The 144,179-nt window shown below is 36.4% G+C and overlaps 7 protein-coding genes and 1 non-coding gene across 15 annotated transcripts in view; 5 read left to right on the top strand and 3 right to left on the bottom strand.

Annotated features, from left to right (window-relative positions):
* The window catches only part of LOC131152839 (phosphatidate cytidylyltransferase 1), a 16,257-nt gene extending 15,270 nt beyond the window's left edge, over nucleotides 1-987 (top strand). For all 6 annotated transcript variants that reach the window (XM_058104735.1, XM_058104733.1, XM_058104738.1 and 3 more), the window contains 2 exons: nucleotides 450-533; nucleotides 710-987. In XM_058104735.1, the coding sequence (XP_057960718.1) occupies nucleotides 450-533; nucleotides 710-799 (174 nt within the window). In that variant the 3' untranslated portion in view covers nucleotides 800-987. The remainder of the gene's footprint in view (nucleotides 1-449; nucleotides 534-709) is intronic.
* Nucleotides 988-1,567: 580 nt separating this feature from the next.
* Nucleotides 1,568-8,906, bottom strand: LOC131153520 (alkaline ceramidase-like). Of its 2 annotated transcripts, none has more exons than XM_058105870.1 (3): nucleotides 8,683-8,906; nucleotides 5,809-6,159; nucleotides 1,568-2,406 (listed from the first exon to the last, which is right to left on the bottom strand). In XM_058105870.1, the coding sequence occupies exons 2-3, from the start codon at nucleotides 6,060-6,062 to the stop codon at nucleotides 1,893-1,895; spliced, it is 768 nt and encodes a 255-aa protein (XP_057961853.1). In that variant the 5' UTR covers nucleotides 6,063-6,159; nucleotides 8,683-8,906; the 3' UTR covers nucleotides 1,568-1,892. The 2 variants fall into 2 exon arrangements, with proteins under 2 accessions (XP_057961853.1, XP_057961852.1); XM_058105869.1 differs by having other exon boundaries at nucleotides 5,809-6,138.
* Nucleotides 8,907-41,772: 32,866 nt separating this feature from the next.
* LOC131153282 (uncharacterized) lies at nucleotides 41,773-43,592 on the top strand. Its single transcript, XM_058105487.1, has 2 exons — nucleotides 41,773-42,539; nucleotides 42,857-43,592. The coding sequence occupies exons 1-2, from the start codon at nucleotides 41,921-41,923 to the stop codon at nucleotides 43,363-43,365; spliced, it is 1,128 nt and encodes a 375-aa protein (XP_057961470.1). The 5' UTR covers nucleotides 41,773-41,920; the 3' UTR covers nucleotides 43,366-43,592.
* Nucleotides 43,593-54,612: 11,020 nt separating this feature from the next.
* Nucleotides 54,613-54,709, bottom strand: LOC131154706 (small nucleolar RNA snoR109). The gene has a single exon (XR_009136621.1). It is a non-coding gene; the product is annotated as a small nucleolar RNA snoR109 (small nucleolar RNA).
* Nucleotides 54,710-60,974: 6,265 nt separating this feature from the next.
* Nucleotides 60,975-61,490, top strand: LOC131153132 (uncharacterized). The gene has a single exon (XM_058105210.1). It carries the CDS (start codon nucleotides 61,031-61,033, stop codon nucleotides 61,370-61,372), a length of 342 nt encoding a protein of 113 aa, XP_057961193.1. The 5' UTR covers nucleotides 60,975-61,030; the 3' UTR covers nucleotides 61,373-61,490.
* Nucleotides 61,491-68,334: 6,844 nt separating this feature from the next.
* LOC131153131 (uncharacterized) lies at nucleotides 68,335-92,802 on the top strand. The gene is made up of 3 exons (XM_058105209.1): nucleotides 68,335-68,795; nucleotides 91,498-91,656; nucleotides 92,325-92,802. Exons 1-3 carry the CDS (start codon nucleotides 68,454-68,456, stop codon nucleotides 92,481-92,483), a joined length of 660 nt encoding a protein of 219 aa, XP_057961192.1. The 5' UTR covers nucleotides 68,335-68,453; the 3' UTR covers nucleotides 92,484-92,802.
* Nucleotides 92,803-95,059: 2,257 nt separating this feature from the next.
* On the bottom strand, nucleotides 95,060-115,201 carry LOC131152873 (mitochondrial pyruvate carrier 4). The gene is made up of 5 exons (XM_058104806.1): nucleotides 115,063-115,201; nucleotides 113,707-113,805; nucleotides 113,418-113,470; nucleotides 95,944-96,017; nucleotides 95,060-95,444 (listed from the first exon to the last, which is right to left on the bottom strand). The coding sequence occupies exons 1-5, from the start codon at nucleotides 115,115-115,117 to the stop codon at nucleotides 95,399-95,401; spliced, it is 327 nt and encodes a 108-aa protein (XP_057960789.1). The 5' UTR covers nucleotides 115,118-115,201; the 3' UTR covers nucleotides 95,060-95,398.
* Nucleotides 115,202-115,558: 357 nt separating this feature from the next.
* Nucleotides 115,559-126,397, top strand: LOC131152997 (probable carboxylesterase SOBER1-like). Of its 2 annotated transcripts, XM_058105002.1 has the most exons (7): nucleotides 115,559-115,834; nucleotides 116,042-116,353; nucleotides 121,878-121,930; nucleotides 125,073-125,196; nucleotides 125,280-125,401; nucleotides 125,792-125,899; nucleotides 125,993-126,397. In XM_058105002.1, exons 2-7 carry the CDS (start codon nucleotides 116,092-116,094, stop codon nucleotides 126,080-126,082), a joined length of 759 nt encoding a protein of 252 aa, XP_057960985.1. In that variant the 5' UTR covers nucleotides 115,559-115,834; nucleotides 116,042-116,091; the 3' UTR covers nucleotides 126,083-126,397. The 2 variants fall into 2 exon arrangements, with proteins under 2 accessions (XP_057960985.1, XP_057960984.1); XM_058105001.1 differs by having other exon boundaries at nucleotides 115,825-116,353.
* Nucleotides 126,398-144,179: the final 17,782 nt, after the last annotated feature.

The raw sequence follows: 144,179 nt of genomic DNA, 5'->3' as shown, positions 1-144,179 counted from the left end.
CAATAGATATGTCTCACTGATGCATGCCATTTTTTTTCCCATGCTGCAATATTGTACCAATACTTGATCAGTTGACTGACGTATCCTTTTATCTATCTTTCACCACATGTCAAAGATTGTTGTCACATTTGGTTTGTGAAATGAATTGGGTTGGGAATGGAATGGAACAAAATTTGAACAAAAAACATAAAGAAATCTAGTAATGATTTCAATTCATTCTGTCAGTTCTATTCCATTCTTATGTACCAAATGCGTGGTTACAGTATGCTGACCTGGGGAGAATGACACCATAAGTGATTCCCATAATTTTCACATGATCATGCTCAACCAACTCTGAATTGGTAGTGTACCTATATTTTTGTATTTGATAATCTAGATGGAATCTTGCACCCTACATCTGTGTGTGTATGTGGTGCTGCACAGCTAATGTTTCATCTTGTTTTATGCAGATGGTGATGGCTGTGTTTGCATACATTTATCACCAGTCATTTATAATGGCTCAAAACCTCTCGGTTGAGACAATTTTGGAACAGGTAAAATTTCCAGCTCTAGTTGTTGGGCATGTTTGTGTTTCTCTTAATAGCGAATGAATTATACGGATTTCCGTTTACTCAGGAATGCTCATCTTTTATTAATGTCATTGCCATGTATTTCCATTTAGTCTCGATTGTGCATTGCTGGTTGTCTTAATGATGTTTACTGCTTGTAGATATTGATGAACCTGAGTTCTGAGGAGCAGCAAGCTCTGTACATGAAACTTGGGCAGATCTTCCAGGAGAGGCAATTCGGACAGTCTTGAAGCCTCAACAAACCTAATGATCAGTCTGATGTATATTTATTTTCCCTGGGGCATGTACTGTACATGATGTTGTATACTTTTTCTTAATTTGTTTTGCTTTCTTCTCTGTTCTAAGCAAATTTCTTGAAATATTTTGGTGTAGCTGTTTTCTTCTTTTTTTCTATATATGCTCTGTACAGTGGTGCACACTCTCTCTCTCTCTCTCTCTCTCTCTCTCTCTCTCTCTCTCTAACATGAATGAAGTGAGACAGTATAATATAGAGCATATTATAATGTAGTCACCCTAACCCTCGTTTCTCAGTGTGCAACATTCCAGCTAAGCCAATGGCCTAGCTTGGGTTCAAGTAATAGTGACCTATGTAAATTCAGGTCAATTCAAAATCAATCCAGTAAGGATAGTGCAAAAAAATAGAAAAGATATTTGAATTGAGTTTTTTAGGTCTATTTTTAAGTAAAAAGATTTGTAAGAGAGTAATGTAAAAGCATTATTGCACCTTGATCTGCACTTGCCCACGATTCTGGTTTCTATCATTTGCAAAATTGAAACGAAAATTTAAGAAGCGTGATAAAATTTAAGTGATAAAACAATAAAACTCAATTTCATTCATTTGGTTGCTCATGCAATGATTAATATGTAATCAACTGAAAATGTCCCTGCTTTTAAAATACTTAATTCTCTATATTATCTTATAATGCAAGTTCTCTGTTTAGCCCTCAGCATGTGCTAATAAAGAGTGTAAAATTGACACATTAGAAACCTCAGATGAATGTCACCTGGAATCAGAGCATTTTTAATACTCAAAAAGGAAATTAATCAGAAACCCCCAAATGGGGACCAAAGCTTAAAACAATTAAACAAACAAAACCTGCTAAGAAACAAACCACCCAATAGTCAAAACAAAAGCAAATAAATATGGTACAAAGCAACCATCCTCTATTTGTACAAGGAAAATTTTGAGATCTTCGATCAATCGTCATTTCATCTCCAGCTAAACCATGAATATAAAAAATGTGTTAAAAGACTTTCTCTCCTCTCGCATATCTCCAAGAACAAAGAAAAAACCATTCATCTAGCACTTCCTCTGTATCTTCTTCACTGGGTTTTTGGTTTCTCAATCTTCACATAAGGTAAAAACCCCATAAAATGGACTACCTTTGGAGCCCATCCCCATTGCTGAGCACGACAAAACATCAAGAAAGTGTTGGCAAAATAAGAATTAAAGCCCATGAGGAGATGCCACAAGGAATGACCTTGTGGATTAATGGGCCACTGGGATATTTCCTTGCAGAAAACACGATCACAGAGCCAGCACAATGTACCAAAGAAAAGTGTAGCTATGTAAAGCTTTGCAAGTTGCTTGGCAGAGACATCTTGTGTGTGGATATAGTACTTGTACATTCTGGGGATACAGAGGAGGCAAAGGATCACATAGTGCAACTTGAAACCAATGCCAAAACGGACCTGCGAGTGGACAATGGCAAAAGCTGCGCCATACAGGAAGAGAAAAGTGGGCATTGTACTACGATAGTGCCAGTCTGGTGAGTAGAGGATGTAGATGTAAAGAAGCATTTCCCAAACCATTGGAGTTTCATCACCTTGTTGTAGCCTGAAAATAAGTTTCAGAAATAATCTTAAAAAAATTTTGGAATCAGAAAACAAAAGAAGAAAAGTTACTGTAAAAAATAAGCGTGCTCCTCATGGTACTGCAAAAAATAATTTCCAGACCACAGATTTCCTTGCATATATGATGGGCATTCAATCTCATGTGTTGCAGCAGTAAACAAATGAAGAATATCATGCAAAAATTAACCAGACTGACCAAGAAACAAGTGTCACAGTTCATTAACCATGAAAGACTACATAGGGAAGGCCATGAATTCCCATCTGTTAAAAAATTTAGCAGTTTGAGAGACGACACTTCTGCATTGTCTTAGCTAAATGTTTATGGCACGCCCTGAACTAGTATAATGATATCTTCACAACATTCAAAAGAAAAAAATTATAGCATTCTTTCTGAGGCAATAAAAAAAAAAAACTAGTAGAATTATTGGGTTGACCTAAGAAAAAGTTTTAGTGCAAGTAACGCAGGGTAGTTTCTGCAAGTACAGCAGTAAAAAAAGGCGCTAGCTTCTCATTTAAGTGCAACCAGAGACTGCTCATTAGAAGACAAAATAACCTAAACAGAGTTTAGTGTTGCTCTATACTTTGATAATTTCCAACCTTAGATCCTTTATCTCAGAGAGGGGATATAATTCAGTTTGGCATTCAGGTTCTATCATATAGTAAGGTATGCACAGGCATGAAGATTCTGGGTCCTGAAAGGACGGGACAAATGACAATTCCCTTCTTATGAAGCTTCAGATAACTCAGACAATTCATGCCAAATGCAACATGGCCTAAAACATAATGTGGTCAATCAAGCCTTGTTTATAAACCCTTGATAAAGACTTGGAAATGTTAGAAGGAAACCTATGGAGCAGCTCCTACTGAAAAGGGTTCCCAGTGAGCACAACTATCTCAGAGGAAATAAAAGCTGTCTGAAATCCTTACAGTAGTCTTGAGGTACTCCACAATTCGGCAAGTTGACAGGACTGTTAAAACTTGAAGAAAATATGAAAAATTTCCATGTACATGCCTAATATTAAAGGTCCAGGTGCTGTTGAGGCATCTTTTAACATTAACTAATAACAGTACATCTACTAGACTATCTTGCAGTATTCTGTAACGTGCATCATCTATTCCCACTGTTCTCTATTAATCTCCTACATTGCCACCTAATCTCATCAAAACCTAAACCACTTATATTCAGCAGCCAACTAATCAAAAATGCAGCACAATCACAACTATTTATGGCAGCCAGATGAATCCATTTGATCTTTTCCTCTGCATCCAGGTTCAAACCTCATATGCAAATATACAATCATATACCAAAATGTCGTCTCTCTCAGCATCAATCAGCTCTCTTTCTACATCAATCTTTTTCACATAGTCCCATCAATTTGACGAATTAAATTGTTTAGCATAGATTATCAAACCATTTAGCCAATTGTCTCTCATCTTGCTCTTGAATAAGTACCAGATCTATGTTCCTACAGACACATTGTTCATTATTCTACCCTGTTGCCTAGCTATCCATCTGATAAAACCTTAGTTTACATGTGCAAATTTTTGAACAGGTTTCTCTCAGGATTGTATAGCACATAGTTACCAGAAAATGCTAACAACTGAGCAGACCATGTATTGGTATGAAAGTTCCAAAAAGTGGTACATCACTAAATCCAGTGATCCAAAGTTTTAATTCAATATCTTTACATGACATAACTTTTATTAGGTAAAAGTGGGGAATCATGACATTTTAATTCTATTTCTGTCATTATTAATCAATTGCACAACAGAAAATCTTTTCTAGATTTAGAAACAGCTCAACATCCTCTCCAAACTATACAAGCGTCATTACACTTTTTTTCTTTGATATATCTAATTAAGTATACCCTTAATGTTCCACATTTTAGAGCATGTGTCGTACCGCGATCCCGTGCCTATTCCACGAACCAGAACATTCCACATTCTAGGTTACATTTATAGCACAAAGCAAGAATAGTGAGTCGTCCAACTCACATCAATATAGGTCACTAGAATTTCTACAATTAGTGTGTATACCAGAACAACCAGCATTCCATATATCACATGCTTTTTTTACTAGCATAAATCACATGCTTGTTTCGTACTCTCAAGCTGTTTCATTTGCATTCAATTGCCTACAAATATTTGATGCCTATTTTAAGAGCTTCGGATCTCAGGGATTCTTTTGTAAATTTCCATCATTCTCACTGCACTCTTGCCACCATTCTCATTTGCCTAAGATGGGCTGTTTTCGTTGCTTACTCTAAAATGGTTATTATTACTGGACTGTCATGACTCCTCTCTTCATTACTCCCCGTTACTTCCTCCATTTCAATTTTTGTTACTATATATGTATCTGCTACTACCCTCTACTAATCTCTGCTTTGTTTTCAATTAACTTTGGGCATCCACCAAACACACATGCATGCGCAGGCACATAAAACGTGTGCACTTACACACAAGCACTATAAGGAGGGAGGGGTAAACCTAAATTATTTTCAGCCACACACACTCCTTAAATCCAGTCTCAGCACGTGTATTTGAAATTCCACTGATGTATGCATATAGATAAATTCTCCATGATCAAATGAACTGTCAGGAGGGCAAAATTAAGAAATTACTCAAATTAATTATAATGATCGTCATTCTAACGCCAATAACAACCAATGTGGAAATGGCATCACTAAGAACACTCTACAAAAAAAATAATGCAGCTTGGAGACCAAATAACAACAATAGAAACTCAACGCCTAATGTTTAAGGCTTATGAATATCATACATAGTATATTAACAACTGAAACTATATTATTATCAATCCATTAATAATTGACATGAACATACTTACAATTTTTATCCCCTAAAAAGCCCACCGCTCTTTCAGTTCTCATACAAACCTCCAGGAAAGATAGTGTGCACACACTTCATTCTAAGTTTTCTGATGCGCAAATAAAATGCTACATTATCTGATACATACATATTTTTACATTACATCATACAATATATCAATAAAATGACATGCATATTTACGTTAATTCAACTCCAAGCCCTAAGCTCCACTCTATAAAAGCTAGCTAGATGGCAAAAATAAAATAGACTTAACAAGTAAAATACATTAAAAAGATGAATGAAAATTCAATTTCAACAAAAGTGGTCCTCAAAAAACATTTTAAAAAAAATCAAAGATATTAACATTAACAAAATTGTCAATCTTATATATATATATATATAAAATTATTGAGAGAGAAGGACAAAACACAGAAGCTAGAGAACAAGGAGTCAATTAAACTTCAATTACCTTCCCAAGAGCCAAAAGAAGCAATGAGATGAGACAGTAGTCAAACGAAAAAACACCACAGAAGATGGCATAGTCGAGGATAGTACTTACATTTGTTGCAACGTGGCATGGAATAACATGCTTCCAATAGCAAGTATCATATTAGATATGTGAAGAACGCTAAATCTCTTCTCAAACCGCTGTCTTAGTGCATTTATAAGGCCAATGAGTGCCAAAAGAATGCCTGGTATGTTGGATATAGTGTTGCAAAATTCTGCAATATAAGTAGAGTAGGCATAATTCTTCTCACACGAATCAGTTGTGGAAGTGACAGGACCCCAAAAACTTGAGAATCCATCGGCCATTCTTGTATAAGCTGCCCAACCAGCTAAAGTATGCAACTAAATCCCTTATGCCAGGATGTTGTACAGTTCATGAAGCCTGCAAAAAGTAAGCCAACACCTAGCAATCCAATGATCAGCACTACAACACAAATAAAAATAATAGGAATAAAAACACTAATGATAGAAATGAAGTAGGAAATGGTAAAAAATGCTTCTTCTTCTATGATAATCAGTGGGATCTATCTCTTCTTAATCTTGCTTTCAATTCTCACCTACATTAGGAGCTGGGGAATCTCCACGGGGGCAAAAGTAGCTGATTTATGGGCAAATGGAGGGTGGAATTGGCCTAGAAGACTATCCAAAAATGCTGGCCACAAAAAAAATAAGCTTAACTATGATTCCAGAAAGGATGACCTCAGTATTTGGCAGTTATCTACTTCAGGGGAATTCACTTCCAATTCAGCATGGAACTACATAAGGGGTAAGAATAATGTAGTCACATAATCTAACACTGTCTGGTTTAAGAACCATATTCCTAAGCATGCTTTTATCATTCTGCTAGCAATTTTGAATAGGCTCCCTACTCTCGAAAAAATTTTGAAAGGGGCTGAAAAGCTATACCAGCAATGGTCTAGTTGACGACAGAAATCATCTGCTCTTTCAATTGTGAAGCTACTAAAGGTATCTATGAAGCTTCTTGTACTGCTCTGAATAAACCTAGGAGATTCAGATCCGAGAATGAGGAGCTCAGGAGGGTTTCGGCTCTTGAAATGGGGAAAGAGGAAGACAGAAGCATATTGGTTTGGGTTGCAACCATATATTTTACCTGGAGAGCAAGAAACTCTATGCTATATGCTCAAAATCCTGTAAATCCTGAAGAGGTGGTTCTGAAAATAGTGCAGGAAGTGAAATTTAAGCTAAGTCTCTTTTGACTAACTGTCCGGTTTTTGTTTTGGTTGCTGCTTCCTGGTCTGTTTTAGGAAGCTGCTGCTTTGGTTGTTCTGCCCTTTATGTATTTCCGTGTGCTAATAGATCGATTCTTACCTTATGCCAGTTAAAAAAAGCAAGAAGAAGATAGAATTGAAGACTAAGGCAGCAGTGGCATTCAAGAAGACCATAGAATTGAAGACTAAAGCAGCAGTGGCATTCAAGAAGACAACAATAGTCAAGGAGTTAATTATTGTAAATTTGTAATTATTTACTTACTGGGACGTCCATCTCTGTGTGCTTATGTTAACAAACAGTATAGTCTTTTAATGTACACTGGGTAAGAGCATTTAGCCAAGTCAAACCCCTAAAAGTGAGGGATCCTATTTTCCAGAAACTAAGCATGATGAATAAATTTCTAGTTCAACAATGTTGGAACGAAAATAAATCATTTTCTTCACACAATGAAAACAAGTTTTTTTTTTTAAAAAAATTTTGTATCATAATTTTGTAATATAAAACTTACTCTTTGTTAACTATAGCATCTGAAAAGAGTAGCACAAGCTTTAACCAGACAATACATCTATTCTTGGAGAAATCTTGATTTTCAAACCCCACCTCCCCCCCACCCAAAATGAAAAAAAAAAAAAGAGGAGATATTTTATTCTGCTTATCTCTTCTTGGAGAAAATTGTACTTGAGTCAATAATATTTTGGATTATATATATATATATATATAATATGGTGCTTCTACTCGCCCCTTAGTAAGAAAAAAAGAAAACGGAAATGTTTAGCTCTCTCATTGATTGTATTTATGTCAACTTATTAGGCTCTAAAAATTAATCCCAGAGACTAAAACCTAGACTAATTTTCCTTTAGCCTCACACAAGGCAAGATTCAATTAGTGAGATCTCGCATAATGCACTTTGCTATTAGTTGAAAACAGTGTTTCAAAAATCATATCCATTTTCGAGTTCCTTCCCTTTTTCAGCACGTTTTAACCGTGCATGCTATCTATTTAAGCACACCAATTCCCAGCAAACATTATTTTAATACCGGGCGGGTTCATTGACTTACTACCTCCATGACATCTGACACAGCAACTCCAGCCACAAAAGTTCAGCATTGATTCGGTTCAGAATCGAACTCAGGCCATGCGAGTTGACAGTTAGCCCTAGAACTCGCCAAGTGGTTGCTAGCTCCATGATATCCAACACAGCAACTACAGCCACGAAGTTCAGATTTGATTCGATAAATAATCGAAATCAGGATGTGGAAGTTGGCAGTCGGCCGGAGCACTCGCCACCACCACTAGGCTGCGTGTGAAGGGTAGCTACCCGCAAACAATGCACAAACAGATTCACAGATAACCTAAATTCAAAACTATGAACACGGTGAACATCAATGGCTCCGACTCATATCAAAATTGGCATAATCGGGGCATCAAAAGAACCCTCACAATTCACAAACCAATGATGGAGATTCAGTTCGAGCCATTCTCCATTATGCAAAATCCGAATCAATCAATCCACAAAGAAACAAACAAATAACAACGACTCATTAATTATTTTAACTCCAAACAAACAAAAAGGTCGTTCATTACGAATCTCACTAATGCAACCATCAAATCAACCACCCGCCCCCAAATCCAAAACAACCCTAAAACAGTAAGCCCTACACATAACTATGAAGACATGAGCCGAAAGAGCTTTTACCGGTGAAATAGCTTCTTCTCTGCTCCGCTGAATCTCTCTCTCTCTCTCTCTCTCTCTCTCTGCTGTAATCTGAGAAAGAGACCGCTTTTGCGAGAGCCGAGGCAGGCAGGGGAAGGACGGTGATCGGCGACTTAGTTTTTTTTTTTTACTTTTATTTTTTATATAAATTTATTTATTTATTGATTTATTTTGCAGTTTATCTTTTTCCGGGTTTTTCTATTATCAGGAAAAGATTGTGTAGGCAGTTTTTTTTTAATAGGTTACGGGGTTGTGAAAATTTAAAACTAACTTGAATACCTAAAATTTAAAATTTAAAATAAAAATGTCTATACATTTAAAAAAAATTTTGAAAAAAAAAGTATTTTTAACAATTTTATTTTAATTTATAATAGAATTATTTTTTTAACATTTAAAATAGGGGGCGCATTCAGACAGTATGATTAATTCAATATATTAACCGAATTAACCAAAAATATTTGATTAATGAAAAATGCATAATGAACCGAATTGAATAAGGTATTATACTGATTATCAAATCGAACTGAATTAATGTAATAGTTATTTGGTTAATTCCGTGAATCGAATTATCATTGTGCTAATCTATGTCATTTACCACATGAATTTAATGAGTAATAAAATGATTATGCCAAAATATTATGTCTTCAATTGTCCCAATTGGCCTATGGAGCAAAATATTATGTATTCTATAATTTATTGAGAAAGTCAAATCCTTTGTTTATACTAGTCCTGGGCACACACTATATGCGTGCTCTAGGCTTTCTTTCTTTTTTTTAAACTTTTGAGAAATTATAAAGAAAATAACAAAAAATTAAATAGTATAAGAGTATTTTGGATAGTTGTAGATATTTATAAGGGTATTTTGAGATAATTATGAGTAGTTATAGGGATACATTTGACATAATTATAAGAGTATTTTGAGGTAATTGTAGGTAGGCTAAAGAGTATTTTGGAATAATCATTGATAGTTATAAGGATAAATTTAAAATTTTTGAAAGATGACACCAAATGAAAATTTCCCTTTAAAGTATTAGAGATGTTGAATTAATAATAGTAAAACTTTGGAATAAAATATTGGGGTTGAATCTAATTTGTTGGAAAAGGTATTGGTACCATTGCGCCTTGGATTTGGAGTGTTTGGTAACAAGCCAAATAGTACCATGCCTAAACCTCATCTTGTAAATAAATTGAGAGTAAAATTCAAGTTTCAGACTTACAGAATCTAACAACAAATATTACTCTTTCTCGTCATTCTATCAAACTTTTGAGTTCTTGATAGATAATTAAACATGCATTAGTATTACTCAAAATTAGTTACTATTCTCACGCCCCGAACTCGACAATGGGACCCAGGGTGTGATGTAGTAACCTAACCTCTCCCTGTATCATACAATACACACATGATACTATAATAAATGAGGATCTGATACCGTGGGGTTCCCGTACACCCTATACTCATTCATATACACGACATATACGCAGCGAAAAAATTCATTCCATACATACATAGTACTTTACCAGAGTCTATACAAATAGAGTGTAAACTCTATAATACAATACATAACCCAGGGTGCCAACAATATCCAAAACGACAACCTTGTTACAGTCCAAATACTTACACAAGTACACTACGCAGTAAATCAACCACCACGCTCCCAACACTAGGACGCAAGTTTCAGTTATTCGAAAGACCTGAAAACATGTACATACGATAGGGGTGAGACACATCTCAGTAAGGCAGAATCAGCTTATATCGGTGTGTGGCATATGAGTGTTATCATGACATAAAACATACACAGTTCAGTTCCAGTATTTTTCACAAAATAGTTTTAGTATAGTTCACAACACACACATGATCAAGCAACTCAGTGTCATTGTCACGACCCGCTCATTTTTCACATATATATTTTTTTATAATAATATCAACATCAAACATCACAACTCAGCAGGTCACCATCCACCTGAACCCGTGGGTACCAGGGATATAACAAAACATACAGTAGAAGCTTACGCAGCAGAAAGTATAAAATCATATACATCTCATCATAATGTGCATAACACATACTAGAGTATTACAAACACTATCTCTCAGTATATACATCCCAAAAATAAATCTAGGGACAATTCCCACAAAAATCCTAACTGTCCCTACCAAAACTTACCCTTCCAAAGAAGGCAAACACTGCTCTAGATCAGCAGGACTTTTTCCGCTCTCCTATCAGGAGCTCCTGAAAAATGTATAAGATTTAGGGATGAGACACCTCTCAGTAAGGGAAATAAACTAATACTAGTGTGTGGCAACATGAGTAATTCGTGTTCAACATATATCATATATAACACATTTAGTACTATTTCATCAAATTTGGGAAAACATATATATATATATATATATATATATATATATATATATATATATATATATATATCAACATGGCAGAACATACTGCATTTTCATAACATATCTCAACTCATGTCATAATAATAATAATAATAACATAAAACAATCCTGATAGGTTAACTGGCTGTTGTCATTTATTACTCCCACATGACTGGGTTGTGTGGCCCAAAGGCGGGACTTGACAATGGTTGGCCGACCACTGTCAAGTCGATAGTCTAGTCTATAGGTCCGATGGGTCTACCCAGACTGGTCCTTACACCGCGGGCGATAACAGCACACTTCTCAAACATAACCACATCGACCATCCAATCTCACACCACTCCGTACAGCGGCGTTAACACAGATATCATGATCACGAGGACCATGGACACATAGCAACGATACCGTGCAAGTGCTAGCCTAAACCAAGTCAACCAGGTTCTGATATCATATATATATACTGAAACTGTGATACATAAATATCTCATTTCATTTATTTTCACATAAAATCATATCATTTCATATATATACATGTATTATAAAAAATCATCGGTCCGTACGCCGGTATTTCACATTTTATCATAGCTCGGCCCATACGCCAGCTACACATAGCACAGCCCGTACGCTGGCAAACAGTAATCACATAGCACGGCCCGTACACCGGCAAATCACATAGCACAACCCATACACCGGCAAATCACATCCATATATATATATATATATATATATGAAAACATCTCGGCTCGTACGCCGGTTTCCATCATAAAAATCCATCTCATCCACATTCCCAGAAAATAGCATTTCACAACATTTTTTTACTCATGTCACACAGTAGATTTTCCACATATTCAACATACGATCATTTTCACAGTATTTTACAAATATAAAACATATATATATATATATATATATATACATTTTCCATAAATCAAATGATAACTATATATATATATAAACATTTTCTAAAACAGTACTAGCTTAGTTTATCCCCTTACCCGATCTCTAGAAAGCCCCTAATAAAATTGCCCCGCACCCGCAGGGTTCCTAACTCAACACCCTGAAAATGAAAAATCTCAGAATTAAAGTTCAGTATTTCTAAGCATACAATATTTTCCTCAACTGTCAAAAACCCACATATTGAGTAGAAAATTTTCACCAAAAAACATTCAAGTTTAACACATGAGGGGTTTACTGACCAATACTCCGCAACTGAAAACTCCCAGTATTAAATTTTAGTATTTTCATGCGCACAACATTTCTTCTAACTAGCGCAAGACCAAATATGGCTTAAAAAGCCTTACCTCAACTTTGGGATGATTTCAAATTAGCTTTCTCCCACAATCTGTTCCAGTAGATTTGGAGAGAACTCCGTCAAGAGCGTCGTGGTGACTTCGGATTGTCGATCTGACGACTGGTGGGGCCGGAAACATAGAGAGAAGGGAGAGAGAACCATAGAGAGAGAGAGAGAGAGAGAGAGAGAGAGAGAGGCGAGAGAGAGGTTTCGTAAGAAAATGATATTTCTCCCGGATTTTTCATTCTTATAAAACAGGATTTCGTCGACGAGGCCCTGCGTTCGTCGACAAAATTCAAGCTACCTTAGAACCTCTCTCGGTATTTTCTCGTCGATGAAGCCCTGTGTTCGTCGACGAATTCTCTTAAGCCTTCGTCGACGAATACAGGAGATTCGTCGACGAAGCCTTGAAACTCCCCCTTTTTGTTTTTCTCTTCTGAAATGCAATGTTGTCGATGAAGTCTACGACCTCCTTCTGTTTCCGGTTTCCATTTCCCTTTCTTTATTATTTAAATTTCATTTTAAATTTGGATCGTTACAGTCGTCACGCCCTTTGGTAGGAAGCCAACCTGCATTACATGGTGTCCCTGGCACATAGCACAGCCCTGGGCTCCTATGGCATTGTACTGGTACATCTGGTAGATCTACACCCTTCAGTGATCAATCGGTAAGAGGCGATATTTCATGCCCTCAGATATAGAGTCGGACACTCTTTCACAACCTGGAACAATTTGGAGTACACGTTCCTATATCTCATTTCAGCATATCACAACTCAATGCATATTCATATAATAGTTCATTCCACACTTTTTGGGTAACCACAAAACCGTGATTTTCAAAATACAGTTTAAAGCAAGTCAAGACACGACCATCTCCATAACACAATATACTCAACAATATATCCACAGTTTTCCAACGAAATCAAAGATGCAACTGAACGCTCCCTTTTCCTCAAAACTGTAGCGTGAAAATCCCATAATTTTTACCCGTTAGATTTCCCCAAATAAGTAGCCAAAACATACTTAGGATCGTGAACCACAGTTTCACCGAATTCGATTTCAAAAATAACCGATATAAATAGAATCCCCTTACCTTTTGCAAAAAAATCCAACACGAACTCTATGGCTCCTAAACAACGAACTGAGTTCCCAAAACGTATAAATCACAGTACGATAATTACTTACAATCTTACTCTCTACTGATTTACTGAAACAGAAATTAAAATCGAGCCTTACCTCAATTTTGGGTTAAAACCCTGAAGACCTCAAAACGAAGATCTGTTCCACAGAACACGTAGAGATTCCTTCCCTGATCCTCACAGTAACTTTGGATCGTTGATTCTAACAACGAATGACGAAGAAATATATATATATATAGAGAGAGAGAGAGAGAGAGGAGCTTCAAGTTCTAGAGAGAGGGAGAGAGTATTTTGATATCTTAGCCAAGAAGCAAATAAAAAGATATTTATAGAGCCTTTGATCTAGCCAACCTCGTTGACGAGGCGGCGTCTTTGTCGACAAATTTCCTTCGCTGGCTCGTCGACGTAGCGGTGGCCTCGTCAACGAGTCTAAGATTTCAAGATTTTCCAAAATCTCTCAGCTTCTCCTCGTTGACAAACTACTGCGTTTCGTCACCGAACAATAGAAGGGCCTTCGTCGATGAAACACCAGCTTCGTCGACGAAGCCTGCTCAATTTACTATTTTACCCTTTTCTTATTTATTTATTCCATGTCTCACGGGTCGGGTTCTTACAACCTCCCCTCCTTACAAAAATTTCGTCCTCAAAATTTGTAATCTCTCATTTACGAACTCATCCACACAACCGAATACACATACCCGACTCTAGGAAAAGTCGACAGCCACTTACAACGCAGCCCCATCACAATACATACATACTCTTGCTTATAGCAGAGTAAGTGAAATTCTAATCAACATATTAATACTTGAAGGTTGATGATTATTTTATTTCATGTTTCTATAATGAGTTACGCTACCTATATGATTGGCAATTGTTGTGATATGGATCGTATAATAAAGATGCACAGCAGAATAATCAATAAGAAATAAATAATACAACCAATAAGCACAGCAATACAAAGATTTACGTGGTTCGGCAAAGCCTACATCCACGGAAGCAAAAGGCACACAAATTTCACTATGAAAATCACAATGTACACAATAAACTTCAATAATGTTCATTTTCTCTCTCAAAATATGCCCAGATGACATATATAGAGTGTCCTCACAGGTTTTCCCCTGTTTGCCCAATCACCCAACATTCAAAATTTCAAAATTAAAAAAAAAAACTACCGCAACCTAGGCGCCTCTCGTTGACGAACATAGGGGCTTCGTCGACGAGACTAAGAAGAACTTTCGTCGACGAATACAGGGCTCTCGTCAACAAAACCAGAAGTCTGAAATTTTCTACTCTCAGTAATTATTTGTCGACGAGCTTTAGATCTTTCGTCGACAAACCTATGTTGTTCCCTGGTCAATGAGCATAGGCCCTTCGTCGATAAGCATAGGCCCTTCGTCGACGAGTTCTACTGTGCTGCATCCTTCCTTCTTTACTTATCAAAATAGAAGTATAAGAGTTACAAATAACAACAATGATTTTAGATACTAATGAGTATATATGTATCTTCATTGAAAATTTTTCAACAAGTGCTTCACAGCCAGCTTATAAGTCCATGTGTGTATCCTCATTGAAATCCTTTTAACGAGTACTTCACAGTCTACTCTAGAAATTTTTTTTGGCTATTAAAGGCACTCCTATGTCTCTTGCAGGCAGATTTCCATTTTTAATCCTCAAAACCTACACAATTATCTTCATTCTTAGGCATTTCAAGAAGAAAAAAAAAGACTTCAGATTTTAAGATTTCATTTTAATCCAATGAGCTTATAGAAGGTATTCATTATACACTTTACGCTAACAATAGAATTCAATTGCAAGATCTAGATTATACTCGCAAGTACTATCTCCAAACTTGAACTGAACTATCACGTTATATGATGATCATGTTGAATTCAAATATCTCATGAATTGACTTGATTCGCTCACACTCCCTAATTATACTATATCATAAAGTAGCTTTGGGTATTATAGAGCTTTCAAAACATACAAAAATTTCTTTTTACCTAAAAGCCACAAATCCCCCCTTATATTTTGTAAAAAGATAAACCATTTAAAGGGGAGTTTGTGACTTTTTGGTAAACCTCAGGGGAGGCCTTTAAATCTCAGGAAATGTCAATGAAATTTTTGAAACCTCAAGAGAGGAACCCTGTCATTTTGTCAAACCTCGAGATAGGTGAGCATCCTTCACCCTTATTTTAAATTAATAATTTTAGGTAAAAGATACTGACATGTTCTAAGATTTGGTTAGAATACACAAACATTCTTGATATTTTAAAAATTTTCTGGACCTAGATTAAGGTTTGACAAAATAATACCTCCTTGAGGTTTCAAAATTTTCACATATCTCTTCTAACATTTGATTTCGAACTGTTGATACTCTTTGAAATTCCTTTTTAACAAACTTTATGAGAGGTATATATAATATTTAAAATCTCAGAGAGACCAATACTTTTTGTAAATCTTAATTAAAAAAAATTAAAAAAAAAATTTAAAATCTAAACAAATGTTTGCATTTTTTTTTTATTTTTTGGGGTCGAATCTCATGAGTGAGTACACCATATTTATGCAAAGGCTTAAAATTATTTGTATTACAAAGAGAAAAGATTCAATGAATCTAGACACATTTTATAGACTTTAAATATGGAATAAGTAAATCATTCTCATGCATGTCTATGTGCATGCAACAAATGGGCAACTCTAAACAAGGGATATATAGAATTAAAGAGAAAGAGATTTTAACTAAGTTAAAAGGTACCTGAGATTCAATGAATCTAGACAAATTCTAGATTCGTTGAACCTGGCCATGTATCCTACATGGCAAAGCCTCATGAATGGTGTGAACCTTTTGCGAGTTGTGATATTTAGGTAAAAGTGCAACTTCAAAACTTAATGCTCATACAAAATAAAAAAAAAAAATATATGCAATAAAATAATTTTTCTTAATTTTATGAAGGAAAAAAAAAAAACAGGAAAGGAATTCTTTGGCTTTTTATAGTATTTGCAGTATTAAAGAGGGTAAAATAGGCATTTGGAAATAATAAAAGAAAGTAATAAATGAATACACAATAAAAATAAATAAATATATGTCATTTGGTTCATAAATTTAACAAATTATTATTGATAATACTTTCGTGTTTAGTTTATAGTTTAAAATCGAGAATTTTATTATTAATAATGGTTCATATTTCACAAAAAAAATATAGTATTGACATTTCTATTAATCTCATATTAAAATAATATATTTAGGATCCGCTTGGATCAAAGATTTTGGTGGTGGAAAGAATAAGAAAGGAAAACGAGAAGGAAACTTGTTTTTCATGGTTTTTTTCTCACAAAAACCATTGAAAAGGACTTCAAAATATTAGGGACTCATTTTTAAAATAACAGGGACTCAATTTTAAAATAACAGGGATCTAAGGAGGACTTAGTAATAAATGGACTCGATAAGATTTTTCAAAAAGGACCTCAAATTTTTGAAATCTAAAATTGACCCCTCTTCATGTAAATTACCATGTTATTACGAATGGTCCCCACAAATCCTTCATAATGCAAGGGAATGAACAGCAAAGGGCCCCTACATTAAGAGGAAAAGAGAGGCTCGGTTAAAATTGGGGTGTTTACACTTACAATAAACAACATGGGATGAAGAACCACCTCCTATGTACTTTCCTTGGGTTACCCTTGACCATAACAAAGAAGGCTGTAAAATTAACCTCCAACCTAGCTTTAATAATACTGCCACATTTATATCTCGTATAGGTCAAATACCCAAGCAAGCCCAAATTTTCAGCCTTCAAATTTCACTCCACCAAACCTCAATAAAACCTCATAAAAAACTTTGGAATCAAGTTTGTTTGTTGATGTAACTCATTTAACCATGGCCGCCTTCTCTACCATTGTTAGTTTTGGCATAACCCCAAGAAGGGGGGTGAATTGGGTATTTAAAATTTATCGTCTAGGTCAATCGGTTTAACAGTAGTATTACACAACCTAGGGTCAGTCTATACAATCAATAAACAAACATACATGTGCAATAAAAGTAAAGTGCCGAAAAGTAAACAACACATTCGATATGTTATCGGGATTCGGCCAATACAGCCTATGTCCCTGCCTTGGTCACACTAGCACAAGGATTCCACTACTACTCACTTAACGGGTGGAGTGGCACCAGTTACAACCATGTCAATTCAAGTGACTGATCTCAACCAACACGCCTTACCAGGATGACGCATCTAACTTTCCTAACCGAGTCTAAGCCAGTCCGGGATTATTCAACAAGGCTAGTCTCCCTCTTCAGGCCCATGCTTGGAATACAACAAATGATTTGAAATTTTTGTACACGAAAATACACTTCTTCACAAGAAGATATGTACACCAGTATAACTCAAGCAATAATGCAAGCACGTATGATATGTAAATATGCCCAATGCTCTAATGTGTGCTAAACACTCAATCAAATATGATAATCAATCAAGATCTAGAGTGTGTATTTAAGCAAGATTTGAAACACTATATTTGAATATCACAATATCATATCAAAGTTTCAAATATGTCAGCTAGTTGATTCAAACAAACTCAACAAGATATTCTCAATGAACTAAGCACAAGGAGTGTTTGAATACAAGTTTTTGAAAATGATTTTGCACGCAAAAAATATAGGTTTAGGTGTCTTGCAATGACAATGCAAGAACCGCAACCTTCTAAGTCTTCCTACACAAGATTTATCAAGTTAAATCAGCGGAAGAACTTGATGCTTCTACTCTTAATAAAATCAAACAATTAATATAATCTAGTGAGAGTATGAACAAGCTAGATTAGACAAAAGCACTTTAGAAATACTCACAACACTTGAAAGATCAAGGAAAATGGAGTGTATGAGAGTAGTATAGGCTAAAAAGAGATTTTTGAATTTGAGAAAATTTTGTCCTTAATGAAATTGTTAATCCTTGCTAATTATGACAAATGAACAGGTATTTATAGGCAAGGAAGGATTTTTGACCATTAGGGACTAAATGAGGATTCTTAAAATTGTTTTAAAATGGTTTAGGAAAATTAACTCATTTTACCCCCTTTAAAAACACAGCAAAAATATTTTATTCCGTGAGGTTTGAGTGCCCGACTTGAGGTTCGGGTGACCGAACAGATTCAGTCAAAAATCCAATTTTTAATGGTTTGAGTGCTCGAATTGAGGACCGGTTAGCTAAACTAAAGTCAATAGCCAAATGCCCGAGGTTTGAATGCTTGAGGCTACATTCAGTTAACTAAACCAACCAATTTGGTCGCTCGAGCCCTTTTTGAATGTGATCATTCAGGTGCTAGGGTAGTTGAAAAGGAACTTGACACAAGTTCGGGTGCTCGAGGGAGATATGCTCAAAAGTGGTTCAGGTGCCCGAACACAAAGTCAACATGTTGACTTGTTCGCTCGCTAGAGCCATTTTACACGGTTTGACCGAACCCTACCTCTCAAGATTTTCAATTTGAGTCCATTTTTGTCTTATTTAATTTCCCTAATTATGTAAGGAACATGGGGACTGTTTGTGCATTTGTTTAAGGACCTAATGAATTTCTATCCTACCGAAAAAATCTGGCGTCAATCGACTGAAGATCGACCGAAGGGTGATCCCTAAGGTCTTTTTATGATCTATGTAAGTACCTAAAGTCCAACTAAGGTCTGTATGAGCATACCTACCTATCATGCATGATGCAAATTATTACAAGTCATAGGAGTGTACAATCCATAACAATATTACATCCCAGAATGAAAAAGTGAAAAAGAATTACAAATACACCACATACGCACAAACACCGCACACCATCATGGTATGTATTTCAGTCCTAATACACATGCACAGTGAACCTACATGCAAGTTTTAGTACAACCATCAGTACCAAGAGTATTTGTCATGATCAAAACTGGGTGTAACCTATTAAGTCAACAATCATGACAATCCATAAGCCTTCCACACCCCAATCAATCACCGTACGATGCATCTGATCAACCATATTGGTAAAGATTAATATACATTGTTGGCCCATAACCTAAAAGTTTAAGCTTTTATCTAAAAACTCTTCTACACGAGTTTGAACTATTGAAGGATTACCAACAATCTCTTTACAGAGGTCAATAACATGCCTATATTTCCCATAACTAAAAAACACCAAATGGATCCTTCGTACTAATTCCATTGCACTTTCTTCTGCAATCTCTATCAAGATAATAATGGTCTAGAAAAGTTAACCTTGATTTTGAATTGCGCACACTTCTCATGCTTTGATGTTCATCTAATTATATCCCACAAACAAAAACTTCCTATCATAATATTCAATAGGTAGTCTTGGCAAGTAACCTAAGTAGTCACTCTGTCAACTAGGGCTATCTTTGGATCAAAATTTTGATGCCATTTGCAGATCATCAAATCATCATAAAAAATTATCCAAGATCTCCAAATAATATATGATTATAATTATTAGAGTTGGTCGATCAACTTGGTACAGAAAAAAAAAAAAATCAATACGAAGACTAATGAGAGTAAACTGCATAAAGCCCAAATTTGAGTTAGCCTTATTATCAAATTACCATATTGTGTACTCTTAATCTTTTATTTTTTTTATTACTATCATGAAATGATCACCTTCCTTTTTTTCAAAGATCAAAATTCTATAACTTAGACTTTGAAATGTATTATTTATCTAAATATTTATATTCAAATTCATGTTTTTATTTGCACACTAGGCACTAGGTGTTGGGGAATAAACCGACCTGGAGTAATAATCACGCACAAAGAAAAAATTCAAACACACACAATGAACACCAGATTTACATGGTTCGGTCCAAACTGACCTACGTCCACGGGAGCACACCACTGCACTATAATCTGGGAGAAATAACACACGGAGGAGCCACTGCTCAACTCTCTCTCTCACTCTCACACCTCTCTGCTCTCTGCAATCTCAGTACACTGCACACCTCTCTTCACACATCTCACAACTCACAGCACACACATATATATATATATACATGAGAGGGAGTAAAAATCAAATATGGTGGCTAGCAAATTCAACAAAGCCTGCAGAGCAGGTGGCCATCCATCTCCAGTGTCAAAGATGGTGGCTGGTTGTTGCGGCTGTCTGCGGCTCCATACCTGCAGAATTCAACAATCTCCCACTTGGAGGCGGAGACAGCATCTCAACCAGTGTATATGCAAATGTTGTGCTCATGTATGTCTTCAATCATGAAGACCAACTGAAGTTGAGCATAACTTCAGTTTCTCTCTCGTTGCCACCTTCCTGTCTGCTAGATTTCTGCGGACTAATCTGATGGCTGGCATCTTCACAAGTGGTGTAAAAATGCCGGTGTAGTCAATCCCTTTCTTCTGCTCAAAGCCTTTGACTACCAACTGAGGCTTGTACTTTCTGGAGCCGTCATGCTCCTCTTTGATTCTGTACACCCACTTGTTGTGAAGGCCTTTGGGCAACTTCCACGTTCTGTTGGAGGTGAGAGACTTCATCTCGTCCTTCATTGCAAGCTCCTACTTGCTCGCATCTTCTGCCTGACAGCATTCAGGCTCTCCTCCATCTGTAGGAAGTAAGCAATCTATATACCTCTCGTCTGGTACATAAGGCCGAGTAGATCTCCTAAGCTCCGGTACTGGAGTAGGAGATGGTGGTGCGACGATCTGCTCCACTAGTTCCTCCGCCTGAGGATTCTCGGCATTCTGCTGTTGTGTCCCGACACACTTCTTTGGGGCACGGGTGTTTATCTGGAAACTGACTCTCCTCTGTTTCCTGACTATGTAATCCTCACACATGTCAATCTGCACTGACTGTAGACCACTCAATTTTCCCTTTGAGTGCTTCACCCTGAGTTCCTTCTTGCTCATGTGACCAAGTCGTTGGTGCCAGATGTTGCTGTCGTCATTTCCTGCAGCAACTGAAATAGACATGGAGGCATTGGAGGTTAGAAAAAGTGTCCCGCTTTTCTTACCTCGTGCAATCGTTAGTACACCCTTTGAGACTTTCCATTCATCGCCGATGAATTTCGTTGTGAATCCCTCATCTGCCAGCTGACCAACTGAGATCAAATTCTTCATCAGGTCTGGAATATGTCTGACTTCCTTCAGCTTCCATACTGACCCGTTCATTTTGATCTTCACTGTCCCCTTACCAGCAATGTCGCAAGGATGATCATTGCCCAGATATACTTTACCGAAATTACCTGATGTATACTCCTCCAGGCAATCTCTGCTGCAAGTGGCATGGAATGAAGCTCCAGAGTCTAACACCCAAGACTCCTTTTTGCTCTCCAAAGAGCAGATCAACAAATCATCGTTCTCGGAAGCAATATTTGCTTCTGTCTTTGCCCTCAGATTCCTTTCTCGAACCTCTACACTGGTTTCTGAAGTGTCCGGTCTTTCCATAGTTCCAGCACTCAACATTCTTTGTGCCTTGGGAACCTCTGGGATCTCTGGATTTGGCCCTCCTGGTCCTAGATCTGCCATGATTGTTAGATCGTCCATGCCCGCTTCCCTTTCCTCGGCTTTCCACATTCAAAGCTGAACTTGAAGTGGAGGCATTGTTCAATTGCATTCTGATCTCCTCTGTCAAAATCATGCTGATAACCTCGTCGTATTTCAGCTTCGATTTTCCTGCATGGCTACTGATCGCAGTTACAATACCTTTCCAACTCTCAGGCAGCTGGCTGAGAATTAATAGAGCACGGATCTCACTGTCAAAGGTAATCCCGACCGAGGCGAGTTGATCCGACAACTCGTTGAAATTATTCAAGTGTCTGCTGAAACTCTCACCTACAGACATGCTCATTGTAAACAGTCGTTTCATGAGATGTACCTTGTTTGCGGCTGATGGCTGCTCATACATGTTTGATAGCGCATCCATAAGGGACTTGGTGGTTGTCAAGTGCTTGATGTTGAAGGCAACAGACTTTGCCAACGTCATCCTCACAACTCCGAGAGCTTTTCGGTCAAGCAACTCCTACTCACTCTCCTTCATGGATTCTGACTTCTCCATCAGTGGTAAGTGTAACTCCTTACCAAACAAGAAATCCTCAATCTGCATTTTCCAGAAACCGAAGTTCGTGCCGTCAAACATCTCGATGTGAGAGCTCTTCTGGTTTGACATCTCGATTCGCTAATTTAGAGATAGAATTAGCTCAATCGGACAGCATGGTTGGATCCGGAACGGTCGAAAACCCTAGAAATGACTTAAACTGCTCGAAAAACAGACCCGAAATGGCTTCAAAAAACCCAATCAAACTTTCGGTCAAATCTGGTCAACTCGGTCAACCCTGATGACGTGGCACGTGGGACCCATTGCTTACGTGGCACTGTGGGACCTACTGCTGACGTGGCACTGTGAGGCCCACTGCTGACGTGGCACTGTGGGGTCCACTGTTGACGTGGCGTGGGAACGCGTGAGGACCACTCCCGACGAGTAGCCGGCGCGTGAGGGCGCGTGGGAACGTCCTTTGGACGTTGGCGGCGCGTGCGGCTTTGTCTGAGCTCTGTTTGAGCTCCGGTTACTGCCGTTGGCTTCGTATCGCCGAGAGGAGTTCGATGGTCGCCTCAAAATTAAATTTTGAGCTACTGGACAGGGGCTCAAAATCCGGGATTTTTTCTCGATCTGGCGATTTTACTCCGACCAAAGCTCTGATACCAGTTGTTGGGGAATAAACCAACCTGGAGTAATAATCACGCACAAAGAAAAAATTCAAACACACACAATGAACACCGGATTTACGTGGTTCGGTCCAAACTGACCTACGTCCACGGGAGCACACCACTGCACTATAATCTGGGAGAAATAACACACGGAGGAGCCACTGCTCAACTCTCTCTCTCACTCTCACACCTCTCTGCTCTCTGCTCTCTGCAATCTCAGTACACTGCACACCTCTCTTCACGCAACTCACAAAATTCACACATCTCACAACTCACAGCACATATATATATATATACATGAGAGGGAGTAAAAATCAAATATGGTGGCTAGCAAATTCAACAAAGCCTACAGAGCAGGTGGCCATCCATCTCCAGTGTCAAAGATGGTGGCTGGTTGTTGCGGCTGTCTGCGGCTCCATACCTGCAGAATTCAACACTAGGCTAAGCTACAAAATGAGATGTAGCCATCTCGTTCCATGCCCCTTCACTCTTCCTAGATTTGAAACCGAGACATCCAATATAAAAATCCAAACTTAATTTAACCATGAGAATTTCGCTTAGGAGAGACAAGAAGTGATATTATGTTAATGGTTAAAGTATGAAACTTCAATATCAAGTTATTGAGTTCTAAGATTGTGAAAAGGTCGGAATGGTTTTCATGTCAGCACGAACTACCTTTTTTTTATGTCATTCAAACCCAATTAATTTTCAATGGACCACCTCCCTCCCCCTCCAACTAGAAAACAAAAATACAAAATCCTTAAGAATTTGTTAGGTTAAGCCAATAATTTTGGCTTATTTTTAACTATCACACATCCCATCCATACATTCCATAACAGTCTCCCTCAACCTCCGTCCTAAATAATGCTATTGTATATGGGCCCGTGACAACTTCATCCCCTCTTCTCCTACCATGTGGGCACTTGACGGTATGGTGGTTTAAAAATTAACTCATCCTTTTCCCCTCTGCCTTATTAAACCCTCTCGCTTCGTCATTGTTTGTCTATGCATGTGGTGCTTCTCTAGTATTGTGAGATCAAATTTAATGGCTCATCAACTTCTCGTCTTGGTTGTCCTGTTTGTAGTCATAGCAGAGGCTGCTGTCGCTGAGGCACCTGCTAGGATCCTTGCAGACGCCCCTGCATCGCACAAAATCAAGCGCGATGATGAGTCAGCCACAACTGTGGGGGCAGAATTTTCTTCAGCAAGGACCAAGGCCCTGCAGGCTTCAGGTCCGACTGCCAACGAATACCTGCCACGCTCAGATGCAAATTTAATGGACATATTTGCAGATGCGCCTATAGTGAAAACTAGTTTGTCGAATGGTGTGTCAAGAGCAAAGATCTCCACGGTCGTCGGTGTTGCCGCTGTGGCTGGCGCCTTCTTCTTCTAAATTAATGTAACGTGAAGATGCCTAGCCGAGAAAGCTTGAGCCATCTTGAGATGACCATGCATGTGGGCATACAAGGATCCTAAATATGTACGTATTATGCACTTATATAACTCTTCGTAAGAATAATTTACTAGTTGCTTTCTTCGTTGCACAACAACATGTATTCTCTTTGTTGCATGCAAAAGAGTTTAAACATCAAAATTAAATATTTGCATGCGAATCATAAACGCTAAAAAATGGGTTATCATTTTTCTATTGCATTGGAAATCAAATTTCCATATGCATGCAATGATGGTTAGTTTAATATGGCTTAATTTAAAAATGCAAATTGAGAAGCACAATCAAAGAATATATTAATCGCTTATTTTTTATGTTACTGTAAAATTACATTATTTTTTTTTTCAAAAATATTAAAATGTTACTATAGAGGTAGTAATCATTAGAAATCAATTAAGGGAACCACATACTTTGCACTAAATTTTCTAAAACTAGAGTTCCTGCAAAGATTATATTAGACGGTTATCAACATTAGATTTTATTCGAATGGCCGATGAGACGTTGCACTCTTAACAAGATAATTTTAAAAATTACATATATATATATATATATATATATATATATATATATATATATATATATAACTTCATAACAGAATCTGTAAAACTCCAAGAACACAAGATATAAAATAAATTTGATCTTATTTCTTGAATACAATTGAGCTTACAAGCAAAACTGAAAAATACAATCAATAAAACTACTTATATACAAAATTTGTTAAGTTAACTAAATAACTAACTTTCTAAACAAAAGAAAATACAAAGTTAACTAATCATAACAAATAACTAATCCTCCCAAGGCTGCTTATCAATTTTAACAACCCCCTTCAAGAGCAATGCTCTTGCATTTTGATCCTCCTTCACATAATCAGGATATTCAATCTTAGGAGCATATATGTTGATCAATCCCAACTTCTTGACTAATCTGATATGGCTATCTACACCAAGTGTCTTAGTAAAGACATCAGTCAATTGATTTCTGGAAGTAACATGAAAAGTTTTGATAGTACCATCAAGAACTCTATTTCTCACAATATGACAATCTGCCTATATGTGTTTTGATCTTTCATGAAACACAAGATTCGCAACAATATGCAAAGCTATTTGGTTATCACAGTACATTAGCACTAACTTATCACGCTTCACTTGAAGATCTTTCAATAGATACAATAACCAAGTTACTTCACAGGTAGTACTTGCCATTGATCTATATTCAACTTCACCCGAAGACCTTGACACCATTGACTGCTTCTTTGATCTCTATGAGATTAAAGCATTCCCAAGAAAAACACAATAACCAGTTAATGATCTTCTAGTGCCTGGACATCCTGCCCAATCAGCATCTCAATAGGCTTTCAATTGTAAATCTGAATCACTAGGGAAAAATACCCCTTGCCTTGATGTTCCCTTTATATATTGCAATATTCTGGTAGCTACCTGCATGTGTGGATGCCTTGGTTTAGCCAAAAATTGACTCAATCTATTTACTGCATATGTCAAATCAGGTCTGCTCAAAGTCAAATACATTAGTTTGCCTATGAGTCTTCTATATTTGTTTGAGTCTGTCAACAAGTCTCCAGAATCCTTGGACAACTTCAGCTGCTATTCCATAGGAGAATTAACAGGCTTGCATCCCATCATACCTGTTTCTTTTAATATATCAAAAGCAAACTTCCTTTGATTCAAGCTGATACCCTTCTCACTTCTAGCAATTTCAAGCCCTAAGAAGTATTTAAGTGAACCAAGGTCCTTAATCCCAAATTTGGCATCCAAAACTAACTTCAGTTCAGCAACACAGTCTGGATTATTTCTTGTGATGACCATGTCATCCACATATACTAATAAAGCTGTAAACAAAGGACCTTTCACATGTACAAACAAGGAATGATCAGCAGTAGATTGAATGAAACCAAGCTGTTGAATAGTGGTGGAAAGTTTAGTGTACCATTGTCTTGAAGCTTGTCTTAAACCATAAAGAGATTTGAGTAGCTTACACACAAGAAGAGAAGAAGAACTCCCCCCTTTATTGTGATAACCAGGAGGCAGAGACATATATACTTCCTCATCCAAATCCCCATGCAGAAAAGCATTATTGATGTCCAATTGATAGAGAGGCCAAGCTTTGGCAACTACTAATGCAATCAAGACTCTAACAGTGACTGTTTTGGCTACTGGAGAGAATGTTTCAAGAAAATTTAAACCTTCTCATTGAGTGTAACCCTTTACAACTAATCTTGCCTTGTATCTTTCAATTGAACCATCAGAATTCAATTTAATTTTGTATACCCACTTACATCCAATAGGAGATTTACCAGGTGGTAAAGTAGAAAACTCCCAAGTGTGAGTTTTCTCAAGTGCTTGAATTTCCTTTTCCATTGCCTCTTTCCACAAAAGATCTTTAACTGCTTGAAAGAAAGATTGAGGTTCTTGAGGAGAAGAACTGACTGTCATCATGTATGATTGATAACTTGGTTCCAAATGTGAATAAGTAAGGTGTTGAGATATATCATAAGGTGCACCTGGAATGTGAGTAACAATACAAGAATAATCCTCTAAGTAAGCAAGTTGTTTGGTGTGTCTCATTGATTTTTTGAGAGGTGCAGATGGTGGTTCTTGTTGACCCTACAGGTCATACCCTGTTTTGATTATGACAAATACGGTATTTAATGGTTTGATGAGTTTGTGTGCAGGACCGATCGAACGTATAATATGGTGCATGCACACGACACATGAAGTGAAGACCTGAAGACCTTATTTATGTTGTATTGTAATTTAATCATTCATTTGGGTCTGTAATAGTAATTAGGAGAACATGGTCTGTAATAATTAATGTCTTACCTGCACGGAAGGATCGATAAGCTCAAGACCATAGATGGACTTTAGGGAACACTCTAGGTCGATCGACATCGGATTTTTTCGGTGTCTTGAAAAAGGCCTAGAAATGACCCTAGGACACTCACTCATGCATATATATAAATGTTCATTTAAATAGAGTGTTTGCATGCTTAAATGGGACAAAAATGCTCTAAATGGGTACTTTCGGTCGACCGTACTTCACAGTACAAATACGCCCGGTCGACCGAACCCGGACCAGGTCAATCGTTTGACCACAGTACGGTCGACTGAACCGTTATAGTTCAAAATTCCCGGTCAACCGAAACCTCCCTAGGTCAAACAATTTGACCATCTGGTCGACCGAGCCAATTTTGTACTCCAACTACCTGGTCGACCGAGGGTCCTCGGGAGATGCCCCAACGGTTTGGTTGACCGAACCGCGCTAATTTGAAAAATCGCCTATCCCGATCGACCGACCATTTAGTTTAATTTTCTCCTGGTTGACCGAATCTCAAAAAATTGCCCTTGACACATATATACGGTCGACCGAGCCTTCAATTCAAAATCCCCCTGGTCGATCGAACCATTTGAGTCCTGGTCGACCGAAACAATTCTGGTCGACCGGACCTCTCGGGTTGCCCCTTAATTTTTACCGTGGTTAATATTTTTAAATGGGGTTAACTTGGTTAAAATATAATAAAACTTTTCTAATAATCCCATATGTGTCCTTAACGGTTATATTTTAAGGGTAGTCTATATATACCCCCTCATTTGGAATAATTAGTAAGAGATTAGCAAATATAATTAGCCAAAATCCTCTTAATCTCAAAAAGCCCATATTTCATATTCAAGCTTTAAACTCCTACTCTTACCCATTTATATTGCAAATACCTCCTTGTAAGAGTATTCTTGTGCTTATCTCACCTAACTTAAACTCTCTTTTGATTGCTTTATTTGTGATCTATATTTCATATAGAGTAAGCTATAAGTTCTCCTAGGGGGCTTCATAAATAAGCCTTCCATAGTAAAACTTCCTTGGGCTTCTGAGTTTTGCATTTTCATTGCGATACTTAAGAATTCATATTGAGTTTTGGTTGCGAAAAATATTTTACAAATCGTTTTTCAAATATCTCTTGTGATTTATCTTGAGAAAAATATTTTGAGATATTTGCTTGTGTGCTAAAGATCTTTGTTACTATACTTTTTTTATTGAGAATATCGTCATAATACAAAGATCAAATAAATATTTTTGCAAACCATTTTTGAATATTTCTTGTGGTTTATATTAAGAAATATTATTTGTTGAGATATTTGAAGTGTGCTTGTGATCTTTGTTTGTGCATTGTGACTGAAATATTATTTTGACACAAAGATCATACCATTTACACTCTCACGCCCTGATTGTTATATTTGCATAAATATTTGAGAGTAAACACTTAGACTACATCGAGCTTATCAAAACCTATCTTTTGGTAGTGTATTGATTATACTGTGCGTAACTGGGTACATATCTGCTTTACACGAAAGTACAATCACTGTACCATTTGATTGTATTTCAAATCTATTGTATTTCCAGGCACGGGCTTGAAGAGGGAGACTAGCCCTGGAATAGTTCCGGATTGGCTTAGACCCGGTTAGGAAAGCTAGGTGTGTCATCCTGTTAAGGCGTGTAGGTTGAGATCAGCCCCACTAATTGACCTAGTTAAGGTTGAGGTCAGCCCTGTGTTAATTTGACCTTGTTGTAAACGGTGCCGTCTCCTCTGGCTTGCGAGTTAGAGACGGGGACGTAGGCACTGTTGGCCGAACCTCGATAACATATCGTGCGTGTTCACTTACATTTCCGCAATTTACTTACTGCACGTGTATGTTATATTGTGAATGATTAGGTTTACATTTGCATAAATAAACCCTAGGTTAAGTAATACTGTTTATCTGGTTTAACCTAGGTGATAAATTTTAAATATCCAATTCACCCCCCTCTTGGGATTGCACCAAAGCTAACAGTTCTGCTACTGTTGTATGAACATGTGTTGTTGAGACTATATTAGGAATTGTATGGTCGGGTAAAGAATGAACCAAAGACACAATAGAATTATGATAAGCAGGGGAAGTAATAATAGGAATGACAGAAGAAGAATAAGGATTAGAATTAGAATATGGAACCTCAGCTGAAATAGAATTATTAAGTGGATTTGAAACAGGAATATGATTTTCAAGAATGTAAATGGGAGTAACAAAAGATGTAGTAACCGGAAAAAAAAATAAAATTTTAAAACAAAATAATAATAAAATAATAAAATAAAATTAATTAATTAAATTAACAAGTAAAATGAATAGTATGATAAGGAACAAATATATATATATATATATATATATATATATATATATATATATAAAGTGTGAAAGCTTCTTCAAGAAGCTTTACTTTAATTATTGTTTACTATTATATATATATATATATATATATATATATATATATATATATATATAATAACACAAGCTTCTTCAAGAAGTTTTGAAAGTCAAAATCCAAATTGAATTGGATTTTTGGGTGTGCGTGAGTGCACTCTCTCTCTCTCTCTCTCTCTCTCTCTCTCTCTCTCTCTCTCTCTCTCTCTCCTACGACTCTCTCTCTCTTCGATTCCGGGCTAGTTTTACGCTGGATCGACAAACCGAAGCCACCACGATACTCCTGGCGAAGTTCTCTACAAGTCTGCCGGAGCGGATCGTCAGGGAAACGAAGTTGGATTTCATCCCAAATCCAAGGTAAGGTTTTATATTCAATATTTGGATTTTTGACAGTTGAAAAAAGTGATATACGCGTAAAAATACTGAACTTTAATACTGGAAATTTTCAGTTTCAGGGTGTTAATCGGGAACGTTGGGAATCATCCCTAAGTTGAGGTAAGACTTTTTAAGTCGAATTTGACTTAGTGGTAGTTATAGAAAATGTTGTACGTACGAAAATACTAAACTTTAATTCTGCGAGTTTTCATTTTCAGGGTGTTGAGTTGAGAACCTTGTGGGTACGGGGAAGATTTTCTTAGGGGCTTTTCAGGAATCAGGTAAGGGGATAAACTAAGTTTGTTTTGAGAAAATGCATGTATATATATGTAGCATCTGGTTTCAAGAAAAATAAATATATTTATATATATGATTTATATTTGGAAAATATGTTTAAATGATGACATATTGAATACATGGAAAATCTGTTTAGTGTGGCATGAGTATAAAAATGTTGTGAAATACTATTTTCTGGGAATGGGGACGATATGGATTTCTATGATGGAAAACCGGTGTACGGGCTGAGATATATATATATATATATATATACATATATATGTGATTTGCCGGCGTACGGGCCGTGCTATGTGGATATGTTTGCCGGCGTATGGGCCGTACTATGTGGATGAGATTTGCCAGCGTACGGACTGTGCTACGTGATTTGCAGGCGTACGGGCCGAGCTATGTGATTTGCCAGCGTACGGGCTGTGCTATGTGATTTGCCGGCGTACGGGCCGAGTTATGATAAAATGTGTAATTCCGGCGTACGGGCTGATGATTTTCATGAAATATGTATATATGAAAAATGATATGATTGATTTGATAATTATTGATATAAGATATCCATGTATCACGATTTTAGTATATGTATATGATATCAGAACCTGGTTGGCTTGGTCTAGGCTAGCACTTGCACGGTACCGTTGCTATGTGTCCATGGTCCTCGTGAGCATGATATCTGTGTTAACGCAGCTATACGGAGTGGTGTGAAATTGGATGGTCGATGTGGTTATTTTCAAGAAGTGTGCTGTTATCGCCCCTAGTGTACGGACTAGTCTGGGTAGACCCATCGAACCTACAGACTACTGTTTGACTTGGCAGTGGTCGGCCAACCATGGTCAGGTCCCGCCTTCGGGCCACACAACCCAGTCATGTGGGGGTAATACATGACAACAGCCAGCTAACCTATCAGGATTGTTTTATGTTATTATTAGTGTATGAGATGAGATATGTTTATGAAAGTGCAGTATATTCTGCTATGTGTTGATATATATATATGTTTTCCCAGATTTGATAAACAGTATTGAATATGTTATGTATGGTATATGTAGAACACATAATACTCATGTTGCCACACACTGATATTAGTTTATTTCCTTTACTGAGACGTGTCTCACCCCTAAATCTTATTAACTTTTCAGGAGCCCCGGATAGGAGAGCGGGAAAAGCCCCGCTGATATAGTACGGTCTATCTACCCTTTTTGAAGGGTAAGTTTTGTAGGGACAGTTAGATTTTGTGGGAAATGTCCCTAGGTTTTATTTTTGGGATGTATATATGAAAATACAGTGATTGTAGTAACTCTGGTATATGGTGTTGAGATGTACATGTTTGTATATTTTCTGCTGCTAGGGCTTTTGCTTTATGCTTTGATATATCCCTAGTGCCCACGGGCCCAGGTGGATTGTGACCTGCTGAGCTGGAATGTATGATGTGATGATAATTTATTTATTAAAAAAAAAATATATGTGAAAAAGGAGTAGGTCGTTACAAAAGAGCTATTACCTGAGATGGAATTTGCAATGTCCTCAACTTCAGAACTAAAAAGAAAAGGATCTGAAACTGATTTATTAGCATCAACAAAAAAAAAATATTTCTTCATGAAACACTACATCTCTAGAAATAAAAATAGTATTTGTAGTTATATCTAGGGCTTTGTAACCTTTCACACCAAAAGGATATCCTAGAAACACACACTTTCTAGCTCTAGCAGTAAACTTAGATCTATTATATGCTAGAGCGGAAGCAAAACAAACGCATCCAAAAACCCTTAATCAAGTGACCATAGGAAGGAGCATGACCATAAAGCACTTCATAAGGAGTTTTATGAGACAAGGTTGAAGTTGGGATTCTATTAATCAAATAAACTGCTGTTAAAACACAATGTCCTCGAAGGTTTAAGGGCAAATGAGGATGGAACAAAAGGGATCTTGCAACATTTAAGATATGTTGATGTTTCCTTTATACTATTGCATTTTGTTAAGGAGTTTCAACACAACTTAATTGATGTAAAATTCCCTTTTGAGCAAAAAAATTGCTCATGATAAACTCTCTTCCATTATCAGTCCTTGTTATCTTTATTTTTCTAGAAAATTGAGTCTCAACCATATTTTAAAATTGTTCCAAAACAGGTTGTGTTTGAGACTTGTGTTTTAGCAAGTAAACCCAAGTAGACCTAGAATAATCATCTACAATGGTTAAGAAATATTTGCATGAATCTATGGTAGGAACAGAGAAAGGACCCCACAAGTCACAATGTATCAAATCAAAACAATTTTCAGAAATATGAGAACTTTTATTAAAAGGTAATCTCTTTTGCTTTGCAATAGGACAAATATCACAAAAAAAAAAAAAATCTTTATTTGAATTAACAAGAGGTACATCATTGGATTTAATCAAAACCAATTTGGCATTTGATAAATGTCCCAACCTAGAATGCCATACATGTGACTGTGGCTTATTGACTGACAGAACTATAGAAGAAAAAGAAATAGACTTGCTTCCTTCCAGCAGATAGAGCCCATTGCACTCTTTACCCAGACTAGTCGTGCTCCAATGAGCAAGGTCCTGGATAAAACAAAAATTTCCAAAGAAAATAAGGCAACAAGAAAATGATTTAACAAATTAACTGACAGATATGAGATTAAAGCTGAAAGATGGAACACAAAGAACATTGTATAAGATCAAAATTTCAATGATTTGAATAGTATGTTCCAATGTGTGTAAACAAAGCAGTTTCACCATTAGGAAGGTTCACATGAGTATTCAAAGTGGCTGTGATATGTGTAAAACAGGTAATTGAATGTACCATGTGGTCAGTAGCTCCTGTGTCTATGACCCAATCAATAGATCCAAAACAATTCTTATTTACCAATTTGGCTGAGAAAATAGAGTGTGTCAAATTGGGTGTGAAGGAAGAATTAGATATAAAATCTGACATGGTTTCAAGATAGTTATTATGTGCTTGAGGCTAGGAAGAATTTATTGTCACAGCAACAGCACCATGAACACCAGCAAATCCAGAGGTCAATCCAGACAAACCATTACCAACACTTGCATTAGCAACATGATGATTGTCACTAGAAATTGATCATGTATTGAGAAAAGCCAACAACTGCTCACATTGAGTCTTGGTGATGGAACATTGAATCTGGCTTTGAGAAGAATTCTCAATCATAGTTCCTTGAGGACAAGAAACTTGATTTGCACTTGATTTCCATTTTGGTATATAACCAGGTGGGTATCCGTGTAGTTTGAAACATTTATCAATATTATGCCCAAGCATATTACAATGAGTACACATAGGTTTTTCTTTCTTGTTGTTTCCTTCATTCCATCCTAAATTTCCAAAACTGTTTCCCTTTGAATTTGCATACATTGCCATAGTAACAAGTTTAGCAGCATAAGAACCTCCATGTCCAGCATTCTTGTGAGACTCTTCTTGAAGAACTAATGCATAAACCTTGTTTGTTGAAGGAAGAGGCTCATACATCAGAATTTGGGTCCTAATGGTTTCAAAATTTTCATTCAATCCCATAAGAAACCTCATGACATAGACTTTATCATGATTATTACTTAAGGTTTTATTCGCACCACATGTACACTTCGGTAATGGTTCCAGATTTAGTAATTGATCCCATAACCTTTTGAATTTTGTAAAGTACTCAGTTACTGACATCTGATTTTGAGTAATATAACAAAGTTCCTTTTGAAGATTGTATATTTTGGGACCATTGCCTTGAGGAAAAACATTTTGCAATTCCAGCCACATTTATCTAGTAGTTTTGCAATACATCACACTGTCATATACATCTGCGTGCATTGAGTTAATCAACCAAGAAATTACCATCGTGTTGCAACTCTACCAGTCTCCATAGAGAGAAGACTCTGGATCAGGTTCAACAATTTTTCCATTGATAAACCTATCTTTTTCTTGGCAGTGAGAGCAAGAATCATGGCTCTTGACCAAGAATGATAGTTTTTCATACCAAGTAGTGGTTGTGTAACCAGAATGCTACCTGGATTTTCGTTCGAATGGAGGAAGAATGGATTTGAGAGGTTCAGTTGTGAGGATGGATCAGATTGATTGCTTGAATCTGGAGATGCCATGGATACACCTTCAACCTCTCTATGTCCTTCCTACCTCCTCCGGACTTGTATTTAAGAACAGAAGCAATTTCAATATGCAAATTGATTGATTGCTCTGATACCATATAAAACTTCAGAACAAAATCTGTAAAACTCTAAGAACACAAGATCTAAAATAAACTTGATCTTATTTCTTGAATACAATTGAGCTTACGAGCAAAACTGAAAAATACAATCAATAAAACTCCTTATATACAGAATTTGTTAAGCTAACTAAATAACTACTTTCTGAAGAAAAGAAAATACAAAGTTAACTAATCATAACAAATAACTAATCCTCCCAAGGCTGCTTATCAATTTTAACATATATATATATATATATATATATAGCTATGTGTTGTGATTTGAATTGAGTATAGGATACACACACACCCACACACACAACAGAAGATGTAAACTTGCAACAAATCACCAAGCCTCAACAACGCACAACCAACTAAATGAAGTTCATTGGTTGGAGATGATTTTGTTAGATAGATTTGAGTGACATTGGCACTTTTTTGTCAGAAGTAGAAATCATTCTTCTAGTTCTTTAACTTTAGTGACTCACTTCTAAAAATGAGTAGCACTAGGGCTATCCCAAGTATATGAGTTACGTCATTTAATAATTAGCCCAAATAGGTCAGATCGTCTCCACGAGGAATGCAGATTAGTTTTAAATTAGAGCAAAACAGGAAAAGAAAATAAGAAAACAATGTACTGAACATGGTTCAAATTTGAAATCTTGGGGGTTTTGAAAATTTGTGGTGAAATTGAAACAAGCAAATGAACTAAGCTCAAACAAAATCCTAAACAAAAATAAATTAACCCACACAAAGTCTTAAACTTAACAAAGTACTTAAACAAATTAAATCCACATTAAAAATGAGCTCACATGAAAATCAACCCAACAATAAAGTATTCAAATAACGAACCAAACTTTAAACAAACATAATATGCATCAAATAAATGACAAGAAATAACCCAAACTTCAAATATTCAAATAACGAACCAAAACGAAAAATTCCATTAATCTAATGTGAGCATTCAACAATTAAAATAAACTCAAACAATAATACCTTAAACAAATATAAATTTAACCCAACATTGACTTTAAATCAAGGAAAGTAAACTTAACAATAAGGTACTCAAAACACATATTAAATTGAAACAAGATAAAAAAAGAGAGAATAAAAAATAAAAGTAAATTAAACATACCAATGAAACAAACTTAGCATTAACTTAACTGTAATTAAAATTAATCCACTATTATTTTTAAACATAAATAAATCTAATAATAACTCTAAGCAAGAATATTTACCGCAATAATTAACTGAGATTAAATATTTAAACATGTATTGAAATGACAAAATGAAACAAATACAATAAACAACTAATTAATAAAAGAGATTAGGGGGGGAGAGAGAGAGAGAGAGAGAGAGAGAGAGAGAGAGAGAGAGAGAGAGAGAGAGAGAGAGAGAGAAACGAGACACTAATCTTATAAAGCGTTTTTCAGTAATAAAATACACTAAACTCACTAACACTAAGTAAAATAAATTAAAAGCTTAACAATGAAATTAAATTCAAAAAGGGAGATGTTGGGTGTCCCTCCTTGTGGGGCCCTTGACTTGAAAGCTGCACCATTATTTATTGTTGTTGGCTTCCCAGAAAGGAAAACAGCTACAACATGTTTGTTGATTTAGGCTCCAAGGCCTCACATGCAGGGGTAGCATGCTGCCCCTTCATCTCCATTTTTGTTTCATCTGCATTTTTTTCTGCTAGTAGTGACTTCACTCTCAATTTTTCAAATATAAGCTTCCTCACGCCTGCAGCATTCCTTCTGCCTACAGCAGCTCCTCACAACTGTAGGGTTGCCAGTCTTCTTCTCCTGTAGCTGCGGCTGCAAGCTACTGCCCACACTTTTGGACTCCGACTGTGTATTATTAACAACATATTGAGATATTCTTGTTGTACTATTTTGGTTGGTTCTTTTGGGAGTTTAGTTCAAAATATTTGGTGAGAGCTTTCCATCTTGTTACATTTGTTTATACACTCTTGTATATAGGGGTAGCAAAATGGGTCATAACCCGTTGGGTCACCCGGACCCACCCGTTTTAAACGGGCTCGGGTTTAAGGAAGTCAACCCATTTAATAAACAGACAGGTCACGGGTTGACCCGTTTATAAACGGGTTAACCGGGTCGTTTATTTGGCTCATATTCCTATATATATTACACATTAACCTTACTCCATGAAACCCTAAATTTCCTTGTGGCCGCGGCTGCCTCCTGTTGGCTTTCACTACCTTTGTCCGTTCTGCTTCGTCGCGTGGGAGATAGGCGGCCATCTTCATCAATCATCATCCGGTTGCAAAGTTGCAGTATCCTTCCCTCTCTCACAAAATCCCAACCCCGACTCCACGGCTCCGCCTCTCTCTCGTAGATAGCCTCCTCTCCTGCGGCATATCCTCTCGCCTCTTAAGCCCTCGACTCTCGCTCTTTACTCTCGCAACCTCGCAGCCTCGCAGGTCAGTTTGAACTTTGACTTTGCAGTTCTCCACTCATGTTTGGTTTGATCTGCCAAAACAAATCTGGTCATTCTCAGGGCTCAGCGTCGTCTTCGTCCTAGTTTCCGTCTCTGCCTTCGCCTCTGTCTCTAGCTGACTCGTGGTCATTCAGGCTTACTGGCTTAATGGTATACTGATTTTGTTTGAATCTGATAAGTGAGGAAGCCAAGAGAGAGAGAGAGAGAGTGAGAGAGAGATGTGACAAGTGAGGAAGCTTAATTCCCCTTCAACCGTGAGAGAGAGATGTGCTGTAATTTGGGGTTTTAAAATTTTAAAATAATATATTTTTTTAAATGGGTAGCCCGTGACTCACCCGTTTATTAAACGGGCGGGTTAGGGTTTATATGATTGGCACCCGTTTAACCTCAACCCGTTAAAGACCCAATCCGTTTATGACCCGGCCCGTTGGCGGCCCTCCCAAACCCGGCCCGCCCGCCTGTTTTGCCACCCCTACTTGTGTATTTGTAAGACTTATACCTTTTGTATTCACTTTGTACAATATATTTAGTGATAGTAGATTTGGACCGCCGTGCCCCGTAGACGTACCTCAACATTTGAGGGAACCACGTTAAATTTCTTGTGTCTCAATTTTTTTATTATTTGCATTACTCCATTGATTTACTTGTGGGAATTTGTTCGTATATATTATATTTTTTTCCCAACAAGATAGAGTGAAAGAAGGGAAGAAGCTCTCAGTGAGGTGCTCGGGTCCCCCTTGGAGAGCCATTGTGTGCGGCGCTCTACCCTAAGCCCCAAAAAGCTCCAACTAACCCCATGCCCTTCTCAAACCCTAGCCTTCCCCCTTTTCTCTCCTTTCTTTCGTTTTGCTTTTTGCTTTTCCTTTTCCTTTTCTTCCCTCACTCCCCTACGCCTCACTCCTCTCCCAAGTCCACACACACATGGCTGCTTGCTACATTTGCATAGCTAGGTCACATCAAGGACCCGGCCCACCCTTTTTTTTTTGTTTTCATTTCCACTCACACACGCTTAGCGCATGGCAGCACCTCCATTCACCAGCCCACGCACGCCCAATCTCCTTTTGGATTTCACACACGGCCCATATTAGAAGCCCATAAGCACATTATGTATATACATATATATATATATATATATATATATATATACATAGACGTATTTATATTTATATTTATTTTTGATTAAAATTCCAATTAGGCCCTCTTCATACTCGTGCATGGTTCGGTTTTAAGTTCCAAAAAATTGTCCTTTAAATATCCTGGAAAACCTCGGATGCTCACGGTCTCGATTTGGACTTCGGCTCACGTATGCGGCTCTTTTCGAACACGACAGCATACAAGTACGTGCATGGCTTCACGTACATTTTAAATTTCAATCTTGATTTCCAAATATTGTCCTGCAATATTAAAACATGAATGACCATAAATTTCCTCAACAAAATAGGATAATTATCAAACAAACTCATTGATTAAAATGGTGGACATAATCGAGCTTTTAATTAAAATTATAACCTTTAATGCATGAATTTAAATACTGAATTACCCTATTTTTGACGCGCAATCATTTAGCTTCTACATTTAAGAACATAATGAGCACATTGATTAATAAAGAGCCAAAAAAGGGGCATTGGCTTATGCAATCTAAGAAGTTATATAATGTAAACCCCCAAAGTGGTGATAACCACAAGCCAAAACCAAGGGGTAGACAATGATCCAAGATCAGGTCAAGGAGGTGCAAATATGGGTTTCTTTAGTGTTAGTGTTGTTATGTTATTATTCTAATATTGTTTCTAATTGATCTTTTTGTCCCTCCATTTTCTACCTTTTGTGGTTAATGATATGCGTTTTATTGCATGGAAACACAGTGTAGCATTGACAGCTAGATAGATCGAATGATAGAGCACATGATGTTTCTAAGAAGCGATACTGTCCAAGCTAAGAGTTTGAAGCAACGGATGTCGAAAGAGGTGCATTGACTTTGTCCATGTTATTTTATATTTTTCTATAGTCTTAAACAAAATTAGATTAATATTAAATAACATTAAGAATTCTATCAATCACACTGTCAAAATGAATTGTATGTTTGTAAATTTCTAATTGGAACTTTAATTAATAACTTTTTTAAAGGTTAAGTGGAATTCTAATCAACATATTAATACTTAAAGGTTGATGATTATTTTATTTCATGTTTCTATAATGAGTTACGCTACCTATATGATTGGCAATTGTTGTGATATGAATCGTATAATGAAAATGCACAACGGAATAATCAACAAGAAATAAATAACACAACCAATAAGCACAGCAACACAAAGATTTATGTGGTTCGGCAAAGCCTACATCCACGGAAGGAAAAGGCACGCAAATTTCACTATAAAAATCACAATGTAAGCAATACACTTCAATAATGATCACTCACTCTCTCTCTCTCTCTCTCTCTCTCTCTCTCTCTCTCTCTCTCTCTCTCTCTCTCTCTCTTTCTCTCTCTCTCTCTCTCTCTCTCAAAATATGCTCAGATGACATATATAGAGTTTCCTCGGAGTTTCCCCCCCGTTTGCGCCCAATCACCCAATGTTCAAAAATTCAAAATTCAAAAAAAAACTGCCGCAGCTCAGGCGCCTCTCGTTGACGAATATAGGGCTCTCATCGATAAAGTCAGAAGTCTGAAATTTCCTACTCTCAGTAATTATTCATCGACGAGCTTCAGATCCTTCGTAGAAGAAACTCTGATATTCTCTCGTCGACGAGCATAGGCCCTTCGTCAACGAGTCCTGTTGTACTGCCTCCTTCATATTTTTCCTCCTTCCTTCTTTACTTATCAAAATAAAAGTATAAGAGTCACAAATAACAGCAATAATTTTAGATGCTAATGAGTGTATATGTATCTTCATTGAAAATTTTTCAACAAGTGCTTCACTGCCAGCTTATAAGTCCATGTGTGTATCCTCATTGAAATCCTTTTAACGAGTACTTCACAGTCTACTCTAGAAATTCTTTTGGCTATTAAAGGCACTCTTATGTCTCTTGCAGGCAGATTTCCATTTTTAATCCTCAAAACCTACACAATTATCTTCATTCTCGGGCATTTCAAGAAAAAAAAAAAAAAAAAGCTTTAAATTTTTAAGATTTCATTTTAATCCAATAAGCTTATAAAAGGTATTCATTATACACTTTATGATAACAATAGAATTCAATTGCAAGATCTAGATTGTACTCGCAAGTACTATCTCAAAATTTGAACTAGACTATCGCATTATATGATGATCATGTTGAATTTAAATACCTCCTGAATTGACTTGACTCGCATTTTGCCTAATTATAAATCTTAACAAATGTTCACTTTTTTTTTTGGGGGGGGGGGGGGGGGGGGGGGGGTTGTCAAATCTCACGAGTACACCATATTTATGCAAAGGCTTAAAATTATTTGTATTAGAAAGAGAAAAAATTCAATAAATGTAGACATATTTTATAGACTTTAAATATGGAATAAGTGAATCATTCTCATGCATGTCTACGTGCATGCAACAAATGGGCAACTCTAAACAGGGGATATATAGAATTAAAGAGAAGTCTTAAGTAAAGGGAATGAGATTTTAACTAAGTTAAAGGTACTGAGATTCAATGAATCTAGACAAATTCTAGATTCATTGAACCTGGCCATATATCCTAAATGGCAAAGCCTCATGATTGGCGTGAACCTTTTGTGAGTTGTGATATTTAGGTAAAAGTGCAACTTCAAAACTTAATGCTCATACAAAATAAAATAAAAATAAATATATGCAATAAAATAATTTTCCTTAAATTTTACCAAGAAAAAAAAAAAAGGAAAGGAATTCTTTGGCTTTTTATAGCATTTGCAGTAAAGAGGGTAAAATGGGCATTTGGAAATAATAAAAGAAAGTAATAAATGAATACGCAATAAAAATAAATAAATATTTGTCCTTTGGTTCGTAGATTTAACAAATTATTATTGATAATACTTTCGTGTGTTAGTTTATATTTTAAAATCGAGAGTTTTATTATTAACATATTTCACAAAAAAAAAAAGTAATATTGACATTTCTATTAATCTCATCTTAAAAAAATATATTTAGGATCTGCTTGGATCAAAGATTTTAGTGGTGGAAAGAAAAAAAAAAAGGAAAATGAGAAGAAAACTTGTTTTTCATGGTTTTTTCTCTATATATCAAATATTACTAAAAATAATTTTTTTTCCTAATATGTTTCAAAATTAAGAAAAATAAAATATTACAGTATATAAAATTAAATTTATTTGTTCGAAAGGATCGACAAACTAAAGGACTAGCTCCTCTAATATAAATTTACATAGATTTAAATGAGAAATAATTTGAAGGGATTAACCTTGCATGACGTAATCTTTTGTTAATTATGAATTTGACGACAGTGAAGATTATCATTAAAAATAAAAATATTACGAGAAAGCCTTCTAGGCTAAAAATTAAGCTAATTTTTTATTTTTATAACATTCATAAAAAAATAAAAAACAATAATAAAAAATTTTGGCACTATATGCTTATGAAAATATTTATATTCTTTATTTCAATTTTTCAAGATAATTACGTATGTGAATGTGAGCATGAAATTTGATAATATCATTTGTATCCTTTCCCCACCCCTCAAACTCGTCGTTAAACAATATTAAATCTGGCCGCGAAACCGGCCAGATTCATCCTCCCCTACTAGCGCCTCAATCAGCAGGGGAGTAAATGATTCATTTCTCCTCAGGTCCGAGTTTCTACGTCCACCCGGCCCCACCAGTCAGTCTCCGCCGTCCGTTCCAATCTCCTCACTCCATCACACCATGTCGTCACCATCGCAACATTGTTTCAATTTATAAAAGCAGCAGAGCGTTTGATTTGTACGAATCCGGAGAAAGAGAGCTGTCGGAACGATCGGCGATGGTGAAGATTCCGGTGAGGTTCAAGAGAGTGATGGCGGCGATGGGCGAGGAGGCTCGTGGCCGCCTGTGCGAGAGCAGCGGCAGCGAACACTCTCCGGCCGTCGATCTCTCCGACCTGATCAACTCGTTTATTGAAAGGGACAACGGAGTGGTGGGAGAAGATCGGGAGGCGGAGGTGTCGGAGAAGTTACTAGAGAGGGAGGAGCTCGAATCGGAGCGCGGCGGCGGTAATTGCTCGTCCGATTCCGAGACGACGAGTAGTTTGCGGAGTCTGCTGGGGCTCGAGGTGTCAGACTTCGACGACGGTGTTAGGACAAAACTGAGGGCGGAGGCAGAGCTCGCTCTCCGGCACGTCGGAGGGAGCTCGTCGCCGGATATTAAGCGCCGGCTGATGGCTCGATTGCGCGAGCGGGGATTCGAAGCCGGTGAGTCGAATTTTTTTTCGGTTTAAATATGGAATTTGTATTAAATTACTGATCAAATTTGTTATAATTAATGAAGCAATATGGTTGGAATAATTATAAGCATAGATTGAATTTTTTAATTATTAAATTTTCAACTTAATTATAACTTCTTAAAACTCGAAAATGAATTCAATTCAGCATCTTCCAAAAAGATGCTAGAGTGGGACCACCTTGTGCTTCTCATTATAGGTCCACGTCATTAATTTTTTTTTTAATGTCAATTTACAGGTTTAATTTCTTGTATAATTAAGTTAACATTTGTTTTATAATCTCCAAAGGTATTTGCAAGTCGCGGTGGGAAAAAACCAGCCGCTTCCCGGCGGGGACCTACGAGTACATCGACGTAAACCTCTCCGAGAAGCGATACATCATCGAATTGCTTCTCGCCGGAGAGTTCGACATAGCGCGGCCGACGAGCCAGTACACGTCAATGCTGAGCCTCTTCCCCACCATCTTCGTCGGCGAAGCTGACGATCTCAAGCGCGTGGTGAGGCTGATGTGCACGGCGGTCCGAGAGTCCCTGAAAAGCGCCGACATGCACTTGCCGCCCTGGAGAAGAAATGGGTACATGCAGTCCAAGTGGTTTGGTCCTTACAAGCGGACGACCAACCACGTTCCGGCGAGAAAGGCGGCGGAATCGGACGACGCTTTTGCGGCTAATCGGTCGGTGGGCTTCGAGGCCTTGCCGGCGGCGAGAGTACCGTATAACTGTAGAGATGGTTCTAGAAGGAAAGGGCTCAATGGGTTAGGAGTCGGACACTTGGCAGCTGCCCTTAATGGCAATTAATTATTCAAAATAATGCATGTTGCCGAATCGTGTGTTCCAAGAGTAAGTATATCGAGAAGATTTCATACTGAAGTAGATCTCTCATCTAAATGTGAATTCGACTGGAATACCATTTGTTTTCATTGTGATTTGTTTTTTATGATAAAATTTTTGAATGTAGAGAGATGGAAATGGAAGCATTTGTAAATATCATCTTATTTATAATAAATTTGAAAGATTTACATTCAGAATGTGATCCAAAGAAGTATATGAAGTGATAAGCATTATCTCATACGAGGATTTTTTTTCCTTTTGGGTACCTCCACATAAACATAACCCAAATTAAATTTTGTCCAATTCTCTTATACAAAAGTAGTCATATGACAATAGAGTAGTTTTGGCCCACTAACACATTTTAATCTCATTTATTTATTTTATTTTATCCATAATATGATAGTTCGTAGAAATTATTCTTTTGATCAGATAGAGATTATTATATTAAATTGTTGACGATCTCAAAGTTAGATTAAAATGTATAAATTATTTTTTTAGAGACATAAATTGTTAGGTTACCAATCATTATTTCACCATTGAAGAAAGTGTTTATAATCCAAGCAACTAGGGGTGTAAGTAAGTCAACCTTACTCGTGAGTTGCTCAGACTCCATTTATCCGCTAACTCTACTTTATTCAATTCTGCTCGAGTTCAAGTTTGAGTTGAGTTAGAGCTATTATAATGTTTTAATGAGTCAAATTCGAATTCAATAATAGTATATATACGAGTCGAGTTTAGAGCCTAATCGAGTTTTTTAATTTTATTATTTTTATTTACGTAAGTCATATATTGTATAGTTTCTAAATATTTTTAATCTAATATATACATTATATATTTACGTATGTATTTAATATTAATTTATAATGAAGTTGAGTTCAATTGAGTCAAAATTGAGTTTACTTGTAGTTGAGTTAAGTTCAAAGTTTAACCATTTTGAATCAATCAAATTCAATCAAGTTGAATTTCAAACTAAACATTTTTCTAATTGAATTGACTTTGAGTATCTTGTTGTGTCGACTTATCGGCTCGAACACATTCCTACAAAAGGCACATATAAAAGCCATATAAAGGGCACTAAGAGAAGGATATGGAAATGATTTGGATTAAGTAAAATGATTTTAGTTACATCATCCATAATTTACTTAAGGGTTGAAGAGAATACCCAAAAGTCATCAAGAGTCTCACAAGTTTTTTTTTTTAACTTATTGGTTGTGCAGAGAATTTCAACAAAATATAGATGAAGAGAATTGATTTTGGTGTCAATAATACGTAAACAAGATCCATAATATAAGTTCTAATTTTTGAAAAGTGACATAAAAATAACCAATCCTAATTCTAGAGTGATGAAAATTACTTTTTTGTTAAATATTAAATATTAAATATAATATGTGATATATAGTCATATAATACATTTTTATAAATTTATAGCGTATCGTTTTTATTTTATTAATCATGGTTATTGAGTCAAACCGAAACTGAACTATTTACTCAAAAATTGAAAACTTTTAATTGAAACCTAACCAAGAAATTGTAATAAACTGATTTTTAGCTCGATTTGGTTGGTTTTCCAATTTTCCTTACCAACCCTACCGAAGATGGCATGACATCGATGGTATTGACCTAACTCACTCGATCAAAACTAGGGTCAATTATGTGTCAACCTTTCCCCTTACTTTTTAAAAAGATAATTTTGAAAAGTGCACAACTAGATCATTTTGATGTCATGAAGTCCTCAAACAACCTTTTGCCTATGCATCATTGTTGGTTTTTTGAGTCCAATCTCTATTTTAATGCTGACAAACCATCAGTATTTAATGTATGCCTTTAGTGTGTGAACAAGTTTCCAATTCAGTACGGACATAAGATACTAATAAATGGATGCCAGAAGAACTTGAATAGCGATATTATCTGGCATATTTCATAAAGCTAGGAGAGCAAAGAAGAAGAAGAAGAAGACATTTGTTTCAATTTGTATATGCATTTTAATTTTTATTATTCTGGTCTGTAATAATGCATGCATATGCATGAAATGATTTCAATTCTTAAACAGAATCGTAGACATATCTTAGGGTTGATTTCGGTCGACCGAAGGTCAATCGACGCCAGGTTTTAGGGTAAATTAAAATATCTAGACCTTATATTAACCTTAGGGCCCTACACATAATTTTTCTAAAAATCATGATGAAATTTAAGTGTGAAAGGGCTTCGGGCGACCAAACTGTGTGCATTGAAAACACCTCGGTCAACTAAATGTTTGACTGGTCAACAAGTTTGACTTGGTTCGGGCGACCGAACCAAATTGAACTGAGTGTCCCCGGGCAACCGAACCTTTGAGCGGTCACTTTTCACCTTCCCCGGGCGCCCGAACATCACGTTCAAATTTGCCTCGAGCTACCGAGCACATGCGTTCGACAGACCAAACTCAGGACTAGACACTCGAATCGCGGTCTTTTAAAATCGCCTTTAGTTCAGTAAATCGAACCCATTTTTAGGCACCCGAACCTCAAAAACTCTCTTTTTCTCTTATGTTTGCTTGGGCGGCCAAACTCAAGTTCAGTCAACTGAAACTCTCGGGTTGCTCATTTTTAATTGTGATAATTAAGGTTAAAACTTAATTAAACTTTTCTGAAAATTCCCAATTGGTTTCTAACGGTTATAATTCTTAGAAAAACTATAAATACCCCCTCAATTGTCAAAATTAGTAATTTTGATTAGCCAATTTTTCTTTCTAATTTTCTCTTAATTAAAGTTCCCCCAAAACATGTTTTTAGTGCAAAAATCTTTTATGAGGTAAATCTTATTCTCTCCAACTCTCTCTATTATTCATTCAAATATTTTTTAAAGAGAGTATTTTAGTTAGCCATTTGCTTTTTTAAGTGTATTTTCATTGCAAAAATTTTTTGAACTAAAAACCCTAATTTTCCATGAACTTATTTTTAATATCTTTACTTGGGAAAATATCTTGAGGGTTTTAAGATCTTTGAAAAATACTTATTGCATATTTCTGTTTTGAAATTAAAGATCATATAAATCTTTGATGTGTTTTTCATATAAATCATTTTTAAAGATTACATACTTTATTTGAAAAACACTCTTACTCTAGTGAACATACATTTCATATCATACTATAGTGTTTGCATTTGAGCTTAAATGTGTACATTTCTACTTATATGTTTTAGAAGCATTTTCATGTACAAAATGTTTTTCATGTACTGGTTGGGTTCAACCCGTTAATCGAACTGTGGAGTCTTAGTCTCGTAAATGAGACTGGTTCGGTTCAATCCGGAAATTGAATTGGGGAGTCTCAGCCCCGTAAGTGAGATTAATTCGGTTCAACTTAGTAATTGAGCTGAGATTTTCCTCGCCCCGTAAGGAGAGGATGTAAACGACTTCTGCTCCGCCCCTTTAAGTATGCAGGTATAGTGTAATTCTTGGGGGGTATGCCCAAGGCGGAGACATAGACTGGTTTGGCCCCGATAATAAATCGTGTGTCTCTCTCTCCCTATCTCATTTAAATTAATGCACTTCAAATTCGGTATGTATATGCTTATTTATTTACTGTTATATTTAGTTGCATACACACATTTACTTTGAATGAAATACACATGTATACATGAACCATATAACTTAATCTTTTTACATACACGCGTTTAATATTAAATGTAATATGATATATGGTGAATTGGCGAAACATTTAAATTTGTCGAAAAGTTTTTAAATCTCCAATTCACCCCCCCCCCCTCTTGGGATCACACCATTTCCATCAATCATAATTATTAATTTTTATTCTTTATACTAATTATTATCCTTAAAATAATAATTATATTTTCTTTTTTATTATTATTGTTAGTCTTTGTTACTATTGTTTTATAGTAATAATTATTATTGCCATTGTAATTATTATTAGTTATTATTATTTTGTATTAATTTTGTAATAATTCTAGTCCTTAAAATATTAATAATAATTATTACTTTTTCATTTTTTATTATTATTGTATTTGTTGTTATTATCATTTTTATAGTAATAAATATTATTATTAGTTGTTATTTTTTTCATTGTAATTATTATTAGTTGTTATCATTTTTACAATAATAATGACAATTAGTATTATTATTATTTGTTGTTGCGTTTGTTTGATTATTATTTTTTTCATTTACATAATAGTGATTATTATAATTGTAATTAAAATTTTCATTATTTTTATAATAATTATTACTATCCTTAAAATTATTTTTATTTCCTTTATTATTATTGTTTTTTTTATTTAAAAATGAGAAATATTATTTTTATTTTAGTTATTTATAGTTTGTATTATTTTTACTATTTTTTAAAAATTATTATTTTTTTAAATAGTCATTATTATTTTGGCATTTAATCATTAATATTTTCTTGTTTTTTATTATTTTAATTAATATTTTAGTAGTGATAAATATTAATATTTGTTGTTATTATTATTGTTGTAATTATTTATTAGTTGTTATTAATTTTAAAATATTGGTAACAATTAGTATTCTTATTTGTTGTTATTTTTGTCTGATTATTATTTTTTATTATTTTCATAATAGTGATTTATTATTAGTGTAGCTATTTGTTTTTATTACTATTTTTATTGTTTTTATAATAATTACTATCCTTAAAATAATAATAATCATTATTTTGCATTATTATTATTATTTTTTATTATTATTATTTTACAATAATAAATATTATTTTCATTGTAATTATTATTATTTTTATAATAAATATTATCCTTAAAATATTAATTAATTAAATTTTTGGTCTTTTTATTATTAATATTGTTCTTGTTGTTATTAGTACTGTTATAATAATAAACATTATTTATTGCTATCATAATTATCTTGTTATTATTTTTATTATAATAGTAATACTAATTAGTGTCATTAGCCATTGTTGTTTTTGAGCATTTTTTTATGATAAAATGAGTTTGATTGCATGAAATGAAAATTAATTCCAGACTATTAATTTGGACTGAAAATCATAATTCCCTCGTTCACATGAATTGTATTTTGACTAGAATATGATTCCATTGTTGATCCTTAAAACCAAACACAGGAATACAACCTTCATCTTGATATTTGATTTCATTCCAAGCTTGATTTTGCAAAATAGGAAAGAAAATATTAATATATCATTCTAATATTACTTTATTGCTACCAATTCACCGTTAAAAATAAGGGCGAAACATACTAACCTCTCTTGAGGTTTGACAAAAAATACCTACCTCTCTTGAAATTTTAAAATTTTAAAATTTTCAAACATCTCTTGAGAGGTTTTAAGAATTTCAGTGATCTATCCTACTATTTATCAAAATGACGCAAATATTTCCTCATATTTAGTAAAAAAAAGTTTGTGTCTTTTAGTGGGCCTAAAAAAGATTCCTAACGTTTTTAAAATCTAAGAAAAGGTCCTTATCTTTTTGTCAAACCTTAAAGAAGGAAAATAATTTTTGTCTTAATAATATTGAAATCATAAGTTAGTTACTATACTATTAAAATGATTCATTTCGATCTTTATATATTGATTACATAGAAACTCCAGCCACCAACGAGTCTTTCGGACTCCCTGATGCAGCATCGAACTTACGAATTAGCGTCCTCCGCCCCCAGATCTCGCTTGTCAGGGTAAAGTCTGAATGCGGATACAGCTTCTGTGCATCACTTAGACGTTCGGCCAACCCGACCCCCCGGATACATCTCTATTATTGTCATTCACAGTCTATGTTGGCTCACAAAACGAACTCTCACCATTCACGATTCCCGCTGACTCACAGAGTAAACTCTCATCGTCCACAGATACCGCTGATTCCGTGAGTGTATCTACTTGAAATTGAACATCTGATGCTCCTTCTTACTTGCTGATACATTTCCACAGCGCCATGTCGTGGGGGCTTTATCTTTATATTTTTTGTCAATACGATTACGCGGATTAGGGACTTACACTTTTAAAATTATGCAATTAAAATTTTCTTTGAACATAAAGTAACCATTTTTTGATGCGTCTCCAACCTCTCTACGCCTCAGCAGGAGCCTCAGGAACTAGTGGCGGACTCACATGCAATTCAGTGGGGGCAAGTGCGTCCACTGAAATTCTGAAAATGGAGAGGACTTTATAATAAATTAAATGTTTATCCCTACTCTTAAAAGATAATAAACTTAAAAGGCCTAGGACTTTCATGTAAAATAAAATAATAAATAATAAATTAATAATAATGAGATGCTAAGAAGTGTTTCTTTTATTTTATTTTTTTAAAATAATTGTTACTTGAAACAACTATTAGATAGACCTGACAAAGCAGATCAGGTCAGATAATCTGTAGAGAATTAGACGGATAACTGAGCGAAACTATTATAATCCATATTCGACTCAGTTAAATTGCAGATTTATAGTGGTTCAGATCAGATAATCCGTGGAGGATGGTGGATAATCCGTCATTTTCATACCTAAAATATATATTTTTTACCATCCAATGAACAATTTATTTTATAACACAACAACTAAAGTTGTTTTTAAAATTATAATTTGGTAATATATTAAACATTTAATAACTAATCACAAAATTATAAATTTTTCTTATTTTTCAGAGCATAAATTTAACAACTTTTATTTTGATAAAAAATAAAATAAAAAAATTAAACATTTGGGTTTGAGTTTGAATGTAGGCATAGGGTAGACATAAAGATGCATATAAGTAAAGCAAAAGATGAGAGTGTGGAATTAAGTCTTAACTAATAAAGCTTATGTTAATTGATTTTATACCTTATAAGAGCATACCAGATTATCAATGAATTTAAACATTAGTTGTTGACGGATAGACAGATTTCCATGGAATATAACCCTAAATCTGCCATCAACTCATTTAAAAGAGAATAAAAAAAGTTCAAAATATATTTGACTCATTTAATGTACAGAGTGATTATGAATCAATTGAAATGGATCATATTGGATTATGATTAACATAGTTTTATCCATTTTGTCAGGTTTACTATTAGATTAGTTTTACAAGAATTTATGTGCATCACCATGAATGTCTGCCGAAGCTAATATTTGGCTCACCAAAAGAGTAGCTGCCGACTGTGCTCTATCTCTAGCATGGTTATTTCTCCCTCTCTTTCTATTCTCTCATCACTTTCATTTTTTATTCTTGTACTTCATCTCACGATTGGAATTATTCTTTTTAATTATTTTTAGGGTAAAACACATTCTTCCTTTTTTAAATTTGGTCAAAAGTTTTTTTTTTTTTTTTTAAAACACACACACACATTTCATTGAACTCCCTTAAAATTTTAAAAATATTACAGACTTTTTCCTAAAATTTGTCAAAAAAATATAAACTTCCCCTCTAAAGTCTTACTTTTTACAAAATATAAAAAAAAAAAAAATTTGTATCTTTTTAACAAATTTCAGAGGAGATCCTTAAAATCCTTGAATTTCATAATAAATCCTTGAAATTTTTGAAATCTCAAGAGTTCAATGTCTTTTTATCAAATCTGGTATAATTTTTTTGCCCTTATTATTATTATTGCAAAATAAATAAAAATTCAATAATCAAAATCAAATCCAAATTTCGATTATGGATTTACCAAATTTCAGATATTCAATTTTTGGTTCGGGTGCAGAGAATTTTAATTCGATTAACTAAATTATCCAAATTACTAATTAATTAAAAATTAAATATAAATTAGTAATATATATACATATATTATACGTCAAAGGCAGAATTTGTAAAGGCCAACTGCTACTAGGGCTAGGGTTCTATTCGTGTTTGTCAGTTCGTGTCCTCTGAGTTCTCCACTTCTCCCTCTTTGCAAATCGCCTGTCCACCTTAGCCTTTTCCCAATTCTTGTCCTAATCTAGAATCCCTCTTCCCTGAGTTCCCTCTTGAGGCTTGGCCTCTTCGACTCCTCCCTTCCTAGTTCTCTCTTCCCTGTGTTCCCTCTTGAGTCTCACAGACTTTGGCAGCTTGGCTCTTGCTCCTTTGACAATGGCAAGACTTCACACTAGGGGTGTCATAAATCGCAATACTCAAGTGACTCAAGTACCTTCGTCTTCATTGCTTGAAATCTCTCTCACTTTAAGCACTATACCAAAAATGTTTGGTTCTTATTTTTATTTTTATTTTTATTTTTATTTTGTTTGTTTTTAGTTCTTATTCTGCTTGTAAATTTCAATTTTTTCATGTTTTATGTCCAATAAACTTTTCTTGGTTAGATTGTATAGCATCCGTGAGCTTTCAGTGGATAATGCCCTAATGGTGCTCTTCTTTTGAAATTTGTTTACTTAGATTATAGTAAATTGATGAGATATAGCTTTTGTGGAAATTTGTGGCCCAGTTCTTAAATCTTCTATTTTATTTCTTTGTTGTTCTTGGAACTGATCCTGCGTTGGTGTTGTCTGCTATGATGTTAGTATGAATGATTTGTTCTTATTTAGGGCATTGTTTTGATTTTAATTTCTATTATTCCCTGTTTGCAATACTTTAATATCGAAGATTAATGTGTTTTGAGTGTGTTTTAAGTGGTCATTCAACACCAACGTACACATACAATTCTACGAATAGATTTAAACCTTCCTTCTTTTAAATTAAACTAGTTTGATTTTAAATGCTTGGCTTGGCAGTCTCCAATATTCTGTTGAGGAAGTTTGAGCTATAATCTAGTCAATGACCAAAATCTACAGTAGCAATAAATTTTGTAATGTAAAAGAGTGAAAACTTCTTAGCCAACCCAAATGGCTAAGCTAGCAGCTTGTGTTTGATGATTGTTCATTCATATTATGTTAATATTTTCTTTGTTTTGGCTTTAATTATTGCCAGTGAAAATGGGGTTGATTAATGTTATTATATCCCGTTTCATGTGACAAAAACTTATACCACTAAAAATTCATAATTTTTATTATGTTGTATTGTTCTTATTGTCACAAGTTGCAATTCATAACCCTATGCTTGAAAGATGGACTTTACTACTTTACTCACATTATGATTGCACTTTACCTTTTCCTTTTTTTTTGCCTTTCTAAATATTAAAGGGTAAATGAGCAATGACTTGCGTACCAAACTTAGAGGATGAAAAAATGTCACAAGGGGCTTCCTAACATCAACCTTCAAATCCCATCATGACAAGTGAGAGTGGTACTAATCATCCCACTAAAACTAATCAAAAAATGAGAAAGAAAATGAGACCAAGATCTAAAGTGTGGGATCACTTCACTAAATTCATGATTGAGTTCGATGAGACTAAGGATAAGTGTCATTATTGTCATATTAATTACTATGCTAATCCTAAAAAAAATAGTATAGACACACTTAGATATCATATGACTAGATGTTCACAAAATCCAAATTTTGAATAAACAAACCAGACACAACTAAATTATCAACTAGCCTTAAAAATGTAGAGAGCTCAAGGCAACTCTTACAAATTAAAAATTTGATCAATAAGTCATACGAAAGACATTATCTTAGATGCTTACTTTCAATGAACTGCCTCTTAAATTTATAGATAATATAAGGTACAAACATCTTATGAAGTTGGATGCCCTCGTTTTTTAATTCACAATTGTAATTACTTTTCCATTGAAAGAGAAGTTAAAGTTAAAAAACTTTTTGAAAACCTCATCTCAAAGGGTTAATTTCACAATTGATATGTGGACTTTCTTGCAAAAGATCATTTATGTTTGATTGCATACTTTATAGATAATGATTAGAAATTAAACAAAAAGATCATTAACTTTTGTCCAATTTCTAGTCATAGAGGTGAGGAGATAGATCTGGTTATTGAGAGGTATTTGCTTGATTGGGGGTAGATAATGACAATAGATAATACAAATTCAAATGGCGGTGCAATTGCATACATAAAAAGAAAAGTTTCAAATTAGAGATAAGACATTCTAGGGGATAAATTCATTCACATGAGATACATTGAACATATAATTAACCTAATTGTACAAGATGATTTGAAAGTAATGGAGGATTCAATTGCTCGTGTTAAAAATGTAGTCACACATGTTAGGCATTCACCATACCCAAATCAAATACCAAATTCCCAAAATTTGCTAAATCCGTAATCAAATCGAACTTATTCCTTAATCAAACTGAACCAACCGAAATCGATCGATTAATTCGTGTAAAACCAAATTATGCTCACCGCTAATATAGACACATAGTTCCATGGATCCATACATCTTTAAAATATGAAAAGTAAGGTTGATTTGAAAATACATGAAATGCCAATGTAAGACTCCTGTTAAGTCTACTGTTAGAAAATTAACTTCTCCCACGAGAAAAATGATTTCCATTTGACAAAAAGAGTTTGAATTGATCCGAGGGTTCATGCATATGTTACATTGGTTAAATAATGGTTTTTAATTGGTTCTATGACCAATAATAGCAAATTTACTCAGATTTTGTTTTCAAAAAAATTATTTTCTGCAGTTTATAATTATTTTTAGTATTATTTCATAAACAAAATGAGATTAGAACAAAACAACTGAGAATCCCAAACACAAAATCAACCAGATTTTAGACAAATTTCAAGCTTAAAGTTTGTTCCTACAACGAAAAACTCGTGTCATTCAAGTTCCCCTGTAAATTAGACTGCTTACAGCAGAAACTTGAACGAATAATCTTACCCCCACACCTGACACCTCAACTTAAATCTTTTGAAATTTAGATGATGTATACCTTCGTTATAATCTGCACACATTATCATAATTATGTTCGTGTTTCCCAAATTGAGCAGTAGAAGTAATCCCAAGAAGGGATTTGAAGAAGAAGATGATGATGAAATACGGATCAAGAGATATGTAAGCCACCGCATGGATAGCATTTCCTTGCGAACAAAGAAGGGAACGCTCGAAAGACAAGGTGGCTACTGTGAATCTAGCTTGCGATTATGTTAGGCGCCGACGGAGAAACCACTAATCGGCACCGGACCGTCAACAAGCACAAAATCTAAAGCAAAATTCATCCAAAAAACACTCACCTTTTGGAATGAAATTAAATGCGATTATATGTGTAGGCACCCGTAGACGCGAGCTGCCGGAAAATCAAAGCAGGCTGCCTGGAAGGTGACTCAGTAATTGATGTAAGAGAAGGGTCTCTTAGAAAGGCTAAACCCTATGCCATTTCCCTCTTCTCCCCTTCTCAAAGATCAGAAAATCGGAAAAGAAAGAAAGATCGGATAGAATGGAGAAAAGAGTGTGCGAAGTTCGGTAAGCGGATTTGCCGACGGAGATCAGAAGATTTCGCGACAAACGGCCAGTAAACTTCTCGCGTCGGTTTAGCTACAGCCACCTTGGCGAGACGAGAGCAGGAGCACAGATCGCCCTTCCCTCGGTACATGTAGCCGGATATGGAGAAGTAAAACCAGAGAAAATCTATCGGCGCACGAGCAGATCTTGGCCAGAGGGAAGATGTTGGAGGTCTAAATCCCTAAATCCAAGCTCACACAAATGGTGCTTGAGTGAGTATTGAACCCTAACTGGAGTTAAATAGTTGGACACTTGGACCTGGACGGCGGGGAAGATGAGATCTCCGCCGCTCATCATGTTAGAGAGAGGTTTTAAATGGTTGGACCGAGGGGAAGATGCGATCTCAGCCGCTCATCATGTTAGAGAGAAGAGTATTTTGGGTTTATACTCATCAGAGATCCCATTAATTATCAAACTTTGTATTATAAGTCGATCCATCTATTAAAATTTTTAATTTTTCCAACAAATTACAATTATGCTGCAATATTTTTAAAATTTTCAAAATTTATATGGAAAATTTTAAAAATATATTTTTATAGTTGTCAATGTTTCCTGTATAAAAATTTAAAACCTAAAAATAAGATAACATATTTGTAGTTATTCAAAAAAAATAAAATAATAAAAATAAAATTACTTTTTGCTAGGAATCTATGACCAATAATCACACACACAAGCAAAATAAGCACACAAAATAAGAAGATTTACGTGATCCAGTCTAATATGACTTGCGTCCACGGAGCACACTGAATATACTACAAGCTGAGGGAAAAACAAGAGAATGAGACATACACTCAACTCACTCTTCTCACACTTTTCTCCCTCTCACTCACTTCACTTGCATACTTCACACAACACAAATGTTCATATTTATAGATGCATAGGATAGAAATAGAAGGAAAGGAGTTAATGCATTCTAAAGAGATAATGAGTACGTGGTATTTTAATGGATTATTTTAGCACGTGATAATTGTATTTTTTGATAGAATGAATTTGGCACGCGACTGCAGCTCATCCTCTTAAAAGTGTTTTTATTTTCTCTGTTTCCATATTTTCTCCGCTTTCATTTCAGCTTAATATTTTTCACAACTAGACATGAGATTTTAAGATTTTGGAAAAGTAGATTTGGACGGACAAGTGTGCAAATCTCATTATCATTATTTGGGAGAAAAAATTTAAAAAGACAAGAAGAAAAAAATAATCTAATTTGGGAAAATCTGACAACATTGTTACGAGTTGCTTGTTTATGAAATTCTGATGTTGTGTTCTCCAAATTTGAAATGAATTTTCGAGAACAATTTCTATTGATTATCACTTTCCAATAACAGGAGTATGTTCATACAAAATATGTTATATCCAATGCAGAGAATTCGATATCCCTTCCTTCGCCAATTTTTACATGGGTTTAAAAGTGTGTCAATAAATTCTTTATTTTGGGGGAATATTTTGTACTATACTTGCCAAATATGTATATATATATATATATATATATATATATATATATATATATGTATGTATGTATATTTACATGGTGAGTTGTAATTTAGATATGTGTAGAATCACATGAAATGCAAATCTAAATCTAAACTTCAAAATCCGCATTCTCAAACACTACCTAAATATCATTTAATTTATGAAATTTAAGATGTTAATGTATTGACATACGATTCTTAATTTCAAACATAAAATATTTGTCCAGAATTTTTATCTGAATTGCATTATCAAATTCTTAGAGAGTCTGGTATTACCATGATGACACATTTAATTTCACAAAATACGAGAATGAATGTATAATTTATATTATACCATTATTCAAAATAGATGTTGGATTAGTCGTGAATGAACTCATTATATCAATTTTCTTTCACTAAAAGTGCAAGGGCATCGATAAAATCATACGAGAGAGAAAAGACAGAGGTGAGAAAACATAAATTAAAAGAGGTAAGAAGAGACGGAGAAGAAAGAGACTGAAAAGAGAAAAAAAAAAAAAAAAAAGTGAGAGACAAAGAAATAAGAGAAATAAAAGACATTAGGATTTGTTTAACACTAGACTTTTTTATGATGTTTGTTGACTTAAGTTGGATATCCACATAAAATAACTGTTACACATATTTATACCCTTCTGGCCCAAATCGGCATCAATTCCATGATTATAAGTGTAAATTCAAAATAATAAATCATAATAACAAAGAAAGTTCGTAAAACATTTAAGACCTAATCATAAGTTGGGACCATTTCATAATATTAAAGGTCTATATTATTATAAATGACATTTTTGTTGAATGCTTATCCGTTTTGTCACTTAATGATAGGCGACTTCGCCTAATGAGTTAGGTAACCATCATTGCATATTGACTTCATGTTCTCTGTTACCTAAATTATGAGTGATTTCACCCCATGGACAATTTGTGTCTTACCTATGCCGCCTCTAAGCGATTCTCCACTTACTCGCTTCCTTGAGTAGGAGATGCGTGATTCACCTTTCATGCTAATGAGCTCTTTTTTATGACAATTGTCTTAACTAAATAATCTTCATCACATTTCAAGGAGTTGCACAAGTTAGAATGACACAATCAAGTAGTAATTTTAAAGAGATGAATTTTTAGATGTCTTACTTCTAATCTTTTATAGATAAGATACCCTATATATTTAATGTAGGTGTCTTTAAGTTCATTTATGCCCCTTTGTTTCCTTCCATCACTTAGATGCGACACCCTTTTCCTTAATTATGTTTTAAATCACATATTTATGCTAAGATAAGTTTCACTTTCTTGGCCAAACCATTCTCTCACTCTCTCTCTCTCTCTCTCTCTATATATATATATGTGTGTGTGTGTGTGTGTGTAATAAAAAATCAAAATTTTCAAAATTTAAAATTAATTATTCATTAGTTAAAATTTAAAATTCTACAATTTATTGTCTATTATTATCAAGCTGAATTTCAAAAAATTAATAATTAAAATTATCTTATTTTATGACATTAACATAATTTTGGGAATTATTAAGTATAGTTAATCTATTATAACTACCCCAAAAGTGACTTAGATTGTAAACTTAAGACTCTACTGATTAAATTGCCATGGTTTAAAGTTTTGGGAGCTTTAGTTTTCTATTTGAGATAATACCTTGATATTTAAGTAGAAAAAAGGTAAAAAGACGGGTCAATTATTTCGATGGATTAGTTGCGAGTCAAAAGACTTCAAACATCGTCATATCTAAAATAAATAAATTAGTATAACTAATTGATTTGTAGAAGTAGACATTTCATGAAGCAAACGTAGGGTTTTTCACCCCTTTACTTCTTACCTTAATTGAATTTTAAATCATGTATTTATGCTTGATAAGTCAACGCCTACCTGTTAGGAACCTGTGAGTATCCAGATCAAAGTGATACCAAAGATTTAACGTGGTTCGGTCAATAACGACCTACGTCCACGAAGCATACACCAAATATTCACTATCGCCGGAAAAAATTACAATTTTCTCTCTCTCTGTCTCCCTCTCTTCCTCCTTTATTCCTCTCTGCACTCTCTGAGCTTCTCACTCTTCTGCACACACTATTACATCTTCCACAACCCTCTCTTTATAGGGCTTGGAATTTAAATCACAATTAAAATAAAATCAATCATGAATGGAAGTTACAACGGAGAGGTTAATGGTGGATAAATGCACCGCGTTTCTGACTCAGCTCCTAGCTTGCAACGCGTCTCCAGCTGTGTCTCCTGACTCAATCTCTAACACTACCATTGCTCCCCCAATCAAGTCGTCAATCACTTTTCCGGTCAAGCCTCAATTATCTCTTTAAATCTTGACTGTGATTATTCTGAACCTACTTGTATAATTCTCGCCTTCTAGTGTTTGAATATGAGAAATGTAAAATAAAAATCTTAAGTTTTAAGGCTCCATTTGGAACTAAGAAAATATTAAAAGAAGGAAAAGAAAATATTAAGAAATCTATATTTTTATATTTGGTTATTAAATAAAGTAATAAAGAAAATAAAAAATATGTCAAATTTATTTAAAAAATTTAATTTTACACATCATTAATATTTTTTTCCTAAACATATTAAAATAAATTTTGATTTTTGTTAATATGTAATTGAGAAGGAAAAATGATTTTTTTTTTCTCAAATAAAATTCTAAACTGACCTTAATAGTTTGAATGTTTTTCTTTTAAATGTCATGTCAATCCTTGCTAAAGACAAATAGCTAGGATTCATGTGAAAATGGGGTCTATGAATTTCAGCCCATTTTCCACATAAGGGCACAAAAACTTGTCAATAAAAAAATTTATAGAATATTAAGTAAACCATCCCAATAAAAATAATTATAATTCAAAGACACCTATTTTTTTTGAATATAATACTAAATTCCTTATGACTCATTTGGTTCGGTAGGATAGGTATTCCTTGGATTAAAATGAATATAGTTTAAATTTTGAAAATTAAGAGAATAACCATTCCTTATATATTCTTAATTATTTTATTCATTATGTAATAAAAAAGAAATAAACATCCTCATGATAAACTTTGGAAATAGTTAGTCCTTATTTATTCTTTATTATAGGCTCATAAAATATTTCACACCTTTATTTGCTTTATAGTAACAACATAATTTCTTATATAACTAATGTAGCTAACTTACTAAAACTAATCTATTTTTGAGAATAGACATTCCTCAACCAAACATAATCTAAGTTTTTGATTATGAAGAATTACACAAGAGACCTACTCCTTCATGTTATCTGTGTGTTTAGTTTTTAGATGTTAAGCATGTAGAAAATGGATTGTACTATTTATATATATAATATTAATGAATGTGGCACCCACTAATCACATGTTTAACATCTAAAAAAACAAACGCATGAATATGTGAAGGGTGCAAAGATTGTGGGCCCAACTTTGGTGAAGTATTGTCTGTTTTTGGTCCATTAGTCTCATGGATTTATCCTAAAAAATGTGATTCACTTAGTTGGAGCTCAAACCCTCCTTATAAGTCTAAAATCTTTTTAGTATATATTCGATGTGAGACTATGACAAGCTCTCTTGTTTAATCTCTTATGTCCTTGTTAAAGTGACTTACACCATTGTGTAGGATCCACTCATATGATATTACCCATAGGGCAGATCCACTTACATAATAGAGCCCCAAGGTGGCTCTGATATCAAATGTAACGATCTTGGAGTCAACTCCAGTGAAATATTATTCGTTTTGGTCCATTGACCACACTAGTTTGTCTTATAAAAGATGTCTTACTTAATTGGAGTCCAAACCCTCCTTATAAGCTCAAGATTTTCCTAATACACATATGATATGGGACTATGATAGGTTCTCCCATATGATTTTTGACTTTCTCGTCATAATGATCTCTCTAGTACACATTCGATGTAAGACCGTGACAGAATCTCTCGTCCAATCTCTAATGTTTTCGTCAAAGTGGTTTACACTCCTATGTAGGATCCACTCACATTATAATACCTCAAGGATGACTCTAATACCAAATGTAACAGTACTCTAGAGGTCAACTCTAATGAAGAATTATCCACTTTGACTCACTAGTTTCACGAGTTTGTCTTATAAAAGGTGTCTTGTTTAATTGGAGTCCAAACCCTCCTTATAAGCTCCAAATCTCCCTACTACAAACATCTAATGTAGGACCGCGACAAAAGGACATGTATCTTATATAATTTCTTTCAAACTTTTTAACAACTAAAAAAGATTAAGATGGGTACCAAGGAATCCATTTTCTACAAGTTTGGTTATCAAGGAAAGGAACTTTTTTTAAAAAAAATATTTTTTTTATATTTGATTATCAATAAAAGTATGAAAAAAACAAAAAATAAACTTTATTAATTAATAAAAATATAATTTCAAACACCATTTACATTTAAATTTTTTTAAACTTTTTTTTTAACTATATTAAAATAAATGTTTATTAATATTTAATATAAGAAAAAAATATATTAAAAAATAAATTCCTTTTTCATTTTCCTAAGAGTCATCCTGGATTGCTCTGAAAGTCTGATCCTGTATTGATTCCCGCTGTTTCTGTGCTGTGGGAAAAACAGAAAGCAGCTGGAAATTAACAGGAAGCACTCAATTCACCACTTCCACAAAATTAACACCAATTAATTAAATAAGCAGCTAGTGGATGGAGAAAAAAATAATAATAAAGATACAGATAAAAACAGGTACTTAAGAATTGAGCAATCCAAGACATAGGGAACTACGAACAAGAAACATTAAATGCATATACAAGAGAAACCTTCAGCTATAAATAAGCACATTGGCCGTCTAAGCTCACAAGTCACAAGCATATATATAATTTTAGCAGAAGCTTATAAGCATATTTCGTATAAGTTAGTCATGGTGGAGAAGAAGCTGCGCAAAGAAGTTACTGTGGAGTCAATAACGACGCTTCTGATCGTGTCGGTGGTGGCGGCGGTGGTGATGGTTTTGCCAGCGACGTCGTGTCCTCCGGACGGCAGGGAATGTAGAAACTGCATTCTTGATAGGATGAGGCACGTTTGCCCGCCGGCGTGCGCCCCGGCGCTGCGGTGCCTGGGTCGGTGCTTGTGGGGAGGCAAATCGCAGTCGTACTGTGTGAAGAGATGTGAGTGCTTTAATGGTGGGATTAGTCAATACCCCAAACTCTCTGATTGCAAGAAATGCATGCTACCCTGCAAGTGTAGCTGTGTTGCTTATTAGATAGCGTGTTTGAGAGAGAGAAAGAGGGAGGGAGAGGGAGACTCTTAGTATTTGTTTTCTTAGAAGGTAAAAATATCATTAAAGTGAATAAAGGGGGCTTAGTATTTGATTTGAGTAATGCTGCTTGTCACGAGCCCATGATGATTCAAGAGCCCTTCATCTTTGTTCTTGAGGTTATGCTTTTTGCCATTGACCCAACAAGAAAATGGTAAGAGGAATTATGCAAGGATCTCCTATGAATTGTATCTATTTGTGTTTTTTAGTTTGGATTTGACACTTGCTTTATTATTATTTAATATAATCTAAAAGAGAACTTGACATTAAATTTTGTATTAATTTATGTAAGATGGAAAAGTGAAAAGACATTAAGACATCAATGGAAATGATGTAACATTTTATTAATTAAGGCAATGGGTTATCACCCCCAATCTGACTCCCTAATAACATATCTGAAGTATAACCCCTACATCCATTAGTAGAAAAATTAATAGGAAAGTATCTCAAATATCTATAAAAATGACCTCCTAAGGAAGGTAAAACATCTCATCTCATTCTCACTCACTCACTCATTGACTGTTGCAATCACATAATTCTTCCAAATTTCCTAACTTAGGCATTGGAGCGATCTGCGATCCATCAGAGTACACTCTAGGTCCTCCAAGTCATTTTATTTTATTCTTGGTAGGTAATTGAAGTTATGATTGATCCAAATTCTCATAGTCAATTTTTTTATACAACAATTGGTGTTGTCTATGAGAAAATTGGAAGAATTTTTTAAAAAAAAAAACTCAATTATGGCTGTATCGCACAATTTCGAATCCAAACCCATTGTTGGGGATCAATTTCCCCAGTCAGTTCACTCCCCACCACTAGACAATTCATTGCAAATTGTGCATTTAAACTAATTTCTAACCTTACAAGGGAGGGTGGAGAACATGTTTAGTATGATCTTAAAACCCCAAAAAAAAAAAAAAAAAAAAACAAACAAACAAACAAAGATTCATGAAACATGACTCGGGGGGATTATTCAAGCAGAAATGACATCTAGTGGTTGTACCATATGAAATAACCCTAAAAATTTCATAGCCAACAAAGAAAGTAGAAGGAGCTAACAATGTTAGTGTTAATAAGCAATGCTCTTAAGAATTTGAAGAAAAACTCAAGAAAATTGATTACTAGAAAAACTAGTGAAAGAAGTTCGCAACAAGCCCTTCATAAGGGAAACCTTAGTTAGATCTTCTGGTCCCTTTTTACCAAGGAAATAATAGAGATTCATCTACACAATAAATTATAAATGTCCATTTGATGAGCATCACTCATGAGGCAATAAGTGATGAGCACTGCTCCGCAAAAAATAAATAAAAATAAATGGCCCATTTGATAAGCACCACTCATGAGGCCTAAAAATGTCCATCTGACTAGCACCACTTATGAGACAACAAAAGACGAGCTTTGCTCAGTAAAATTTTTGCTCATTTGATGAGTATCATTTATGAGGCAAAAAAAAAAAAACTCATTTGATGAGCACCATGTTGAGAATTCCATTTGTGAGTTGTCCCACATTGAAAAATTAGAGTGGATGATGGGTGCTTATATACATGGTTGGGCCCAAGAGCCAATAGACATGAGCTTTTGAGTCAAGTTGGTGTTCACCCATGTGTATCAAGCCCACCCATGGGCTCCTCCAGTCCTAACAAGTGGTATTAGGGCCGACGATTCATAACTCTGAGTGAGCGACATCGTAAAAAAGTCGAGACGTGAAGTTAATTCTCGTGACGTGCTAACAGTTGGAGGACCATGTTAGGAACTTGTGAGCATCTAGATCAAAGTGATACCAAGATTTTACGTGGTTCAGTCAATAACGACCTACGTCCACGGAGCACACACCAAAATTCACTAACTCGCTGGAAAATATTACAATTCTCTCTCTCTCTCTTCCTCCCTTCTTCTTCCCAGCTCTCCTGAGCTTCTCTGCTCTCTCTGCACTGTTCTGCGCTATATGATACACTTTCCACAGCTCTCTTTATATAGGCTTAGAAGTTACATCATAATTAAATACAAATCAATCAAATTAATCACAATTGGAAGTTTAAAATGAAGAGATTAATTAAGATATATTCCACGTGTTTTCAGACTCAGCAACGCGTCATCTCCTGACTGTCTTCTGGCTCCATCTCTAACAATCTCCCACTTGGAGACAGAGACACCTTCTCAACCAGAGTATCATGAATAAATGATGTGCTCATAATATGTGTCTTCAAGCATGAAGACCAACTGAAGTTGAACATAACTTCAGCTTCTCTGTAGTCACCATCTTCCTGTCTGCTTGATTCCTGCGGACTAATCTGATGGTTGTCATCTTCACAACTGGTGTAAAAATGCCGGTGTAGTCAATCCTGTCCTTCTGCTCGAAGTCTTTGACTACCAACCGAGGCTTGTACCTTCTAGAGCCGTCATGCTCCTCTTCAATTCTATATACCCACTTGTTTTGAAGGCTTTTAGGCAACTTCCACGTTCTGTTGGAGGTGAGGAACTTCATCTCATCCTTAATCGCAAGCTCCCACTTGCTCGTATCTGCCACCTGACATGCTGTATCATAGCATTCGGGCTCTCCTCCATTTGTAGGAAGTAAGTAATCAATATACCTTCTATCTGGTGTATGGGACCGAGTAGATCTCCTAAGCTCCGGTGCTGGAGTAGAAGATGGTGGTGCGACGTCCACTGGTTCCTCCACTTGAGAATTCTCGGCATTCTGCTGATGTGTCCCAACACATTCTGAGTGGACCAGTTCTATTCCCTTCTTCTTTGGGGCACAAGTGTTTATCTGGAAACTAACCCTCTTCTGTTTCCTGACTATACAATCCTCACACATGTCAACCTGCACTAACTATAGACCACTCAATTTTTCCTTTAAGTGCATCACCGTGAGTCCCTTCTCACTGATGTGACCAAGTCGTTGGTGCTAGATGTTGCTGTCGTCATTTCTTGCAACAACTAAAATAGACATGAAGGCATTAGAGGTTAGAAAAAGTGTTCCGCTTTTCTTACCTCGTGCAATCGTTAGTACACCCTTTGAGACTTTCCATTCATCACCAATGAATTTCGTCGTGTATCCCTCATCTGCCAGCTGACCAAATGAGATCAAATTCTTTCTCAGGTCTGGAATAGACCTGACATCCTTCAGCTTCCATACTGACTCGTTTATATTGATCTTCACAACTCCCTTGCCGATTACGTTGCAAGGTTGATCGTTGCCAAGGTACACCTTACCAAAATTACTTGGTGTATACTCTTCTAGGCAATCTCTGCAGCATGTGGCATGAAATGAGGCTCCGGAGTCTAAGACCCAAGACTCCTGCTTGCTCTCCAAAAAGCAGATCAATATCTTATCATTCTCGGAAGTAATATTTGCTTCTGTCTTTGCCCTCGTCTCGAATTCTTTCTTCTAACTCTTGCACTGGTTTCTGAAATGACCAGTCTTTCCATAGTTCCAACACTCAATAACTTTTGTGCTTTGGGAACCTGTGTCCTGAGTACCTCTGGGATTTCCGGATTGAGACCGTCTAGGCCTAGATCTGTAGCAGTTGTTTGATCGTCCATGCCTATTTCCTCTGCCTCGACTCTCCATGTTCAAGGCTGAACTCGAATTGGAGCTATGGTTCGGCTGCATTCTTATTTCCTCCATCAAAATCATGCTAATGACCTCATTGTATACAAGCTTCTACTGATGGCAGTGACGACACCATTCCAATTTTCACGCAACTGACTGAGAATCAGTAGAGTTCGAATCTCATTATCAAACGTTATCCCGACTGAGGCTAGTTGATCAGACAACTCATTGAAGTTATTCAGATGCCTATTGAAACTCTCACCTGCAGACATGTTCATCATAAATAATATTTTCATAAGATATACCTTGTTTGCGGCTGAAGGCTGCTCGTATATATTAGAGAGCGTATCCATTAGAGACTTGGTGGATGTTATATGTTTGATATTAAATGCCACAAATTTCGACAACGTCATTCTGATGGCCCCGAGGGCCTTTCGATCAAACAACTCTTACTCGTCCTCGTTTATGGATGTTGGCTTACCCTTCAACGGTAAGTGCAATTCCTTCCCAAACAAATAGTCTTCTATCTGCATCTTCCAGAAATCGAAATTGTTCCCGTTGAACAAAATTCAATTTTTGAGCTCTTTTCATTCGACATCTCAATTTGCTGATCTAGAGATGGAATTAGCTCAAATGGATAGCTCGGTTGGGTTCGAAACAATCAAAAACCCTAGAAATGGTTCAAGTCGCTCGAAAAAAGGACCTAAAACGACCCCGAAAAGCTCAATCAAACTGGTCAAACTTGGTCAAGCTTGCTGACGTGGCAGCTGACGTGTGCACCTGCTGACGTGTGCACCTGCTGACGTGTCACCTCTGCTGATGTGGTAGAAGTGGTACCCAATGATGACGTGGCAGGGTGGGCCCATTGATGACGTGGCGCCTCCGCCGACGTGGCATGGCCCTGCTGGCGCGTGATATAGCGTGGGCGCTGATGTGGCGCTGATCCAGAGGTCAGACCCGGGTCAGGAATCGGATCTCAAATCAACCCAAGATGAGTCTGTGTCCGGGTCGGGTTATCAGCGGGTCAGGTTGAGGCCAATCGAGCGAAGAAGACGCGTACGACGCGTGGAGAGACCTCTTGATCTGGCAAGGCGCATGTAGGCGCGTGTACCTTCCGCAGAATTCCTTTCGAGCTCCGGATTGCACCCTTCTCTTCGTCTCGGCAAGCTTAATGCAATGGTGGCCTCAAAAAGCAGTTTTGATCTATTGGACAAAGCTCTGAATTTCGAGATCACTTCTGATTTGGCTTTTCTACTCCAACCGAGCTCTGATACCACTTGTTAGGAACCTGTGAGCATTCAGATCAAAGTGACACCAAGATTTTATGTGGTTCAGTCAATAACGACCTACGTCCATGGAGCACACACCAAAATTCACTAACTCGTCGAAAAATATTACAATTCTCTCTCTCTCTCTCTCTCTCTCTCTTCCTCCCTTCTTCCTCTCAGCTCTCCTGAGCTTCTCTGCTCTCTTTGCACTGTTCTGTGCTATATGATACACTTTCCACAGCCCTCTTTATCTAGGCTTGGAATTTACATCATAATTAAATACAAATCAATCAAATTAATCACAATTGGAAGTTTGAAATGAAGAGATTAATTGAGATATAATTCCACGCGTTTTCTGACTCAGCAACGCGTCATCTCTTGGCTGTCTTCTAGCTCCATCTCTAATAGACCAAGTGTGTGATTGAGGCCAATAAGAATCATCTAGGCTGCAGATGGATCTGAATAAGGTCAAGACGTGAGAGGTAGGATTGGTTTGGAGGCATGTGGAATGCAATCCGACGCACATAAGGCTTCAGTGGTAAGACCCACTTGAGCAACTGTTGGAAAATTGGGCTTACTCCCAAAAGGAAGACGATTTCCGTTCAAAGGGGGGCGGTTGGAACTCACAAGTGAGGGGGAGATTGTTGAGAATTCCACTTGTGAGTTGTCCCACATTGAAAAATTATAGTAGATGATGGGTGCTTATATACATGGTTGGGCTCAAAACCCAATAAGCTTAAGCTTTTGGGTCAAGTTGGTGTTTACCCATGTGTATCAAGCCCACCCATGGGCTCTTCCGGTCCTAACACACCAATAATTAAGTAATAAGAAATGGGCACTGCTCGGAGAAGTATTAGCTTGATGAACATTGCTCATAAGGCTAAAAAATGATTATTTGATGAGTACCACTCATGAGACAATAAGGAAATGAGTACTAGTATTCAGCAAAGTATTGAGCTATTTGATGAGCACTGCTCATAATGTTTGAAAAAAGCTCATTTGTTGAGCACCGTTTATAAGACAATATGAAACGGGCACTACTTGGCATAGTATTGGCTTATATGATGAACATCACTCATGAGACCCAAAAATGGTCATTTAATGAGCGCCTCTAATTATGAGGAAACAAGAGGCATACATTGCTTAACAAAATATTTACCCATTTGATGAGCACCACTCATGAGACTAAAAATATCCATTTGATGAAAACCGCTCATGGACAACAAGAAACGGGCAGTGCTCAACAAAGTATTGGTCCATTTGATGAGTACCGGTCACGAGACCTAAAAATGCCCATTTGATGAATACCATTCATAAGGCAACAAGAAACATATGCTACTATGCAAAAAATAAAAATAAAAATTAGCACATCTAATTAATACCATTCATGAAATTCCAAATACCCATTTAATGAGCGTACTCATGAGACAATAAAAAAAAACACTGCTCGACAAGTATTGACCCATTTAATGAACACTGTACATGAGGCACAAAGATATCTATTTGATGACTTAATCTGAACCTTGTGATAATAAAAGAAAATTAACAGTAAATGCAATATACTTTCGAACAAAAAAGGTAATTGTAAAATTCGAGAATAGATGACAACTGATGTAGCCTAAAAGAGACTCCGATATTAAACTCAACATTAAGTTATTAACTTATATAAGATCAAAAAAAAAAAAAAAAAGACATGAAATGATTAATGAAAAGGAGGTAATGTCCATTAGTTAAAATAAGTGGTTACCACATAATCTTTATTCCCTAATAACATATGTAAATTATAACTACCATTAGTAGGAAAAATAATAAATAATAAACGTGTGAGACGTCTTACTATTCACACTACTCTTCTAATCAAAATAAATTGCCTTCAACTCTTATTTATTTTTTCATAATAATTTTAAAAATTAAAAATAGGACAGGTACGAAGTAGGTTTGCAGCCTAAGTCCGTACTTAGGACCAGTAATAATAAATATTTTGTGTGTAATTTTTGCAAATTCAGATCTTTTACGGGCCCGCTTTTGGACGGTCCCGATTGATCAGAGAACCAACCAACCCCGCGCTAAGAATACCTAATCATTTCCTTACTTAAAGAGCATAGACAAAGTTAGAGAGAGAGGGACTTTTTACAAGGATCGGGATCGAGGCGAGTCACGATCCGATCCACCACTCGGTTGCCGCCGATTTGAGCGGAGGGACATGGAGGGAGTGGGGGCCCGACTCGGCCGGTCCTCAACTCGGTACGGTCCGGCCACCGTGTTCAACGGTCCAGTAAGGAAATGGAAGAAGAAATGGGTCCACGTATCGCCATCCGGTGCCGCCGCCGCCGCCGCGGCCGCCGTGGCCAACAATCTCTCCCAAACTAACAACGGGACTAACGGTAATAACGGCTCTCATCTCCTCCTCTACAAGTGGACCCCAATCTCCCAAAGCAGCAACAACAGTAACGGCGACAAAAGCTCCGGCAAGGACGCTGCCTCTGCCGTTGCCACCACTGCCGCAACCGAAGAGCCGCCTCGTCGGAGATTTAAATATGTGCCGGTACGTCCCTGTCAAATTCAATGTTTTACTTGATAATTTTCAGTTTTTTTTTTTGGTTTTAGTTCTACTTTGTTTATTTTTTTATTGTTTATAGGGTTGTTGTAGAATTTTGGCATGAATTGATATTTTTGATAGCATATCAAATATGTGCCGGTGAATTATTACCTGAATTGGACATTATTTAGCTGCTCATTTCATCAGTTTGTGGATTAACATTGGTATGAATTTTTTCGTGTAGAGGGAGAGATCATTGAAAATTCTTTGGGCTTTTAGTTTTGTTTAGGTTTGAAGTGTGAAGAAGTAAATTCATACAAAACTCTACATGTTTGTGATTGAAATGTTTGCAGAATAAGCAAGAAGAGGATGAGGGATGCAATAATTTGTGAGCGCATCAAGGTTTAGCTTAATAGATAATACTAACCAAACCAAACTACCTCATCAGTCCCTTTAAATCTGTTTTTCCTTGTGCGAAGAGAACTAACCAAAACCTTTTGTTTAGATGACACTATAACAACTGTATTGAAGAAGCCTTTGGAATTGGCATTGTAGAACAATTGGTTCTGAGTTGTGGGGAGTTGATTTGGGAGTTTGCCTTCATTCTAAAGGTCTATGAGTCAGCATGACTTGGTTACCTACTATGACACCTTGGAAATGTTGAATTTTGACAATATTTAATGAAAAATGGACATTGTTTATTATGCAATTGAGTTAGAGCATCTTCATCTAGAAAATTTAAAATGTTAGGAAGATAATTTATAACCATAACCTGACATAGCCTATGTTAATGGTTTTGTTTGGTTATCAATTTTGCTATTCTATCATAGTTAGGGCCAAATATTGAGTGTGTCATGTCACTGTTTGTCAATATAGAAGATATGAAAGGTTGTTAGGACCTAAAAGGGCTTCCAACTACTGTACAATGACACTGGGATGGTGTTAGCATGTGTTGTTAAATCAATTTACTGTTGGTCAAAGGTCCCTTGTAGATTATTATTATTTTTTTTTCATTTTGGGGATATAAAAAAAAGGAGATAAAAAAAAAAGGAGGTTCATTAAGAAAGAAGAATATACAAAGAGGATGTGAAATCCTCAAAAAACAAAACAAAATAAAAATAAAATTAAAGACAAAAGAAGCTAATACAAAAAGAGAACCAAAACTTTTTGATATAGAAAGAAGAATTTTATTGGTAGATTAAGAATTTACAACCAGGAGAATAAGACATCTCCTTAGTCAAGGATGTAAAAATCCAAGCAAAAAAATATAGAAAAATTGAAAACCAAAAAGCACAAATAAAGCCAGCGCAACCTAACAATAAAAAAAATGCTGCCAGTTGCGTTGAATATCTGAAAAGCTCACCCCCTTAAAATTCCTATGAGGCTATGACCCACACATCAAAGAGAAGTCAAATAATGTATCTTCTCCCAAACCAGCAAATATGACAACTTCTTCCCTGAAAAAATACGCGCATTATGCGCCATCCACAACCCCCAAAATATTGCAAAGAAAGCACGTTTCCAGAGTGCTGCCCTTTCCTTTTTGCTACCAAAACCAACAAAAAGAAACTTCCAGAAAGTACTCCACTACCTCTCAAACTCACGCAACACTTACCTAACAAACCAAATAAACTTACTCCGTACCCTCTATCTAAGCATATTAATCAAGTTGTATAAAAAGATGCATTGCAGATTCTGAACAATTAAAACAAAGTACACAAACATATGTAGAGAGAGCCTTCAAATGTCTCCTGATTTGCAACAACTTATTGGTATTTATTTCTATCAAGCACAACCAACCAAATGAAAGCCTTGATTTTAGAGGGGACTTTGGCCTTCCATTTGGATTCATAGAGAGGAAAAGAAGAATTAGATTTAGTCAGAAATGCACGAAAATATTTGTAAGAATAAACCCCTGAAGGATCCAAAGACCAAGACCAATGATCCTCCTCCAAAGAAAACCAACAGTTATTCAACAAGATTAGAAAGAAGATAACTCTACCAAATCCTTATCATTCAATGACCTTCAAAAGTGAATATCCCAAGAAGGCATAGGACCACCTAGATCAGCAACAAAAGAGGAAATGGATCTTGCCCAAGCTCAAGTGAAAGAGGTGAGGAATAGAGGTGGACAAAACTACATTCCCCAACCAAGGATCTTTCGAAAAGTGGATATTACAACCCCTACCAATAGGAATTTAATATGGGGAATGAAAATGAGATAAATCTGAGAGATAGCTTTCCATGAACTCTCTGAAGAACATCTAAATCTCAAATTGGTATCCCACCCGTTCTCAACTAATCCATATCTAATTTTTACAACTCTATGCCATAGGGAAGAATTCTCTAACACAACCAATTGCACTGGATATCAGAAAAGGTTGTATCGCCGAAACAGCATGTAGTGAAAAAGAACAATCCTCCCCCAATTCAAATCTATAGATGAACCACAATCTTGGAAAAACCCAAGCATTCTTCTCCAGCCGAAGATCGAATAAAACTGCAAACACTGCACACCACCACAATGGCCTTACCTTCTCATGCCTCCCAAATACTCTAAAATCAATCATTAGAAATGCCTCTAGAGAATGTGGACAGGCCCAACAATCTCTGAAATGCCCTTATGTATTGATTGATTATTAAATGAAAATTTATAATGCAGAATAGGTTTCCTTTTGGAATTATGGATTTTATTGTAATTGTAAATGCTGGTTTTTTCTGCTTTATTTCTAGAAAAGAATATTTCAGATTCTCAATCCACATGTGGACAGAAGCAAAATTTGGACTCAGTATTATTAGTCAATTAGTGTACTGCCCCTCAATTGCAACTAAGTACCCTGGGATTGCTGAATGATCAGATGAATTAAAAATTTTGCTATACTTTTTATGAAGAATAGTATTTGGGAGCAAATGTTTAGCAAGGATTCAATTGTAGGTTTCCTCTTTTGACTAATGGTTTCATGTTGGATTTTGTGGGGTTCTGTGTGTGTTAGGCAAGGGGATCTGTTGTCTGTGTTTTTTTTGCTTGTCATGATGTTGGAAGCATTTAGTAGTTTAGTTTACAAATCTTATGAAGGTGGTGTACTCAAAAGGATTTTTGGTGTGTAATGGTGGCAACCAGATGCCAACTACTTATTTGTTATTTGTTCACGACACTGTTATTTTGTGATGATGGTGTGGAGCAGTTGATTTTTTTTGTGTGCAAATTTGTTTTCAGTTTGTTTTTGGTTCAAATTGTTATCTAGGAGGGTGGTGCTCCAGTTGGGGAAACAGGTAATGTTGAAGATGCTGTAGCTTTTTTGGAACATAAAGTTACTTTGCTCCCAAAGTTATATTTACACTTACCTTCAGGGGCTTCTATTGAAGCAACTGGTGAGAGAACAAAAAGGAAGAAGGCAGGTTGGCAGCATTTGTATTTGTCCAATGGGGCTATATAAATTCTCAGCAGAGACTCTCTTTCAAGCTTGCCAGTATATATTTTATCCTTTTCCTTATCCTGGCATGTGTCTTGAAGGTGGGAAAAAAACAAAAAGGAATTTCTTTGGAATGGTAAGGATAGTGAAAGTGAAACAAACTTCTGTTTAGCGAAGTGAGACGATATTTTGTGAGCAGTTAAGCACAGGAATTAGGTCTTTGGAGCTTCATGGTATTTAACTGAGCTCTTTTGGGGAAGTCGTTGTGGTGGTTTGCTACTGAACAAGATGGTCTATGGAGGAGGGTTGTGAATTTTAAGTATGGAGGTTCATTATTGAAAAAGATAACCTATGGAGGAGGGTTGTCAATGTTGAGGGATGGGTGATCATTCTTGCAGTTCATGGCCCATATGGGATTGGGTCTTTGGAGTTTAGTGGGCAATTAGGAGTAGTTGGGATGACTTCTTGTCCTCTCCCTGCTGTACCCTTGTGGATGGTTACTATTTTTTCTTATCCAAAATTGGAGTAGTTAGGATTCCTTTTAGACGTCTATGAGATTTTAAGTTGGTATTAGGGAGAAGGTGGTGTCTTATGAAGATTTGTGTTGTACAGCTGCCCCTTTGAAAAGTTTATTTTTGATTTTGTATCCAGTTGTATAAAAGAACAGTTGGCCTATTCATTGGAAGGATTTTTGATAGAGAAAAAAACTATATTGATATAGGAAATGTACAAGAAGAATAAGAAATCCTCCTAACCAAAATAGAAACGCAAAAAGAGAGAATACAATAAAGACAAAGGAATATGTATGAATATATGAAAATAGATAACTGAGAGATTAGATAGAAGCACAGATGTAGTTAGGCTGAGAAGTGGAAATATTCTCTTTAAGAAGACTCAACCTCTTTACGGTTTTAGACTTTAGCTCATGAAGTGGTGCAACATATCACCTCTTGAATTATGTCCCTCAAGATACAGTAGGCTGGTTGAATCGTGCAACTCACAAGTTCTACTCAAATGGAAGAGTCCAAAGCTCCAAAATTCCATTTGGTTTGGGGAAAAATATTAGTCGAGGATGGCCTTCTTTTTCTTGCCACGTTCTATATGATATTGGAAATGGGACTGAGGTGAAATTTTGGCAAGATCATTGGTGTGGTGAGATGTCTCTTGCAGAAGCTAGCGTGGCTGAGCTTATGAAGTTGGATAATGGAGTCTTGTTTTGGGATGTAAGTTTCATTAGAGGCCTTGACTGGTTTTATGGATACCATATACGGTGCATCAGTGAAGGGGTTTGGTGAAAATAAGATGTGCTGGAAATCTGATAGAGAGAAGGGCTTCTTGGTTAAAGGTTATTATGGTATTTTAATGGGCTCCATAGATTGTGGCTTTCCTTGGAAAAGTATTTGGAAACAGAAAATTCCATCTAGAGTAGCTTTTTTCGTTTGGACTGCTGCTTTAGGGAAATGCTTAACGATTGACAATTTACGAAAAAGAAAGGTTTGGATATTGGATTGGTGCTACATGTGCAAGTGTAATAATGAGACGGTCGATCATCTTTTTATTCATTGTCCCTTTGCAATGGACTTGTGGGTTATGGTGTTGGGTTTGTTTGGAGTGAGCTGGGTTATGCTGCAATCTGTAGTGGGACTTCTAGCATGTTGGCAAGGCAGATTTGGTCGTTATCGAAATGGGTTTATTTGGTTGATAGTTTGTCATTGTTTATTGTGGTGTCTTTGGAGGGAGAGAAATAGTAGGTGTTTTGAAGATAAGGAAAGATCCATTTTGGACCTGAAGCTATTTTTCTTTACAACTTTGATGGATTGGTTGGCTACTTTGTGAAACCAATCATTTTCTTCTGTTTTTGATTTACTAGTTTCTTGTAATTTCTGTTTTTGATTTGTTTATCCCATGTACACCCCTTGTGGACTTGGTGTTCATTTTTTATATCAATAAACTTATTACTTATAAAAAAGAAACACCATTCTTTGGAAGAAACTAATGTTGGACAGGTATAGCAATAGACAAAAAAACAGAGAGGGTTAAGGGAGAGAAATAGAAGAAGGAGAAGAAAAGAAGAAGAAAGAAAAAGGGAGAAGAAGAGATAAATTGCTGCAGGACAGAACAGGAAGTCAGAAACATAACAGAGAGAAACAGAAAAAGAGTAGGGAAGAAGGGGAAGAAGGGAGTAGGAATAAGAAGGAAGAAGAAGAGATGGAGAAGGGCTACATGAGAGAGAGAGAGAGAGGGAAACAGGTGTTGTATTCTGAACTCAAATCTAATAACTCCAATACAATGAACAAAAAAGGTACTCATACACCCAAAATACAACTAAAAATAATAATTACAAAATAATCGCAAACTTAAAATACACAAAATAAACCTAACTTATGAACTTTTAAAATAATTAAATATTTTCAAATTTAAAATCTTATTTTATAAAGCTATAGCTTCACTAAAGATTCTGAAAAGTTCTCCATTGGTGATCCTCCATCAAACTTCCCTTGTTAGAGAAAATTTGACCTCAAGTTCTAAAATGGCATAGTAGCATTAACTCCATGAGCAGGAACAAGGTCAAATATCTAGGAAATTCAAGAAGTGACACAAACTGCATTATCTCATTCACCTTGGGGAGTATCTAAGAGATCCTCCAACTAGAAGTAGCACAGAAGGCTCTAATGTCCTTCAATAAAATAGCAAGTCCTCCATACAAGATATCAATTTAATATCCAAATCTATTGGCAACTCAAGCAAATACAAACTCAGTCCATATTCTAGGAAGATGGAAAATGTTTCACAAGATTTGGTTAAAGAAGATGTTCAAAGAGAAAAAGGCTAGGGGTGGAGGCAAATATTTACTGGATGGAGGAGAAATCATCTCAAGGGGGGGTTTTCAACAGTAGGTTCCATGATTAAAGAATTTCCAACATATTATGAAGCAGCTAATTGTTGCTCATTCTTTGGGTTAGAAATGGACAATTGAGGTTGAAGAACAGGGTCATCGACAACAACTCATCTTGAAGTTCATCACAAGTCTCAAAATCAAGTCTGGTGACAAGTCAAGGTCCATCTCTGGCATTAAAGCACCAAAGATGCATGACTTGTATTCAAGAATAAAAAAATCATGCCCTTTATAGTCACAAGACTCAATTATAGAAAAAATTTGAATGAGCTCTACTAATATTTGATTGTTTGTCCTCAACAATTTGATTTTTCTCTTGAACATGCTGGGTGGGGCTATGACTACCTCTTGACCACTTAAATTGATTTAGGACGATGAAGCTCTATAACGTTAGAAGTGGTGTTATGAGTGGATTGTTGGAGAAATCTCTCACCTTTCAAAGCTATGCAGTATGCCTCAAATAGAGTGGTGGGACATTTTAAGTTTTGCAAAATAATCTGCTTTCTAATTTCATTTCTCAACCTTTCTGGAACATCACCTCTAGGTTCCTTATGAATAACACATTGATACATGAGGTCTCTAAATTTAAGGTAATAATCAGGGGCGGTAGGAGAAAGTTGCCTAAGACAACACAATTGGTCTACTAGTTGCTCCTTATTAAAATATGGGGCATATTTCTCTCTTCGAATGTGTCTCATTTCAAACCAAATGGTATTATGTGGTTCTCCCAGATAATTTCTGTTCCTTCCAAATTTTTGCATTATTGCTTTGCCAACAAATAAGTGTGGTCATATGATCTATACCAACTTAAATAATTCTTCATGTCTTCCAACCAATCTAAGGGAAAATGAGGACTTGAACAGCTGTGAAAAGCACAAGGACCTCTAGGTTTTATCAATTGTTGAGAATTGCCAACTAGGTGGGAACTAGATATGTCAAATTGACTCCCCATCTTTTTTTCAATAAGAGAGAGCATATTGGCTGATGCAAATTCAGACAAGTATCAATTAGATAAGTAATTTTAGATCAATTTCTGTGGAGTCCAAGTGACGTAAGTTCATGCAAATTTACTGAGTGTTGCATTTGGGAGCATGGATTTCGGATCTTTGGGTTTGGGTGGATTTGGACAAATTTTAATAATCCAAATCCAATAAAAATCCAAATCCAAGGCCCCTCTGAGCATAGGGGAAAGATCTTTACGCTGACTTTTGTAGTCTCAGGAGATTCTTCAAATATTTCACTTCAATCTTTTGCAGATAATAAACGTGAAATAGGGTGTTGCAGCACTGGTTCTGACTATGAAGTGTCAATGGTACAAAGGCAGCAAATTTCTCACAAAATATAAGTCAAATGTGAATTGAACATGATCAATCAGTTTTCTGTCTGACAGCTTCAAAAGTTCTGGAAGAAACTCAATCTCATAGCTGGAACCAATTTCTCGCAATTCTGAGAAGCTGCAGAAGGTGCTGGCAGCTTTTCACTCACATGTTGCCAGTGTGAGGGGTTCATGAGCCGCTGGGCTAGGGTCCTCCACCAATTGTCTTCCAGCTACTGGTGGAATTGAGGGGTGGTGCGTCCACTGGTGGTGGCAGCATGTCAAGAAAACTCTGATAAAAATGGATTTTCGAGGGTTGTCAGCTGAAGAAGCTTCAGGGGGTGCACAGGGGCACACTTTGTTGAATACAACAACAACAAACCAAACCTTGTTGAGTGTAGGTGAAATGTTGAGGAGGGTCTTTTGTTTGTGGCTGTCTTCGTCATCCTTTGGACCCTGTGGTTTGAGAGGAATGCTTGGATTTTGTTGAAGGTCGCTCAACCTATACATGCTTACTTTGAGATAAAGCAAATTTCCTCACATCCCTTTGGGTTCACTTTCTTGGATTTTTTTTGGGGATTACCGCTCTTTGACCTCACGAGAGATTGGCGGGCAGCATTCTTGTAAATGATACTTGTATTACTGTTCCTGGTTTCTTTAGTAGTTTATAGTTTTTTGTATCTTTTGTGAAGTTGTTATCCATGGAGAAATCCTTGTCATCTATGTTGTAATTTGTTTTTTGCTTTAATAAAATTATCTTCTATTCAAAAAATATTGATTGCAAAAATCTTCTGGCAAAGGGTTGTTTGAAAATCAGTGGCAGCTGTTGTAATTTGGTGGTAAAATTGCAGATGTTGAACAGTGCTAGCACAATCGTGTATCTGTGTTTTGTATGGATATCTGCAAATTCTTTGGTCTATGGCAACAATTATAATCGTAAAAGACAATTGGATCAAGAAGGTTGGGTTCTTTGTGCATGTTTTGGGGAATGAAACATGAAAATTTCAGCAGGGGAAGGTTGTAGAATGGAATCAAAGTGGCTTTGACACCAAATTGATGGACAGATACAGCAATAGAATAGATTAGAGAGGGTTTAAAGGAGAGTGAAACTGTTACAGTACAGAACAGAAAGTCAGAAACAGAACACAGAGAGAGAAACAGAGAGAAGGGAAGAAGGAGAAACAAGAGGAAGGGAGGAGGGGGAAGGAGGAGAGGGGGAAGAGGGCTGCGCGAGAGAGAGAGGAAAACTGGTCTTGAATTCCAAATTCAAATTTTATAAGTCTAATAAAATACACAAAAGTTGCATACTTGTACAGTTATACCCCAATAGTACTACTGAAGCAAATAATTGCAAATATTACCAACGTACTTATTACACAATATAAACTTGTTGACACTAGGCTTGGGTGGCCTGTTTGGTTGCCAACTAGTTTGGTGACCATTTTAAAACCAAGTAGTAGATAATCAAACCATTGATTATCAAACTCACCTTTTTTATTTTAGAAACGGAGTCGCCACTTTATTTTAGTTTTGAAAGGCAAAATAAAGGAAAATATTTTAGAAGATATTTAGGTTGGGTAATACAATTATGACTAGGGAAGGTAGCTTTGATTCTTTTTTGATGAAATTTAAAGGACTAGCACCCTACAACACCCATTCCATGAATAATTACTGTACTTACGTTGTGTGTGTGTTTGTGTCTCTCCCTTGAGGGAAAAAAAACAATTTTTTTTTGAAAAAAGTTCATTTGAAAATCATGGAGAATTAAGTGCAACATCGGCCAATTGACCACCTGCAACATACTTCTCCCTCTTGATATTTTTTGCAGAAACCCTTTCATACCCAAACACCCTCTTGAAGAGGCTATTGTAAAATCTATGCGAGGACTTAACGTCATGAAGACCCTACTACTTTAGGCCCTTCCAAACAAACAAACAAACACACAAAACTTACAAAGAAAGAGAGAAGAGGAAAGAAATAATTTTTTGTTTTGTTTTGTATTTTGGTTGATATGGCTGAATCTACTAATGTAGACTGCCTATCAAAACATTTTCAAATTAGAACTTTGAAAACATTTTGATGATTTTCAAATCTCCTGAAAACATTTGAACTCTTTAGTTGAAAAGTCTTCATTTTGTTTGAAAACTTTGATTTCTCAGTGAACTTTCTGCAATAAACAATATCTTGAAAAACCAAGTTAAAGTTGAAAAACAAAACACATTTCCACCCTCAAGCAACTTCATAGGTGACTATTTTGAAAAATGCCATTCGAACATCAAGTTGAGCAAGGTGGCGCACTTTCCGAACCATTTTTTTTTTTACTTTGAAAAGTTGATTTTTTGGTGAGAGAACCACAAACCCATCTTGAAAAACTCATTGAAAAGAAACTTGAAAACAACAACAACAACAACAACAACAAAACCAAGCCTTAAGTCCCACTAGGTGGGGTCAGTTATCTGAATCTTTTTTCGCCAATTTATGCGATCATGTACCATTTATTTTGAAAGATTTAGGGATATTAAATCCTTACTTACTATCTCCTCCCAAGTTATTTTAGGTCTATCCCTACCCCTTCTAATGCCCCCAAAGTAACTAACTCACTCTTCCTCACTGGTGCACTATGTGGCCTACGTTGCAAGTGTCCATACCATCTGAGTTGTCCCTCCCTTATCTTATCTTTTATAGGAGCTACACCCAACTTCCTGTGAATATGTTCATTCTTTAATTTATCTTTCAATGTTATACCAATCATCCATCTAAGCATTCTCATCTCGACAATTTTTACTTTTTGGATATTATGTTTCTTCGTCGCCCAACATTCCGATCCATATAGCATAACTGGTCTTATAGCTGTCCTATAAAACTTCCCTTTCAATTTTAATTGTATTCTACGATCACAGAGCACACTTGAAGTACTTCTCCATTTTACCCAATCTGCTTTAATTCTATGCATTACATCATCTTCAATTTCTCCTTCAACTTGCATAATAGATCCAAGGTATCGAAATCTACAAGTGCTATTTATTTCTTTATCATCAAGTTTAACTTTGTCTCAAATATTTCTTCTATCATTACAAAAAATTAAATTTCATATATTCTGTCTTATTTCTACTTATCCTAAAGCCTGTAGATTCTAAAGCTTCTCTCCATAATTCTAACTCGGCCTCTACTCTGTCCCTAGTTTAATCAATTAATACAATATCATCTGCAAACAACATACACCATGGAACCTCCTTTTGAATACTCTTAGTCAGTTGGTCCATCACTAAAGCAAAAAATGAGGACTCAAAGCAAATCCTTGATGTACACCTATGGTAATTGGAAATTCTCTAGTTTCTCCATCTATAGTCCTTACTAGGGGTGAGCAAACGGTCGGTTCGGCCAAATTCGGTTAATTAACCGAATTAACCGAAATTTTCGGTTAATGATTTCTGATAACCAAACCGACCGAACAAAGGAAGCTCACCGAACCGAACCCGACCGAATTACCTTTCGGGTAATTCGGTTAACCGAATTTAACCGAAATAATTTGAAATTAATTATTAAAAACAGAATATAATTATAACTTTTTTACTAATTCGAGCTTAATTAAGCATCTCATCTATTAATTTTATTAATAAAAAAGATATTTTGGTATTAAACTATAAGAGTAGAATCACTAGAATCATTAATTATCAATTCGGTTAATTCGGTTAACCGAATTGATAATTCATATTAACCGAACTGATAACCGATTAACCGAAAATTGGTAAAATCGTAACCGAACCGAACCGACCCTATTTCTTGACCGAACCAAACCGACCGAAATTGGTCGGTTAATTCGGTTAATTCGGGTTTCCCGTACATATCCTTAATGACATTGATATGCCTACTACATGCATCCTTTTTTTCTAAAACCCACCATAGAACTTCCCTAGGTATCCTATCATATGCTTTCTCAAGGTCAATAAATATCATATGCAAATCCCTCTTCTTTTCCCTAAACTTCTCCATTAATCTTCTTAAAAGATATATAACTTCTGTGGCAGATCTCCCAGGCATAAAACCAAATTGATTTTCTGAGACCTTCGTTTCTAACCTTAATCTTTGTTCAACTACCTTTTCCCATAGTTTCATCGTATGAATCATAAGTTCAATTCCACGATAGTTATTACAATTTAATCTCCTTTATTTTTGTATATAGGTATTAAAGTGTTTTTCCTCCATTCATCTGACATTTTCTTAGTTTTTATAATTATATTAAATAAATTAGTTAACCATATAATTCAGTTATCACCTAAGCATTTCCAAACTTCAATTGGGATGTTATTTGGTCTCATAGCTTTCCCATTTTTCATCTTTTTTAGTGCAAACATAACTTCGTTAACTCTAATTTTGCGAATAAATCTCATATTTTTAATCTTTTCCTCATTTGATAATTCTAAGTTTAAGTCTTCTATTTGGTTTTCATTTAAACAACTTACTAAAGTAACTTTGCCATATTTCTTTAAATTCTTCGTCCTTAACCAAGACAATATCATTCTCATTTTTTATGCATTTTACATTTCCTAAGTCCTTACTCTTCCTTTCTGTAGCTTTAGTAAGTTTAAATATATCACTTTTCCCTTCTTTTGTATCTAATCTATCATACAAAATATTAAATGATTTGTATTTAGCTTTACTAACGACCTTTTTTTACATCTTTTCTTGCCTCCTTATACTTTTCAAAGTTATCCCTGTTTCTACATTTTTGCCACATTTTATACCAAATTCTTTTTGTCTTTATGACTTTTTGTACCTCTTTATCCTACCACCAACTTTCTTTGCTATTCGGAGATTTTCTCCCTTGATTCACCTAAAATCTCTTTTTTCTATCTTTTTGATAGAGCTAATCTACTCTAAAGAGTATTTGTATCTATCCCATCCTATATAGTCCAATCCCTATCTTTGATCATTTTATCTTTAAATTTTATTATATTTTCTCCTTTTAGGTTCCACCACCTAGTTCTCTTACACTGGTTTATTTTATCCTTTTTCTTCCATCTTTTAATACATATATCTAACACTAAGACTCTATGTTATGTGGTTAGGCTTTCACTTGGAATAACTTTGCAATCCTGGCATGATAAACGATCTACCCTCTTAGTTAAAAAAAAAATCCATTTGACTTCTATTTTGTCCACTTTTAAAGGTTATTAAGTGTTTTTCTCTCTTCTTAAAGTAAGTATTCATTTTACTAAAATCATATGACATAGTGAAGTCTAAGATCATTTCCCCAGGCTCATTTTTTTCTCCATATCCATATCCTCCATGTATCCTCTCATAATTTTTGTTATCCCTTCCATCGTGTCCATTTAGATCTCCTCCAATAAATATTTTCTTTGTCCCTGGTATGCCTTGTATAATACTATCCATATCTTCCCAAAATTGTCTCTTAATGTTTTCTGCTAAGCCGACTTAAGGAGTTTAAGTACTAATGATATTTATTATCTCTTGTCCTTATCCCATCTTGATTTTTATAATTCTATCCCCTACTCTATTTACATCAACGCTGCTATCTTTTAAGTTTTTGTCTACAATAATTCTTGCTCCATTCTTATGTTTTTCTTTTCTAGTGTACCAAAGTTTAAATCCTGATTTATCAATTTCTCTAGCTTTCTCCCCCACTCACTTAGTTTCTTCAAGGCATATTATATTAATTCTTCTTCTGATCATTGTATCCACAATTTCCATGCTTTTACCCGTAAGTGTCCCTATATTCCAAGTTGCTAATCTAATCCTAGTTTCCTGAACTATCGTCTTTACTTGCTCACGTCCAGAATGATGTAGGAACCCTCGCATATTTGATACCGTACCCGGGCGCCGACACGGCGCGCCGCTTCGGGGCAACAACCTAGCCCACCCTCGCCCACTTTTCGCTACACCCGGATGGTACAAGTGCAATGCGTCGCTTGTAGGGGACGCCCTAGCAAATATTCGGTAAGGATTCATATCATAGTGATTTAAAAAAATTTTCGCTAGCTGTCAGCTACCTAACGCAACCCTCCTCCTTTACCCGGGCTTGGGACCGGTTGTGTGTGAAAAAATTAGGACATTAAGTGCATCACAGGCGGAGTTTGAAAAGAAACTTGAAACATTTGGAAAATTCCCAAAAACAACATCATGAGCATTCATTCCAGAATTTTGTTTTAGAAAACTTGAGAACATTTGAAGAAATTTTAAAAACACTTAAGAAAGTGAATTTTTGGGTTTTTTTTTTTAACGGAAAAACCATAAAATTATGTCAAAATATTAGAAAACATACTTGACCATACATTGTGTGTTTTGGTCCATCAACATCATTAAAAACCAAAAAAAAAAAAATGTTAAGAGAAAATGGTCAAAAGCCTAGCCTCTGGACTGGACGGTCGACCATGTCTGTAGGCTGGTCGACCGTTGACAGTTAGTGGCAGCTACATTTTTTAATATTGGAAGGTGCAGTCAACTGCGCCTGCAAGACATCAGCCGTATGCATGCCCTTTTCTGAAAGATGCAATTTTATGCATTTTTTATGCAACTTTTTTACCAATTCAGTCCACGACTTCACTCTAAATGAATCTTAGGTGACATATGCATCACGAAATACATGATTTCAATGCAAGAACAATGAAACAAACACACTACATAACAGCACGATTCTTATGCAAAAACTATGAAACTTGAAAATAACAAGAGTAGAGTGATAGGACTGACCTTGAATCAATGCAGCAATGGTATTTCAAGTGGGGATTCATGCTTTAGAATGCACACACCCCAAAGAACCTGAAAGCAAGAAGAGAAAAGGATATGATCTGCACAAATTCCCCACAGTGTCACTCTATTTAATACCCCAAAAATACTAAAAAGTCTCTTTGTATTTCTCCTCTTTATCCCCACTTGGACGTGCCCCAAAAGCACTCTCTCTAATACCCTAAAAACACTCAAAGTCTCTTTGTATTTCTCCTCCTTATCCCCACTTGGATGTGCCCCAAAAATTCTCCCACATGCTCTATTTGTAGACCATGCCAAAGTGGAGGGAAACAATTTTGAATTTTGAATTTTAAAAATTCGAATTCAACTAAAATAACCACCAACCAACAACTACCAATGACCTTGGTTGTTGTCAGACATGTGGCAATGACAATGAGACTTGACACACCTATATCCACCAACCAATCAAATTGAAACAACTCAAAAATTCAAAATTTCTTTGGCCGGTCGGCCGCCCTATGCGGACCGATTGATTGCTATCAGGTGGCACCAAAATTCCTTTGCAAATGTGCAAGGAAATAGAGAAGAAAAGGGGGTTGGTCGACTGCGTTTAAATGGCTGGTTAATTGCCCTGTACCATACTCTTTCACCAATTTTTTTTAGTTTAATTTTTCCATATATTCAACTAGGTTATGAAATTGTTTGGGTAAAAAATTGACAATCGACAAAACCAAAAGCTAAACTTTTCAAAACAAAATAAAAATCTTAAATTTCTAAATATTGATGGTCATCTCATCACAAGCTCTATATTATTTACAAAATTGCTTTAAGTTTGGATGAAGTGAGAATTGATATGGAGTGTCAATGCTAATGGGTCTATTTTTAGGCTCACAAGAGCCTATTCGATAGTTGACCTTAATTAATATGAAATGCAGTTGGATAAACGAGATACATTCAATAGGAAAAATCTGATCTCAATAAATACAAGCATTACTTTCCAGCCAAAGTTCCACAAGACAAACAAAGCTTGATACCACTGTTGATGTTCGTGAATGAGCATCTGATACCACTCAGCTTCCCTGAGCCCATAGTTTTAAATATTTATTTTGAAAATATTAGTGATTTGATATTTATTTTCCTTTCTTTTTTCAACTTTAACAATGTTTTCTTTCTTGTTTTTGTTGTGTTCAAGTTGTTAATACTTTATATATTTAATGTTGAATTATGATTATTCATCATTATTTTAAGGGAGTGTGGGTCTTGGATCAATGGTATGGTTGCTCCTTTGTGACTAGTTGGTTGTGTTCGAGTCCAAAGAAACAGCCTCTTTGCACAAAACCAGGGGTAAGGCTGTCTACATTGTGACAACCCTCCCCCTACCCTCACAAGTGGGGAGTCTTTTGGCCTGGGGAAGTTTAAAGCTTAGGTTTGGTTTTACAATATGACTTGTTGCTCAAAATTTATTAGATTTTTATTACTTTATTAAATAAAAATAGAACTTGTTTAATTTATTGTATTATTTGCATGTATTATGTGCATAATTGGTTAATGGAGTGTATGTTTTGTTCTATTAATTATTTTTTCACACATATGATCAATGAAAAAGTGAAATATATAGAAAGCAAATGCAAAATTTATTGCCCCCCTAACTAAAGACCATATAGTTAGTTGAACTAACACATCCAAAATGCACAAAAACTTTCTTTAAGAAGGTTTAAGAGCTTAAAACATGCAAATAAACCAATATACGTAAGATTGTGTGTACTTGAAAAGAATTCATGTCTGTTACAACCCACTTCAAGTTATCTAACATCTGCTATTCCTGCCACATCCACATCCATTACCATTATGTTATGGTACCAGTTTTTCTATTTAAACCCATGCTCGAACTTTGCTTGCCTAACTTCTGTACAGCAATCAGAAAGAACCTCCAGGAGTTTATACAATAGCGACATGAACACTCAACCTCTTGCAGGTTGGGGTCAGAGCTACTCTAAGAGTGGTGGACTCCTCCTCCTCCAATTGTGAGCTGATCACCATCTCCCTCCTTGGTGCAAAGAATTGGTACTCCCCTTCTAGAGTGAGGATCACTCAACTCAAAAATGAGATTTTGCATTAATCCGTCAAGTTGAAGCCCTCTCCCCTCCAGCCACCACATTTTATCTCTCCATTAGGGCTAGGAAATTACCAAACTTGTTCACTTTGAGTTGCAGCAACAGGTTTTATCCTTGTTCCTCGTGCAATGAAACCAAGAGGACAACGAGGGTCTTTCCTTTCTGAACACTCAAAAATCCTCCCATGTGGCTAGGAACCACTCAATCTCACCTACCTCCAAGAAGTCATGATCCTACTGTCCTTGTGATGCTTTGGGATTTTGTGGAAATCCACTTATTTTCCGTTAAGTACCCGGTCAAAGGTCTTCCTTTCGATGACTGGTGTCACCTTGCATGAGAGAGAGGATCCTACGGAGTTGCATGATATTTGGTGTGGCCAAATGCCCCTCACTGCAAAATTTCCTTCCATTTTCAGTTTGTCTTGCAAAGAGTATGCTCCTAAACATCTTCAGATTGCAGATCAAAGGGTCTTTTGGAACATTCCCTTTGTTATAAACGTTGCTGATAGGGAAATTGAACAGAACACCTTACAGACTTTTATGGCAGCTTATACAAGTTTCATTGTTGAAACACTACTAATGATCCAAAATGGATCCTGGATTAAAATGGCATATTCAAGGTTAGATCCATCAGTAAAACAGCAGCACCCACTAAGGCTGTTTTCTTTGCACGGAGGCAGCATATGGGATGATTTTTTAACCCTTGACAACTTGCTGAAAAGGGGGCTGCCCCTTGTTAATAGGTGTTCTTTATGTTCCGAAAATGCGGAATCTGTTGACCGCATCCTCTTGCACTGCTCCTGGACTAGGAACTTTTGGAACTTGGCCACTTCTTTGACCAGGCAGCAGTGGGGGTCACCGCCAGATCTGTGGGAGAATAGTTATGGGTCTGGAAAGGCATCTGAGCCAGCAAATAAAAGAGGAAAGCCTTGTCCCTCATTCCCCTTGCCATATTTTGATTTTTGTGGAGGGAAAGAAAGGGAGAGCTTTTGAAGGATCGCCTGCGCCCTGACTCCATTGGGTTGCTAATGTAATGAGCTGGCATAGTGGGTGTTTTTTATCAATTCTCTTGTAATTCTTGACTTTTTTGACTCTCAGCAGTGTGGTGATCTTTTTTATTTTTGTCTGTCCTTGGGTGGCATCCTGTTGATGCCCTACTAATAAAGTTCTCTTTTATGATTTATAAAAAAAGTTCCAAAACCACTGTAATGCTTCACATCCTTATGCCTCTCAAAACCTCTAAAATCACCAAAAAAAAATCTTCTAAAGAGCTAGGGCATACCCAGCGGTCTGCCAACAGAGGCAAGAATTTGTTCCGTGAAGTCCAAAACATAGAACAATGAAGGAAAATGTGAGCATGCATGTCACACACACACATGAGACAAAGCCTTGTATGGCCTTCAATTGTGGGTGTTAACTCTGTTAAGAATGGTCATCCACATGGACCACACCAAAAGCCTTAACCTTAGAAGGGACCTTAGCTTTCCACAAATGTTTACCAAGACAGAAAAAAATGCGAGGACTAGGTCAAACGGCAGAAAAAAAAAGGCAAGGACTAGGTCAAACAAATTGCAAGAGAAAACACCAGAAGTATCCAAACTCCAAACCATGATATCCCGGTATAGGGATAGCAAAAGGAATCTAGCAGCAAAAGAAAAGCAGGTAGCTCCTCTTCTTCCTGTCATTAAGATCTCTACAGAAATGGAATCCCAAAAAATAAGGTCATTAACCATGCTAAAAAAAGAAGGATAGGTGCATTATGATATATAGAGAGACAAGACAATGAAGGAAAGGCTATTGAAAAACACTGCCCTTCTAACAAAAAATCCTCCCCAAAAAGAACCTGACATTCAACAACCATCTCCCACTTTAAATTTAGCACTATGAATGAAAAGGGGAAATACCTGTGACATGAATTCCATGTGCTTTCGTGAGGTACTCAAAGTCGAGTATTAGCATACTGCCCTGCAGTTCAAATTTGCTCGACTAGTTCATGCCGATGAGAATTAATTTCCTAGGGGAAACACCATAACCATTTACCCACCAGAGCAATGTTCTTAGACTCCAAGTTACTGAGACCCAAGCCTCCTCACTCATAAACCTAACAACCTCCCAGCTTACGAGATGATCTCTCCTCTCGCCCATTCCTAACAAACAAAATCCCTGATATTCATCTCAAATTTATCAGCAACCCAAACTGGAATCTTAGATTAAGAAAGAAAATTGGAGTTGATGAAAGGTGAGCCTAAATTAAAGTAATGCAACCCCCTACAAAATAGCCCGTCAAGATGTTTGGAAATTTTAGCAATAGGATCTCAAAATCTTGAGGATTGCCATGTAAAGAAACTCTTAAATAAGTCAAAGGTCACTCTAACACCTCGCATGCACAAGCCTGAAAAACTAGAAGTCATCTCCAAACTTAAAGTAAGATCCCCTAAACTATACCTATCCAACCTTAAGCCCTGAGACCAACTCAAAAACTTGCAGAATAGTAAGCAAATTACAAAAAAGAGAACGTGTCATCAGACAAAAATAATATAGTATCATCTGCAAACTGCAAGTGCATGCAATCAATGCCCTCTGGATCATACTTTTGCAGCTAAAATAAAAAGGGAATGAGTATGAGGATCCCCTTGTCTCACTCCCGAGAAGCGGAAAACCAAGTCTTGGGTTCTTCATTAAAATCATCAAAGAAGTAGTAGAAAGACAATCCCTAGTCCACCCTCTCCATTTTGCACCAAAAACTCTCCCTACTAAAACTCTATCTGAGAAGCTCCCATTCATCCTATCATAAGCCTTCCACAAATCAAATTTAAACACTAAACCTTTCTTCTTACTCCTCTAGTCTTCTTCAGCAACTTATTGGCCACAAGAACAGGATCTAAAAATTTATCTTCCTCCAGCAAAAGCAGACTGGAAACAAGAAATATTATCCCATACCGCTTAAGCCTATCAGCAAGGACTATGGGAAAATCTTACACACACTTGTTACCAAAGTGCCTGATCGAATGATTCTTCTTAGGAACTAAAGTAACGAAAGTGGAATCATTTTCTGTGGAATCCTCAATTGGCATAGAATTCTTGAAATGCTTCAGGTCAGAGCTAACCACATCCCAGCAGTGCTGAAAGAAAGCAAAATTAAACCCATCGGTGGCTGGTGCTTTCTCTCAGTCCATTCCAAATTCCACTCTCTTAATCTGCTACTCCACAAAAAGCCTCTTTGGCCACTATGACTGAGTGCTTGGTATAGGGCACCAATCTAATCCTTATCATAGGATGATACAAAATCAAATGCTCCCCCAACTAATCTCCTCGTCAATGATCTCTTGATCACTAGCAACAACCCCTCCCTTGGTCTCAAACTCTAGTCTATTCATTGTGATGTATGTTTTTTTTTTATTTGGACATTGGATGCTTTCAAATTTGGTGTAAAGTTTATGGGAATGAGAGTATGGGTGTACTCGAGTTGAGTCGACTTGCGCTGAGTTGATAGTTGATACAGTATAATGCTTGAACTTGACTCGACTCAAAAATGTGAAGCTCAAAACTTGACTCAAACTCGATCGATTTCATAATTATTAAACTCGAACTTGACTTGGTTACAAATTCATAAAACTCGAGCTCAACTCAATTATAAATTAATATTAAATAAATATATAAATATATATAATGTACATATAATATTAAATATTTTTATAAAATATATATATACTATATGACATATATAATATAAAAATAATAAAATTTAATAGTTTGATTAGGCTTGAAACTCAACTCGATTACTATTATTGAGTTTGAACCTAACTCGTTAAAATACTTGAGTAGCTCGAACTCGACTTGAACTTGAGTAGAATTGAGTTAGGGGATAAGTCAATTCTGAGTAGCTTGGGAGTAAGCTTGACTCACACCCCTAAATGAAAGGATTTGTTGTGTTATGTTTGTACTCGCAAATGGGAATTTTAGAGTTGGAAGTTATTATTCAAAATTATGCTGAAAGAAACAGCAGGTTTCCTTGGGGTAATATTTGTCATTCTTGGGTTCTGTAAAAAAGTTATCTTCTTTGTTTGGTCAGCTTCCTCTAATCATGTTTTAACATCAGATAAATTGTGCAAAAGGGGATATCTTGTTGGTGTTGTTAGTGCAAAAAGAGTGGTGAAACAATGTATAACATTTTGCTTTATTTTTCTGCTTCTGCAGCTAGAAAATTGTTGGTAATGGTGTTTTTTCTTTTTGTGTGCATTTGGGTAGTGCCAAGGACAGTCTTGGACCTTATGAGATGCTGGGGTAGAAACTTTGGAGAGATCAGATTAGATTGGGTTGATTTGCTGTCTCTGTAATGAATGTAAATGGAGTAGGTTGGTGAACATCCCGCATTGATCCTGAATGGATTAGGGGCATAGTGGGGATGAATCTTGTCATTTGAGGCAGATTCAGAGCAGTAAGTGGAAAATGTATTTTCTCACCAAAATCTGCCCGTTCCAAACACTGTTTCGCTTAACTGAAATTCATTCCCGAATCTGCCTTGAATATAAATAAATAAACAAATATACACACGCACCCATATATATATATGGGTGTGTGTACGTATAACTATAAATATAGCATTTTCATTCAATTGCTCATAGCTTTTTTATGTATTATTTTTATTTTATTTTAGATTATTCTGCTATGTTATCTATAATTATATTAAAATAGTATAAATTTTCCCCAAAATTTTGTATGTTCTTTTTATAGATGATGGGGCGGATTTGGACCTATGGCGGGAGGTGAGGTTCCCTGATGAGGCAAGGATGGGGATGCAAATAATGCTTTGAGGTGGATTTGGGGCAGTAGGTGGGGCAGGTTCGGGTTTTGCCCCTCTTGCATTGCTCCATTTACATCCTTACTCTCATGCGAGTCTCTAGAAATTTGTGTCCCAGATATCTGATTATTTTTTTCGCTCACTTGTTTCACTGTGGGCATTGGTGACTGGGTTCATTTTAGGGAGGATATTTGGCTGGGTGTGATTTTGTTGGAATTTTTTTGGGCCACACTTGTATAGTTATCTTCTATCCATGACGCACTAGTTTCAAAATAAAGATATGTGAATGTAGAGTTTAAAGTAATTATTTTTATGAATAAATAAAACATAAGTCTGTCAATATAGTAATATATGGTTCATTGTGTTTGAACTAACAGTGTCAAAGAAGCATGGAAAAGTTTTAGAGGAGTGTCCAAGTGTCAGTGTCTTGCAGACAGTCCCTTTATAGAAGTGCTTGTGCTAAATACTTATCACAGAATTTGTCCTTGTTTTCTTGTGCAATGAGGTTGAAAATTTAATACTTATTTTGCAGGGGGGCAACGCTTAAGTTTTAGTGGTAATGCAATTAATTTATTTTGACATCTTATTGTTAAAATTTATGCGAGAGAGAGAGAGAGGACATGACCACATGGCTTGTGTGGAACTAGTTAATGAGGATACTACCGCATGATTGTATGAGTTTAGTAAATAAGGACACAAGTGTTGTTTGGCTCATAGTCCTCTCTGATTTTGTCATATTAAAGAAATGCACCTTTGGAGGTCTCTTGTTACATGCAGAAGGTTGGTTATGTATACCTATGCCCTGTTTTTAAGATTGTACATGCATAACTAAAAATCCATTCTGTCAAGTTTAATCAAGCAATATGATATTCCTGTCCTTATGGAGGTGATATTTGAGTCCTCAAACTCATATAGGAACCCTCCCCGCAACCCCCCCCCCCCCCACCTCCCCCAACGCCAAAAAAACACCCCATATTGAATAAGATTTTGATGGATTTCCAATGATCAGCATTTTTGGACAAAGGTGCAGTGGAAGGGTACTTCCTGAGAATGATGCTAAGCACTGGATAATATTTGATAAAAACATGGTTGAAGGATCATTCATTTTTTAGAATTTTTTCCCTGTTTGGTTACATAATTTTAAACTATGCTACTGACTTCTGGACATCGATAAAGACAACACAAATTTATGGGGTTCCTATCCTTTGACCCTGCAACCATGCTGCCCCATGGTTTGCAGCTAATTGTTTTAGGTTCTCTGAAGATTTCTTGGCTTTGGATTTTCCAAGTGTGTGACAATTACACATTACGCTTTGTTCATCATATAACAAATGTGGTTTATGCGACCATTATAAATCCATTAGATGGTCTATATTTGCATTGCTGCTTTTGGAATGTAACTAAGTGGATAATATTTTAATTGGATTTTTGTCAATGATTATTTGGATGTCTGAAAATGCAGATTGCAGTGCTGGAAGAACAGAAAAATGAGGCTGCAGAGAAGGCTGATGATGAAGCTAAACCAATTGATACCGACCCAAGTGAGGCAGAGCCAACTTCGAAAAGTAATGGGTTTGATGAAAAACCTGACATTAATGATGTGCCAATGGAAGAAAGCCAGGTGATGTGCTTTTGTATTTTTCTCTCCTGTGTTCTTTATGCGATCTCTAGTTGGAACTTTGCCCTTATATAAGAAAAATACTGTTCATCTGGAAAAGGATTTGTATAGCTCGCAGCTACCTTTCGGGATCAAAGGCTTGGTTGTTGTAGTGTTCATACACACTGATTTGTTTAAAAAGCCCATATGAGTTGTCTATGGGTGTTTTTTCAACTAACGAGATAATGGTGGTGGTGGTGGTGGTGGTTAATTATGCTATAAAACTAAAGATGAACTGATGGGCCTTGACCATTTGGACATTTCTGTGTGAGAATTCTGTTATTGCATTGCACTGTATTATAAGCTAAGAAATATTCTCCTCAAGATTTCTTGAGGAACAAAACAAATTCAATTTTTCCCCTTGAAGCATTTGTATTCCTCAACATTCCTATTTTTCAGAATTCAAGTTCTCTATTATGAGTTTGGGATTAAGGAATTCAATATTTATAATTTCTATTTTTTTTTCAAAATTTTCAAAAAACAATCTTGGTATCCAAAATTTGATATTATGAACAAAATTTTGGATATTTCAAGAAAATCAAATATTTCTATAAAAACCAAATTGCTAGTCTGAATGTGATTTCTGACCTTGACAAGTCTGGATGCAATTCTGACCATGACTTGTGTTTCAGGCAATTGACATTGCACAGGTAGCACGGCAAGATCTGAATGAAAGTTTGGATTTGAGCTTGGGCTTGATGGCCCGTGATGGTGACCATGATTCTGATTCAAAACCAGATGGCAAAGATGGCGAGTTGGAAAGAGTGAACTCGGGCAGTGTTGGAACATGAAAAGCCGTCATTATTGTTCTGGTTATTTGATGCAGGGAATAGGAGAAAGAAATCGAGCAAGTGGCCTATTCATTTGTATCTGGCCATAATGAGGCAAGTGTGTTTGCCTGGCGGACGTATGTATTTCTTGTCCTCATTGATGCTCCCATATTGAGCTGATTGCATTTTGTATCCATTATGTTTACAGAAATATACAGCAACATTTATTGTTCTCCATTGAATTTGTTTCTCATTTTAATTGGTGTTATTTCTAAGGGATTGAACCCTGCTGCAAACCAGGGTGGTGGTTAAAAATGAATCATCTACGTTTTTATACCAATATTTATGTTGAATTTTCATTTAACATTCTCACTTGTTAACTCAGTGTCAGCTGAAGTCTAAGCTTGGTGCCGAACCTGCCTTTGTACATTTCTAAAGCATCGAATGGGTGCACTTGTAGGGAAGGAGAAGGGAGATTTGAAATTCCGAGCTCATGATGTTTCAAGCAGGGCTGTTTTACAACTAGACTGCCCTTGGAATCCTTCAATCTGTATTTTTTGTTCCTCCAAAATTTTAAATTATTTGCGACTTGCCATGTTCCCTGCTGCGCTTCATGGCATGTTCCTTTGTGGTAGCAGCAAAGAAATGTCGTTATGATCATTCAGGATGCTGGAATCCAAATTTTAAGCTTGAAAGAACTTCGCTTTAGACCTTGTATTAGTTTACTTAAACTTGCTTGTAAATTCTTGAAATTTGAATTTAATTTGATCAATCATAATTTTATTATAACTAGGTTACATTTGATTTTCAGAATGTGTATTTATAGGAATAGATTAGTTATAGTTATATTTTTTTTAAAATATTGTAATCATAAAACAACTAATTTTTTTATGAATCCATAACATAGAAGAGATAAGGTTTAACTACTCTTTTAAGTTTCAACAAGGAAATGTCTCCTTTATCATATGTAGGATGTTGGGTGAAATAATTAGTATTATTGATGAATACAAAATTGTCAATCAAGTTACTCCAATAGGTCTGATTGGAAGTTTGAAAATTAGCTACACAAGAAGTTGAGCGTCATTAGCACTCAATGCATGCACAATACAATTTATGCACCCAAAATTTTAATTGGTGCTACTTTGTCATCTTCTTTGTAGTCTTAATTACAGCTATGGGTCTTATACTTTGTCATCTTCTTTGTAGTCTTAATTACAGCTATGGGTCTTATTGTGGCATCAGGTGAATTTCTCAAATCATTGACAATCATGTTTTCTTGATATTATTATGAAGGTGTTGAGAATTTCACGTCTCATTAGAAAAATAGAGTTGAAAATTGGTGTTTATATACATGGCTGGGTTGAAAACTCTATTGGCTTTAGTTTTTTAGATTAAGTTGATGTTTACTCATGTGAATCAAGCCTACTTGTAGACTTTCATAACTTTAGATGAGCGACATTGTATGGTTAAGATGTGAAATTAATTTTCTTGATGTGCTAATAGTTGGAGTAAGTGTGACTTGAACCAATAAGGGGTCCTGTAGGTTTAGAAGATGGATCAAAATAAGATCAAGAAGTGGAAGGTAGAATTGGTTTGAAGACACATGGAATACAATCTCAACAACATAAGATGCAAGAGTAAAACCACTTAAGCAATTGTTGGAGAACTAAACTTGATCTAGGAAGGAGACAATTCTACCCAAGAGGGAGAGGTTGAATCAGGTACACTAAATGATCAAGAATGCTTTTCTATTTACGGGGAAGTGATTAGAAATCACAAGCGAGAAATTATTGAGAATTTCACCTGTGGGTTTATCTCACGTACGAAAAATATAATAGAAGATGGATACTTATATTTATGATTGAACTTAAGATCCGATAGGTTTAAACTTTTGGATCAAATTGGTGTTCACCTATTTACATCAACCACTAATGGACTCCCTTGATGCTAACAAAAGGATTAATAATGAAGAGTTAGTGATGATCTTTATGCTGCAAGACATGTACTAGCAGAGATTGAAGCTCCAATTGGTGCATGTTCCACATAATTTGGCAACCAAGTACAGGTATGAATCCCAATAATGGCAACTTTGGAAGGCTATCAACCATGTAAACTGTAGAACGGTTTGCATTGTGTGTCGTAATTCTTAATCTGTATTCCTTACAGCCATTGCATTTGGTCATGCAGAAACACAAAAAGGTACAGACGAGCAAGCAGGCTGTAACAAAGAATTCCACGTATTGTTTACTCCAAACCATTCTTCTAGAAACTATCCTGATTATCAAAGGAAAAATGTCCATGCTTGAACACGACCATGTAAGAGTTCATCATCTTTACCAATCAATTTAAGTGTGAATTTTAATAATGTAATTTCACATGAACACAAATACAAATCCAAAGTTCAAGCTCCAAGCTCACAAATTCAAGATTTATGAAAAACTTTCTTCCATTTCAGTACTTCAAAGAGATAGAAAATGTGTCCAATTTATCAACTATAAAAGGCAATATTTGAGCTCCTTAACTCTCCTTTGGAGGGTAAAAAAAAAAATCCATGCACATGAACAAAGGCAGAGAGTGCAAAATTCAAGACAAATCTCTGAATGAATCCCTTAGGATGGTTTAACGAAGTCATTAATTTTCCTGGCTGAGTTGGGTCTTTATTGATGACAAATTGCCATAGCATGGTGGAAGTGGAAAAATAAACCACACAGGGAATTGAACAAAATTCTAACAATAGATTAACGAAACTGTTCAGCTACCCATTTTGAAAATGGTCGTGCCGCCACCATATTCACACTCCATCACTCAAACCATATTTAGCCTCTGTGAAGGGGGAAAAAGCTAATAATATGATTATGAACTTAATTCAAGGGAAGAAAGCAAATGGGGCCAACAAACCCCAGGATACAAAGGGAAGTTTATCAAGGCAATTGTCATCATTCCTTTGCAACAGCAGCTTCTGTGTCGGAAAGGTAATCGTGCCTGAAAATGTGACGAGTTCATAAAAAATCATATTACCAATAATTGACAATGAAGAAAAACAAAAATTGGAGAAAAAGACTATAGCAATCAATTTAATCAGCTATAGAACCCTAAACAACCACTGTGTAATCCAAAATGTTCAATTGGACTCGGTATATCTAGCTCTCTTCCATTGCTACTGTTAGGTATTGACAACAACCGCAAGCAGTAACCTCATGGTGAGGAAAGGCACTACAAGTGCCTTGGGAATGATAAATCCTTATAGCTTCAATCTTACTAGGTGCAAATGACTCCGTAGAGCCACCCCACCATGCGTGGGGGTAGCTGGTTTTAATTTGCAATCATGCCCTTCATTATAAATAAATAAATAAATAATTGATGATCAATGTTCTTTCTCACCAACTAAAATGTGGGATTACTTGATTACCAAGTTACGTCTGAAAACTATCACCAACTGACCAACATGAACAAAAAAAGAAAAGAAAACATTTAAGCTTACCGAATTTTACGTGAAAGTTGGTAGAGGCCGGTACCAGCCATTGCAACATTTACGCTGAAAAGATTCCAGTTCTTCTGCAATCCAGTAAGACAAACCAAGAATTAAAATCAACCATGTTCATCCCAGGGAAATTATAAGCAGAACCAAGATCAAAATAAAATCCTTCGCAAGTGCAAAATAGGTAGCAATACAGGACGGAAAAAGAAATGGGCTCCATATTTTTCCGCTTTTTCTATTTCCTTTGGGCAAGGTAAACAAATAAAGGAAAAAAAAAGAGTATACTAGTTCCTAAAAAAAGATGAGAAAGAAATAAGAGATCTCCTTCATAACAGAAGCAAGGGATGAAAAAAAAAAAAAAAAATACAAAGCAGCAACATGAAAAACAAGGACAAAGAAGGCATAAATGGTCCATAAGAAAGATGAGAGAAATCAAAGCACTATGGAAAGGTTACGTTTGGTCTGTGATATGTCAATAAATATTAGCATTTAATACAAAAAGAAAAAAGATGTATTGTAATCATAAAGAAATCTTAATCCATAACATAGAATAAACAAAGAATAACTGTCAATTAAAACAGATAAGGACCACAGAGGGATATACTGCACCACCACCCACACTGCAACCCCAGGATTCCCTTTTAATAAAAGTTTAAACTAGCCTTTCTCCTAAGAATTTTCAAGAGCCCCACATTATAAGTTCTTCTCGAAAGGCACACTGGTGCATACTCTAGATCAAGCAAAGAGCACTGATCAATCAAAGTTCTTACAAAAGCAACTAATATCCACATGACCTAGTTTCCCAAAAGGATACCATTATTGCTCAATCCAGCCAACTGGAGAAGCAATCTACTCACATGGAGGAATGAGCAGGACATCGTAGGAAAAATCTAATCAATCCACTGACAGCAGCTTGCTGACTCTCTAACCCCGGATAGTATATCCTGTACATAGAATCAGTAAATCACCTTTTTACACAATATTCTTTTGTGCTTTTTTCTGATAAATATTATTTTGGAAGATAATATGACATGCCATGACTTAGGAACTAAAAATTTATATGGATGCTCATCTAACCTCGCAGTTCAAGCACAACTTGCAGATCAGCAGCAAATGGATAATACCTTTGTGCCTTACTCTTCTCAATTTTGGCAACATCAGAGCTTGAAAACGGCATTCCAGAGGCCCTGCAGGTAAATATGTTTCTTCCAATAGTAATTCCCCAGTTTTGTTGGTGTCTCATAAAAACTTTGAGTCACCTTTGTCCCATAGGAAGTCAACCAAAGCAGAATCCAAAACTGTGGACCACTTAGATGATGAGAGAGAAAAACAGGCAGCTCAATATCTCCTGGATGAGCTGGGTTTGAAATGGGTGAATCCTAGAGGAGGGTGATGGGGTTGAGGTCTGGGAAGTCTAGCGAGAGGAGAAGGGCTAAGAAATTAAGGAGTAGGATAGATTGGTGCCATTGGCTAATTAGGACAAAGGAAGCAAGTCCTCAAGGGCCCTTAAGAGGGTGAAATACGATCCTCTCCCAAAATCTTAAAAAGGGCTAGGGGCGAGGGTAAGAAGAGGGGGTTAAGGAATTAGTAGAAAAGGATAGTCCTTATATTTTGTTTCTTCAAGAAACTAAATTGAAGTAGATACTTTCTTTTTCAGCAGAACATGACACTCTAGGAATGATTGGGTGGCTTTACCTTCTTTTGTGGTGCCTGTGGGTCAAATTGTGGCTTAGGACATGAGGGTGGGCTCATGGTTTAAAATAACAGCCGTTACGCGATACGTAACGGAAATCTAAGGCTCCGAAACCGATACGGGCTGATAATGCGGTTTGGAAAAAATTCACAGCCGTAACAGTCCGTAACGGCTGTTACCCAGTGTTACACTTCGTAACGGACCGTTACATGGCTGACAGCTTGCAGAAATCTAAATCCCTAAAGCAGGATTTCTGCTGCAGTGTTGCTTTCCCCCTCTCCCAACCACTCCTATGTCATTCAATCTAACTATCTAACATTCAAAGAGCAAACTGCAAAGTAAAAAACTTCCCCCGAAATTTTGTTGGCCGAAGTTAAATAAGAAGGCTTCACTTCTTCAAAGCCTGAGAGTGAGCAGATCTACTCATCTTCACAGCCTTGCAGGAATTGCAGACTTGCAGGCGACAGGTCTGCAGCAGCTCCGCCGCCTCTGCGAGTCGCCGATAGCTCTTCGGCAGTTCCCTCCGCCAGTAGTCGCCACTTGCCACCAGCCAGCCCTTCGATTTTGGCTTCGGAGCTTGGAGTCATCGGTCGTTCGTGCTTCGCTCCTTCGAGGCTTCAAGGCTCCTCTGAGTCCCCTTTCTCGGTCTTAGACTCTCTGCTCATCTCCAACGTATGAGATAAGCTTTAAAAAATCAGTCGACACTCAACACCCACTGCACTTAAGTCTTAAACTTTTCATTATGTTTTTTTTTTTTTTTTAAATTATATTTTGTTGTAAATTATGTATGTTAAATTGAATTAGAAAAAAAGTAATTTAATAGAGTAAAAAATTAGAAGTCAACAATAATTATGTAAAATAAAATTTTCTTAATTTATAAATATTTTAATTGTCTTACATTTTTTGGAAGGTAATTATGAAAATCTAATTCCATCACATATTTCCTGTTTATTAATATTTTTTAAGTTTTAAAACATCATTTTGACCTTAAATTTAAAATTAGGTAAAATAAATCTTTACATGATCTATTTTTTGTTTTTAGTTATCAAATAAAGTAAAAATTGATAACTTAATAAACAAAATTTTAACCTAATAGTTAATACATTAATAATTCTGATTTTTACTACTGGAATTTGTAGAAAAAAATTATTTTAATTCATATACTGAGAAAATGCTTAAAAAGTTAAATAGTCAATTTGTATTGTATGGATCTCTATTAGTGATGCTGTGATGTATATGAAAGTAGAGCAAAAGTCTTTTTCACATTTAAAATTACAATGTCAATTTCTTATAATTATAAATGAAAATATAATCAAGTTATAAAAAATAATGAAAATATCTTTTTAAAGATAAAGGAATATATATATTTTTGTAATAAAATATCTAATATTTTACAAATTTTTTATTTAAATATTTTAAATAAACATTACTTATTATATTTTATTTTTACTTAATAAGTATTTAAAATTAGAAGAATTATTTAGTACTTATTATTTAATATTTACTAAATTACTAATTGTATCATACCTATCATTTTTTAAGAAAGGTTGTGACTTGGTATTTTCTCTATGTTTTGTGTAGAGATCATCAAATTAAGTCTATCAATATGTCACGTGATAGAGGAAATGAGAACTTACCTAGTGAGGATATTGGATGACATTTTGGTATTGCGGTGGACGGTAATAGAAACGTTATTATGTGTAAGTTATGTGGGAAGATAATTAAAGGGGGCATTACACGCTTGAAACAACACTTGCACACAAAAAGGGTCAAGTAACTGGATGCTCAAATGTGACTACACAAGTAAGAGAACAAATGATGAAACATCTACAACAGTAAGCTGAGAAGAAAATAGAAAAACAAAAAAGGCAAGAAGAAGCAGAAGCCTTAATTAGAGGAGATTTTGAGAATTTGAGCGATGAAGATGACTTGGAGGAAGAAAGTATGAGATTTGCTCAACAAGAAAGCATAGGATCACAGTAATAATGAGAAAAGAGATAAAGATTTCGAGCAAGAACAACTGGAGGGGGTAATATTTATGAAGAGGGAGGTGGCTTTGGCAGTGGTGCTACCAGTGGTTTCAATAGAGCAGGAGCTCGATCTTATAGTGATTGAGAAGCTAGAGGTAGTGGACGACAATGGATCGATCCTGATGCCCCTGAAACTAGACTAAAAGCAATGGATCCTATTTTAGAAAGAAGCAAGAGTGCAAAACAACCAAAAATCAACACTAAGTTACTAAAAGGTTTAAGAAGTAAATTAGGAAAAATAATTGAAAAATTCTTAATTTATAATTGGATTCCAGCAAATGTAGCAGACTCTCTATTTATGCAACCTATGCTTGATATTGCTGCAGAGGTTGGAAAGGGGGTGAAGGGTCCATCACCCTATGAGATATCTAAAATTTATTTGGAGCAAGAGTATCAAGAAATGAAAAATTATATAACTTCTTTTGTTGGAATTTGAAAGGAGAAAGGTGTAACCCTTGTGTGTGATGGTTGGTGAGGACTAACTAGAAAACACATTATAAATTTTTTAGTATTGCGATAGAGGCACCGTGTTTCATAAATCAATTGATGCCTCTGATATGCCAAGCAGAACAGTTGAATATTATTTTAGGTAATTTTCTAATTTTAATTGTATATGCAAATAGTATTCTAGACTTGTATGTTTTTAATTAAATAGTAGTAATTATTGAATCTATAATTTCATTTCAGATTAATGGACGAGCTAGTTGAACAAATTGGAGAGGAGAATGTTGTCCAAGTAGTGATTAATAATGAAGCTGCAATGAAGGCAGGAGAAAAATTATTAATGCAGAAGAGGTCCATTCTCTATTGGACAGCATGTGCAACTTATTGCATGGACCTTATTCTTGATGATAGTGGTAAGAAAAGTAACATGAAGAAGGTCTTAGAAGATGCAAGAACAATAACCTCCTCTATTTACAACCACACATAGACAATGAATTTCATCATGAAATTCACAAATAATAGAGAGTTACTTCGCCCCGCCATCACTCGATTTGCCACCAACTTCATTGCTTTGGAGACTATTGTCAGGCATAAACAAGCATTAAGAGAAATGTTTACATCTGATGCTTGGAATAACTCAAAGTTTGGGATGGCAAAATCAGGCCCAGCATATGATTCGAAGAAGATTATCTTATGCAAAGAGTTTGGGCAAAAGGTTTCTGATATAATTAAAGTGCAAGAACCCTTAGTGAAAGTTCTTAAATTAGTTGATGGTGATGAAAAACTAACCATGGGTTTCATATACGAGACAATTGATAGGGCGAAGTTGACCATTCAAAAAGATTGCCGGTTTTACAAAGACTATTGGAAAACTATTGACAATCGGTGGAGTTTTCAGTTGCACCAAGTTTATACGCTGCTAGTAAGTGTAAATCAAATACAATTTCTTATTATTTTAACTTTTAAATTATGCATAGTTGCATTGCAAAACTATTGATTAATATGTTTCTAAATTTAATTGTAGGATGTTTTTTGAACCCACAATTTCTTTATGGTGCCCTACCCTCTCCTGAAGTTGCTAGAAAAGTCATGGATGGGTTAAAAAAGTGATAACCAAGTTGATACCTGATATAGATACTCAAATTCGGGTTATTAATCAAGTAAGTACTGGTTCCATTAAATTGAATAATGAATTGTTCTAGTATTTTGTAATACTTTCAAGAATAATTATTAATACATCTAATTAATTAATTATATTTCACAATCATCATTTTTTAGTTGTTGCTATATCGAGATAGGCAAGAGACTTTAGGAACCCCGTTGGCTCAAAGGATAGTGAAACAAACAAATCTTAGTAAATATAGGCTATATAGCTAAATAATGGATGAATGACTCTATTTTCTCTCTTTATGTTCAAATTTGACTTTTGAAATATAAGCTATACTGACATAAAACTCTTTTTAATTATTCATGCAACCGAATGGTGGATTCATTATGGCTTGTGAGCTCCTGAGCTCCAAAGAATAGCAATTAGAGTTCTTAGCCAAACCACATCAGCTTCGAACTGTGAGTGTAATTGGAGCACCTTTAGTCTCATCCATACGAAAATAAGAAATAGATTAAAGTACATGAGACTACAAAAACTTGTTTTCGTACATTACAACATGAGATTAAAGTTAAGACGTACAATGAGAAGAAGCTAACAAGAAATTGAAGAGGGTTTCAATCCTATCAATTTGGACTACATTTTCGAAGAAGATGATCCTTTAAGCCAATGGTTAGAGGAGAGAGAGACACCACTACTCGACGGTCAGGACAATTCAAATTGGTTAAATGAAGAAGTTGGTGGTACTATAGAAGGAGGTGATCAACCACCAATAAACGTGCATGATGATTTCAGTTCAAGCCCTGAATGTATACAAAGTGATGACAATCTTGGTTTGAGCCCACCAAGTGATGATGATGGTAATAGTGGTGCTTGAGCTAGGGTTGGAGGAGTGGTAGTGGTGGCAGCGGTGTAGAATATAATTATGGATATGACACAGGGACATCACTTGTAAGGGATATACATCCTCCTGATCGTTATGGATTACATGACATACCTGAAAATTATGACTTTGGTATTCCTCCAGGGAACCAATCTTCACAACCCAGGAGAAGGAGTGCTCGTGGTGACCCTAGTGATTTTGTTGAAGATTCATATGGTGTGGTTCGTAATTTTGGATACTTTAGTTTAGATGGTTCCTCATTACAATCATATGGATCTCATCCAGCATATCCACATTATGCATCTCATGACTCACGTTTTTATACTAATGGATTAGGAATCTCAGGATCTAGTGAGTCTTCTTCTACACACTATCCAGAGCCAGCCCTGGCCCCAACTTATGGACATTATTCAGGATATGGTCAAAGAGGAGATTATGCACCCCCTAAATCAGTTGGATTTTCACCACCAGTACATTTTCAAGAGCAACAATAAAATGATGTTGTTGGCCTTACAAGGTTTAACATCTTGTTTTGATGCTAACAAACAAGTAGAACTTAACATGTTTTGTTTAAGTGACGTATTTTCAGGACTCAATAATGAATGCAAGAATTCATGAAAGCTTATATTTCAAAGAAGGATGATCAATATGAAGCTTAAAGCATGGATTCAAAAATAGATTTAAAGATAAAACCTGAAGATCATGAGAGCATGAGGATTAAAGAGAACTTGATGAAAGCTTAAAGAAAGATGAAGCAAGCATAAAGACCTCAAGGAATTCAAGAATTGAAAATTTGAAAGAGTTTATAGGAAATTTCATGTAAGTATTTCAAATAAATTCAATATGGATACATGAAACTCTTAGGTTAATTTATTGGACCTAGATACCTTTTAACATACTTGGAAAATATTTTTATAAGGTCAAAAATTATTTCAGAAAGGTTAAAATCATTTTTGGAATGAAAAACACCAAAAAGAGGATTTTTCAAATGCTGTTAATTTTTCTACATCCGCATTGAGGTGCATTTTTCTCTATCAAAAATTCCTTATTTTAAAAAGTGTTCGCCATGAAAATTGTAAGATTTTCTCTTAGCTTTCGTTTGACACCAAGCTCGTCAAATTTGGAATTATACAGTAAAAGTTATGACCAAAAGACTGAAGGGTACTCGAAGCTGATAGCAATGTTGTGTTCCACCAGTAAACTACCTGAACCATGACAGATGCTTGGGTGGTCAAGCCAGGCGACTGGCTGTGTCCTGGCAGGCGACTACCACTCGAACAGAATTTAAAAAAACTCAACAAAAACATTTTTTAAATGGTTTGCTTGGGGCTCAAACTTTGTGAAAACTTGGGAAATACTCCAAGTCACTTAGGGATCAAGTTACATACCTTTTAAAGTCGCCTCAAAGATCATTGAATCAATATACCAAGAATTCAAATTTTACAAAAATTCAAAATCTCTCTCAATTGCTCTCAAATTCTCAAGGCTTTCTCTTGCTTTCAACTTGCACGAATTTAACTGAGTTTTTGCAGATCTTCTTCCACCAGAATTGTACTACAAATTTTAAATCTTTCAATCATTGAAAGAATTAATCGGTGATATACTTCCTTGAGCTTCAAGTTAATTTCCATATTGTTATTTACTTTGAAGTATATTAAAGTTCTGAATTGTTGCACTAATCAGCTCTTTTAGGAGCAAATTCTTTGTACACAAATATTTGATTTGTATCTTGTAGATTGACGATTCCAAGGGTTGTTTGGATCGTTGGCTAAGCAAGGGGATATTGCTTAGAGAGGCGAACTCTAGCCTAGTTAAGGAGTGACCGAACGAGGGGCCATCGTTTGGAGAAGGCGGGCTCTAGCCTTAACCAAGGAGTGTTGTAAAGGTTTGTTCCGCCCGTTAAAGGAACAGGTTTAGTGAATCCTTTGGTGGTTTACCAAAGGCGAGGACATAGGCTGGGTATAAGCCGAACCTCGTAAAAATCTCCGTCTCACTCTTTCTTTCCCTACTCTTTATTTTCAGTACATATTTAAATTGCACGGATGATTTAAATTGAAAATCATATATACTACGTATATTTGGGAATCAAGTAAACTTAAAGTTTAATTTTGATTTGGGTTGCGGAAACCGAAAGGGAGTACGTTGGTTAAACCATATCTTGCGGAAACTATACGGGAGTACGTTATTTGGTTAACATCCGAAAGATAAATTAACTGAGAGTTTAGTTGAGTTTTGAATATTGAGAAGAGTGTAGATATTGTGTTGATTGGATGTTATATTGCACATCATATTGAAGAAGCAAAACCATCAATATAGGGCTTTATATCAGCAAGTACAAATTTCATATATACAGGGCTCTTAAACAAACAAACTATTTTAAGTGCTTACATTGCCAAAGTGGTGTATGTGTTAATTTTGGTTTGATTGTTTACTTTTAATTTGTGATTGATTGATTGGCTTGACTATTTGGTTGAATGATTGATTAGTTGTTTGGCTAAGCAATAATATTGTTGATTGGATAAAAGAATCTAAGTTCTTTTGTGATTAAAGAGTTAAACAAACAAGTTAAGAATTGTTTAAAAGAAATAAAAGAAGTTTAAGAATTATCAAAAGGAATTAAAAGAAAGTTTTAAAATCCAATTCACCCCCCCTCTTGGGACTACACCTTACTTTTGAGACGCAAACTTGGGTTTATTTAGCTATGTATTTCCACGAGGATGGGGAGATAATTTTCAATCTCAATCTCAAGATACAGATGCAAATTATGAAGACCCTCCACGTCATTCTTTTTGGTGGTGACATGTGTTATGTTATAAATTTGTAATATTGTATTCATGTATTTTCAACTATTTATTGATATTTGATATTAATCACTTTTTAAATTCATGTATGTGTAATGTATATATTGAGTATTGAGTCTATTGATTCATTTTCAGTAACTTTATGACTTTAATTAATTGATTCTTCATTTTAATTACATTTCTACATCTTTTTACTCATTAAAGTAATGTAAATTATAAAAAAATATGCTTTTTTTTTTTTTTTGTAAACAACGCACCAAATTAGTATAAAAATCATAATGCCTATTAAAAAGCATTTGTAGGTTGAATGCAAGCCTTCAAAATTCATTAAAAATCATGTATTAATGGATTTCATGCTTATTTTTTGATTTTGGCATGGTTGTGCATGTGTGAAAAAAATTCACGACCATTACGCCCGCTTCCTGTTACGTAACACCCGCATCTCCTGTGACCTGCGACACCCACAACCATTACGCAACGTTACCCGCGACCGCAATTTCGAACCATGCGTGGGCTTCATTATATATTCCTCAAGAGGCCTTTCTCCTTGTCGGTCTTCTTAGATGTTAGAGGGGTCGGGGAGTGGTTGTTCACGCTAGTTTATGGTTTGAACTCATCATCCTTGAGAAACTCCTTCTGGAACGAGTTAGTCGCTGTTTTTGGTCTTTATAGTCTGGGTTGGGTCCCCGAGAGACGGGGGTGTTGAATTTTATTCAATGTTTTAGAGATAAATTAAGGGATTTGAGGATCTCTATGAGTATGAGGAAGCTTGATTTTCTTATCCAGGATTGCGGGCTTAGGGACATCCTTTTAAGTAATGGCCGCTGTACCTGGTAGGCATAATGAGTGTTGGCCTAACAAGCCTTGATCTCGTTTTGACAGTAACAAATCAATGTTAGTTAACATGGTTGTTTGAGTTAAATTTTAGGGTTTAAGTGTTGTTATAAAATCAAGTGGATATACTTGAAGAGCTTGAATGAAAATCACACTAAAAGCTATGAGCCATGATGAACTTTAAGTTTCAAGTCATGAGGGGTATGAAGATTATTAAAGATTCACTTAAAGCTCAAAAGAATGTCAGAAGCTTCATCACATGATGACTTAGGAACTTAGATAGATTTATCATGTGAAAGTCTCATGTAAGTACTTCAAATTTCAACATTGATGATTGAAGCTCCTAGGATATATCATGGACTTAGAGAACGCATGGAAAATATTTTCTTAAAGTCCAAATTAAGTTTTCCAAAGTATGAATTTAAGTTTGGAACCAAAACATTGAAAAACAAAGTGTTGCTGAAGGGTCAGGAGACTAATGATATTTCAACAGGCGACTGAAGTGCTACTAACTTCAAAAACATGCAAACAGAATAGGCACAACCGATTGACCTACTCGGACCAGTCGACTGACCCCATTTTAACTTTCAGAATGCGCTACTTTTAAATAAACCTAGGCGACTGACCCTTCGAGTCCAGTCGATTGATGTATATGTTTAAACGATTAACATCATTGATCTTTTTTCCAAAACTTGCATGATTGGTTTCCAAATTGAGAGAAAATTTGAGGGAAACTTTTTGAAACCCTAGTGCACTATTTAAACTTAATATTCTCGCACATTAGGGTAAGAAGAGAGAATGGCATGACACACATTCTTTCATAACTTTCTGGTTATACTGCTGGGATATTTTTCTGAAGAGGCTGTTGTGTTCTTGCTGCAAACTCACGAAACTCTGATATGATCTTTCGAAACTCACTCTTTAATCAAATTTCTGGTGATATACTTTCGAGCTTCAACTTCTATATTGTTTTATTTGAAGTATTGTGATTCTAACGTGTACTAATATGCTCTATTGAGAAGTATTCTTTTGTACAAGCAATCTTGCTTTGTTTGTGTTGTTTTTGAAGATTCAAGGATTTTGAATCGATGCCTAGCGAGAGGGGTCTTCTCGTTAGAGAGGCGAACTCCACCTTGAATGGAGAGAGGTTTACTTCACTTGGTAACGAAGTGGTAAATGAATCCTCATAGTGGGTTGCTTGAGGCAAGGACATAGACTACGGCCGAAACTTGTAAAAAATACGGTGTTCAGCTCTTCTTCCCCTACTCTTTTAATTTTTGCAAGATATAACCTGCGTGTATGTTTTAATCTCATTGAGTACTCGCTGAATATTTGATGACGTGCTGAATATTTGAGAACTTGCTGAAAAGAGAAATCTTACTGCGTATTGTGAACTTGTTGAATATTGGAACTCGCTGAACCTAAGTTTTGGTTGTGATTATATATCACATGTATGATTGAATTGTTAAACTAAAAATTCAGACAAGCTTATAACTCTGAATTCGTGATTAAATAAGTTGAGGTAAAATAGTTGTAATTGATTTTCTAATTAAAGATTAAGTGCTAAAATAAAAACAACTTGACTTACTGAAATTATTTTTAAGGAAATCATTGTCTATTGTTGATCTTGATATTGATTATACTATTAAAGCATAAAATGCAAGATATTCAAGGTTGAATCGCTGGATTTGTTTTCTTGAATACATCATTGAGAATTGCTGAAAATTAAACTCTGAAAAATTGATTAACTGAATTTCTTGAAGTTTGATTTTGTCTTATACATTTGGATTTCATATACAAATTCATATTCATATCTAGGACTCCTTATTGGTATAGTACGGTCGCTGCTTAGATATCTTGTTTGTATAATTAGTGAAGTTTAACTAAGGGTTAAAGTAAATAGAAATTCCGCAAATAAATTTTTAATAACCAAATTCACCCCCCTCTTGGGAATACATCCTAATTTCAAGGAGATAGACATTCTTCCTCTCATATTGGTAGATTCCTGCTCACCAATATGTGAAAAGACACTTTTCCACATTTAGTGCAGGGAATTCTGCCTAGACCTTCCTCTAACCACTGCTCTCTGCCCCTTGAGTCCAACATGATTCAATGGGCCCACTCCTGTCGGTTTCATGAATATGTGGTTGACACATCCTTCCTTTCAGAAGTGCATGAGAAAATGGTGGGGTGAGTGTCAGGTTCAGGGTTGGAAGGGATATAAATTAATGAAAAAACTGAAACAAATCAAGGAAAAGGCGAAACAATGGAATAAAGTGATCTTTGGAATATAAGAGACGATAAACATCTTCTTAGAAATTATTAGGTTGGATAGACTTAAGGAGTGAACTTTTATTTATATAAGGAGGCTAGGGCAAGGAGATCTTCTTTCTACAATGAGTTAGCGGTGCTCTTTTTGAGCGAGGACTTGAGTTGGAGTAAAAAAGCGAAGGTGAAATGGGTCAATGAGAGGGATCACAACATTGGCTTTTTCCATAAGGTGGAGTGCAAAAGAAGTAGGAAAAGCCTTATCAAAGAATTAGATGCACAATCAAGGATTTTGGTGAGGGGGCACTCTCAGATTGGGGATGAGATTACCAGCTTCTATAAACAATTGTTTTATGAGGAGCTTTTGAACATATTGATGGTGGTGGATTACGATTGGAGCCTTATTGAGGAGGGTTCTTCTTAGTGGGTTGAGAAGCCTTTCAAAGCCAAAGAAATTAAGAACACAATATTTAAGATGAGTAGAGATAAGGTCTAGAATCAATGGGTTCACAATGGAATTTTCCTAAGAGAATTGGGAGGTTGACATCTCGAAGTTTTTTGAGAAGCTTCATTTGAATGGGGGCTGGGTAATAGTGTGAATTCTATCTTCTTCGCTCTAATCCCCAAGAAGGAGAGATCTATTAGCCTTGTCACTAGGATCTACAAGATTCTCTCCAAGGTCTCAGCTCATAGATCTAGAGAGATCTTCGGGGATACAACAACCATGGCTTTATTGGTGTTTATTCGAGACAGAAAAATTTTAGCCATCGTGCTTGTCGGTAACAAGGTGGTTGGGGATGTGAGGAGGAGGGGGAGGAGGGAGTTGTTGCTTATGCTAGATTTGGAAAAGCCTATGAAACGGTAAATTAGGTCTTCTTGGATAAATCAATGTGGACAAAAAGTTTTGAGGATGGAGAAGTGGATCAGAGGTTGCTTGAGCTCAACCAATGTGTTAGCTATCGTCTATGGTCAACCTAGAGGTGGTTTAGAGCAAGTCAGGAGCTTAGACAAATGGACCCATTGTCTCCTTTTCTATTAGCACTAGTGGTGGGCACCTTAAGTAGGATGCCCATGCGTGCTCAAGGTTTGGAGGCGATTAGAAGCCTTTTTGTGGGGAGGGTGGAAGTGGAGGTGTCCTCCAGTTGGCAAAAGACACCATGTTGTTTCTTAAGAGCAATGTTGCTAAATTTTGTAAGGTTTGAAGGCGGCATATAAACCAGGGAAAGTAAGAGAGTTAGTTGGGAGGTTGTTAGAAAACTCAAAACTGATAGGATACTAGGGCTTGGAAATGCGGTATTCGAAGACATCACCCTAATTGGTAAATGGTTGTGAAGGTTTCTTTTGGAAGCAAGCTCCCAATGGCACAAGGTCATCAAAAGTACATACAAGCTCCATCAAATTGGGTGGGGACTCAAGGAAGTGCCATTATTTCTTATGCTTGCCCTTAGTTTATGTCCCAAATAGCATATCAATTCTTGTTACCCAATTCAAAGTAAGAAAAAAGAATCAAGGTTTGCTTTCAGGAGCATGTTTGGGCAGGTGAGGATTCTTTGGAGTTGAAGGTGTCTCGATTGTTTAAGCTCTTTTCTCCCCTAAAATGCACCTATTAGCTCTTTTTTTTCTTCAGGGGAGGGCTCTCTCTTGTAAGATTTCCATTTCTTTAAGAATCTCAGTGAAGGAGATATTGACGAACTTACCACTTGGTTACGCGTGTTGGACTACTTTGCTCCCTCCAATACAGAGGAAGAGAAATTGGGAGGGTGATTCTTCGGGGCTATTCTCTTCAAATTCATTTTTCTCACATCTCCTAAAAAACCCCTTCCACCAATTTTTTTCCCTTGGAGCCATATCCTTGAAAGGCTCAGGTTCCTTCAAATATTCAGGCCCTCACCTAGATTGTGATTTTTTATTTTTTATTTTTAATAGAAAAAAGAATCTATTAATGAAAAGCATAATTACAAAGAATGAAGGATAAGAAATCCTCTAGGTAAAACTGAAAACAACAAAGAAGCACAATTATAAGCATGGCATGCTAGAAATAATAAGGCCTTACATGTCTCACAGTCCCGACATGTGCTTGATGAGTGGCAAGTCCAATGAAATGAATGCTCACCTTTTTCTTCATTGTAAGGTGGCAACATATTTTTGGAATGCTCTCCTCTTATCTCATAGAAGCTTGGGTGGCGCCTCAGAGCATGAGAGATCTCCTGCTCATGAATTATTGAGGTTTTGGATCAAGAAGAAACGACTGCCTTTTAAGGACGGGGCAATTTTTACTATTGCATGGTCTCTTTGGCATGAGAGGAATATGAGAGACTTTTAAGGACTGCTCAATTTGTCCATGTTTATCATGGGATAGTGGAAACTTGTTTTTTGTTGTAGATCATTGCTCTTTGAGGACACCTTGTGCTCATCCTATTGTATTTTGTTTCAATTCTTTTTTCTCTCATCCAAAAAAAGCAATTCAAGTGCTTGTGAGAAGCAACACCTGCCCCACTTAAAAAAAAAAAATTATATATATAATAATAATAACAATAAAGAATAGTAAAGAAAAAGAAAACATGTTGGGATGATTTTCCTAAAAATTATTTTTAAAACTAAAGAGTCTCTCCCTCTCTCTCTCTCTCTCTCTCTCTCTCTCTCTCTCTCTCTCACACACACACACACACACACGTAATACTTTCTGCAAAACAAAGAAATCTATATCTATTATGTATGTCATATAAAAGTACAAATAATGTAAATTATTTATGGACAAAAATATCCTTATCCTATAAAAAATTCCAAAAAAGATTGAATTTTCACTTACATTAGAAAAAAATTGCACTTAAAACCATGGTTTTAAATAAAGGCTACGACTGTTACATAACGATTTTTTGGGTTACCGATACCGTTACACATTGCGAAATTAGTGGGAAGAAAAATCACGGCCATAGCAGCCGTTACGAACCGCGACCGTTACGTAAAGGCTGCTATGGCTATTACATAATCGCTACAGGACTGTTACACCAAAAAATTATTTTATCTTTTACTTTTTTTTTTTCTCACTTTTTCCCTCTCTTTCATATATCGTTCTCAATATACCTAGTGGCAAGAGGGGGAAAAGATTATAATGAGGATGACAATGATACAAAATTTAATATTTCTTTAAATACTCACAATAGATGCATTAATTAACAATTTGAAAACACTAACTTGTTAGGAAAATATTTTATTTTGATAATATTAGTAATGTAATATTTATGTTCTATATTTTTCAACTTCAACCTTCTTTCTTTTCTAACTATTTTATATTTGTATTATTCGTATGTCTTATGTGTCTAATAGATTAATGGAGTGTATAATGTATTTTTTTTTATTAATTAATTTAGCACACATAAGAATTTATCACAAATAAGAACAATGAGAAGTATAAATACGCGCAGACGTAATTTTTCTATCAATGGTGGTTTAAAACAAATGTAAACTTGTTGCCCTTAGCAAATAACTTAGTTACACGAACTAAATGATCCAAAATACACTAGAACTACTTCTAAGAAGGGCTAAAAGCTTAAAACATGTAAGTACACTAATATGCATAAGGTTGTGCGTGCTTCAAAAAAATTCATGGTCATTACACCCACTTCCCGTTAGGTAACATCCGCTACTCCCACTTCCCGTTACACCCATTACCGTTACGTTATGCTACCCGCTACCATGATTTAAAACTATGCTTAAAACATTATTTCAAAAAGATTAAGATTTAACTGGAAAAACATTTTATATGGCTTCGATTTGCTTCTTATATGAATCCAAAAGGGCAACATTTGCACTGATTAATTTTCACTCTAAAAGTGCCATGGATGTATAATGTCTAAACTTGAACAAAAATTTAATAGCTATATTTAATACTTGCTATCAATCAAATGTTAGCTATACCAAAAGGTCCAAAATGAATGTCTATTTGTTTGAAAAGAAAAAATGGAAGCAACAATATTACAAGTGTGGATTATAGTAGATCTATAATGAACAGATGCAGATTAAGTGAACCCCTTTGGCATCTTATAGAACTATAGGAAAATGTCTAATATAATTGATAATCTCAGATGAATAATGAATGTGACTTCTAAAAGATACATATCACGAACAAATCATATACCTAGAAACATTCTTTAGAAAACAAATGCAAAATTTGTCTGAAATTAGAATGAACTCAATAATCAACTGTTAAGTAAACAAAACATAAACTAAAAATTTTAGTTAACAAATCGCAGTGTACACAGAAATCACAAAAAAAATCGTCTTTTAGACAATAGTACCCTTGACCTTTCAAAATAGCTTACACCTCTACCTCTCACATAACGATCTATTACTAATAGGCTCTTATATTTATGCATGCGTCACATGATAAGAACTGACATCACTTGAAAAGATAGATAAAAATTACTTGTGCTTATTATATAACATTTTTATAAAAAAATTATTTTAAAGAATAATTGGATATGTTGGTAAATATATTATAATTAAATATCAAATCAAAACAATCAAGTGTAAGGTATCGTCCACTTGTTTAAAATATTACTTAATTATATCATTAAATTTAGATTTTTAATTCTAAATTTAGGTAAAAAAAAAATATCTTTCTAGGATTTCAATTTCAAAAAATATAATTCATTAGTATTATATGCTATAAGTATTATACTCTAGTTATTGCAATGCAATATCAGCTTGCATAAATAACTTTGAGTACTCATATTTAGATTTACAGCCTTAATCATGACAATGTATTATCATTTATCAATCTTTTAAAATTTTAGTTTTACTAGAAATCATCTAAATATAACTTTTAGTTATTATTCCAAAAAATAAATAGCTTAAATAAATCTACTCAATATCATTCACTTGCAATCATGTGGCAATGCTGACGCATGTAACATTAACATAAAGTGAAGAGTGAAATTAAATTTATTTTGAAGGAGAAAGGGAAAGGTGTATTAATGGTTTTGTAAAGTGTAAACATAAGAATTTGCATGTCAAATTAGGTGAGAAGTTTTGTGCTAACAATTGCCACACAGTAAAAATGAAATTAAGATGTCTTCTCTCTTATCCTTACCAAAGACAAAGGAAACAAAATTGAAATCTAGATCCCATGACTATAGTGAGAAAATCAACCACCTAAACAATGAACTCAGAGGCTTGGATAATACCCTTCTAAAAATATCATAGAGCTAGAGCCAACAAGTAAAACTTGTACAGCCATATGCTTATAGCATCAAATGGATGATAAGCACAAATTAAAAACAGCCAGCAGGAAAAAAACCACAGAAACTATGAACCAAATTCTTATACAAAAATTACACCGAGCTATATAACAGTATCATGTGCAATTGATAAAAAAACTTCTTTGATTAAAGCCAGGCAATCACATAGTTAAACTTACCGGAGTAATTACAGTACTGTAGCGTGTCCAGATTACACCAGTGCATGTAACCGCTGGGTGACAAAAGTAAGAATCGTGAAAACAAACAGCGACTCATTTTAGGATTAAATGATGAAATATGGATAAATAAATCTGACAAAGCTAAGAAAAGACCACCAAAAAAATAACATCTTTGAACTTCATTACCCATCTATATATGTATAAATATTCTACATGCATTGAAGGGTGGGAAATGCATATACATCTATACTTATGTTGCAGTTTACAAGATTGTAAAAAAAGAACTTACCAATTTGCTGAGGATACGAAAGTTTTTCGGGTGGTTTAGAGAAGTCGGCAATATTAGCTATGCTGATGCCCCATTTAAAAGTTGGTGCCCAAAAGTGAACTGCAATACAGATTTAATCAGGCATACAATAGCTAACCACTGGAAATATTGATATCAAACAAATCTGTTGTGTGTGTATGTGTATTATGACAAAAGGAAAACAGTGTTCCACTAAACCACTTGGCTTTCAATGCTTTAAGCATTTAAATAGAACCATGTTTGATGGCATCAAAGAAAAGTAATCAGAAGTTTAGGGCATCCTAAGGCCCAGCAGCAATTTCACCATATAATTGTTTGTTTTGTTTGCAAATGATGTCCAGCCACACACATCGAAACGCAAATGGAACTGTTTCATTAGCATTTTGGAAGAACGTCTCTAGTTTCCGTGCAGTTTATGCAGTCTAAGCACCTGCAAGAAGAGAGAGAGAGAGAGAGAGAGAGAGAGAGTTTTGTGATCTCCTAATCAATTTCTTAAACCTCAATTCAACAGAAGAAATCCTATCCCAACTATTCAGTCTGCTGCATGAATTGCTTTTCACCATTTTGCTCTATTTCATTCCCTTTCTATTTTCCTAATCATTACCTCCTCTTCGCTTCTCACAAACAAGTTCTTTCCAATAATCACTCAATATTGATGCAGTCATGAATCTATATCCCCCCATGACCAAACCATATCATTCGAACTAATTACCAAAGAAGATTTAAAATAAATGTTATTCTACCTACCCATTTAATCCTCTATTCAGCATGACCCCCAACTCCTCAAAATTGACATGATTTTTAATTCCATAATTTCATTTCCATCCGAAATTCATTATACTTAATTCAAAATATCCCATCCCCTTGATGCATTTGCAAGTATTGGGTTCCTCAAAGCTTCATCAGGACCTCGAAATAGTAATGAATGCAACGGGTAATCCCAGTATCGTCATTTCCATTCCTAGGATATGAAAATAATTCACTCCAACTCAAGTTTTTGGATCACTCGAGCAAGAATCTGAATCATTAGAATGGACAAGGTATTTCCTTTCTTGCCATCATAACAAAAAGATGAATATTAATTCCTCCCACCAGCTGAAAACCTACAACCAGGACTCATGTGCCGGGCACTCCCATTGTTCCGCTACTGAGTTGGAAATCGAAAACCTAGGGCTACCAACTTCCGATGATTTTACCACGAAAACCAGACGAACAAGTGAATATTGGCTAATGAATGATTCAGACAAATAATTACGCAGATTAAAAACACAATTACACATGTAAAATAATAACACAAATACGATACACAGAATAAACAACGAACGAATGTCAGCTTACTCGTCTTAGGACCGGCCGGGTGGTTCCAGAATGCTTGGAGCTTCGAAGCCGCCATGACCGTAAACACTCTCTCTCTCTCTTTCTCCTTCCTCTCTCTCTCTGTCTCTCTCTCTGTGACGATCTGGTGTGTCTGACTTGCAGGTCCCTCCACGGTTTGAAGCCGGCATATAAACCGGGTTCGGGTTGTCCGTATTCCATTAAGACCAATCACAGCATGCCACGCTTGCAATAGATAAATCCAAAGCTCAGAGTGCTGAGCTGTCGCTCTCTCACTGGGCTAGTCCATACTCATGCGGTACACGCGGTCTATTTAATAATTTCCCTCATTAAGTAAATTTCATCAGCTGGGTAATACATAAATTTTATCATTTCTTTTTTTGAATTTTTTTGGTAACATATTAATAGAAAACATTTGGAATCATTGAGACAAGTCATAAATTCACATAATAGTATAAGATGATAAAAGAGGGATTGTAGCCCGTAAGGCATTGACGCAGTGGAAAGGAGTTGGACACTCAAGTGAGAGCATCGGAAGTTTAATTACCGATTAATGCACACAATTGTTCTCAAATTGAGCCCTAGATGAAGGATTTTGTCTCGGAATAAGAGTTGACCGAACGTCTAAGCCGATTGTGAATAAATTGTGTCCGCATTCAATTTTCAAACGGCAAACTAGGGGAGAAGGACATCGCTCCATGGATTTAGTATCATATTAGGGTATTCAAAGGAACATGGGTGAAGTCCTTATATCATTCAAAAGAAAAAAAAAAAGGTTTGTAACAAATGTGAGAACATAAAATATTTTTCAATCAAAACTCACAAATCCTTTTAAGTCTATATTATTTTAAATTTATTATATCAAGTGAATCAATATAAGAGGATATGAAAGTTGATTATACAATGATGATATGAAAGTTGATTATAATTGTAAATTCATTTATAAACATTTTTCAGTTAAACCCTATTGGTTATGATGCAGAGATTGCAGGGAGAGAGTAGAAAAAGAGATGCCATGTGCGATCTTCAGAAATGAGGCTTGTATTGTTACTCAAGCCAGTTGCTCTGTTCGCATTCACTTTGTGTACCACCATTTTGTTCGTTCTACTGTCTCAGCCGCACCCCCCTTCTCCAAAACCAGACGCCATGGCTCGGAGCTTCGTTCTGTGGCTTCACGGGTTGGGGGATTCGGGTCCCGCCAACGAACCCATCAAATCCCTCTTCACATCTCCTGAGTTCAGGAACACCGTCTGGTCTTTCCCTTCTGCTCCTTGGAACCCCGTCACTTGCAACCGTAGGTTCTCTCTCTATCTTCTTAATCCTTTATTTATTATTATTATTTATCGCGAATTGATATCTCTGTTATGTGTATGGGCTTTTGTTTTAACTCGTGTCTCGGTTGATTGATTGTTTCTGTTTTGATTTTGCCTTGTTGGTGATAGGCTTCATAATATTTGGGTGTGCAATTAATTAGGTGTTTGTTTCAGGGAATTACATGTGTGGGAATAGGATGTCATTTTACGAGAATTTAGAATTACCAAGTTGAGTTATACAATGTCATACTTTGTGGGCATATTGGATTTTCAGAGAATTTCAGGTCTTTGGATGAAGCAAACATGGGTGTCGAATATTCCAACTCACGTTCCCAATTACCAGAAAAATATTCATGTTACACATTCCATATTTTGTGAGCGTATTGAATTCCTTGGGAATCTCCAATTTCCTTCACATAGGATCATTTTTAGGACTAATTAAACATGGACATAGATTTCCAACTCACATTTTGGAAATCCTTAATGATTCCTTGAACCGAATGGGTAAACCATTATCTGAATTTTCTTATGCTGGCAAGATGAGTAGGGAATTTTGTTGGATATTGTTTACGTTCTAAAGAATATCTAGCTGTGAACTAATGTAGAATTGGGGGTGTGATGAAGTCATGATAAGAGAGGACGGAGAGATCAATTACTCTGATGAAATAAATTTCAGGTTGGGTTGATTTTGGGTGGAATCTTTTAGTGGGTTAGTGAAATATTTCTTAGAACATTTGGATTTCGGACTAAAAGATGATGATGGGTTGAGGAGATAAGACCCACCTCTAAATTGATTACTGAACCAGAGCAATTGATTCTTGAATTAATGAAGTGAAAAGAAGATTTGAATATGCAGCAGCTTCGTTTTCAGTATTTCTGATTCATTGCTTGCAGTTTAGGAGCATTTGTACTACATTGCATTAGATGGATTACTAGCAATGACGTTAATGGTACATCCCCACTCCCCAATTATTATGGGATTTTATATTGTTATTTTATAAAACTCAAACTTTTCCTATTATAATTTGTAGGGGTGTAATCGGTTTGGTTTGGTTAGTTTTTTTTTGGGTAAAATCCGACACCTAAACCAAATTATTTAGTTATTAATATTTTATGAACCAAACCAAACCAGATGATGGTTTAAACCCGAACTGAACCAAAAATATTCAGTTTGGTTTGGTTTGTGTTGGTCGGTTTGGCCTCGTAATGGGCCTTGATTATGCCTTTTAAAAACTAAAGACCTTGTTAATTCATACCAATTTATTTGGAAAATATGCCCAACAGAATTCTTGCTTGAATATAATTGGATATTCCTTCTGAAAAATGACTTGTTGAATTGATTTTTTAGGTAGATATTTCAAAAAAATGAAAAGTTCTATCAGTTACATTCTTTAGATATTCAAAAAAATGAAAAATTCTATCAATTACATTCTTTAGAAATTTCAAAATTGGTAATTTAATATGCCTTCTCAGTTCAATTCGGTTTTTTTCAGTTTCATAAAACACAGTTTCGAAATCAAATTGAAGTATTTGGTTTACTAATTTTTTGAACTGAACCAAACCAAACCAAATGACATTAAAAACCGACTAGTTTCGGTTTAGTTCGATGTGATTCAGTTGGTTTCGATTGGTTTTGTTACACCCCTTAAATTTGGACTTGTTTAATTTTTGAGATTGGATTTTTTTCTTGTTCTTCTTCTACTTCGTGCTATTGAATTTTATATTTTAATGGTGCATGTAAGCCAAGGTCACTATATACCTTGCATATGATGCTTTTTTTTTTTTTTAATATATAGTGAAAGAAATTCATTAAATAGAATAAGAATGCACATTCAGGAGAGAAGACATCTCCTTAACAAAGTCCATAAAGTGTAAATAACAACCAAAGGAAATCGACACAACTTAATTAGTCAATGGAGAATGCGAATCTTGTTGAATATCTGAGAAGCATATCCCCATTGAATACCCAGTGTATGATGTTATGGGATGGTAAATGAACTAATATAACCTAAAAGAGACCCCAACATTTAACTTGATTTTAACTTATGTAAGACCGAAAAAATGAAAATCCATCAAGAGATCAATAGAAAGGAGGTACTGTCCTTTAATAAAGCAAGACGTTAGCTCACTAATATTTACTCCCTAGTAACATGTCCATAGCCAAAGTTTAACTCTTGTGATCCAAATAAATATCCATTAGTAGGGAAATCAATAAGGAGGTATCCTAAATGCCTATAAAAAGAATCCCCTAAGAAAGGTAAGGTATCACATCTCATTTTCACTCACTCCTTTATTATTGCAGTCATGTAAAACTTCCAAATTCCTTGACTTAGGTATCAGAGCGATCCCCCAGAATACACCCTGGGTCCTCCAAGCCACTTTTCTTTCATTCTTAGTAGGTGATCGAAGTCATGATTGATCCAAATTCTTCTAGACAAAATTTGGCAGCAATATTGGCGCCGTCTGTGGAAAACTTAGAAGGATTTCTTTCTAAAACTCAATCATGGCCGCATCATGCAATTTTGAGTTTGAACTTGTTGTTGGGGATCAATCACCCAAATTGGTTCATTCCCCATCACTAGAAATTTTCTGCAAATTGTACCTTTATACCAATTTTTGGTCTTCTAAAGGAAGGCGAAAGACATGTTTAGCATAATCTTACAACAGGAAAAAAAAAAAATCCTATAGAACATGGCCTAGAGGCTATTAAATTTGAAACGACACCTAAGAAGAAGGCGGTGGTACCACATGAACTTGCCTTGGAAATTTTAGATCCAATAAAGAAAGTAGAAGGGGCCAACAATGTGAGCATGAACGAGCAACAATCCCAAAAATTTGAAGTAAAACTCAAGAAAATTGATCAGCTAGAAAAACTAGTGGAAGGAGTTCGTACCCAACCCTTAATAGGTAACCTCAAGTAGATCTTCTAATCCCCCCTTTACCAATGGAACAATGGAATCAATCTGCCCTTTAAATTCAAAATATCCATCTAATGATCACCGGCCCATCCGATGAGCATCACTCATGAGCCCAAAAATGCTTATTTGATGAGCAACCTCTCATGAAGTAACAAGAGACGAGCACTACTTGACAAAAATTGGTCTATCTGATTAGCACCCACTCATGAGGCAACAAGAGACGAGTTCTACCTAGCAAAAATTTTGCCCATCTAATGAGCATTGCTCATAAGGCCCAAAAATGCATATTTGATAAACATCACTTATGAGGCAACAAGAGATGGGCACTGTTCGACAAAAAATTTGCTTGTCTGATGAGCATCGCTCTTGAGACAACAAGAGATGGACGTTGCTCAACAAAAATTGGTCCATCTAATGGGTACTGCTCATAAGGACCAAAAATCCCATCTAATAACCACTCATGAGGTTAAAAAATGTCCATTTGATGAGCATTGCTTATGTAGTAATAAGAAATGTACACTGCTTGGCAAAGTATTGACCTATCTAATGAGCACCGCTCATGAGACCCAAAGATGCTCATTTGATGACTTAATTCGAATCTTGTGATAATAAAAGGACCTATAGTAATGCAATATACTCTCGAGCCAAAAAGGCAACTCTTAAGACTCAACAGTAGGGGAGTAGCTGATATAACCTAAAAGAGACCCCAACATTAAACTCAGCAGTAACTTATGTAAGACTAAAAATGAAAAGACATCAAGGGATCAATAAAAAGGAGGTAACGTCCATTGATTAAAGTAAGGGGTTAGCACACTAGTATTTACTCCCTAGTAACATATCCATAGTTAAAGTTTAACCTCTACAATCCAAATAAATATCTATTAGTAGGAAAAACAATAAGGAGGTATCCTAAATGCCCATAAAAAGGACCCCTTAAATAAGGTAAGGTATCTCATCTCATTCTCATTTACTCCTTTACAATTGCAATCGCATAATCCTTCCAAATATCCTAACTTAGGCATCGGAGCGATCCTTGGAGTAAACCCTAAATCCTCCAAGTCATTTTCTTCCATTTTTAGCAAGGGATCGAAGTCGTGATTGATCCAAATTGTCTTGGACAAATCTTGGTAGCAACATGAACCATTTTCATCAACTTAAGCGCTTAACAACAGTTAACAAGTTTCAATGTGCGCTAAAGGGGGTGCTACCTTAGACAAAAGAAGAATTTTACAAAGAAATAGCATCAACAATGTTATAGGCTGTCTGGTCACTAACAAATTGTTTTCGATAATCCAAATTCAATAATGCCCATTAATGGACATTTCTTATTGAATCATATTATGAAAATAATGCCCATTAATGTTCTAATCTGAACAAGTGTGAGAAAATGGATAGCCATTTACTCACTGCTAATACCTTAGATTCATTTATTATGATAGGTGTTCAAAATGTCCAAATGGCCTAATTAAGCCTTTTATTTTTCAAATGTTGCAAAAGAATTAGGATATTTGACATATTAGGAATTAGGATAGCCATTCAATTTGAAAACAGCCATTGATGTGCAAATTGGCAGTCCAAGTATTCTCTCTATTAAGCAACTCGTCTCCCATCTCCCCACCTTTTAAAAAAAAAAAAAAATTGCGGATGGGGGAGAGGCATAGAAGTTTGCTTGTGTCATGGGTTTGGCCTAGACTTGGTTCCAGTAATTGGCTTCAAGACCAAAAGCAATGATTTCATGGTGTGGTTTTTGGCTCTCTAAAACAGGAGTCAAGATTGCTTGCCATCTTCATTCTCAATCCATAAGTGGGAGCCTTGGGGTATGTTTGTTTCACAGCCTAATGTTTTGTTAGATTGGATTGGTGTGAATAGCTTTGGACTGAATTGGCTATGATAATTGTTGTATCTCATGTTTGGTGACTTTGGTCTGCCATCTTTAAGGACATAGTGGATTTTTTTTTTCTTTATTCTTTTTATGCCTTTGCTCTACCTTAGCTTGAGTTGGCCAATGAGGGGGTAACTTGCCAGCTCTGGCCCATCTGCATGGGCTAAGCAGCTTCCCCTTAGTCTGTGGGTAGAGACTGCAAGTGCCCATGGATGGAGTAACAGGATGCACATCATGCTTCCGGTGTGAAATTGTGCTTATGTGTGTGCATGTGCATGTTGCCCACATCACCTGGCGAAGTGTGTGTGCTCTGGAGCTCATATCTGAAGCTTTGTGACGATGCAAATTGCCGGAGCGGGAGAGAATATGTAACATTTGAGACATGGCTTTTCTTTGGTTGTTTGAAACTTGCAGGTGTATGTGCTTATTTGGCTCACTGGACTTGGGTCATGTATCATCCTTTGATAATTTATGTGCCTTGTTGCAGAACACAGATTTCTTTTCTATGTACCCTGAAATTTGTTCCTCGTGGATTTTTTTTAACCTTTAGACTATGTCAGTAATTCATAATATGATTCAATAAGCTTCTTAAGAAAAATAATTTTTCCAAGAATCTTGCTCCTCGAAGATTTCTTCCTACAATCCATCTCTTTTATTTTCGTCAATCCAAATTCATGCCCTCTACTAACTTGCTTCTCCTTTCAGATGGTGCTGTTATGCCTTCATGGTTTGACATTCATGAGATACCTATAACATCTGTAAGTCATTCTTTTATTTCTCTTTGTAATTTCATTGATTCTATCCTTTTTGTTCTGGATTTCCATTTCAGGCATTGTCCGGTGATTGCATGATTGTTGTATCCTAGTATATTGTATTATCACATGAAATATGATAAATGGACTTCAAATAGATTTTAATGGCTAAGAAAAAAGATGTTGGCGAAGGATATTCTTTCCAATGCTTGTATGCAATAATCTTATGGAATTTATGTTTTATGTTACTAATTGCAGTTATTTTTTTTAAAATAGACATAAATGACTTCATATTATAATTGTTGTGACTTGTGATAGGATTTGTCTACTGGTTCTTTAATGTCTCAATATTTTTTTCTTTTTAATGTTACCCCTCATAGGTTTGCCCCTGCTAAGGGTGAGCTTTGGTGTGAGTCATCAACTCCAATGTCCTAGTTTCAATTCCTTACGAAGTCCTTGTTTTAAATAGCAGTAGCAATTAGCCTAGCTAATGGTAACATGTGTAGTGAGAAGTGTGAATTGTGGATGTTATGTGGCAAGAAATGTGCGTAACAGCTGTGAATCTTTTTCAAGAACACATAAACTCATATATATTTGGTACATTTGTGCGTTTTAAGCCCTTAAAGCTTCTTAAAAGGATTTTAAATGTATTTTGAATTCGTAGTTCAACTTCTTAACATTGTTTTGTAAGGGTAATAAATTTTACATTGGTTTAGAATTTCTATTGATAGAAAAAATTATATTTTTTCACTTTTCATCAATCATATAAGTGATAAATAAATTAAGGGCAGGATACGCTGGCCTCCGCTGAGATTTGGTGAAAGACTTGGAACTCCTCTTATTTAAAAAATCCTAGTAATCTTCCTAAGGTTGGTTCAAAAATTCCAAAGACCTCCCTTGAGGTGTGTGAGGTTGCTAAAAAGATACAAACCTCCCCATATACTAGCCAAAAAGACAAGCCCTAGGAGGGATATAAGTGTCCCAAAAATCAAATATCAAGAGAGGTCTGTGGGATTTGGAAATCTTAGGGGAAGTCTGCACCTTTTTGCCAACCATCAAGAGAGGTTTGCAGGATTTTGAAATTTCCGAGGAGTCTGTGTCTTTTCTTAAACCTCAGGAGAGGCTGATGTCTTTTGCCTATAAATTAACGAAACAGAGTACATTAGTTTGTGAGATGACATAGTCCACTTAATCTATATAAAATGAATTAAACAAGTTCTGTTATTTTATCAAGTAATAAAAATCTTATAACTTTGGACTGACAAGTTATATTGTATAGCTTAAACTTTCAAATTACCGTAAATGTATCATTAACAAAATAAAATATTTACAACTTAACCAAGACAAAACCTACAAAAGAAAAGAAGGTTAAGATGAACAATATGTGGAAAAGAAATATTCAATTTATAATATTATAAAAAAAAACAAATTTTATTAATAGAACATTGTGTATATTGCAAAGTGCTAATAATGCTTTTTGGGTGAATATCTCAACAAATAAATGATTCTGTATCATCCTCATGATAATCTTCTCTTGTCTCTTCCCTTAATGATTTAAAAAAAAGGGAATTTGAAAAGAAAATGAAAAGAAAAATGTTGAAATAAAAAATTAATTGTCCTATAGTGATATTATCTATTCCATAATGGCCATAATGCAACAGCAGCTATGCTGTAATTTTATTCCAATTGCTTTAGGTGTATAATGGTATTGGGAGTCTAGGACCCCAAAAATTCATATAATGGTGTTCGGTATGTTGCAGATGCTATCTGAAACCATGGCAGGAGGATTGCTGCACTAGATTTTCTGAACGTAGACAGTCATCAATTTACAGTCGGACCCTTCTATTATTGGGGGCAAGAAAAAAAAAATCCTTTTCAATATTTTAATGGATACCGGACCTTGATAGGACATGACCATAAAAAATTTTTTTTTTCATTTTTTTTAATCTGTAAAAAAAAGTATATATTACAAGGGCATTAAGGGGATGCCAAACCAAAGCACAAGAAATCAAGCATCTTGAAGGGTGTTGCAAAAATCGAAAATAACATTTAATTCATTTGCTACAAGTCCACCTAATAACTGCAACAAACCAATGCTCTTTGCTGAACTGAAGTGTCATATATTGAATTTTTGAAAACTCTTGTATTCCTCTCTTTCCATACACACCAAAAATTGCGAGAGGAATGAGAGACAAAGCCTCCCCCTTTTCCTTTGTTGCCCGAATCCCTTTCTAGGCCCAGAGTTCTCCTCCAACAGATCTAGCAGTAATCCACCTTTGTCCAATAAGAGTCAAAGGCTCATTCCAAAGATTTCTAATCCAGGGGCAATGGAGAAGGGTATGGTCCTGTGGTCTACTGATTCAGCATCAACCATGCAAAGGGCGCATCTGTTGGCAATTGAGAAATACTGTACTTTTCTGGTACATAGTTATGCAGTGAAACACTGAACAATCCAAAATAAAAAGAGCCTAACTTTTTTAATGATCTTAATTAGAAAAGTTTGAAAATATCACTTCCTTGTGCCACTTTTTAGCTGGTGAGCTGGCCACTGCCTGAAGCTTTACTTTCCTTTCCAGTTTGATGTCTAAAAAATTTTACCCGTGCTTTTGGTACAATAGTGTGTGAGATCATTGAAATTGTCCTATCCATGAGTTCTGCATCTCCCATTACATTCCAGTTTGAATATCTGAATATTTTCTGGATGTGATTTGAGCAGCATACCTCTGGATTTGGTACAAAAGGGTTTGGCGTCATTGGAATTGTCCTATCCATGAGTTCCATGATCCGCTGCTTGATTAACAGACATGTTTTTTTTTAAGATTGGTAATATTATGGCTAATATATGTCTTGACATGTAGGAAATGAAAATCTGTATCAATAGGATCTTTCATTTGACAGGCTTTTCATTTTAAAAAATATGTTTTTCTTCATTACTCGCTAAAAACTGGGTTTTGAGCATGCTGTTTCTCTTTATGTCACCAGCTATCTTGAGGCCCGCCTTTTCCCCATGAAAAACTCACATCTGTATATATTTCTTTATTCGTTAGTAACTGTGCTTCCAAGCATGATGCTTGTCTCATGTCACTGGCTGCCTAGGCGTGTTTGAGCTGATATATTGATATATTTTTATTTTACTAACTTATGCCAGAATTCTCCAAAAGATGAAAATAGTCTGCTTAAAGCAGTTCAGAATGTGCATGCTATGATAGACAAGGAGCTTGCCACAGGCACAAATCCAAAAAACATTTTTGTATGTGGCTTTAGCCAAGGAGGTCTCTCTCTCTCTCTCTCTCTCTCTCTCTCTCCATGGCCTACATTCCTGCTGTTTGCTTCTAAACTTTGATGAGCTTTGCAGGTGCCCTGACCTTGTCAAGTGTTCTGCTGTACCCAAGAACTCTAGGTGGAGGTGCAGTTTTCAGCGGATGGGTTCCTTTTAATTCGTTTATGACAGAACGATTCTCTCCTGAGGGGAAGAAGGTACTTTCATTTAACATCATGATACTGTCTTTTTCTTTTTCATGCATATATTTTGTGAGTTTAATTTAATGCATTTTTCATACCAATTAATGCACATGGCTGTCCATCCTCTAGATAAATGGCCGACGAAGGTCATATTGGTGAGATGACCTTTTGAATAAAAGATCACTAACCATTTTAAGGTCCTTTGTTCGAGCTTCATCTTATCCCCATTTAATGCCACATATTTTTTGTTTTGTGCTTGTGGTTTTTGTCCAATTAATATGTACCTGTTTTTTCACTCTGATTATTACTGCAGTCTCATGAAACCTGTTTTCAAATGCGTTAACTTCAATAAATTAGAAGCATTTTGCTCCATTTATGTATCTGAAAACATGAACATATGTGTAGACACCTATTTTGTGGTCTCATGGAATGGACGACAAAACTGTATTATTTGAAGTGGGACAAGCAGGCCCCCCCTTCCTTGAACAGGCTGGTGTAAGCTGCGAGTTTAAGGTACTAAATATCATGGTTAATTTCTCATAGCCCCTTACATGATTTTTGTGCTGCTGCTGTAAGAGAAACATATTGATTGATTGTGACTTTCAGGCATATCCAAATCTTGGGCATTCAATCAGCAATCAAGAGCTGGGTTACCTGGAATCGTGGATCAAAAGTCGCCTGCAGAGTTCTTCCTGAAGGTTTGAGTTTAATGAGATGGCCCTATTGAGTGTATACCCAGTGTTTTGATTACTATCATTATTCAATCATTTTATGTGGGCAAAATGGATCTTTACCAAATATTTTGCATGCTGTGGTTTGTAACTTGAGAGAGAGATGAGAGCCTTACCAACATGAACATATGGTGGTGTCGTCGATCAAAAGTCGCTTGCAGTATTCTTCCTGAAGGTTTGAGTTTAATGAGATGGCCCTGTTGAGTATATAACCAGTGTTATGATTACTATCATTATTCAAGACTATCATTTTGTATGGGAAAAATGGATCTTTACCAAATATTTTGCATGCTGTCGTTTTTAACTTGAGAGAGTGATGAGAGCCTTGCCAACATGAACATATGGTGGTGTCTTCTTTCTTCTTCTTCTTCTTCTTGTGCTATAGGATTGTTTGGGTGTATGGATTTTGAATCACGGGTTTAGATTTGTGTAGATTTGGACAAAGAATTCTGCGCAATTTTGTTGTATTGTATTTATTTAAATCTACACGAATCCAAATCTAAAGCTTAAATTTCAAGCTCCCAAAACACAAAGTATTGTTGGGAAATGGATTCAATGTGCATCCTATGGTATTACTGGATTTTTGGAGTTTTCAGTAAACCAACTTGGCAATGGCGAAATGTTAATGTATAGATATTTTCAACCAGTGTGCTTTGTCTGTTTAGATCATGGCAACTTGGTTAGCAAGGCTGATAGTGACAAAATTTACCCCATGTTTGGACTTTGGAGTTTGCATTTAGCAATATTGTTTTGAGTCACCAATTTAAATTTGAATCTTGAAATTTATTATGTTCCCAAACACATCTTTTGATATTTTGTCTAAGTGAAGAATATATCAGCTCAGCTCAGCTCGGTTCGCTGCAGATTTTTTCTGTTTTCAAAGTTGGTTATATTTTCTACTTTTATTTTTAGTAATTTCTCGACTACTTTGTTCACCATACCCATCAAATGCCATAGAAAACTAATTTGTTCATTTAGAACATTTCAGTTAAGTTTTTTTTTAAACTTTTTTTCTTTTTTACCAAATATGAAAATATAATTTTCCTTTTTTGAGCGAAATAGTTTTTTCGATAATTTAAATCGATTCCTTTTTAATAGCTTCTTTACATCGGTCACGTGCGATGAACTTTCATTTCATGTACCGAGTACGTGCTCACTAGGAGTATATTTGGCACATGAAAAAATTTCTCCCCCTAAGGTTAACATTTCCTATTACATTACTTTTGTTTTTTCTTTTTTTTTTTCCCTATCAAATTTAGGTTACACAATAGGCCTGCGTCATAATTTTGATCTTTAACTATTTGAATTTGATAGCTCTTAGAAATGTCACATGATTAAAACGTTGGATCATCCCTAAAAAGACATCGACTTGGATATGTTATCTCCCAAGAAAATTGTAAATTATTAAAATAATTAAACAATTCAATTGCTTACCATCCGCAAGTAACTTTTCATCAAAGTGATAATTTGTCAAAAGCCAAAACCCTAAGAGAGTCGATTCAACGCATTGTTTAATCACATAATAATTAATTGCATAATTAAGGTAACACCCCCTCCCAACACCTTTTTTGGGGGTTATTATTTGGTCCCCTAGCTTCATTTGAAATTCATTCCATTGACAGCTATCAATGGTGAATTTAAGAATTTAAGAGGGTATTGTATAATTTTAAATATAACCCATTAATATTATATTATTACTTTTTAAAATTTTTAATGGTCTTTTATAAGTATTGAACATTACAATGGTAAAAATTTATCCTCCTAGAGAAACTTTTTCTGTCCCATACATCATTTCAAAATTTAAATCTAATCTATGTAATATTTTCCTATGCCCTAAATAATAAATTTTTATGGACTAAAAATATCTTATAGAAAATTCTTTAATGTGAAAAAGTATAAACTGTCAACATCAATGAAGAGTTGAAATTGAATTTCTAGCTTTATAGAGAGGTTTTATAAGTTGGGACTTATTGCATGTGGAGATGATGGCACTGTGGTGCTTAGGAATTTTTAGTTAAATTCTTCATTTCTTCTATTGTTGGTGATGCTCATAATTCCTTTTTTTTGTGTTTTTCAGAACTTATTTGGATACATCTTATCTACTCCAAGGCGTTCATGTTTGTATTCCTAATACTTCTTAAAAAATTCTTGTCATATATTTCGAGAGGTCTTAGATTTGAATTTGTACAAGATTTAAGTAAAATGTAATATAAAATTGTATTAAAATTTGTTCAAAATCACCCAAATTTAAATTCAAGATCCCAAATTCATGCTCCCAAATATAGTTTCAATTACTAAGTGTTGGTATTCTGTGTTACAATTGTCATTGTTTGTGTTTATTTTTTATGAATGCGTATTGTACAACTTAATAATGGGCTTTATTTTTGGTTTTTTTTTTGGGTTATTATAAGGAAAATAAATTGCTAGATGTCCTAAGAAATCATGGCAATTGATATCATGACTTATTGACCTAGTGATATATACAAATTTAAAGTTATCTCATATATATATATATCTGTGTAGGTGCATACATCTACAAGCTAAGTAGAATATGAATGAGAGTGTAAGTATGTATTTCTTATAAGTAAAATAAAAATAAAAAATAAAAAATATAATTTTTATTTATTTTTTATTATAATGGTTTATCTATATATATATAGATATGTCCATAATAAATCACGCTAATAAGGGCAGGTCAACGCCTGTCTCATACTTTCTCCAAGTCTGACTTTCTGACGAGTGATTAGCTCCGACCTAATAAAGAGAAGGAGAGATTCACGCCGACGCCCTTAAAAACAGAGTAACAGGCGCACGCACTTATGGCTGAAGAGCGATTCACGCCCCCACGCAATAAATCTGAGCCAACCAATGGTCAACTCAAGCCCCTATAAGTAGGGACTGGGGATGCAAGCAAAGGTAAGTCATTCAACACAATTATACTGTTGCATTCAGCCTTTCTAAAAGTATTTCCCTTACTTAGGCATCGGAGTGGCCCCCCGGAGTACACCCCGGGTCCTCCAAGCCTTTATTTTCTTCTTTCAGGTCAACGAGAGTCGAAGGAGCACCCCAACCATATTTTTACCCCGCAACAGTTGGCGCCGTCTGTGGGAAGTCACTTTTAGGAAGCAATATTATCTTGCTCTTGACTTTCAAACATTCAAGCAATGCCGACCTCACGCAATTCCACCTCCTTCCCTGATAACAAACAACCATCCGAATCCATCCAATGGACCTCCGATTCATCTGGTGTCAGTAGGGAGGAGTTCCTTGCCTTCCAGAAGGAAATGAAGGACATGCTCAACCAACTCTTACAACAGAAGAGTCAAGAGGGGCACGTCCTTCCCCAACCGCAAAAGAAACCCAGCGCAGATCAACAGGCTGACGAACTAAGGGAGAAAGAAGAGAAAACTCAACCCAGCAAGAAGGTAGAAGATGCAAACAGCGTGGACGTCAACCAACAAAGATCCACCGAGCTCGAGGAAAGAATAAAGAAGATAGATTACATAGAGAAGATGATGAAAGAGGGCAGAACCAGGCCCTACCATGGGGAAACATCCCTAAATGCGCGGAATCTCCGTTCAGCAAAGAGATCATGGAAGCTCCATTGCCCAGCAGATTCAAGATGCCCACCTTTGAAAGATACGAAGGTTTGTCTGACCCCATTGATCACCTGGAAAATTTCAAAATGTTAATGCAGCTGCAAGGGGCTCCGGACGCCATCATGTGCCGAGCGTTTGCTACCACCCTTAAGGGTACCGCCAGAGACTGGTATCGAACTCTTCGACCAGGATCTGTTGGTTCCTTCCAAGGGATGGAGCAAATGTTCATCGGCCACTTCCTTAGTAGCCGGAGAGTTGCCAAAACAACAGGCCATCTAATGAGTATGGTGCAAGGGGACCGGGAGACTTTAAAGAATTTTATGCACCGTTTCAACACAGCGACCTTAGAAATCCGCAACTTGGACATGGGGGTAGCCTTGGCCGCCCTGACAACGGCTCTCCAACCCGGAAGTTTCTTATACTCCCTTGGAAAAAAACCTCCCGTGGACATGGGGGAGCTAATGATTCGAGCAGAGAAATACATTAACCTGGAGGAGATGATGGATACGAGAGGAAATCGTCTGGAGCGGAAAAGGAGAAACAACGGCAGAGAATCCGGAGACGCGTATAGACCTACAAAAAGGCACGAAACTAGTGCGCTGCAAACAGGTCAAAAGAGTATAGGACAACATAACAAGTTCTCCACCTACACACCTCTAAATGTACCGCGCTCAGAGTTGCTGATGCAGATCAAAAAGAAGGACTACGTCTCATGGCCTGAACCTATGCGAACGCCTCTACATAAGCGGAACATGTCCAAGTTCTGCGCATTCCATAGGGATCACGGCCATGACACAGAAGAATGCATTCAGCTGAAGAAAGAAATCAAAGTCCTAATAAGAAGGGGACATCTATCAAGATTTGTCAAGAAAGAAAATTCACAAAGAGAACCAATCGAGCAGAGGAGGCACGGCGCAAAAGAGAAGGAAGAGCAAGCTATTGGGGAAATTGCGGTGATCTTCGGAGGATCCGCCAGTAGAGGAGATAGTGGAAGTGCACGCAAAAGATATGCTAAACAAGTGCTGACTATAGAAAAGGGGGAAACCAGTAGCAAACGAAATAAAAAAGGTGACGCCATAACCTTTGACAGCGGAGATGAAGAGGGAGTACAGCAACCGCATGATGACGCACTAGTGCTCTCCCTACTCGTAGCCAATTACCTGGTGAGACGTATACTGGTAGACAACGGGAGCTCGGCCAACATCATGTTCTGGTCGGTCTTGGTAGGGATGAAGATTGGCAAGGAGCGATTGAAGCCCGTCGCGACCCCTTTGGTAGGATTTGGGGGAGACACTGTTCACCCCTTGGGAACCATCACTTTACCAGTGACAATAGGAACGACCCCGCAGCAGGTAACAACGTTGACAGAGTTCCTGGTGGTTGACCGACCTTCGGTATACAATGTCATCTTGGGTCGTCCATTCCTTAACACAGTTCGAGCGGTAACATCAACATACCACCTCAAAGTTAAGTTCCCTACACCACAAGGGATAGGATATGCCAAAGGAGATCAGGCCGCTGCTCGGAGTTGCTACGTAATGGCCTTAAAAGGGAAGATGGAGGCCAAAGAAGCTCTTACGGTGGAAGACCTGGAGGTCAGAGGAGAGTATCCCCAGATCAGTACATTACACGAAGATATCAAACACATACCACTGCAAGGCCACCACGAAAGAAGTGTACAGATAGGGAATCACTTGCCCGATACTTTGAAAGCAGAGTTGACTGAACTCTTAAACGAATTCTCTGATTTGTTCGCATGGTCGGCAGCAGATATGCCCGGCATCGACCCTGCTGTGATAGAGCACAGGTTGCAGGTCAACCCCAACCACCGACCTGTAAAACAGAAAAAAAGGAGCTTCGCGATGGAACGGATCAAAATAATTGACGAAGAGGTGACGAAACTGTTGCAGGCCAACTTCGTTCGAGAAGTGGACTACCCCGAATGGCTGAGCAATGTGGTCCTGGTCAGAAAGCCCAATGGAAAATGGCGCACCTGCATAGACTTCACGGACTTGAATAAAGCGTGCCCAAAGGACAGTTTTCCTCTCCCTCGAATTGATCAGCTAGTAGATTCGACCTCGGGTCACGAGCTCCTCAGCTTCATGGACGCTTACTCAGGGTACAACCAAATCCCTATGAGTCCCGCCAATGAGGAAAAAACTTCTTTCGTCACCGAAAGGGGTTTATATTGTTACCGGGTGATGCCCTTCGGCCTAAAAAATGCGGGGGCCACATACCAGAGGCTAGTGAACAAGATTTTTAAAGAACAGCTCGGAAAAACAATGGAAGCTTATGTGGACGATATGTTGGTGAAGAGCATGGAAGCAGGGCAACATTGTAAAGACCTGAGGGAAACGTTCGAGCTCCTCCGTCGGTACCACATGAGGTTGAATCCCTCGAAGTGCGTGTTCGGCGTTTCTGCAGGTAAATTCCTGGGCTTTATGGTAACTCACAGAGGTATAGAAGCAAATCCAGATAAAATACAGGCGCTGCTGGAGATGGAAGCTCCAAGGACTAAAAAGGAGATACAAGTTCTGACCGGAAGGATAGCCTCCCTCAGTAGATTTATCTCCTGCTCAGGAGACAAAGGCTTACCTTTCTTTAGAGCACTGCGGAAGAAGGGAGGATTCGAATGGGGGGAAGATCAGGAGGTAGCCTTCGAGCAGCTCAAGCAATACCTCGGATCCCCTCCTCTCCTGACAAAAGCAAAGAATGGAGAAGACCTCTATCTGTATATAGCTTCCACAGAGAATGCCGTCAGCTCGGTCTTGGTCCGGCAAGAGGGTAGAAAGCACCAGCCTATATACTACACAAGTAAGGTGTTAAGTGGCGCCGAAAAGAACTATTGTATGGTGGAAAAAGCCGCCTTCTCCATCATCTGTGCGGCGCGCAAGTTAAGACCCTATTTTCAAGCCCATAGGGTTGTCGTGTTAACAAACCTGCCCATGAGACAAATTCTACAGCGACCGAAGAGTTCGGGGAGAATGACGAGGTGGTCGGTAGAATTAAGTGAATTCGACATACAGTATCAAACGAGGCCCGCGGTCAAGGCTCAAGTACTCGCGGATTTTACAGCAGAAAGGCTCCCCGAGTCATCCACAAAGTCGAAGGAGTGGACATTGCACGTTGATGGGTCCTCTAATGCTGCTGGGGGGGGGGAGCTGGTTTCATCCTTTCTGACCTGGAGGGCAACGAAACTCTCTTTGCCCTAAAATTGGAATTCACAGCAACCAACAACGAAGCGGAGTACGAAGCCCTATTAGCCGGCCTGCGATTGGCGGAGGCATTAGGGGTGGCACAGATCAAAGTATTGAGTGATTCCCAGCTGGTGGTAGAGCAACTCAAAGGAGAATTCGAAGCTAGGGATCCAAGAATGAAGAAGTATCTCTCCAAGGCAAGAGAATACATAGAGGCATTCGTCCAGTTCGACATAGAACACGTACCGAGAGTAGAGAATAAAAAGGCGGACGCACTAAGAAATTAGCCTCAGCAACCGGTTCGGAATGGAAAGACACTATCTATCTTGAACGCATAGGAAAACCCTCATACGAGGAGGACAGAATTAACTCAGTGGCGTCCGAATTCAGCAAGGACGATTGGAGAGCATCCTTATTCCTGTACCTCCAGGACGGATCCTTACCAAGAGATAATAAGGAGGCTCAAAAGGTGAGGAGGAAAGCGGCAAGATATACGTTGATGGGCAGGGAGCTCTACAGGAGATCCCTGACACTGCCCTACCTCCGATGTCTAGGCAAAGACGAAGGGGAATACATACTACGAGAAATCCACGAAGGAGTATGCGGAAACCATCTTGCCAGCAGGGCTCTAGCTCACAAAGCTATGCGACAGGGATTTTACTGGCCCACAATGAAGAAGGACGCGGTCGAGCTCGTAAAAAAATGTGACAGATGTCAAAGGTGCGCAATTGTGCCACGCGCCCCCTCAAGTCTACTCTCTCCTCTAACCAGTCCCTGCCCTTTTGCTCAGTGGGGGATAGATATCCTTGGACCTCTTCCACAGACGATTGGCCAGAAAAAATTCTTGTTGGTAGCAATAGATTATTTCACTAAGTGGGTAGAGGCCGAACCCCTAGCCACCATAACAGAGCGGAATATTACACGCTTCGTGTGGACCTCATTAGTTTGCCGCTATGGTATTCCCTTAGCGATAGTTACAGACCACGGGAAGCAGTTCGACAACGAGCGCTTCAAAAAGTTCTGTTCGGACCTGTCTATTAAGCTTCTCTTCGCGTCAGTGGCACACCCACAGAGCAATGGACAAGTAGAGAACATGAATCGGACGATTCTGCACGGACTGAGGACCCGACTCGAATCCATGCAAGGTAGATGGGCAGAGGAACTCCCTTCCGTTATATGGGCGTACCACACCACTAAGAGAGCAGCAACAGGGGAAACCCCGTTCATGCTTGTCTTCGGCGCAGAAGCAGTCATCCCGGCAGAGGTGGGCATACCCTCTTGGCGTAGGAAATACTTTAACGAGCAGACCAACAGCGAGGAGCTCAGATCAGAAATAGACCTACTGGAAGAGAGAAAGGATCAGGCGAGTTTAAAAGTTGCAGCGTACCAGCAGAGGGTAGCCAAGTACTACAACAATCGCGTCAAAATAAGGAATTTCCATTCAGGAGACTTAGTCCTGAGGAAGAGGCGAAACAACCCGTCCGAGCAGGGGTCGCACAAGTTAAAGCCTAATTGGGAGGGCCCATACAGAGTCACAGAAGAAATAAAACCCGGGACATACAAGTTGGAAGATGTAGGGGGGAAAGAAATTAAGAACATGTGGAATTCCGAAATGTTAAAGAAATACTATTATTAAAAAAAAAACGCTTCTTGCAGCGCTGTAATAAAAGTGCCGCTTACAAAAGTTGCACTACATCAATAAAGGATGAAAAATTCAAAATACATATTCTGTTCCTACAGACTAATTTGCTTTGCTCCCATCTCCAGCCTCCTCCTCCCCTTCTTCATCCTCTTCCAGATCCTCCGCAGACTCGGGGCTCTCCTCGCCATAGCCATGAGAGCTCACACCATCAAGAGGGATCTCGGGATGTTTAGTCCTCACTTGATCACGACACCTCCTGAATCCAACTCGGTAAGCTTTAGAGGTGTCGATAACAAATTGATTGGAGTCCTTGTATTTCTTCACTGCAGTTCGGGAAGCAGAAGCAGCAGCAGTAGCTTCTCGGGCAGGAATTTCCTCCCTACGAAGGCGATCGATCTCTGCCTTCAGAGCTTGCTCGCGGAGCTCGGTCTCGTGCAGTTGGTTCTGAGCGAGGACATATTTTTCCCTTGCGTCCAGTATCTGGCGATACATTTCCGCGACTTTCTCCTCCTGGGCCAGAGCCATCGTCGCCAGCTGGAAAAAGGTCCAAGGCATGGAACAGTTAGAGAGAGCAGGCATAAGTAAAAAAAAAAATTTATAAAGTAAGTAAAGTAGACACCTGGTACGAAGTATGGCGGATTTTCGCCGCGAGAGCGTCAGGAAGGGTACACTGGGCCTGCACAAAGTCCTCGGCGTGAACAGCCCGGCGGAGAGCAGACGCAGAACGGGTTGGCTCGTGAAAAATGGCTTCCACCTGAGCCTGCGAGTGCGTAGGAGGAGCTGCAGGGACCTCGTCAGTAAGGGCGCTGGAGTCACCTACTGCAGGGACTTCCCTTTGAGAGGATTCTCCCTCGACCTCTCTTCTCTTCTTCCTACTCCGACTCACCCTTTGCTTTCTAGCTTCTCCCATGAGCGATTCATATCTGGTGAAGTCCATATCTGCGAGTATAAAAGAGAAATAGAGTAAGAACACCCACAGTAAAGGTAACACCTGAACGTACACATACACAAAATCAGGGGAGAGAATGACTTGAGGAAACGGGGCTGATTCCCCACTGCACAAGGACACGCTCCTGGAGCAGCTCCTCATGAGGGATAATACCCCGTTCACCAAGTGTGCGAAGTTCTTTCAGGGTGGCCTGCTCTTCGGGGGAAAGTCTGGGAAGGAGATGGCGCACCCGAACTACAAAAAAAAAAAAAAAAAAGGGTGAAAAGAGAAAAATGGGTTAGACGGATAACCTACTTGTAAGCCCTGAAAAAGAGGCTGGGGAAAGATAGCAACGTTACCATCAAGAGGAGAAGACCAGACAAAGGATCCGTTGTAGTTCAACTCTCCCGAGACAAAGAAGTAACGGGTCTTCCAATTATGGATGGAAGAACTGCCTGGTGAGAAGAGTTTATAGCCTGGTAGAGAGTTGAAATAATATAGCTCCTTCTCTGCGGAATGAGACCGCATTTGGAAGCAACTTCTAAAAAGGGGGACGGTAGGCTGATGGCCCAAGCGGAGCAGGAGTACAGCAAAACAAGTGAGCGAAAGATAAGAGTTCGGAACGAGTTGTGATGGTGCTATGCGATAAAAACGTAGTACGCTAGAAACAAAAGGGGAAAAAGGGAGCCTGAGACCCAAGTCTAGATAATCGGCATAGAGGCAGAGCTCCTCGGATTTTTGGTCAAGAGCTGACTCGGTAGCAGAAGGTAACCTAACAGTGATATTCGGTGGTACAGCAAAGAAATAACGGGCATTCTGCAGGTCAGACGAGGAGAGCTCACAACGAGCGCTCCGCACTGTTGTAGGTACCCTAAAGGGCTGTGAGGAGGTCTCCATAGGAAAAAACAATCTTGAAGGAAATACTAAGGGTCAAGCGGAGCAAGCAAACAGCAAAGATCAAGAAGAAGGGAAGCCAACACAGATCAAGACAGTAATTTCACACAAACAACAACGCAATCTTACAAGAAAAGATCAAACATACAAAGCTAGCGCAAGAACAATGAAGAACAAGAAGAACAACAAGACAAAAATACTATAGAAAGGAAAGCATACCTAGCACCGAATAAGGGACTCGTGGAGTGGAGAGGAGTAGAGAAGGAAGCAGTCCTCTTGGAATGAAGACGAGTGCGGAAAGAAGGAGTCCACCGGCCTTTATATAGAGAGGAGGACACGAATCCCTGGGGCGGGAATCTCAAAAATTTTCATTGACGAGAAGGATTGCGTCTCGAGGGAGGCATAGGAAACAGAAAATCTCTGACAAATGCACAGACGAGGCTTCCCGAGGACAAACGCCACCTCGGAAACAACAAGTTGCCTCGGACACAGCAACAGACGGATGGCCATCAATAACGCTGTCCTCCAAACCACTTGCCAAGGTAGGACGCATTTAATACCTGCTTTTAGATATCTCTCGCAGGACAGAAGTGTGCAGGTGCCTCGGGAAAGCGCGAAGGACGACCCAATAAATGAGCACGACTCATTGGCGCAGGGCCCAAAATGACGAGCACGACTCGTGAGGTGACCAACCAACAGATGAGCACGACTCATACGGAGGACGGCCCAAACTGACGAGCACGACTCGTGAGGCCAGAACAACTCAACAAAATGAGCACGACTCATTACACGAAAAGCCCAAACTGACGAGCACGACTCGTGAGGTCAGAACAACCCAACAAAATGAGCACGACTCATTACACGGAAAGCCCAAACTGACGAGCACGACTCGTGAGGCCAGAACAACCCAACAGACGAGCACGACTCGTTATGCGGAAAGCCAAGCAACGAGCATTATGTGTAACGTCGCACAGCCGAATAGGTTAGCCAGCTCGGCCTGATTGTCCAAAAAGCTCGACAGAAAACAGCTCGGCACGAGTCCTGCTTCAAAGAGCTCGGACAAAAGAGCTCGACACGAGTTCTTCCTCGAGGAGCTCGGCCCGAACAGCTCGGACAAAAGAGCTCGGCACAAATGCCTCCTCGAAGAGCTCGGTACGAATAGCTCGGCAGAAAACAGCTCGGCACGAATGCTTCCTCGAAGAGCTCGGTACGAACAGCTCGGCAGAAAACAGCTCGGCACAAGTCCTGCTTCAGAGAGCTCGGACAAAAGAGCTCGACACGAGTGCTTCCCCGAGGAGCTCGGCCCGAACGGCTCGGACAAAAGAGCTCGGCACGGGTCCTGCTCCGAAGAGCTCGGTGAAAAGAGCTCGGCCCCAAACAGCTTGGCAGAAACAGTTCCACACAAAACAGCTCGGCGCAAACGGTCGGCATGAGCTACTCAAGTATCCTAGCCAAAAAAAAAAAAAAAAAGAAGAAAAAAAAAAAAAGAAGGAGAGAGAGGGAGGGAAGACGATGAAGTATTAAAACCGAAAGACGCAAACACAAATAATGATTCAAAATTCCATCTAGAAATTTGAAACTAAGGGGGGGCAACTGATATGTCCATAATAAATCACGCTAATAAGGGCAGATCAACGCCTGTCTCATACTTTCTCCAAGTCTGACTTTCTGACGAGTGATTAGCTCCGACCTAATAAAGAGAAGGAGAGATTCACGCCGACGCCCTTAAAAACAGAGTAACAGGCGCACGCACTTATGGCTGAAGAGCGATTCACGCCCCCACGCAATAAATCTGAGCCAACCAATGGTCAACTCAAGCCCCTATAAGTAGGAACTGGGGATGCAAGCAAAGGTAAGTCATTCAACACAATTATACTGTTGCATTCAGCCTTTCTAAAAGTATTTCCCTTACTTAGGCATCGGAGTGGCCCCCCGGAGTACACCCCGGGTCCTCCAAGCCTTTATTTTCTTCTTTCAGGTCAACGAGAGTCGAAGGAGCACCCCAACCATATTTTTACCCCGCAACATATATATATATTCCTGTCCTTAGGAACAAGCAAACACTTCCCTTGGATCTCATTAGCAAAGGTGCAAGAAATTAAATGTATTTAGTTATTAAAAAACAATGTTTGAATAACGATATTTTAGTTAGTATGATAGATATGAATTGGAAGCTTTTATTAAATGTGTTATGTATGGTACTAATTAGGCAAACAAATAATGTTGATTACGAATGATATGATTTAGTGTATGGTTGGTTTATTTTATAATAAAAATATTTTATTTGAATTTTAGATTTTAATATGAATTTTAGATAATTAGGTTGTTTTAGCATACAACAAGTTTGATTTATTATTTTGGAAAAAAACTTAAATTAAAAATAAATAAATTTTGGCATTGTCAGGACTATGATGTTGTCGAAACTAGTTCTTCGCAACATACAACAATTAAAATTAACATTTAAATGGATATATGGTAATGTCAACCTAACGTTGCTAAAATTAAACTTTTGGCAACGCTTGGACCTAGGTGTTGCTAAAGTATATTTTTAGTAATATCTGGGTGTTGATGATACCGAAAGGTCACATTTAGCAACGCCAAGTTGACATTACCAACAATAATATTGGTTGTTATTAAAAGTATGCCAAGATATCTCCTTGCCCTTACCAAGTGGTCAAGTAAATATTTCCATAACTTTCTTCATGTTATCCAAACTTACTATCAAATGCATATTTGCAACGACGCCATCAAGTATGTTGTTGTCAAAACTTTTTGCAACATCTATACGAGTTTGGGTAACGTCACATTAATGTTGCCAAACCATTTTTTCCTTAGTAGTGTAAGTTTGGAGGCAAATCCCCTTAAAGTAATCAACCTTATTTTCTCTTTTTCAATTTTTTCATCCCTTGAGTTTCTCCAATTCGGTGTTCTTATGGATGCCGTCAATCTACTGAAAAAAGAAAGATCTTAGAATTTTCTTTATCTTTGCTCATGTGGAATGACCTCAAAAAATTCAACACTACTAAATGAAAGGTAGGTTAAAGGTTGAACTTAACAATATGTTTAAGTTACAATTTGAAAAGATTCATGCATTCCTCTTTAAACTATTCAATGCATGCATCTTCATATGAAGAGAGAGAAGAAGATGACTTTGTGTTAAGAGTAGCTAGACATGCTTGAAGGAGGTTACCAGTGCGAACAGAGTCATTCTCAATAAAGATGGAATTTCCTCAGTGAGAGAGTGGTAATTAACCCTATTGATTGGGGTTCAAGGGTTGAAAATCATGTATGTAATTGGGGCCACTATATCTTTTAGTAAGATTTGGATCGAGTGGACCATCTTTGACTTGTACGTTGCAGTTTTTTTTTTTTTTTTTAATTTTTTAAATTTTAAAAGTTGTATGTCATAAATTTTCTACCATGGCTTAATACATTTGGTTTTATATCTCATTGAAGGATTTTTTTTTTTTTTTTTTTTTTTCTTCTGGAAGTTCATATGGTTGACATTACCTGAGGAAATAATGTACACAACATTATTTCAACATTCAGATGGTTCTAATAATACTTGGAGTTAAAGTGACAGTTTTACTCTAATTTGACTTACAAATAAGAAGTTTGACAATTTATTCTTTTTCATGTTGGAAGATGAGAGGTCTATTGTTGATGATAACGATCACCAAACCTCTTTGTAATTGGTGTTGGTTTTAGCATCCTATTACATCATGTTTAACTCTTGCGAAGATAAAAAAATTGCTTTATGTTGGCAAAGGCATGGATTGCTTTCACTATCTTATCCATGTTTCCTATATAAGGTCATGATATAGACTTTGATGGGACTTGATATCTAGCTTTTAGTGGAATGTTGGTGATAACATTGCATTTTGCATTGCATAATATGCATTTTTTCTTAAAAAAAAAACCTCAAATTTATTAATATCTCTCACTTATGGCGGAGGAATACCGTGGTAACAAACATGCCTCAAAGGATTTACAAATAAACTATCAAAACCAGCCCAAGTAGCAAAACCAAAACTAATCTGTCAAAACTCTTACCATTAACCAACTAAACCAAACTAAACATGCCCATATGTAATCAAAACAAACAAACAAAAATAAAAACAAATAACCTGTGAACTGATGTCAATTACCGGTAAAACAAAAACCCGAAGAAAACATACAAGAACCGAATGATGACAGTTAAAAACGAAGGTTTAGAATACTCATATTATCCATATGAATTAGACCTCTTATTTTACTCGGCATCACATCACCTACAAAATATCTCCTCGTGCTGCCTCCCTCGCCTTGATGAGTCAAGTAATTCGCCACCTGATTACCTTTTCTAAATTGGTGCTTTGTAGGGAACTGAAGACCTTGTAGCTCATCCTCTAACAATTTCCAAAAGTCTCATAAGTACCATAAAGAGCGAATTCCAGATGTGATCCATCTCACCACCAATTCCAAGTCACTTTCAATACAAATATTCTGATATTTCAACTCTTTACAGAATCGAATACCATCAGTAAGAGCCTGCAACACTGCTCCATTATTAGTACCTACAAGAGTCGTCTATATTTAGCTTCAACTAACCTACATGAGGCTTTTTCCAGACTACTTTTAGATGAGTTCTAACCTTTAGTGTTATCGTTTCACTTGGAACTTTTCCAATAAATTCTTATCAATAGAAGGCAGAGAATCCTTCATGCCTTCTACAATTTTTACGAGCCAAAACATCACTGATAACCAAACTGCATTCCCCAACTCATACTTATCTTCCATACATGCGAGCTAAGTCATAGTCTCCAAGAAATTATATAAGGTAACAAACTGATGATCCTACCATTTTGGGTTGATTTTTTGCCACATTTGAACCATCTACAAATTTTCACTCTCCAAGGTTCATCATCAAAGTTTAGAATTATCTTCCATACATGCGGGCTAAGTCATAGTCTCCAAGAAATTATATATGGTAACAAACCGATGATCGTACCTTTTTGGGTTGATTTTTTGGCACATCTAAACCATCTACAAATTTTCACTCTCCAAGGTTCATCATCAAAGTTTAGAATTCCCAAGATAGACGTTGCTCTCTTCAAAACCATACTTGCGATGGGTCCCGTACTCAGAACATGATTGAGAGATTCCTCTTTTTCATCCGCAGAGTAGTTGCGACATGAGACCACATCAACTTCCAATTTATGCACTCTCTCATCAACAGGAAGACCTTAGAACATGACTTCCCACATACATATCGAAACTTTCTTAGGTAGTAGTTAATGCCTTAAAATATATGTGCATATGTAGCATATTACACATATTTATATCTTGTTCTATTTTCGGAAATTGTGAAGAGCGTTAGGTTTCTTAGAGCAGGAAAAATACTATCAAGAATTTTTGAAAAATTATGGGAAAGATTTTACTATTTACTCAAGAAACTATCTGCAATATATGAATCATTACCCAGTTGCTTAGATTTAAAACTATATGCGGAAAAAATTTTTAAATTAAATGATTGGTTCAAAAAATTACTTGCATCATTTGTACAACTAATTTATTCTATTAGTATAATAAAAGAGTCGAATTCTTTAATCATTGTATAGTAGGCTAGTAGCAAAAGCATTTACTCTGAAATTTTAAATTGATTTACTACTCATAGAGTATACCTTAGTTGCTTCTCAAGTGTTATGAACATCAATTTTGAAAAATAAAGAGAACTTTCGTTATGATAGTGAATGTCATCTTTTATGTATGCACAATAAGGGATAGGAAATTATAGGTTGGTTCCACTTTGTTTTATCTTATAAGTATATAAATAGTCAACTTTGCTCATTGGTTATGGTCTCTTTCAATCCTCAATCTCAAAACATTTAAATAAATTTAATGGTGCTAGAATTTTTGTTTACTAAGAACAATGTTTTACTATGTTTTAGTCAACAAGTTCTATAATAATCATTTGTAATCTTTGTAGGCATGCTCGATTTAAAAAGTAACTACATTGAATAACAGCGATCACAATTTCTCTAGTAGTTTTCAATCAAAAGACAATTGAATAATAGGAGTTCCAATCATGGTTGGAAAACTCGGACGACTTCACTTGAACTCAAGATGCATAGGGAGAAAGAGCATATGTCTTATATATCACTGCACTAGTTTGTTGGCTACATTAAATAGTGGAGCACATCAAGTTACTTTTGTAAGAACCTGAACCGTGAGATGTGGGTTTATATTGTAAAAGAGGGGTAAAAATGGAAATTCTGCAAACTTCATCGACGAAGCCAAAATTTGTCAACGAAGATTGGAGGCTTTTTGTCGACGAAATTCAAAGGTTCGTCGACGAAGAAAAGCAGAGAGGCGAAAATTGGAAATATCAGGCCTCGTCGACAAAATCTTCGATTGCTCGATGAAATCCCTCACTTTTCGTCGACGAAGGCACCTTTTCGTCGACGAAATCCCTCGGGTCAAAGGTCTATAAAAGGATCCTTTGGGTTTCTTCATTGCTAAGTTATGGAAATCCTCTCTCTCTCTTTCTCTAGATTTCGAAGCTCTCTCTCTCTCCTCGATTTCTTTGTCGTTTGTCACCTGAATCGCAAATCCAAAGTTACTGCGAGGATCAGTGAAAGATTCTCTACGTTTCTAGCGGATCGGAATCTCGATTCGAGCGTTTTCGGGTTTCGGCCAAAATCGAGGTAAGGTTCGGTTTTTGTTTTTGATTTAGTATATGTGTAGTCGTACGAATTGTAAGTATGTTTTGTACTATGGTTTGTAGGTTTTGGAGTCTCGGTTCGTAGTTTTGAAGACCGTAGAGTTCGTAGTTGGTTTTCGGGTTAAGGTAAGGGGATTCTGTTTATATCAGTCCATTTTTGAAATCAGAATCGGTAAGCCTGTAGGCTACGATCGTATGTATGCTTTGACTACTTATTTGGGGAAATCTATCGAGTAAAAATATGGGATTTTTGGGTTACAGTTTTCGAGAAAATTGGGGATTTCGGGTATCATCTCTATTTTGTTTGGAAAACCGTTGGTCACCGAAGTGGTGTGAGCTGTATGCTACATCGTATGATGCAATGGATTCACTGTGGGCCTAGGTCGTCGCAGCATAGTTGGCACGTGGCAATGTAATCAGGGTGAGACTAGGTGACCTTGTGTAGTTGTGTATGTAGCAATGGATTCACTATTGGGCCTGAGTCGTAGATCTTCGTAGTTGCATATGTAGAAACGTAATCGCTGTGAGACTAGGTGACCTTGTGTAGTTACGTATGATGCAATGGATTCACCATTGGGCCTTGATCGTCGCAGCGTAGTTGTGTATGTAGCAACGTAATCGCTGTGAGACGAGGTGACCTGGTGTAGTTGCAAACTAGTGTGACGACACTGACCATAAGTATGTATGTATGTTGGGTATCGTATGAACTGGAATGGTTTTCTGAAAATAATGGAACTGTATGTATTTGTATGAAATTGTACGAATTGTTTCAAAATGTATCGTATGTATAGTGTTATGAAGTATGTAAAATGACACCGGTATGCCACACACTGATATAAACTGTTTTCTCCCTTACTGAGAGGTGTCTCACCCCGAATATATACAAATATTTTTCAGGTCCTTCGAGTAGCCGAAACTAGCATCCTAGCATCCGGAAGCGAGGGTTGTTGTTTAGCTACTACTAGTGCCTGATAGGTATGAGTTTTGTAACCGAGCTATCGTGATGGATTTTGTAGACGCCCGTAGTATGTATTGGTAATCATAGGGATGTATATCTTTGTATGGTATAGATTCTGGTATGGTACAGTTTATGTATAGA

This window comes from Malania oleifera, chromosome 4, assembly GCF_029873635.1.
Source record: "Malania oleifera isolate guangnan ecotype guangnan chromosome 4, ASM2987363v1, whole genome shotgun sequence".
NCBI lineage: Eukaryota > Viridiplantae > Streptophyta > Magnoliopsida > Santalales > Ximeniaceae > Malania > Malania oleifera.
This window is presented reverse-complemented; position numbering and strand designations above follow the sequence as displayed.

Excerpts from the sequence above, each read along its gene's own strand:
- LOC131153520 (XM_058105870.1), bottom strand. The coding sequence starts at position 6,062 with ATGGCCGATGGATTCTCAAGTTTTTGGGGTCCTGTCACTTCCACAACT. Across the intron at positions 2,407-5,808 it reads CATGCCACGTTGCAACAAAT|GCTACAACAAGGTGATGAAA; the intron begins GTAAGTACTATC and ends ACTTATTTTCAG.
- LOC131153282 (XM_058105487.1), top strand. The coding sequence starts at position 41,921 with ATGATTCATTTCTCCTCAGGTCCGAGTTTCTACGTCCACCCGGCCCCA. Across the intron at positions 42,540-42,856 it reads CGAGCGGGGATTCGAAGCCG|GTATTTGCAAGTCGCGGTGG; the intron begins GTGAGTCGAATT and ends TAATCTCCAAAG.
- LOC131153132 (XM_058105210.1), top strand. The coding sequence starts at position 61,031 with ATGGTGGAGAAGAAGCTGCGCAAAGAAGTTACTGTGGAGTCAATAACG.
- LOC131153131 (XM_058105209.1), top strand. The coding sequence starts at position 68,454 with ATGGAGGGAGTGGGGGCCCGACTCGGCCGGTCCTCAACTCGGTACGGT. Across the intron at positions 68,796-91,497 it reads GGAGATTTAAATATGTGCCG|ATTGCAGTGCTGGAAGAACA; the intron begins GTACGTCCCTGT and ends CTGAAAATGCAG. Across the intron at positions 91,657-92,324 it reads TGCCAATGGAAGAAAGCCAG|GCAATTGACATTGCACAGGT; the intron begins GTGATGTGCTTT and ends CTTGTGTTTCAG.
- LOC131152873 (XM_058104806.1), bottom strand. The coding sequence starts at position 115,117 with ATGGCGGCTTCGAAGCTCCAAGCATTCTGGAACCACCCGGCCGGTCCT. Across the intron at positions 113,806-115,062 it reads CCCGGCCGGTCCTAAGACGA|TTCACTTTTGGGCACCAACT; the intron begins GTAAGCTGACAT and ends TCTGTATTGCAG. Across the intron at positions 113,471-113,706 it reads TTCGTATCCTCAGCAAATTG|CGGTTACATGCACTGGTGTA; the intron begins GTAAGTTCTTTT and ends TTTGTCACCCAG.
- LOC131152997 (XM_058105002.1), top strand. The coding sequence starts at position 116,092 with ATGAGGCTTGTATTGTTACTCAAGCCAGTTGCTCTGTTCGCATTCACT. Across the intron at positions 121,931-125,072 it reads ATGAGATACCTATAACATCT|AATTCTCCAAAAGATGAAAA; the intron begins GTAAGTCATTCT and ends AACTTATGCCAG. Across the intron at positions 125,197-125,279 it reads ATGTGGCTTTAGCCAAGGAG|GTGCCCTGACCTTGTCAAGT; the intron begins GTCTCTCTCTCT and ends TGAGCTTTGCAG.